Source organism: Somniosus microcephalus, chromosome 5, assembly GCF_052327205.1.
Source record: "Somniosus microcephalus isolate GS21.2 chromosome 5, FLI_Smic_1.0, whole genome shotgun sequence".
Taxonomy (NCBI): domain Eukaryota; kingdom Metazoa; phylum Chordata; class Chondrichthyes; order Squaliformes; family Somniosidae; genus Somniosus; species Somniosus microcephalus.
Genome location: NC_140991.1, coordinates 143,266,415 through 143,410,593, shown reverse-complemented (window position 1 = coordinate 143,410,593; position 144,179 = coordinate 143,266,415). Strand labels below are relative to the sequence as shown.

The 144,179-nt window shown below is 45.5% G+C and overlaps 1 protein-coding gene across 2 annotated transcripts; it reads left to right on the top strand.

Moving 5' to 3' along the window:
* The first annotated feature begins 35,799 nt into the window (after nt 1-35,799).
* Nucleotides 35,800-138,620, top strand: LOC147117365 (serum paraoxonase/arylesterase 2-like). Of its 2 annotated transcripts, XM_085988322.1 has the most exons (8): nt 35,800-35,964; nt 40,240-40,297; nt 41,673-41,838; nt 57,095-57,221; nt 83,615-83,815; nt 96,824-96,905; nt 137,149-137,277; nt 137,988-138,620. In XM_085988322.1, exons 1-8 carry the CDS (start codon nt 35,846-35,848, stop codon nt 138,153-138,155), a joined length of 1,050 nt encoding a protein of 349 aa, XP_085844448.1. In that variant the 5' UTR covers nt 35,800-35,845; the 3' UTR covers nt 138,156-138,620. The 2 variants fall into 2 exon arrangements, with proteins under 2 accessions (XP_085844448.1, XP_085844447.1); XM_085988321.1 differs by lacking the exons at nt 35,800-35,964; nt 137,149-137,277 and having other exon boundaries at nt 38,624-40,297.
* The last annotated feature ends 5,559 nt before the right edge of the window (nt 138,621-144,179 follow it).

Sequence of the window (144,179 nt, the reverse complement as noted above, 5' to 3'; positions counted from 1 at the left end):
CTGTCGTCAAATTACAGTATGCAGACGACGCTTGCGTTTGTGCTCACTCGGAGGTCGAACTCCAAACAATCGTCAACACCTTCAGTGAAGTGTACGAGAGCATGGGCCTTACACTAAACATCCATAAGACAAAGGTCCTCTACCAACCTGCCCCTGCCACACAGTACTGCCCCCCGATTATCAAAATCCACGACAAGGCCTTGGACAACGTGGACCACTTTCCATACCTCAGGAGCCTACTGTCAACAAGGGCAGACGTTGATGACTTAAGTCCAACACCGCCTTCAGTGTGCCAGTGCAGCCTTCGATCGCCTGAAGAAGAGAGTGTTTGAAGACCAGGACCTGAAACCCGGCACTAAGCTCATGGTCTACAGAGCAGCAGTGATACCCGCCCTGCTGTATGCCTCAGAGACATGGACCATGTACAGCAGGCACCTCAAAGCACTGGAGAGGTACCACCAGCGCTGCCTCCGCAAGATCCTGCAAATCCATTGGCAGGACAGGCGCACCAATGTCAGTGTTCTTGCTCAGGCCAACATCCCCAGCATCAAAGCTTTGACCACGCTCAATCAGCTCCGATGGACAGGTCACATTGTCTGCACGCCCGATACGAGACTCCCAAAACAAGCACTCTACTTGGAGCTCCGGCACGGCAAGAGAGCCCCAGGTGGGCAGAGGAAATGCTTCAAGGACACCCTTAAAGCCTCCTTGAAAAAGTGTAACATCCCCACCGACACCTGAGAATCCCTGGCCCAAGACCGCACAAAGTGGAGGAGAAGCATCCGGGAAGGCGCCGAACACCTCGAGTCTCTTCGCCGGGAGCAAGCAGAAGCCAAGCGCAGGCAGCGCAAGGAGCGCACGTCAACCCAAGCACCCCACCTACCCGCCCCTTCAACCACCATCTGCCCCACCTGTGACAGAGACTGTAGGTCCCGCATTGGACTAATCAGTCACCTGCAAACTCATTTTTAATGTGGAAGCAAGTCATCTTCGGTTCCGAGGGATTGCCTAATTAAGAAGAAGTAAGAATGAGGCCTAGAACTTAAAAAATATGTGGTACTGTAAGAATGTTGGTAATGTGGCGAACCGATCACAGAAAGGACACAATCCGCTTTCCGGTCCGTAGACTATAAATCAGGCGTCATGCCTTTAAGAAGGATCACACTTTTAAGAAACTCGATCTGCAACATAGTTAAGCCCAGAGCGGGGGAGGAGCAGTCGAAGCTGTGCACTGATGAAAGGCAGTCGTACTTTGTGTAGTCTCTGACTCCATTTTGTGTTCAGCATGCAGCCTCAACAATGAAACCTTTTCTGTTGAACCTCTCCGAGTTCAGTATTTTTTGCTAGGAGTACGTAAACTCCTACATTGGTGACCCCGATGCTCAGGACGACTCCTAAGCGTAACCATGGCTGACACAAACGCAGTTTCTGTGAAGCTGCCGGAGTTCTGGGAGAACCTGGCCACCGCCTGGTTCCTTCAAGCCGAATCGCAATTCCGACTCCGCGGCATCACCGCCTCCCTGGGCAGCTCCACAATCATGAAAGTCTGGACAACACTACAAAACCCTCCGGAGGAAGGCAAGTACACACATCTCAAGGCCGCGCTCATTAAAAAATTCACAGCCTCCCAATTCTTGCGCAACTGCCACCTCCTCGACCTCCCGGGCCTCGGTGACTCCACGCCGTCAGACTTGCTCTCACACATGCTTGCTCTGACCGACGAGAAACCGCCAGGCTCCCTCATCCGCACGCTCTTTATCCGCCAACTACCTCCCAGCATCTGCCCGGTGATCGTGGCATCCAGCCTCATGGACCTCGAGGCCCTGGCCGACGAAGCCGATAAGCTCCTGTCCGCCAGCTCCAACCACGCCGTCACCCCCGACCTGGCCTCCGCAGCGTCGGCGCGTGCTCCACCCTCTATCGCGCGGCCACACAGCTCGGCCACGAGGCCCCCCAGGCCCCCACGTCCCCCAAGCCCTCCGACCCAGGGCTACTGCTACTTCCATACCCGGTTCGGCACACGGGCACGCCGCTGCAGCCATCCCTGCACGTTTCCAACCGCCCCCACACCGGCCTACACGATGGCTGTGGGGCAAGCAGGCGCGCTGCTGTACGTTACGGACAGCGCCTCCGGACACCGTTTCCTATGTGACACGGGCGCGCAGCGCAGCATCATCCCCGCGTCCGCCCTCGAGATCCAGCGAGGCAGCCGCGGCCCTGCGCTGGCTGCCGCCAACGGCACCGACATCCAGACATACGGCACCCGCACCGTCACCATCGACCTCGCAGGCCGCCGCTACCACTGGGAGTTTATCACCGCCAAGGTGCTCTCCCCGCTCCTCGGTGCGGATTTCCTGTGCACCCACGGCCTGTTGGTCGACATGCCTTGGCGCCGCCTCATGGACATGAACACCATGTCACCTATCCCAGGCGCCATGGCCCCCCCCAACCCGCCAAAATGGCGTGGCAGTGCCGCGCCCGCTCTACGGACGACTACTCAGCACTCCTGGCTGAGTTCCCAGCCCTCACCAACCCAACCTTCTCCGCGAAGGTTGCTAAGCACGGGGTAGAACACTTCATCCCCACCACAGGCCCACCGGTGTATGCCCACGCCCGCAGGCTGGACCCGGCCAAGCTGGAGATCGCGCGGGCCGAGTTCGCCACAATGGAACAGCTCGGCATCATCCGCCGCTCCAACAGCCCCTGGGCCTCCCCACTCCACATCGTCACCAAACCCGACGGGGGATGGCGCCCCTGCGGGGACTACCGGCGCCTAAACGACGCCACCACGCCGGAACGGTACACCATACCGCACATTCAAGACTTCTCGGCTAGACTGGCCGGCCGCTCAGTCTTCTCCAAAGTCGACCTGGTGCGCGGTTACCATCAGGTGCCAGTCCACCCCACGGACGTTCCCAAGACGGCCATAATCACCCCTTTTGGGCTATTCGAGTTCCTCCGAATGCCCTTCGGCCTCAAAAACATGGCCCAGGCCTTCCAGCGGCTCATGGACTCAGTCCTCCGGGACCTGAAGTTCCTCTTTGTCTACCTGGATGACATCCTGGTAGCTAGTTCCTCCAAGCAGGAACACATCAAGCACCTCTGCACCCTGTTCCAGCGGCTCAGTGAGCATGGGCTCATCATCAGCCCAGCCAAGTGCCAATTCGGCCTCAGCAGGATGGAATTCCTCGGCCACCACATCACGCAGGACGGAGCCATTCCCCTGCCCGCCAAGGTGCAAGCCGTCCAACAGTTCGCTCCGGTACCCACCGGTCGGCATGGCAAACCAGCAACCCGCATACCACCTAGCCTGCACATGGCCAAATTTGTTTTCGTGCGCCGTGACGCCCACCGAGGACCTCTATGGCCCCCATACGACGGACCCTACAAGGTACTCCAGACGGGGAACACGTTCTTCCTCCTCGAAGTGGGCGGCAGAATTGACAAGGTGTCGGTCGACCGGCTCAAGCTGGCACACCTAGAGCCCGACAAACCCGTTCAAGTGGGCCAACCCCCACCGCGGGGCAGACCGCCTAAGAACCCGACGCGTCCGACCGCCCCGCTCCCGACACCAACCGCCAAGAGCCGTTCTGGCCGTGCCATCAAGCCGCCACGCCGGTTCGTACACTCCCTACTAGCGGATTCTGGGGGGAGCTGTGTGGCGTACCGATCACAGAAAGGACAAAATCCGCTTTCCGGTCCGTAGACTATAAATCAGGCATCATGCCTTTAAGAAGGATCACACCTTTAAGAAACTCGATCTGCAACATAGTTAAGCCCAGAGCGGGGGAGGAGCAGTCGAAGCTGTGCACTGATGAAAGGCAGTCGTACTTTGTGTAGTCTCTGACTCCATTTTGTGTTCAGCATGCAGCCTCAACAATTAAACGTTTTCTGTTGAACCTCTCCGAGTTCAGTATTTTTTGCTAGGAGTACGTAGACTCCTACAGTAATATTGTTGGCTGTGAATTTTTTTAATTCATTTTGGGGATGTGAACATTGCGTGTAAGACCGGCATTTATTGCCTATGCCCAGTTTCCCTGAGAAGATGCTGATGGTGGACTGGATTCTTGAACTGCTGCAGTCCGTGTGGTGAAGGTGCTCATGGTTTGATACAGCTGAGTGGCTTACTAGGCCACTTCAGTGAGTGGTTCAGAGTCAACCACGTTGGTCTGGCACTGATGTGACATATAGGCCAGACTGGGTAAAGATGGCAGGTTTTCTTCCCTAAAGGACCATTGGGTTTTTACAGCAATCCAACTGGTTCCTGGTCACTTTGACTGATACCAGATTTCATACATTCATACTCGTACTTTGACTGACACCAAATTTCATTTTAATTTCCAGATTTTATGTTAAAACTGATTTCAAATTCTCAAACTGCCATGGTGGGATTCAAACTTGTATTCTCTGGATTATTAGTCCAGGCCTCTGCATTACTACTCCAGTAGGATGGGAACAGGGACTGCGGGTGGCGGCGGGAGGCGCGAGCGGGAAGCTTAAAAAGGCTTCAGAGACCCAGGTAAGGCCTCAGACCGCGGGTGTCGGCGGGAGGTGCGAGCGGGAAGCTTAAAAAGGCTTCAGAGACCCAGGTAAGGCCTCAGACCATGGGTGTCGGTGGGAGGCGCGAGCGGGAAGCTTAAAAAGGCTTCAGAGACCCAGGTAAGGCCTCAGACCGCGGGTGTCGGCGGGAGGCGCGAGCGGGAAGCTTAAAAAGGCTTCAGAGACCCAGGTAAGGCCTCAGACCGCGGGTGTCGGCAGGAGGCAGGGTCAGGATGGTGTGACTAGAAGTGAGGCAGGTACGGGGATCCAGGGGGTAGTGTTGGAGGAGCCGCAGCCCTTGCTCTTGTCCAACAGGTTTGAGGCTCTTACTCCCTGTGAGGATGGGAACAGGGACTGCGGGGAGGATGAGCAACCTGGCCACAGCACCGTGGAGTGGGGGGCCATTCAAGTGGGGGGAGTTAAAAGAACTGTTGTAGTGGTAGGGGATAGTATCATTAGGGGGATAGATAGAGTTCTTTGCAGCCAAGAGCGAGAGTCCCGAAGGCTGTGTTGCCTGCCCGGTGCCAGGGTTAAGGACATCTCCTCTGGGCTGGAGAGAAACTTGGAGTGGGAGGGGGAGGATCCAGTTGTCGTGGTCCATGTTGGTACCAACGACATAGATAGGACAAAGAAGGAGGTTCTGCTGAGGGAGTTTGAGCAGCTAGGGGCCAAGTTAAAAAGCAGAACCACAAGGGTAATAATCTCTGGATTACTACCTGAGCCACGTGCAAATTTGGCTAGGGTAAATAAAATTAGAGAGTTAAATGCGTGGCTCAAAGACTGGTGTGGGAGAAATGGGTTTTGCTTCCTGGGACACTGGCATCAGTACTGGGACAGGCGAGAGCTGTTCCGTTGGGACGGACTTCACTTGGCCAGTGCTGGGACTAGAATCCTGGCGAATCGAATAACTAGGGCTGTAGAGAGGGCTTTAAACTAATTAGTGGCGGGGAGGTTTTAAGAGAGCGAAAAATAAAAATGACAGCGGAGAAGGCAATAGAGCAAGGTAGCAGTGGGGGAATTAAAAACCAGAGCGTGTCAGGAAGGGACAGAATGTATAATGATAAAGGTAAAGTAGTAAAAGGGGTAAAAGCAGGAATAAATTGTCAGAAAACATATTTGAAAGTTCTTTATCTAAATGCACACAGCATTCGTAACAAAATTGACGAGTTGACGGTGCAAATAACTACACATGGGTATGATCTGGTGGCCATTACGGAAACATGGCTGCAAGATAATCATGAATAGGAACTAAACATACAAGGGTATTTGACAGTTAGGAAGGACAGACAGGAAGGAAAGGGAGGTGGGGTTGCTATTTTAATCAAGGATGGAATCACTGCAATAGTCAGAAATGATATTGGGTCAAAGGATCAGGATAGTGAAACAGTTTGGGTGGAGATAAGGAATAATAAGGGGAAAAAGTCACTAGTGGGCGTAGTCTATAGGCCTCCTAACAGTTGCAACTCTGTTGGTCGGAGTATAAATCAGGAAATAGTTGGGGCTTGTAATAAGGGAACAGCTATAATCATGGGGGATTTTAACTTTCATATTGACTGGACTAATCAAATTGGGCTTGACAGCATTGAGGAAGAGTTCATAGAGTGTATTAGGGACGGGTTCCTTGAGCAGTATGTAACTGAACCAACCAGGGGGCAGGCAATCTTAGATCTGGTCCTGTGTAATGAGACAGGAGTAATAAAAAATGTCCTAGTAAAGGATCCCCTTGGAATGAGTGACCATAATATGGTTGAATTCCAAATTCAGTTTGAGGGTGAGAGAGTTGGATCTCAAACCAGTGTACTAAGCTTAAATAAAGGAGACTATGAAGGTATGAGAGTAGAATTGACTAAAGTGGACTGGGAAAACAGATTAAAGTGTAAGACAGTACAAGAGCAGTGGTCTACATTCAAGGAGATATTTCACATCTTTCAAGATAAATATATTCCACTGAGGAAAAAGGGGAGTAAAAGAAAAGACAGCCATCCGTGGCTTAGTAAAGTAATAAAGGATAGTATTCGACTGAAAACAAGGGCATATAAAGTAGCCAAATCTAGTGGGAGGATAGAAGATTGGGAAGCATTTAAAAGCCAGCAAACAATAACTAAAAGATTAATTAAGAAAGGGAAGATAGATTATGAAAGTAAACTAGCAAAAAATATAAAAACAGATAGCAAGAGTTACTACAGCTATATAAAAAGAAAAAGGGTGGCTAAAGTGAACATTGGTCCCTTAGAGGGTGGGACTGGGAAACTAGTGGTGGGGAACATGGAGATGGCAAAGACGCTGAACAAATATTTTGTATCAATCTTTACAGTAGAGGACACTAAAAATATCCCAACACTGGACAAACAGGGGGCAATGGGGGGGGGGAGGAGCTAAACACGATTAAAATCACTAAGGAGATGGTACTCAGTAAAATAATGGGACTTAAGGCCGGATAAATCCCCCGGACCTGATGGCCTACATCCTAGGGTCTTGAGAGAAGTGGCGGTAGGGATTGTGGATGCATTGGTGATCATTTTCCAGAACTCCCTGGACTCAGGAAAGGTCCCGGCAGATTGGAAAACTGCTAATGTAACACCGTTATTTAAGAAGGGAAGTAGACAAAAAGCTGGAAACTATAGACCAGTTAGCCTAACATCTGTGGTTGGCAAAATGTTGGAGTCCATTATTAAGGAAACAGTAACAGAGCATTTGGATAAACAAAATTTAATAGGACAGAGTCAACATGGTTTTATGAAGGGGAAGTCATGTTTGACAAATTTGCTCGAATTCTTTGAGGATGTAACATACAGGGTGGATAAAGGGGAACCAGTGGATGTAGTGTGTTTGGACTTCCAAAAGGCATTTGACAAGGTTCCACACAAAAGATTACCGATCAAGATAAAAAATCACAGGATTGGGGGTAATATACTGGCATGGGTGGAAGATTGGCTATCTAACAGAAAACAAAGAGTTGGGATAAATGGTTCATTCTCGGGCTGGCAATCAGTAACTAGTGGTGTTCCGCAGGGGTCAGTGCTGGGACCCCAACTCTTTACAATCTATATTAACGATTTGGAGGAAGGGACCAAGTGCAACATATCCAAGTTTGCCGACGATACAAAGATGGGAGGGAAAGCAGTGAGTGAGGAGGACATAAAAAACCTGCAAAAGGACATAGACAGGCTAAGTGAGTGGGCAGAAATTTGGCAGATGCAATATAATGTTGGAAAGTGTGAGGTTATGCACTTTGGCAGAAAAAATCAAAGAGCAAGTTATTATCTAAATGGAGAGAAACTGCAAAGTGCTACAGTACAAAGGGATCTGGGGGTCCTGGTGCATGAAACACAAAAAGTTAGTATGCAGGTGCAGCAGGTGATCAGGAAGGCCAATGGAATCTTGGCTTTTATTGCAAGGGGGATGGAGTATAAAAACAGGGAAGTCTTGCTGCAGTTATACAGGGTATTGGTGAGGCCACACCTGGAATACTGCGTACAGTTTTGGTTTCCATATTTAAGAAAAGATATACTTGCTCTCGAGGCGGTTCAGAGAAGGTTCACTCGGTTGATTCCAGAGATGAGGGGGTTGACGTATGAGGAAAGGTTGAGTAGGTTGGGACTCTACTCATTGGAGTTCAGAAGAATGAGAGGCGATCTTATCGAAACATATAAGATTGTGAGGGAGCTTGATCAGGTGGATGCGGTGAGGATGTTTCCACTGATGGGTGAGATTAGAACTAGGGGGCATAATCTTAGAATAAGGGGCTGCCCTTTCAAAACTGAGATGAGGAGAAACTTCTTCACTCAGAGGGTAGTAAATCTATGGAATTTGCTACCCCAGAGAGCTGTGGAAGCTGCAACATTAAATAAATTTAAAACAGAGATAGACATTTTCCTAGCAGATAAGGGAATTAGGGGTTACGGGGAGAGGGCAGGAAAGTGGACGTGAGTCTAGATTCAGATCAGCCATGATCCTATTGAATGGCTGAGCAGGCCCGAGGGGCCGTATGGCCTACTCCTGCTCCTATTTCTTATGTTCTTATAACAAGCGTACATTAATGGACCCCTTGCTCATGTGAACATTTGCATGGAGACTGTAAATTAGTGATTATTATTACAAATTAGTTTAACTACGTAGCTAATTTCTCTTGCATTTTTCTAAAGCCCAAGGATACGAGGAAGGTATTGTTTGGACTGTATGTAGCAGTAGCTGTGGGCTGGGTTTGGAGCTTCTGGAGAATGGGGACATGTGGAGGGGAGGGGGCGGGCGGGCGAGGGTCTGGGAGAACCAGGAGGAGGCATATGGAAGCAATCGGGGGGGGGTGGCTCTGGTGTTTGGGAGCACTGGGAAGGGGACACCAGGGACTGGTAGGAGGGGGAGCGGGATGCCGGGGGTGGGCGGGGGGAGGGAAGAGACCTCCGAGGGATCCCAGAGTGTGGTGCAATGTACGAAAGTATTAGGTATGGTAGTGTTGGGAGGGTTGACTTGGGATGTGAAAACATTAGGATTGTAGTGGCAGAGTGCAGAAGCACTGAGAGGGGCATGGCATTGCTGGTTGCAAGGTGCCACAAATAAAAACACAGTTCTATAGTGCATTCAATATCAGAGCCACAGTATCTTAAGCAATGGAAGAAAGGCGATTGGTGGAAGAAAAGGGCAAAGGATGGCAATGGATGACAAAGGATACAGTTGCAGAGAAGAGCAGCTTGGTAAGGAGCTGCCAGCCCAGGAGCCATCTTGGATTCACAACCTGCACAATAATCAACATCCCTGGCTGTTGCTGGGAACCAGCTTAAAGCTCTTCCTATGCATTTAGTGTTTTAAAATCAATGTGGGTCTTACTGATGCAGTGAGGGGAGCAGACCTAACTCTTGAATCTCCCAAGGTCAGTGGTGCTGTGCAGAACAGTGCTACCTAGCTTGGAGAAAGAGCTCTGTGGCATTGGAGGCAGTAAAGCTGCTACCTCATTTTGAGGACAGTCACTAGTAGATGAAATTAATATGTAAGTTTAATCATGACAGAAATAGATTTGACAACAAAGTGTTACAAAAAGTGTGACACAAGAAGTATATGTATATTCAGGGCTATACAGGTAGACTATCCTTTATCCGAAAACCTCGGGACCAGCTGAGTTTCGGATAAAGGAGAATTTTGGATTTCGGAAGGTGGGTCGGCGGGGGTCCGCGGGGGGGTCGGCGGGGGTCCGCGGGGGGGGTCGGCGGGGGGTCGTGCGCACGACTTACGCTGACGCTCAGCGTAAGTCAGTCGGGGTCGGCGGGGTCCGCGGGGGGGTCGGCGGTTGTCGGGGCTGGCGGGGTCGGCGGTTGTCGGGGCCGGTGGGGTCCGCGGGGGGGTCGGCGGTTGTCGGGGCCGGCGGGGTCCGCGGGGGGGTCAGCGGTTGTCGGGGCCGGTGGGGTCCGCGGTTGTCGGGGCCGGCGGGGTCCGCGGGGGGGTCGGCGGTTGTCGGGGCCGGCGGGGTCCACGGGGGGGTCGGCGGTTGTCAGGGCTGGCGGGGTCGGTGGGGTCCGCGGGGGGTCGTGCGCACGACTTACCCTTTATCCGAACTTCCGAAACCGGAACCCTCTAAAAACCGAAGGTTTTTTCGTTCGTACGCACGACTTACGCTGAACGAAAAAACCTTCGGTTTTTAGAGGGTTTCGGTTTTCGGAAGTCCGGATAAAGAGTAGCCTACCTGTATATAAATTTACAAATGCAAGACATCAGACTCTGGAAATAAGTGCACAACAAATTTGTTGACTGCATTGCTTTTGGAGAATTTAAAATAGCTTGAAAACGGGTTTTACTGAAAGAACTGAAGTTATTGTGTAAGGTTAACAAATGTTGCTATTGGGAGATTTCTCATAGTGGCCCAGAAATTCGGGTCTCCACGGGTGAGTCGCACGGGGTACTCACCCGTAGGCCCAATGGAAGTGCCGGTTTTCTGCATGCACTGCCCATGCGTGGGAAACCGACACTTCCGATCCTCTGAACGAAGAGGTTCAGAGGTCGAACACGCGCGCAGGAGAGGCTGCACGTGCGCTTTGAACTTAGGTTTTTTTTGCAGGTTTTCCCGGGATCGTAAGCCTGCAGGATTTAGAAATGTAAAAAGCAGGCCTAAGTGGTCAATTAATTAAAATTAAAACATTTTTTCCGCAGGTTTATTATTTTTAAATACTTTAAAGCAAAGTAAGTTTATTTTTAGCCCCGTTAGAAAATAAAATTATTTTTTTCAAAAATTTAAATTATTGTTTAAAATAGTTATTTCATGTAATTTATAGCTTATTTATAGTGTGATTTAAAAAAAAAATTATTTGAAGGTTTACTGCTATTTTGGGGCCGTAGTATTCATAAGTTTTGACCGGTCTTCCTGTCAATCTTATGAATGGGCTTTTCCCTCCTCCGATTGGCTGCCCATGGCTCACGTGATCCCAGGGGATGCATCGCACTAACTACGCCCCTGGGACACGCAAGCACAGCGCGCCGGCAGCTGGGCCAGGCTCCAGAGCGGAATTCCACGGGGCTCTACAGCTCAACTGCCGGCGCGCTAGGTAAGTGCAGGTCGGGGGCTTACACCCGCAGGAAGCACCCGACCCGAATTTCTGGGCCAATATATTACTTCGATTTTTTTTGAATGGTGCTAATAATACTACTGTAAAAGTGAAAAGGGATATTAAAGATCAGCTTATTTGTTTTTGTTGGTGCCTTGAGCATTTGGCATAATTAAAGCTTCATCTAGAAAAGAGGCATTCCAGTGTGGTGGATAATTGCTTTGGAGTGCCAGAACCTGAGGTGAATGAACTTTTCTAAATTATGTTTCTCCCTGCCTTAGTGTGTAGGATTCTTCAAAATAACTAATTTGACTAAATGACTTGAGGTATATTAAAAATGTAAAATTTAAATTTCCACTCCGATTAATTTGAAGGCATTAGATATTAGTAAAATTCTGGGAAGAGGAGGAAAACCTTTTGGTGATTCCAAGCAATAGCTTTTTTTTGTTATGGTAAGTGTTTTTAAATAGATGCACAAGTGCTGCACAGCTTCTTTCCCTTTACTTCTCTTCACTACCCCCGCTCCCTAGAAAAAGGTTCGTCAAACCTATTTCGGAGTGATTGGCCCGTATTTTCCAATCGGAGGCTTCCTGCGTGCGGAAGCCTCCGATCTGGAAAAAAATCTATGCCCTTATCTGAGGGCTCCAGAGGTCCGGACATTTCAGCACCTGGGCCTCTGCTCTACGAAATGTGCAGGGCCCAGGTATCCCAGGGACGCAGGAAGTTCGCAAGCGTCCCTGGGATCACGTGGGCCATGGGGAACCAATGGAAGAAGGGAATCCCCCTTCATACTTTTGACAGGTCTCTCAGCTTAGAGCTGTCAAAAGTATGAATGGGGATCACTTAAAAAAACACATCAAAACATTAAATACTTTTTTTTAAATCACGTTTTTAAAATTAGTTAAAATTACATTAAATTAAATATTTGAAACATAATTTTTTGAAAAAAAAATTACAGGTCTAAAAATAAACTTAGCTTTTTTAAAAGTATTTTTAAATTATAAATGAGTGGGGGGAAAAATTATTCTTTTACTTTTTTTAAAACTCCTATGCTGGTAAAAGCAGGCCTTACACCTGCTTTTACCAGGCGTAAGATTTTTAAGGGATTTCAGCGGGCGGAGGTTCTGCAGAAAGCGGAACTGTCTGCCCGCGGAGGCCCTTCTCTTGTGCAGGTGCAGGATCTGTCAAGAGGATTCTTCGCATGCCTGAAACCGGTACTTGCGAGGTCCCTACGGGTGTGTACACAGCTCGTACACACCCGTAGGGATCGGAAAATACGGGCCATTATTTGCACAAACAAGCTTGAGTCGTCTTGCGCATGCACACCGATGTTCCAACCGCGCATGCACCCAGCCATAGCTCTGCGCCCTGCTGCCTGAACCATTTTCCTTCCCTGTTGCCAGACATATTTTGTGTGGAGACTGTCAGGCAATCAGAGGTGGGTGGGTGGGGGAGAAGAGAAGGGTTCGAAGGGGGGAGGGGGAAGAGGAGAGTGGATCAAAAGGGGACAAGAGAATATCAGGAGCTCGTGAGAGGGAGGTGCTGAGGAGCACAGAGAGAAAAGTGAGGATGGGGAATGTTACATCGTTATATTATCACATCGTTAAATGGAACTACTTGTTACGTTGTTATATGGAACTACTTTGGTTAGTGCATTTATACTGCTATGTGGCACACTGTGTCAGGCAGTGCACAGTGCAAGGTCGGACATCTTGTATCACTCCGCACCATGTGGCAGCAACATCATGAAAGCACTGAGTAAAAGCTGTAAACTAAAATGAGTTAAAAGTGTCTGTATTACATAGTAACAAGAACACAAGGGGACACAACATGGTGGCAGTGGTATAAGTGAGTACAACTTGTGCCATACAAACTATGAATAAGACAAAAAGTGAATATATGAGCTGATCGTGAGTGCCGGTGTCTGCGTGATTGAGCGTGAATCATACGGGCAACTAAGATGGCGGCTGCTGCGGCACTGACTGCACAAATGCAACCCCTCATGAACTGGGAAGCCGCGATATAGTAGAGGCATTCCGCAAGTCCAAACAGAAATGTGACCTTACATTCAAAAGCTTCCTGAAGGGTACTGCCGACGAGGAAAAGGTTAGTTACATTCTGTTGTGGGCAGGAGAAAAAGGTCTAGATTTGTATAATAGCTGGAGTTTGACTGAAGAGGAAAAGGAAAACCCTGCAACAATCTTTAAGAAATTCAGCAACCATCTAGAGCCTAAATCCAATCACCGTATACACAGATACAAATTCCAGAGCCTAAGACAGGAACTTGGTGAAACAGTTGACAATTTCTTAACAAGGCTGAGAAATGAAGCCAGCAAGTGTGCATTTAAGGAAATGGAGGAAAGGCTTGTGGACCAGCTGATATGGGGGTCAGCGCATGCAGAGGTACAAAAAGCCCTGATAGGGAAAGAAAAGCTCGAAATAACAGAGGCTATAGATACTGCGAGAGCTCATGAAGCCATGAAGCAGCAAATGAGAACGCTGATTTCTCAAACGGCTGACATGCGGACGGCTTCTGAAACGGACAACAGAGTGGATACAGTGAGAGAAAAGTACAACACACAAAAATATGCACATGACAATGGGAGAAACGTGCAGAAACTGTGGAAGACCGCACGATTATACAGACAGGAGGAAATGTCCAGCATATGGAACAAGCTGCAATACATGTGGCAAACTAAACCACTGGGAAAAGAGGTGTAGAACGAAGAAAGAAGGAACATGCATCAAAAACAAAGGCAGACAGCAGAACCAGAGAAAGAAACACAATATCCATGCCATGGATGAGCAGGATGATGATGATTATGGTCATGACAATACACTAAACATCGAAACCATAAAGGTACAGCTTCACGAGATGTCCAGAGCGGAAAATACTCCGAGGAGAGAATTGCACACCATCATCCAAATCGAAAAGAGGATCAAAGGTCAGCCCACAACCATCCAACTTAAAGTTGAAGCTGGACACAGGGGCTCAGAGCAACATTCTCCCTTTGAGACTGTACCAGCAGATCTTTCCCGAAAACTTGAGAGAAGATGGCTACCCGAAAAACGGTTGTTTAAAGGCGAGTAATGTCACGCTGACAGCATACGGGGGGAGTGAGATTAAACAACTCGGAATAACCTTTGTCAAAGGGACACATAAAAGAAAGAACATCAACTGCATGTTCTATGTCACCGACACTGAGGGGCCAGCAATCCTGGGATTAAACAGTTGTGAGAAGTTGAGATTGATCTCAGTGAATCACGAGCTGATGAAAATGTCACGGACGATAGACAGCAACACCCCGCTGGAGAATCGCCCACAAATCAAGAGTAAAAAAGACTTGATAGACATGTATCCGGAATGTTTCGATGATACAGTGGGATGTTTTGGAGATTTCCAATACCAAATCACCATCGATCCAGAGGTAAAGCCCATTATCCATGCTCCACGAAAAGTACCCATCGAGCTGAAGACAAAGCTTGAAAGAGAGCTAAAGGAGATGGAAGAAAAGGTAGTGATCGTAAAGGTCACTGAACCCACAGACTGGGTAAACTCAATTGTGGTACGAGAAAAGCCAAACGGGCGTCTCAGAATATGTTTGGACCCCAAAGATCTAAACCAGGCGATAAAGAGGGACCACTATTCCACCCCAACGCTAGAGGAGATTATGCCATCACTGGCAGGAGCCAAGGTTTTCTCAAAACTAGATGCCAGAAATGGATATTGGAACGTGAAACTGGATGAGGAATCAACAACACTGACAACATTCAACACACCATTTGGGCGTTACAAATTCCTGCGGCTACCATTCGGGTTAAAGGTCAGTCAAGATATCTTTCAACAGAAAGTAGAGGAGACATATAGAGGCTGTGGAGTAGCTATAGGAATAGCTGATGATATTCAGATCTATGGAACAGATGAAAGAGACCATGATATGCACCTACATGAGGCCATGGAGCGTACCAGGAAGGCTGGCATCAAGTTAAATGCCAATAAGTGCATAGTTAAAGTCAAGGAATGCCAATTCTTCGGTATGATTTACACACCAGAGGGAGTCAAGCCAAATCCTGAGAAGATTGCGGCGATTGCTCAAATGAAACCACCCAAAGATGATAAAGAGCTGAGGAGTTACCTCGGCTTGATCCAATACATGAGTTCTTTCATCCCAAACATGTCGGAACATACAACAAATCTCAGAGAGCTAATGAAAGAAGACGCCGAATACCAGTGGTCTGAATCACACAAAAGGAATTTCAAACAGCTTAAAGAACTGTTGTGCAAAGAAACAAGTCTGTCATATTATGACAGAAGAAAACCAGTCACTCTGCAAGTAGACGCTTCTACCAGAGGACTAGGGGCAGCTCTTGTGCAGGAAGGAAAGCCAATAGCTTTCGCATCAAAGGCCTTAACGTCAGCCGAGATGAGATACGCCAACATAGAAAGAGAACTATTAGCAGTAGTGTATGGATGCGAGAAATTCCATACATACCTGTATGGAAGGCAGTTTACAATAGAGAGTGACCATCGTCCACTAGAACAGATCTATAAGAAGAATCTGTGCAAAGCACCTGCAAGACTGCAAAGACTACTTCTAAGGCTCCAAAGCTATGACTTCACGCTTAAATATAAGCCAGGAAAGGAAATGGTGCTAGCAGATGCGTTGTCTCGATTGTCACCATATGAGAAACACGAGGTGGAGGGTCTAACAGTACAAATCCACCACCTAGTGAGTGTTACCCCTACAAAGCTCAGTCAAATCAGAGATGAGACTAGCAAAGATGAGGAATTGCAACTACTCACACAACAAGTGGGCAGCACGGTGGCATAGTGGTTAGCACTGTTGCCTCACAGCGCCAGGGACCCGGGTTCGAATCCGGCCTCGGGTGACTGTGTGGAGTTTGCACATTCTCCCCGTGTTTGCGTGGGTTTCCTCCGGGTGCTCCGGTTTCCTCCCACAGTCCAAAGATATGCGGGTTAGGTTGATTGGCTCTGATAAATTGACCCTTAGTGTTAGGGGGATTAAATACGTGGGGTTACGGGGATAGGGTGGGATATGTGTTGGTGTAGGGGTTACAGGGATCGGGTGGGATATGTGTCGGTGCAGGCTCAATGGGCCGAAATGGCCTCTATCTGCACTGTGGGGTTTCTGTGATTCTGTGAAGTGATACAGGGGTGGCCGGAGAGAATCCAGCAGGTACAGGTGACAATTCGTCAATACTGGATGATTAGAGACGATATTGCAGTAGAAGATGGTATTCTCCTTGCTGGATTGAGGATCATCATGCCAAAGACGATGCAGACAGAACTTCTCCATCTAATACATGAAGGCCACATGGGAATGGAGAAATGCAAACTGAGAGCCAGATCAGCTGTATACTGGATAGGCATGTACAAAAATATCAAACAGATGGTTTCTGCATGTGGTATATGCCAGAAATACAGAAATGCACAACAGAAAGAGGAGATGATACCTAATGAAATACCATCAAGACCATGGCACACTGTTGGGGCAGATCTCTTCATGTGCAATCAAGAATGGTATCTCATAGTGGCAGATTACTATTCCAAGTTTCCTTTTGTGAGAAGGTTGAAAGATCTGAGAGCCACAACTGCCACCAGAATTGCAAAGAGCTTGTTTGCTGAACAAGGAATCCCGGAAAAGGTAATCTGTGACAATGGAACCCAGTTCACACCGAGTGAATTCAGAGCTCTGGCAGAAAAGTATGGGTTCAAAATAGTAACCTCATCCCCACATTTCCCAAGGGGACACGGGTTCATCGAAAGGCAGATCCGGACTGTCAAGAGAACTCTCATCAAAAGTAGTGAGATTGGGGAAGACCAAGACCTTGCTCCTATCACTCAGATCAACACCACTGAAAGCAGACATGAAATCACCTGCGGAATTGCTGAATGGGAGGAAGTTTAAGACTACACTACCAGCAAAAATACATCCTCCCCAGGACCAGGAGGACTTCAGACAGAAGCTGGCAGAAACACAAGTCGTAGGGAGCAAATATTATGACAAACATGCAAAGATGCTACCAGAATTGCTGAATGGGCAATCAGTGCATGTGCAAGACCCAGTGTTGAAAACCTGGAATCCAGCCAAGGTCATTGGAAAAGCTGATACTCCAAGATCCTACTTCGTAGAGACCGAACCTGGTAACCAATACAGACGGAACAGACTCCACATCAGACCTTCACCTGAACTGGTTAGGCAGCAGACAACATCAGCAACATTGACAACACCAGCTACTACAAGCAGTACAATGCCAGAAACAAGCGCCACAAATCAAACAACCACGAGCATGCACATTCCAACTCTAAGTGCGACAGCAACAACAACAAGAGCGGAACACACCAAAATACCACAGAGAGGAGTGGTCACCACCAAATCCACAAGATGGAGGGACAACATCCAACCACCTGAGCGATATCGCGAATAAGAAAAGAAAACTCACAATTCTTTGTATTTGATAATAATAGTTTAGATATAATATTTTTTTTAATTAAATTAAATTTCATGTTTTAGTGTTTTGAGAAAGAGGGATGTTACATCGTTATATTATCACATCGTTAAATGGAACTACTTGTAACATTGTTATATGGAACTACTTTGGTTAGTGCATTTATACTGCTATGTGGCACACTGTGTCAGGCAGTGCACAGTGCAAGGTCGGACATCTTGTATCACTCCGCACCATGCGGCAGCAACATCATGAAAGCACTGAGTAAAAGCTGTAAACTAAAATGAGTTAAAAGTGTCTGTATTACATAGTAATATAAGAACACAAGGGGACACAACAGGGAAGAACATGATTCAGGTCTAAAGGGGGGTGGGGTGAGAGTGAGAATGTGATCCAGATGGGAAGACAGACCACGTTCTCCCCCCCTCTTAGATGTGGATCACGTTCTTCCAACGCTACCTGCACCATGATCTCCCTCTCCTCCCCCTTAGCTCTTGACCATCAACAGCAGTGAGTTGATTTCTCAAAGCTGGTGTGTGTGTGGCCAGTGAGGTCATTGGACTGGACGAGATCTGGAAGTCATAACACTGTCACTATTCACTTCATACCCAATAAATCTATTAACAATCCGTGACCCACACACAAAACCCCATGAGCCACCACAGCTCTCACCTGGGGTGTTTAGTTTGATGGCATGATTAACAACAGTGTGCGTACTTCTGGTTTTCGGTTGACTAATGATGTCATCTTGCACATGAGCCAGGCCACTCGATGATATCATTCTCAGCAGATGCTAAACATTTACGGTTCTGTTAGTGATGATGCTTACAATGACGTCACCCTCACTTGTTCTCATTGAATGAAATGTGCATTATTAAACCAACCTTGCAGCTCAAATTATGTAAAACAGCCAATGCTGTGGATTTGTCAAATTCAGCCTCTGAGACGGCTACAGCACCCCACATGATCTTGCATCGCTTGTTCATGGGATCATATTTTTGAAGGGGCCCACAAGTCAACTTAAACTTGGCACTGGCGAACAGCTCAGCAGTGTGCAGGTGTTTCCCGATGGTACCATTGCTGAGTCCTACTTTCACTCTGCTGCTTCAAAAACAAAATACTGCAGATGCTGGAAATCTGATATAAATTGCTGGAAACACTCAGCAAATCAGGCGGCATTTATGGAAAGAGAAACAGAGCTGCTGTTTCACGTTCTGATGAAAGGCCATCGACCTGAAACTTTAACTCTCTCTCTCTCCACAAATGCTGCCTGACTTGCTGAGCATTTCCAGCATTTTATGTTATCACTCAACTGATGATTGGGAGGAGGTCTACTGGGCAGGCCGTGTGAGGGTTATCTTGCTTTTCTAGGTGACCTCCACGTTAACGGGTAGATGCCACTGTCATGGCTGCACAGGAGCAGCTTGGAGCCTGCCTGTGACAAAGACTGGATCAAATTATACATTGCAGAGACCTTCAATTACTCTACAGCAGGCAGGATCAAATTGCACATTCCAGACAAACTGTTGGGTGTGTCTTGTCCTCCAAGGAGACCAATCAGAAATCTGGTCCAACCCATTTGTGCTGCAAATAAACGCAGCCAGCATATTTTATGTTCTCATCATTGGTTCATTTGCAGTCTAAAGTCGGGCTCGGGGGTGGGGGGAAAAGTGGGGTGATGATGTTGCTTCTGAGCTGCCTGAAAAATCAGCAAATGTTTTCAGAATTTTTTTTAAAGCTTCTCCTAGGGCCAATTTTCTGAGCGATTGCACAGACTGCTGCTGAGGGGGGAAAAAAAGCTCTTAGACCTCCTGCTGACCTTTTAAAGCCAGGGTCTAGCAGATGTTACTGGCATCTAGTATACAAACTGTGTAAATGTTGGGAAACGCAGTGAAGGACATGCAATCAGATTTGCATGGACCTGCATGCACATGGGAAGGGCAGATTTTGCTCTATGGGGGCCCTGCCTCTGGGGAAAAAGAGGCAAGGATGTGATGGAATAATTACTATTTCAATTACCGTCCCATTGGCCCAAGATATGCCAGAGAATAGGTTTGGAGGGGGGAGAATGGAAAGCCTTGGCAGTGCCTTTTTCCATTTTGATCTGACTATTAACTTTAAGGAGAACAATCTAATGAAATCTGATAGGATTTTGACATCACATATTTCAACATCCTGATTAAGCTGCAGTAAACTGTATGATGTGCCAGCTGGAATATTTTTTCCCAATAATAAAAACAAAAATGCTGGAAATATGGGAGGTCTGTCAATATCTGGGAAGAGAAAAGACAGGTTAACATTTCAAGCTTTTTTAAAAATCAGAACTGAGACTAAAAAAGCCCCTAAATAGTGTTGGGCATAAAAAGTAGGAGAGCAGGAAGAGGGCGATGAGGGAAATAGGTTTTGGAATCACAGGAAGCAAATGGGTTTATAAGCAAACTGCTTATTCAAAAATAGGAAGCGCGGAGGATATGAAACGTCATCTCAAAGAACAATGTCAAAATAGCCAAAGCGATATAAAAATGTTTACACCATTTATCTTTACAAATGCTGGTGAACCTGCTGTTTGTTTCCAGCAGTTTTGTTTCAGATTTCTAGTACTGATTAAAAAATATATATATATACTTTGTTATAACCAATTAATGAACTGTGACCATTATGATCTGATTATTCTCTTGTATGTTGTCGTCTTTAATGATGTGCTTGCTTGATATTTGCACAGTCATCTTGTTTAAACTTTAGTAAACAAATAACTGTTCCATGGCTAGACTCTGAAGCATGACCTGTGTTTGGTAACTATGTTGTGTGCTTATTTGCTCTTGGGTGCAACTTTCCACTGTGGTTCAGCCACTATATTGGAAGTGCAAATATTGGCCCAGAAATTCGGGTCGGGGGCTTCCCGCTGGTGTAAGCCAACAACCTGCACTTACCTTGCGCGCCAGCCGTTGTGCTGTGGGCCCCCGTGGAATTCCGATCCTGGGCCTCCTCCAACTGCTGGCGCGCAGTGCTTGCGTATCCCAGGGGTGCAGTTAGTTCGATGCGTCCCCTGGAATCATGTGGGCCATGGGGAGCCAATCGGAGCAGGGAATGCTCCATTCATAAGATTGACAGGAAGATCTGTCAAAAGTTATAAATACTATGGCCCCAAAACAGCACTAAATCTTCAAAAATTAAAAAACATCACATTTTTAAAATAAACTATAAATTACATGAAATAACATAAGAACATAAGAAGTAGGAGCAGGAGTAGGCCATACGGCCCCTCGGGCCTGCTCCGCCATTCAATAGGATCATGGCTGATCCGAACCTAGACTCACGTCCACTTCCCTGCCCGCTCCCCGTAACCCCTAATTCCCTTATCAGCTAGGAAACTGTCTATCTCCGTTTTAAATTTATTTAGCGTTGCACCTTCCACAGTTCTCTGAGGTAGCAAATTCCATAGATTTACTACCCTCTGAGTGAAGAAGTTTCTCCTTGTCTCAGTTTTGAAAGGGCAGCCCCTTATTCTAAGATTATGCCCCCTAGTTCTAGTCTCACCCATCAGTGGAAACATCCTCACCGCATCCACCCGATCAAGCCCCCTCACAATCTCATATGTTTCGATAAGATCGCCTCTCATTCTTCTGAATTCCAATGAGTAGAGTCCCAACCTACACAACCTTTCCTCATAAGTCAACCCCCTCATCTCCGGAATCAACCGAGTGAACCTTCTCTGAACTGCCTCGAGAGCAAGTATATCTTTTCTTAAATATGGAAACCAAAACTGTACGCAATATTCCAGGTGTGGCCTCACCAGTACCCTGTATAACTGAAGCAAGATGTCCCTGCTTTTATACTCCATCCCCGTTGCAATAAAAGCCAAGATTCCATTGGCCTTCCTGTACCTGCATACTAACCTTCTGTGTTTCATGCACCAGGACCCCCAGATCCCTTTGTACTGTAGCACTTTGCAGTTTCTCTCCATTTAGATAATAACTTGCTCTTTGATTTTTTCTGCCAAAGTGCATAACCTCACACTTTCCAACATTATATTCCATCTGCCAAACTTATGCCCACTCACCTATCCTGACTATGTCCTTTTGCAGGTTTTTTATGTCCTCCTCACTCACTGCTTTTCCCTCCCATCTTTGTATCGTCGGCAAACTTGGATACGTTGCACTTGGTCGCCTCCTCCAAATTATTAATATGGATTGTAAAGAGTTGGGGTCCTAGCACTGACCCCTGCGGAACACCACCAGTCACTGATTGCCAACCCGAGAATGAACCATTTATCCCAACTCTCTGTTTTCTGTTAGATAGCCAATCTTCCACCCATGCCAGTATATTACCCCCAATCCCGTGATTTTTTTTATCTTGTGCAGTAATCTTTTGTGTGGCACCTTGTCAAATGCCTTTTGGAAGTCCAAATACACCACATCCACTGGTTCCCCTTTATCCACCCTGTTTGTTACATCCTCAAAGAATTTGAGCAAATTTGTCAAACATGACTTCCCCTTCATAAAACCATGCTGACTCTGTCCGATTAAATTATGCTGATCCAAATGTCCTGTTACTGCTTCCTTAATAATGGACTCTAACATTTTACCAACCACAGATGTTAGGCTAACTGGTCTATAGTTTCCAGCCTTTTGTCTACCTCCCTTTTTAAATAAGGGTGTTACATTAGCAGTTTTCCAATCTGCTGGGACTTTTCCTGAATCCAGGGAGCTTTGGAAAATTACCAACAATGCACCCGCAATCCCTACCGCTACTTCTCTCAAGACCCTAGGATGTAAGCCATCAGGTCCAGGGGATTTATCCGCCTTAAGTCCCATTATCTTACCGAGTACCATCTCCTTAGTGATTTTAATCGTGTTTAGCTCCTCCCCCCCTATAGCCCCCTGTTTGTCCAGTGTTGGGATATTTTTAATGTCCTCTACTGTAAAGACTGATACAAAATATTTGTTCAGCGTTTCTGCCAACTCCATGTTCCCCAGCACTAACTATTTTGAACAATAATTTAAATTTTTGAAAAAAATAATTTTATTTTCTAACGAGGCTAAAAATAAACTTACCTTGCTTTAAAGTATTTAAAAATAATAAACCTGTGGAAAAAATGTTTTAATTTTAATTAATTCACCACTTACCTTGTAAAAAGCAGGCCTTACGACTGCTTTTTACATGTCTAACTTCTGGAGACTTACCCTCCCGGGAAAACCTGCAAAAAAAAACGAAGTTCGATGCGCACGCGCAGCCTCTCCTGTGCACGCGTTCGACCTCAACCTCTTCGTTCAGGGGAACGGAAGTGCCAGTTTCCCGCGCATGCGCAGTGCATGCAGGAAACTGGCACTTCCATTGGGCCTACGGGTGAGTACCCTGTGCGTACTCACCCGTGGAGACCCGAATTTCTATTAAGAGGGGAAAATCACTAGCATTAAACATCTTAATCCCAGCTGCTTCTATCTGGCCAGTGTCTATTAAATAATATTGTATGGTATTTCTTTCTGTCCATTATTCATGTGTGAGAAATTATGTCACAATTTTTGTGTTTTTGCACTATACTCTCTGATTTAATGCCTCCTGTAAGTGGACCTTTTCCTGTCTGATCTTTCTTTAAACAATAGAATGCCCTAGGAATCATAACTGAGAACTAGTCATAGAGTCATAATCATAGTCATAACGGCACAGAAGGAGGCCATTCGGCCCATCGAGTCCGTGCCGTCTCTCTGTAGAGCAATCCAGTCAATCCCATTCCCCCACTCTATCCCTGTAGCCCTGCAAGTTTATTTCCCACAAATGCCTATCCAGTCTCCCCTTGAAAACATTTGAGTGTCTCTGCTTCCACCACTTCCGTCGGCAGCGAGTTCCAGGTCCTCACCACTCACTGCGTAAAAAAGTTTTTCCTCACATCCCTCCTGTATCTCTTAACCAAAACCTTAAATCCGTGTCACCTAGTCCTTGTACCATCACTAATGGGAACAGCCTTTCCCCGTCTAGCCTATGCAAACCCGTCATAATCTTGTACACCTCTATCAAATCACCTCTCAACCTCCTTTGCTCTAATGAAAACAAATCCAGCTTCTCCAAGCTGTCCTTGTAGCTAAGATCCCCCATCCCCGGAACCATTCTGGTAAATCTCCTCTGCACCCCCTCAAGGGCCTTCACATTCTTCCTAAAGTGGGGTGACCAGAACTGGACGCAATTCTCCAATTGTGGCCGAACCAGCGTTTTATAAAGGTTCAGCATAACTTCTGTACTTTTGTACTCAATACCTCTATTTATGAAGCCCAAGATCCCATATGCTTTGCTAACCACTCTCTCAATATGTCCCGCCACCTTCAGGGACCTATGCACATTAACTCCCAGGTCCCTCTGTCCCTGTACACGCTTTAAAACTGTGCCATTAAGTGTTTATTGCCTCTCCCTGTTCCTTCTGCCAAAATGCATCACCTCACACTTCTCTGTATTAAATTCCATCTACCCATTCTGCTAGCCTTTCTATGTCCTGTTACAGTCGATTGGTATCATCCTCACTGTTTGCCACACCCTCAAGTTTGGTGTCACTGGCAAATTTAGAAATTCTACTCTGTATTCCAATATCCAGGTCAGTGGCCCCAGCACTGACCCTTGGAGAACACCACTGTCTACCATCCTCCAGTCTGAAAAACAGCCATTTACCACAACTCGCTGTTTTCTGTCCTTAAGCCAATTTCTTATCCAAGCTGCCACTGACCCACCTATTCCATGAGCCTCAATTTTGTTAACCAGCCTTCTATGTGGTACTTTGTCAAACGCCTTCCTAAAATCCATGTAGACAACATCCATTGCATTCCCTTCATCAATCCTTTGTTACTTCATCAAAAAATTCAATTAGATTAGTGAAACATGATCTGCCTTTTACAAATCCATGTTGGCTCTCCTTAATTAGCTTAAACCTTTCCAAGTGCCTGTTAATATTTTCCTTGATTATTGTTTCTAAAACTTTACCCACCACTGATGTTAAACTGACCGGCCTGTAGTTACTAGGATTGTCCTTACACCCTTTCTTGAACAATGGTGTCACATTTGCCACTTTCCAAACCTCAGGCACCTCCCCCGCATCTAGGGAAGATTGGAAAATTATGGCAAGCCCTTCCGTTATCTCCTCCCCCAATTCCCTTAGCAACCTGGGATGCAAGACATCTGGACCAGGCGACTTATCCACTCTAAGCATACCCAGCCTTTCTAGTACATCCTGTCTATCAATTTTCACCCCTTCCATTGCTTCTACTTTTTCCACTTCTACCGATATTTTGTCAGCAACCACCTCCTTAGTAAACACTGATACAAAGTACTCCTTGAGTATTCTAGCCTTGTCCTGTGCCTCTAAGCATATATCGCCTTCTTTGTTCCTAATAGGCCCCACCTTACTATCCGCTTACTGAAGATTTTTGGGTTCCCTTTTATGTTAACCGCCATTCTACTCTCATTCTCTCTTTGCCAATCTTATTTTCATCTTCACTTCCCCTCTCAACTTATTTTATTTTGTCTGGTTCTCCCTTGAAGAATTCACCTGACATGTATCATACACTTTTTCTTTGTTTCATCATCTTCTCTATCTCCCTCGTCATCCAAAGAGCCCTTGCTTTGGTTCCCTTACCCTTCCCTCTTGTTGGAATGTACCTAGCCTGTACTTGGAAGATCTCCTCCTTAAAGATCACCCATTGTTCCATTACAGTTCTTCCTGTCAGTCTTTGGTTCCATTTTACCCTGGCTAGATCCTTTTGCATCGCATTGAACTTAGCCCTATTCCAGTTTAGAAGTTCCACTCTAGATTGTTCCTTGCTCCTCTCCATTGCTAATCTAAATCTTATGATACGATGATCACTCGTACCCAAGTGTTCTCCCACAGACAGTTGATCGACCTGGCCCACCTTATTCCCCAGCACCAAATCCAGCAATGCCTCCTTCCTAGTTGGGCCAAGAACATACTGGTCAAGGAAATTCTCCTGAACACATTTCAGAAATTCCTCCCCCTCTTTTCCCTTTACCCTAGCACTATCCCAATTGATATTTGGGTAATTAAAGTCCCCAATATCACCATTCTATAGCTCTTGCATATATCTGCAGATTTGCTCCTCTACCTCCCTCACTATTTGGAGGCCTATAGAATACCCCCAATTGGTGTGATCATACCCTTTTTGGTCCTCAGCTCTAACCAAATGGATTCTGTCCTTGTCCCCTCAAGAACATCCTCCCTTTCCAACACTACAATGTCTTCCTTAATCAGCACTGCCACCCCACCTCCCTTTTTTCCTTCCCTATCTTTTCTGAACACCTTGTACCCTTGAATATTAAGTGCCCAGTCCTCACTGTTTTTAAGCCACATTTCCGTTATTGCCACAACATCATATTGCCACACGGTTAATTGTGCTTGTAGCTCACCAACCTTATTCACCACACTTTGTGCATTTACGTACATGCATTCTAAACCCATTTTTGAATTTTTCGTAGTCTTTCTTAGTCTGCTGCTATCTAATGTGGTACTACTTCCACCTCCAGTACTACTTTCTTCTCTAGTACTATCCAACACTCTCTTTCTTTTATGCACCTTATTCCTCTTTTCTACTCCTGTATGCTGGTGCCCATCCCCCTGCCAAGCTAGTTTAACCCCTCCTCAACAGCACTAGCAAACCTCCCCGCGAGAATATTGGTCCCAGCTCTGTTGAGGTGTAACCCGTCCTGCTTGTACAGGTTCCACCTTCCCCAGAAATGGTCCCAATGCCTCGGGAATCTAAAGCTCTCCCCCCTGCACCATCTCTCCAGCCACGCATTCATCTGTTTTGTCGTCCTATTCCTGTACTCGCTAGCACGTGGCACCGGGAGTAATCCGGAGATTACTACCTTTTGAGGTCCTGCTTTTTAATCTCTCTTCTAGCTTACTAAACTCTGTCTGCAGGACCTCATCCCTCTTTCTGCCTATGTCATTGGTACCGATATGGACAACAACCTCTGGCTGTTCACCCTCCCCCCTCAGTGTCCTGCAGCTGCTCAGTGTTCCATATACCGTACTAAAACTTCATGTGCTGTCACATGCATTCACTTTTTATGGACAGTGGATTGAAATGCACTCTATTGAGAAAAGGCATAGCATCAAACGGAAATTGGTTTATTTGATCTGTACCAATTAGCTGTGATGGCTGGTAATTAAGATGTCCAGCCAGCTGTCAAAGACACAATGACATGGGTACAACATGTATACAATCTTAGCTGAGAATTAAGACAGGGCGAATATTTTGAACATTGTTGGCTAGTTGGGGATTAGTGTTGAGGTGCTCGTAGGATTCAATAAATTTTACAGGGTTCTAGTAAGGTCATAGTTAATAATTGGTGATGGGTACAAACTCAGAGGAACAAATCAATGAGCTCCAAGTACCTGAGAGAATGTAGCAGCAGTTGGAGCTATCGGAAGGCAGGGAGTGGGTTACATTCAGGAACAGCTATAAACAAAAGCTGGAAGAGCACTAGAAATAGCTGTAACAAATAGATTTCAAGCACTAGGTTATGCTGGAAGTGACATTCAGGAAGAACAGTTAATTGAATTAAGGCAGAGGCGATTGGTGGAAAAGGAAATGCTGCAGGAAGAAGATGGTTGTAGTTTGTCATAATAATAGATGATTCCACGGTGGATTTGTGAATAGTTTCTTTTGTGGAAAGGATAATGGGCTGGTTTTGCAGTCAGCGGCGGACGAACGATACTCTGAGCAGAGTTGGAGTGCTATCAAGGGGAATAACAAAATACCATAAAGTACAAAATAAATTCAGGTATAGTAAAGAGGTAGGGTATTTGGATGCTTTTGAAGATGGGGAAAGATAAATAGGAAGGGGAGAAATGTAGAGTTGAAAGAGCAGAGGGTGTGTGCTGGAAAGTGAAGTTAGAAAAGGTTCCAGAGATTGGATAGAGCAAAGCTGTAGCAGGATTTTGAAAATTAAGACAAGCATTTTAAAGTTGATGTGCTGGAGTTTGGCAACAACAGGGGTGATGAGCATGAGGTTCATGCGGAAGGATATGTGCTATAGAACTCTGGAGTGGCTGGTAGCGTGATGAAGTCTTGTCAGTCCACATGAACTAAAGGGAAGGTAGGGCTGGTTGTATTTGGGAACTGGCTGATTGGTGACATTTAAAGTAAAATTACATTACATAGGATATACAGCACAGAAACAGGCCATTCGGCCCAACAAGTCCATGCTGGTGTTTGTGCTCCACTCGAGCTTCCTCCCGTCTTTCCTCATCTAACTCTCAGCATAACCCTCTACTCCCTCCTCGCACATGTTTGTCCAGCCTCCCCTTAAATGCATCTATACTATTCGCTTCAACCAGTCCCTGTGGTAGCGAGTTCCACATTCTCATCACTCTTTGGGTAAAGAAGTTTCTTCTGAATTCCCTATTGGATTTCTTGGTGACTATCTTATATTGATGGCCTCTAGTTATGCTCTTCCCCACAAGTGGAAACATTCTCTCTGTATCCACTCTATCAGAATCTTTCATAATTTTAAAGACCTCTATTAGGTCACCCCTCAGCTTTTTTTTCAAGAGAAAAGAGACCCAGCCTGTTCATCCTTTCCTGATATGTAACCCCTCGCATTTCTAGTATCCCCCTTATAAATCTTCTCTGCTCCCTATCCAGTGCCTCTATATCCTTTTTTATAATATGGCGAGCAGAACTGCATGCAGTACTCCAAATGTGGTCTAACCAAGGTTCAATACAGGTTTAGCATAACTTCCCTACTTTTCAATTTAATTCCTCTAGAAATAAACCCTAGTGCTTGGTTTGCATTTTTAATGGCCTTGCTAACCTGTGGCGAAACTTTTAGAGATTTGTGTATTTGTACTTCGAGATCCCTTTGTTCCTCTACCCCACCTAGACTCGCACCCTCCAAGTGATGTGACCTCCCTATTCTTCCTACCAAAATGTAATACCTCACATTTGCCTGTGTTGAACTTCATTTGCCAAGTATTTGCCCATTCTGCAAGTTCATTAATGTCCTCCTGTAATTTGTTGCAGTCCTCCTCAGTATTGACTATTCCCCCCCTCCCCACAATTTGGTATTAGCCACAAATTTGGAAATTGTGTTTTTGATTCCAAAGTCTAAATCGTTAATGTAAATTGTGAACAGCAGTGGTCCCAGCACTGATCCTTGTGGAACACCACTACCCACCTTCTGGCACTGTGAATAGCTACCCTTTACTCCCACTCTCTGCTTTCTGTCTTGAAGCCAGCTAGCAATCCATTCTGCTACTTGTCCCCTGACTCCGCATTCTCTGACCTTATTCATCAGTCTATTATGGGGTACCTTATCGAAGGTCTTTTGAAAATCTAGATAAATTACATCTACTGCATTACCATTGTCTACTCTTTCTGTTACCTCTTCAAAAAACTCAGAGGTTGGTCAAGCAAGATTATCCCTTTTGAAATCCATGCTGACTATTCATTATTATACATTTCGTTGCTAGATGTTCTTATCTCCTTTAGTACGGATTCCATTTTCTTCCCTACCACTGATGCTAAGCTGACTTGTCTATAATACCCTGGACATGTTCTATCCCTCTTAAATATATGTGTTACGTTAGCTATCCACCAGACCTCTGGCACTACACCTTTTCCAATGAAATATTAATTATGTGTAGTAATACCTCTGCTATCTCTTCCCTAGATTCTTTTAAAATGCGTGGATGCAATCCATCCGGACCAAGAGTTTTATCCTCTTTGAGTTTGATCAGTTTATTTAATATATCCCCTTTTTTATTTTAAATGCACTTATCTCATCTCATTACTAATCTCATCATCCAATGTCATGTCCACCTGTTCTATCTCTGTGGTAAACACCGAAGCGAAATAATAATTTAATATTTCTGCCATCTCCCTATCGTTACCTGTGGTATTGTCCTGTCCATCCCTTAATGGCCTTATTCCCATCCCAATCTTTTTTTATTGATGTTCCTGTAAAATATTTCACTTTTGTTTTATGTTCCTTGATAATTAAATTTCATAGTTCCTCATTGCCTTCCTAATTGTTTTTTTGAGTTCTCTCCTAATCCCTTTGTATTCTCTCTTATCATGCACTCCTCTGCTGTCTAGGTACTTCATGTATGCCTCTTTCCTTACCCTCAATTGTTTCCTTATGTCTTTATTCATCCATGGAGTCTCATTAGTGTTTAGTTTGTTCTTTCCATTTAGCGGAATATATTTTTCCTGCACTCTGTTGAACACCATTTTTAAATGATTCCCATTGTTGTTCTACATTGTTTGCCAATATTGTTGCCCATTTTATCTTCCCAAGTTCTATTCTCAGCCCCTCAAAATCAGCTTTTCTCCAATCTATTAACTTGGTTTTTGTCATTCTTATGTCCTTCTCTATTGTCATCTTAAAGCATATTATATTATGGTCACTATTGCCTATATGTTCCCTACTTTTACTTCTCTTATCTGCTCTGGCTCATTCCCCATAACTAGATCCAATAGCGAATCCTCCCTTGTTGGGCTTTTTACATATTGGGTTAGCAAGGAGTCCTGTAGACATTGTAGAAATTCTATTCCCTTATCCCCTTTACCTACCTCTTCTGTCCAATTAATATCAGGGTAGTTGAAATCCCCCATAATTATTATTCTATGTTTTTTACTCATTTCTCTATTTTTTCTGTATAGTTCTTCCTCCATCTCCCTTCTATTATTAGGTGGTCTGTAGACTATGCCTATTAGTGTGATTGATCCTTTTTTATCTTTTATCTCTCTTCATATGGATTCTATTTTTGTTTTGCTGATGTCTACATCCCTTTTTTTCTACTGCCATTATGTTATCCCTAATAAGTATAGCTACTCCACCTCCCCTTTTTCCCTCTATCTATTCTAAACATATTATACCCTGCAATGTTTAATTCCCAGCCCTGATTTTTCTGTAGCTATGTCTGGTTCCTCCCAATGCACGATTGCCTCCAGCTCCCCTGTTTTATTACAGACACTGTGTGCATTGCTGTTCAGACAGTTTAACTCATTTATAATAGGATTTCCTCTCACTTTATGTTTAACCATCTTTTTAGACTCCTGTTCTGTAACTCTATTTGCTCTCTTGCCATCAATGCCCTCCCTTATTTTATTCTTTCCTATACTCACTTTTCCTGTTTTGTTTATATTTAGGCTGCTTACGTTCTTGTAGATCTCTCCCCCCTTCTTACTAGTTTAAAGCCTTTGCCATCTCCCTATTTACCCTTTCCGCTAGGACACGAGTCCCATCCCGGTTCAGGTGGAGCCCGTCCCATCAGTACAGTTCCTTCCTGTCCCGGAACTGGTGCCAGTGCCCCATGAAAAGGAACCCCTCTTTCCCACACCAGCCCTTTAGCCACATGTTAATTCTCCTGATCTATCTACTTCTATGCCAATTTGCACGTGGCTCAGGCAATAACCCAGAGGTCCTGCTTTTTAATTTAGAGCCCATCTCCTCAAACTGCATCTCTGAAATTTCAAAATCCATAAAAGTCAAGGGGGAGAAATTCAGTATCGCCACATTTGGGGCGTTATACTCGAGCGGGCGCGAAATTTAGCGCCCAGCGCAAATTATCGCCACCTACTGCTAAATTGATCTGCTTCACCCCAGGAGGTGCTTGGAGCGCTAAAACAGGCGCTGCACGACTGTCTTAAGGCGCGTAGCCAGAGAAGCGAGGTGCTACCACCGAGGGCGGGCGCAGCGCAGGTGCGGCCAGTTAGCAATTGCACGCAGACACGCTGGCGCTGGTCAGCTCTTAAAGGGGAGGTTCGATTTTGGCTTGCAGCCACACCCTGCGCATCGGAGCCCTGATTCTCGGCCTGGACAGACCTGCTGCCACATTCTAACACCTACGACCATGGAGAGGGCCAGGGAGTGAGCGCAGCAGTTCAGTGAGGGGGCCTTGCTGGTTCTGGTTGGCGCAGTGGAGCGCAGGCGATCTATCCTGTTTCCGGACAGTGGCAGGAGACCGCTGCCCAATGAATATCGAAAAGCTTGGAGGGAGGTGGCTCACAGAGTGACCTTCAGCAGCATGGTGCCTAGGACCCCTGTGCAATGCAGGAAGAAGTTCAACGACCTCACTCGGGTCGTCAGGGTGAGTACCCTTTTCAGTATCCTCTTCATCCCTGCATGTCCACCTCACTTTATGGCCAAAGGGTCCTGAAAGCCCCAATGCCCAGCCCTCATCCAACACCTATGGGCCTTTCATGAAACTCACACGCACATTCAGCACTTTACACACTGTAAGGGCTAATCGACCATGGGAGGCAGTGCAGCCAAGATCAGGGCTTCACACTGTAAGGGCTATTCCACCATGGGAGGCAGTGCAGCCAAGATCAGGGCTTCACACTGTAATGGCTATTCCACCATGGGAGGCAGTGCAGCCAAGATCAGTGCTTCACACTGTAAGGGCTATTCCACCATGGGAGGCAGTGCAGCCAAGATCAGGGCTTCACACTGTAATGGCTATTCCACCATGGGAGGCAGTGCAGCCAAGATCAGGGTTTCACACTGTAAGGGCTATTCCATCATGGGAGGCAGTGCAGCCAAGATCAGGGTTTCACACTGTAAGGGCTATTCCACCATGGGAGGCAGTGCAGCCAAGATCAGGGCTTCACACTGTAAGGACTATTCCACCATGGGAGGCAGTGCAGCCACAATCAGGGCTTCACACTGTACTCAGAGCCCGTCCTTTCTCTTGCAGAGCAAGCTGGCCCATAACAGGAGGCAGCAGCAATGGACCGGGGGAGGCCGGCCTCACCTTCAAGACCTCAGCGATCTGGAGCAGCGAGTCAAGCGGATTATGGCAGGCCGGATGATTGGCCCCGTCGCCACTGGAGATGCCGACCCCGTTCTGGACAGCAATGGTAAGGTCATCACCTTTTTGACCTCTCTCCTTCCACTTGTGCCTCACACCAGCATCCTTTGCCACTATCGAACCAATACAGTGCATTGCAGCACTCATGCCTCCCTCGCTGCCGCCCTGTCCTCACGCTAAAGCAACTCTTGTACCTTCCTGCTTTCAGATGCTGATTCACCAGTTGAGGAGGCAGGCCCTCAAGCTGCCACTGTGAGTGATTCTGAAGGCGAGGAGGAAGAGGAAGCCGGACCATCAGTGCCACCCTCAGCCGAGGCAGCCCATGGCCATAATGGAGACACGTCTTCCCTGGAGGGGAGCAGGGGGGAAGGGTCTGAGGAGGGTGAAGCTCCGGGGCCCAGCGGGCTGCAGCAACGCGGGGGGGGGGGGTAGGGAAGCTCGGCGGCCTTCTCCCCGGAGGGAGAGTCTGGCCTCCAGTCCTGCTACAGTGAGCACAGAAGAGGTACGGCTCCTCACTGAAATGGGCACCCAGGCTTGAGCAGAGGCACACTGAGCTCATGGCTGCAGTGGCAATGATGCCCGAATCCATTGAGTCACTGGCAAGGAGTCTGCAGGACTTCGGTGCAGCACAGGCGGCTTCCACGCAAGTGCTTAGTGGTGCAATGCAGTCAGTGGCTGGTCTGATGCAGATGCAGATTGAGGCCACACGAGCACTGACTGCTGCCACCTTCGCTGGATCGGGCAGGATTCGCCGGGGCCCTCACCGCGCCGCAGCAGGCCAGCAGTCTGTGCTTCAGCAGATTGCTCCGCATGCTGCAGTGCTGCCCCATGAGAGTGCCAGTGTGTCGTCCGACCAGGGAGTGGCTGTCCTCTGTCAGGATGGCAGCATTCCTGCTGCCAACACTGTCACTTCTCCACTGCAGCTGCCACCACCTGTAGGACAGACTGCTGCTGCCCATGCAGAGTTGGAGCAGTCAGCAGCCGGGCCCTCCAGACCCAAAGCTGGTCCAGGCCGTACCTCAAGGGCATCTGCCGACTCAGTTTCTAACACTCAGCAGCCTTCCCCCAGCCTTGCTGCAGTCCCTGGGGTCCCATTGCGGAGGAGCTGCAGGGTGGGAAGGGGCCAACCTCGCAAGCGAAGCAGATCACCCTTGAAGGGCAAAAAGTAGGAAGTGTGGCAAAATGCTGTTAATTTTTTTACTGAAGGCCGAGGATTGTGGTCATTTTTTGTTTACTCTTTTGTTCATTGTCTCCAGGTTGTGAGAGCCAGTTATGTGTCTGACTGCTTTTTTTGGTGTTTCTCTCTATTACTTTGTCATGCGGGAAGGACACACAGTTTGTTAAATAAAGAAGTGTCTTTATTCAGATTGTGCATGTTTGCTCTTTGAAGTATTTGTTGCCTTGACCGGCTCAGGGGTTGTGGAACGGTTCCATTCATGTTCTTTCAATGGCACAAGCCATTCCCTCAGAGGGGGCCTAGAACCGACTTGCAATAAGCTGCTGACGGACGGCCCTTGCACTTTGTTGCTCCCTGCCGTCTTGGTGCTCCTCCTCCTCCTCCTCCTCCTACTCCTCCTCCTCTGCTGGTGCTCCAATGTCTGGTGGCAGTGGCTGAGTCCTGAGGATTGCCAGGTTATGCAGCATGCAGCACACTACAACGAAATGGGAGACTCGCTCAGGTGAGTACTGAAGGGCTCCCCCGGAATGGTCCAGACAGCGGAACCGTTGCTTTAGCATGCCGATGGTGTGCTCAATGATGTTCCTGGTCACTTGATGTCTCTCATTGTATCATTCTTCAGCAGGGGTGCTGGGCGCACGGAGTGGGGTCATCAGCCAGGTGCACAGAGGATAGCCCTTGTCCCCTAGAAGCCAGCCTCCTGGGTGAACCGGGGCTTCGAAAAGGTCTGGCACAGGATGAAGGCATCATGGCTGCTGCCTGGAAAGCGGACATTGACAGCTAGTATCAGCTGTCTGTGGTCACATACCAACTGGACATTCAACGAATGGCACCCCTTCCGGTTGCGGTAATCCTCTGCATTTTCTTGCGGCCCCTGCAAAGCCACATGCATGCAGTCAATGGCGCCCTGGACCATGGGGAAGCCCGCTATTCTTGCAAATCCTATTGCGCGCTATTGCTGCTTGTCCAGGGTCATGGGGAAGGAGATGTACTGATGTCTCCTTTTAAAGAGGGCATTCGTGACTTGACGGATGCAGCAATGCACCGCGAACTGGGAGACATTGGCAATGTCCCCAGTAGCGGATTGGAAGGAGCCAGTGGCATAGAAGTTGAGAGCCACTGTCACCTTCACTGCCACCGACAGAGATGTCCTGCTCCTCAGTTGAGGCTACAGATCTGGCTGAAGCAGGTGGCAGAGCTCAGTGACCACCTCCCTGCTGAATCGAAGCCTCCGAAAACACTGCTCCTCAGACATGTTGAGGTATGAGAACGTTGGCGGAATACCCTGGGAGGGTAAGGCCTCCTGTGCCGATGCCTGTTGGCCCTCCTCCGTCTGACCATGATTGGCACTCTCTCTCGGCGTCTCTGAGCCCTCTCAATGCAATGGAGAAACCCAACGTTTCCACCCATTGCAGCCCCCATAGTATGTGGCCACTCAAGGTTATGCCAGTGAAAAATCAAATCAACTACAAAGTTCTGGGCCGAAGCCAGAAGTACCTGTGCGAGCGCTGACTCAATGTAGAAAGCTCTCTCCCTTTGTCTCTCTGCAAATCTCTCTCTCTCTCACAGAAGAAGTGGTCCAAAATGGCTACCACTAAGAAGCCAGGAAGAGCCCCCTTTAAATAGCGTCCCCCAGCCCCACAGCGACTGGGCACCATTCCAGTCAACCAGTCGCTGGTAGCGCCAGGCGGAAAGGATGGGGGCGCCACTGAAGTTCCGGTTCAGGGTCCCCCAAGGGCGTTGCACCATGAAATGACGTCAGGATCTGCGCGCGCAGCTGAGCGGGCATTGCAGTTTTGCGCCGTCGCTAAATGTCCACTCAATTTCGCGAGAGGAGCAGGTCTCGTTGCGCCCGGGCGCTAGCCGCATCGCGCCCCACTTATCGCCCTCTTACGGCGCTAACGGATGGCGCTAACAACTGAATTTCTCCCCCAAGGTGTCTGGAGAAAAATACCTTGAGTAAGAAAAGGCATTTTTTATAAACATTAAAGTATGCTGGTAAACGCTGTTTCTGTGTAAAAGTAAATGTGGTCCAACTATTTATTTATGTGTGTGTGAGCAAGATTACTGGTCTGCGTGAGCACAATTCACATGTAATGCTGTAGCAAAGGCAGCTACCTTATTACATTTATCTAATATAGACAAGCATATAAATTGTTTGTTTTTCCATCTAATGGGGTAGAATTTCAACTTCCTGTTTGTGCATAAAACTAACTTCAATCGAAATAAACACCTGGCTGTTTCTATGCTGGGCAGCTGATCCGGACACCAGTTTTATGCCAGTGCAGCAAGTTGAAAATCTATTCCAATATGTTTGAACAGACTGTTAACCTGATCATGTTGTTTCCATTAGTTTGCAGCAATAAGTTGGGTGTATTCAGAGAACTGGATCCAATTGAGCCTGGTAATTGCCATCTGATCAAAGGAATTGGTATGTAGTTCAATTGTTTACTAGAATTCAGCTGTAAAAACGAGAGACTATGAAAATCGAAAGGTAAAATTTCATGCAACAAACATGGATTGTACCAATAGATTTGATGGATTTAATATAGATCTGCAAATGTAGCAGCAGAAGGAATAGCTGAGGTACTAAATGAGTACTTTGGCAGCATTCTCTTCTTTGGTGAATACAGATGCAATGTCACAGTAAGAGGTACTAGAGAAATTGGATCAGATAAAAATAGATAGAGGAAGTACTTAAAAAGTTGGCAGCGCTCAAAGTAGAAAAATCACTTGGTCTGAATGGGATGCATCCTAGGTTGCTGAGGTAAGTAAGGTTGGCAATAGCAAAGGCTCTGGCCACAATCTTCCAATCCTCCTTAGATATGGGAGCAGTGCCAGAGGACTAGAGGATTGTAAATGTTACACCCTTGTTCAAAAAACGGGAGAGGGATAAACCCGCAACTATGGGCCAGTTAGCCTAACATCTGTGGCGGGGAAAAGTTTAGAGACAATAATCAGAGACAGAATTGTCACTTGGAAAAATACGGATTAATAAAGCCAACACGGATTTGTTAAAGACAAATCGTGTTTGACGAACTTGATTGTGTTCTTTGATGAAGTAAAGAGAGGGTTGATGAAGGTTGTGCGATTGATTTGTATATGGACTTTGAAAAGGCATTTGATAAAGTACCACAGATTAGATTTGTTAGCAATATTGAAGCCCATGCGATTAAAGGGGAACTAACAGCATGGATACGAAATTGGCTAAGACAGAAAGCAGAGCGTAGTGGTGAACAGTTGTTTTTCAGACTGGAGGGAAGGATACAGTGGTGTCCTCCAAGGGGTCAGTATTAGGACTACTACTTATGACCTGGACTTTGGTATATAGGGCATAATTTCAAAGTTACAAGATGACACGTAACTTGGAAGTGTAGTAACCAGTGAGGAGGATAGTAACAGACTTCAGGAGGACATAGACAGACTGGTGAAATGGACAGACACATGGCAGATGCAATTTAAAGTAAAGCCGTGTGAAGTGATGCATTTTGGTAGGAAGAATGAGGAGAGGCAATGTAAACTAAATGGTACAATTTTAAAGGGGGTGCAGGAACAGAGACCTGGTTGTGTACATACATAAATCTTTGAAGGTGACAGGACAAGTTGAAAAGTCTGTTTAAAAAAAGCAATCTGGATCCTAGGCTTTATAAACCGAGCCATAGAGTACAAAAGCAAGGAAGTTATGCTAAACTTTTATAAATCACTGGTTACGCCCCAGCTGGAGTATTGTGTCCAATTCTGGGCACCACACTTTAGGAAGGATGTCAAGGCCTTGGAAAGGGTGCAGATAAAATTTACTAGAATGTTACCAGGGATGAGTGACTTAAGTTACGTGGCGAGACTGGAGAAACTGGGATTGTTTTCCTTACAGCAGAGATTGCTAAGGGGCGAGAAAACTGTCTCTCTCCCTACTCTATCAAAGCCCCTCATAATTTTCAACACTTCTATTGGGTCTCCCCTTAACCTTCTCTGCTCTAAGGAAAACAATCCCAGATTCTCCAATTTCTCCACATAACTAAACTTCTCTCATCCCTGGTATCATTCTGGTAAACCACCTCAGTACCCTCTCCCAAGGCCTTGATATCCTTCCTAAAGTGTGGTGCCCAGAATTTTACACCATACTCCAGCTGAGGCCTAACCAGAGATTTGGAAAGGTTTAGCAGACATACTTGTTTTGTATTCAGTGCCCCTATTTACAATGCCAAGTATCCCATACTCTTTAACCACCTTATCAACTTGCCCTGCTGTCTTCAAGGTTTGTGAATATACACTGCAGATCCCTCTGCTCTTGCACCCTCAACCGTACATTTACACTGCCTCTCCATGTTGTTCCTCCCAAAGTGCAGCACTTCACACTCATCTGCATTAAATTGCATTTGCCACGTGCCTGCCCATTTCAGTCTGTCTATGTCCTGAAGTCTGCTACTATCCTTCTCACTGTTTACTACTTTGCAAGTTTTATATCATTCTGTGATTCAGTACTGGCTCCTGCGTACTGTCTGGGATCAATTCCTCTGCCAGATGTTCGTTTCCTTTCTGCTTCAGTTCATCACGCAGCTTGGTTCTATGGAAGAGCCCTTTTGATGATTATAGCTGGTAGGTGACACGTTTTTGAAGTTATGGTTGTGGGACGTGGCTGGGACTACTTTCTGACGGTATTGGTGTGAGGAGTTCACAGCTCAATGAGGATTAGCATATGCTGGGCATATAGTTCCACACTACCTTGTATAGTTTGCCACAAATAACTGACAACAACCTGTATTTATATAGCACCTTTAACTTTGTAAAATGTCCCAAGACGCTTGACAGGAGTATTATAAGACAAAAATTTGTCACCGAGCCACATAAGGAGAAATTTAAGGCAGAAGCTTGGTCAAAGAGATGGGCTTTAAGGAGAGGCTTAAAGGAGGAAAGAGAGGTTTAGGGAGGGAATCCCAGAGCTTCGGGCTTAGGCAACAGAAGGCATGGCCACCAATGGTTGAGCAATTATAATCAGGGATGCTCAAGAGGGCAGAAATAGAGGAGTACAGATATCTCTGTTGAGGGGTGGGAGGGGTTGGGTTGTGGGGCAGGAGCAAGTTAGAGCTGAGGAGGGGCGAGGCCATGGAGGGATTTGAAAACACTACCATACCATATACATACCAGATTAGGGCTCATGGGGTTGGGGGTAATATCGTAGCATGGATAGAGGGTTGGTTAACGGACAGAAAACAGAGAGTAGGGATAAACGGATCTTTTTTAGGTTGACCGGCTGTAACTAGTGGGGTGCCACAAGGATCAGTGTTGGGGCCTCAGATATTTACAATCTATATTAATGACCTAGTTGAGGGGACCGAGTGTAATGTATCCAAGTTTGCTGATGATACAAAGCTAGGTGGGACAGTAAGCTGTGAGGAGAACAGAGTCTGCAAAGGGATATAGATAGACTAAGTGAGTGGGCAGTAAGGTGGCAAATGGAGTATAATGTAGGGAAATGTGAGGTTATTCACTTTGGAAAGAAGAATAGAAAAACAGATTTTTAAATGGTGTGAAACTTTCAAATGTTGGTGTTCAGAGAGATTTAGGTGTCCTCATGCAAGAAACACAGCAAGCAATAAGGAAGGCAAATGGCATGTTGGCCTTTATTGCAAGGGAGTTGGCGTTTAAGAGTAAGGAAGTCTTGCTACAATTGTACAGGGCCTTGGTGAGACCACACCTGGAGAACTGTGCACAGTTTTGGTCTCCTTATCTAAGGAAGGATATACTTGCCTTGGAGGCGGTGCAACGAATGTTCACTAGATTGATTCCTGGCATGAGAGGGCTGTCCTATGATGAGAGATTGTGTAGAATGGGCCTATACTCTCTGGAGTTTAGAAGAATGAGAGGTGAACTCATTGAAACATACAAGATTCTGAAGGGGATTGACAGGGTAGATGCTGAGAGGTTGTTTCCCCTGGCTGGAGTGCCTAGAACTAGGGGGCATAGTCTCCGGATAAGGGGTCGGCCATTTAATTTCTTCACTCAGAGGGTTGTGAATCTTTGGAATTCTCTGCCCCAGAGGGCTTTGGATGCTGAGTCTTTGAGTATATTTAAGGCTGAGAAAGATAGATTTTTGGACTGTAGGGGAATCAAGGGATATGGAGATCGGGTGGGAAAGTCAAGTTGAGGTAGATGATCAGCCATGATCTTATTGAATGGCGGAGCAGGCTCGAGGGGCCATCTGGCCTACTCCTGCTCTTATTTCTTATGTTCTTAGTGAAGCTAGAAGAACTGCTTTACTAAATAGCAAGATTTTCTTCTGTTTATTATTGGGTTTGGTTCCTGCTATGCATTCAGCCTCTATTCCAGTAATATTTTCTCTTAAGCATTTGCCTTTTCCTCTGTCCTCCCTGCTCCTGTGACCATCTTGGTAGCTTCTGCTGGATCTATACTCTGATGGCCACTGGGCATTGTCTGATTGTTCCTCCCATAGATAGAAGGTAATCAAAATCCAGGGGGAAAGTCAATCAAAATCTGAAGGAAAAGATGAAGCTATGGCTTTGATTAAATATTTCACCTTTTAGTTTATTGGATATAAAAAAATATTCTACTTGTTACCTAAATTTAGTAAGTTATTTGTTCCTTTATTACTCTTGTAATGTTTTCTGTATCCTGCAGACTAATGTGCCATTTTTTTTTGTTCTCCTTCATTGACGGAGAAACTGAATGGAATATTTTTCTGTTCCTGGGTATGGTTCCGAAGATATTAACATTCTCCCTGGAGGGTTGGCCCTTATCAGCTCTGTGAGTCTGCATTTGATATTTATCTAATCGACTAGTTTAAAAAACTGTAATTCAAAGGCATTAGAAAGCAAATATTTACATAAACTAAACAATCTATGTTCAGGATTTTTTATTTTAATGGTAGCATGTTTACTTTTCATAGGTCAATACACCGGGGGTTTAGTGCTATAGGAATGAAATGGGTTATCTTTTCCTTACCTAGCCTCGTCATGAGAGAATTGAATTTTGTTTAAGGGAAACGTGAGCAATAAAAGTGCAAATATCCTCCAATGTATGGATTTTAATTTGAATGTCCATACAATGCCATTCATTTACTTTATAAAGTGATGTACCTAAGCCTCTGAAGGGGTACTGTTTCACACTTCAACAACCAGTACAAGTGCACTGTTTAAAAAACTTTACTAATGTAAAAAACCTAATTAGAAATAATATCTGATTTGGTGTTTGTGAGGAGGCTGGAACCATAGAATTTTATAGCACAGGAGGAGGTCATTTAGTCCTGTGCTGGCTCTCTGATAAAGTTATCCATTTAGTCCCATTTGCCTATACCTTTATTTAAAAGAAAATATGCTTCCCTTTGAAAAGCAATTGGCATTGATTCTGCTTCCACTGCTATTTCTGGTAGGGCATTCAATGAGCCACCAATCCTCTATGTAAATAAATAAATACACAAATAAATAAATAAAAATCCCTTAACTGGTCCCTTCATAGTTTTGGTTATGATCATGAATTTGTGCCCTCAAATCATTGGCTCACTGACCAGTGGAAATAGTTTTCCCAGCGTACTTTATTAAAATGCCTTATTTTGAACACACATATCAGATCTCCTTTTACTCTGGAGCAGGATTTCAACATTTCATCTTTCTTCCTCTTAAAATATAGTGGCCGGGAGCTATTTTTCTCATTTTAAAATGTGCCAAACATTTCAAACTAAATTCAAAATGTGTCTGGTTTGCAGCTAAATTGAGGGTTTTATATGATAATTTTTTGTAATTCAATTTAAAGTGGTACACAGATCAGCTAGTAGTATAGTTTGAATCTGTATGTATGCCATATTGTGTTTTAACAAAGCTTTGGCATAAACTTCCATTGGTTGATTAATGGGTGAGCTATGGTGCAGTTATACTGCAGATACTGCTTGATACCAGTACCCAGTTTACAACAACAAGTTATACTGTCTTATTCTCTGCTGTAAACTTCTATAATTCTATAAATATGTGAAGAGTAACTACTTTAAAATTCTGAAAAGTACAGATTATTATACCTAGAGGTTTAAGTTCCAGAGCTTTACATTGAACATGCTTTATTTCTATTACCACAAATCACAACCTGTTGTGTGTTTTCCCTGTTTCTTGTTTTTACACTTGCTTTTAAGGGCCTGAAATATCCATTGCTGTCTAGCTTTGCCCCTGATCAACCAGGGCAGATTCTCCTAGTGGATCTAAATAAACCAGTCCTGACAGCTGTTGAACTGAGAATCAGTCGTGGGTTTGATGTGGAATCCTTTAACCCACATGGGATGAGTACATATATAGATGAAGGTAATAGTCCTGAAAGTTACTGTTTATTTGGGGGAACTCCGGATCAGAAAAGTACTATTAATCAATATGGTGAGAATGGAAAGTCCTTGGATGGCTTCCCAATTAAATGTAGAATTTATTTTGATGTTTTCCTGTTGTTTAGCAGTAGGAACAGAATTACAAATGAAGGCTATTTTAACTCTTCATAAGAACTGGTTAATCAAACTTTGTGGTGGGAAAGAGGGTGAAAAAGGGGCATGACGTTGATCTCAGATGGCTGGGCTCTAGTTTACATGTTTAGCATTAAGTATATTTTCTTTCTAATTGTCTTAGGTTACTGCACATTGTTGGGTTTCGACTGATGAAAGTGAGGCAGAGTAGAGCTTAATGTGGCCAATCCAGAACTGATGATGATTGACTGGGCCAGTTGTGAAGTAGCTTGAGTTTGTGTCCCTTGGACTTAACAACAACAACTTGTATTTATATAGTGCTTTTAAAGGAAATGAAGCTGGGAATTATAGCAATGGTGAGTGACTTGTTGGGAACAAGGGTGTCCAAAGCAGAGACAATGGAGCAGATGAGCAGGTTAATAGCAGCAGTGGTGATGTGATGAGTAGAGGCCAGAGGAGAGGGAGCTGGGAGCTTGTGTGAATTTGTAAAGGAGCTGTGGAAGTTTCTTTTTCTAGGAACAAACGGTGAGGCTGGCTGCAAATTATGTCGATCCACAGAGGCTTCAATTTTCTTTTATTATGGAGCAGATCTTTCCTTTTGTATCAACGAAGTACAGACTGCTTTTCAGACACTAAACCACCAACTGTCCACGCCTACAAAATGGCAAGGTTAAAGGGCTGGCTGTGAGTGTGGGTGGAAGAGTTTGTGTGAAAGTGATATTGAATGAGAATTGGGAGGAGAGATGCTGGAGGAGAGGGAGCTAATGGATTTCAGCCATTGTTGCAATCGCTAAGCATTAGGAGTTTTTGCAAAGGCTAAGAGAAGGGATCTCTGTGATGAAGCAGCTGTGGGGCATGGGAGGGCAGTAGACAACAGTCATTTTAAATGAGATAGAAGGTGAGATGCTGGAGTGAGGAACATGCCAGAGGAGTAGGTACAGAGAAGTATCACCACCTTGGCAGTTTGGCCGAGGCAAGTGATGGAATGTGTAGCCAGCAGGTTTTGCTAATAGGGAGGGTTTACTGGCCATAACTCGTGTTTCTGTCAGGGCCAGAATGACAGTAGATTAATCCATGATGTTATGCACAGTGAGGGCCTTTTTTGTCAATGAGCAAACTTTCTAGAGGGCCATGGGGAGTGGGATAATGATTGACGTCCACTGGCAGGGTCAGGGATAATTTAGAGTCAGTGAAGAAGAAAAGAGGGATGGGGAAGTAACTAGAGAGGTTAATCTCTTGGGAATGAGCTGGGTGGGGTGGTCGCCAGGATAAGATTGTTGGAGTTGTTGCTCTGGGTGAGCCAGAAATGAGAGTCATGATGGGCATGGTAGAGAATACAGAGAGGGGAAGCAGAGGGAGTGGGGTCATTTTCAAGAGGGACCTTAGCATGGGATGGCAACTCTGAGAAGTAGGCTGGGAAATAGTGTTGAGTGGGGATAGGGATCAAAAGGAGTGTAGTTCTGAAAAAGATGGAGTTGGAAAGCTACATAGCTGGGTGAGAGAAGGACAGCAGAGCTGGACCACTTGCGAGTAGATGTAGAGGGAGACCTTCGATTAAATGGACCAGTTGCAGAGAGTTAGCCACTATGAGGGAAATTCTTAAAGGAGAATCTTTGAGCTGGCAACCAGTCTAGTATCCTGAGGGCCTGTCTTAAGAGGGTGGTTGATGCTTTGCCTCAATTTCACCTCCATTTCAGAAGGGCAACTTTTAACTGAATTGCTACAAGTTTTGTTTCCAGATCAGCCATTTTGATCTGAGATGTTGAAACTGGGCGGGAAGAGACTTTCCACCAGTCTGTGCCGGAGCTGAACCTAGGTTACATAGTCAAAAATGGGACTTGTGCTGGCCCATGGTGCAGGCTCACCTGCTCCAGTAGCTTGGAGGCAGATTCAACCGGGGTGGGGGCTGGGGGGCAGGCTATGCTAGGTTTTGCAATAGGAATCCCTCTCCTTAATTGGAATAGGTTACAGGTTTAGGAAAAACCTTCTAGTGTACAGCAAGAGCACTTGGCAGGAAATTATGAACCATCCTGCCTGAAGTTCAATCCAGTAAAAGTAATGAATGGGAAATCGCAAGCTTGGGGTATGCAATTCCCCAATGTATACTCCCAACATGCTTCAGTAGCATAGAGTGGAAAATGTACCTCTTTGTGCATTTCTTAAGTTTCCTTAACCAACAATTACTTCATAAAATGTTCAAAGTTCAACTTTTGCAGTACTTTTGAAGTGTAGTCACTGTAGTAATGTAGGGAAATATGGCAACCTATTTGCACACAGCAAGCTCTCACAAACAGCAATGAGATAATGACCAGATAATCTGTTTCAGTAATGTTGCTTGAAGGATACATATTGGCTAGGACACTGGGGAGAATTTCCCTGCTCTTTGAATAGTGCCATGGGATCTTTTACATCCACCTGAGAGGGTAGACAGGGGCCCCGATTTTCTGCCAGCCGTCGGGCGGGTTTTCATGCGGGCGGGGTCCGAAAATCGCCGAAATAGGGGGTCGCGACACCCACCCCGCCTGATTCCCTGCCCTGTGACTTTCGGACCGCTGTTTCTCCGCGACTCGAATCAGTCCCGCCCGCCGCTGGCGGGACTGGCCGTCGGACCCTGATCACCAATTATTGGTAAGTTTAATGCCATTTTAGGGTGCCCATGCGATTTTCAGGGGTTCCCCACGCTAAACACGCCTGTGGGGAACCCCGCTGATGAAACCTGGCGTGAAGCTTGCCGACTTGCTTGCTCTCGGCTGCAGGTCATTCGGGAAAGCTGCGATTTAAAGGGACAGCATTTGTATGTTGAAGGACCTTGCTGTTGCAGGCTTGGGGCTACTTCTTCAAGGCTTAGGCACAGCTGTGGAAGGTTGGAGCCTCACACACTTCTCCAATGTGATCTCCTGGGAAGCACCGCTCGGCACTATCACTCAGCGCTTCCTCAGCGGAGGCATCTACCAGAAGCATGGGACACCTTTTTTTCCTTCCCTTCTTGCAATTAGAGGATCTCCAGCAGCAGAGGTGGCAGCAGCAGAACCAGGAACAGCAGGATGAGCATCAGGAGCACCAGGCTGCTGCTCACTCACCTGAAGCTGCACAGGCCAGAAGGGGCCAGTGCTTGGAAGTGGCTTGAGAGCACCTTGCTGCGCTTTAGGGGGTCATGGGGACCCGTATCTGCACTGGCAGTCCTACTCAGAAGGACATAAGAACATAAGAAGTAGGAGCAGGAGTAGGCCATACGACCCCTCGGGCCTGCTCCGCCATTCAATAGGATCATGGCTGATCCGAACTTAGACTCACGTCCACTTCCCTGCCCTCTCCCCGTAACCCCTTATTCCCTTATCAGCTCGGAAACTGTCTATCTCAGTTTTAAATTTATTTAATGTCGCAGCTTCCACAGCTCTCTGAGGTAGCAAATTCCATAGATTTACTACCCTCTGAGTGAAGAAGTTTCTCCTTGTCTCAGTTTTGAAAGGGCAGCCCCTTAATTCTAAGATTATGCCCCCTAGTTCTACTCTCACCCATCAGTGGAAACATCCTCACCGCATCCACCCAATCAAGCCCCCTCACAATCTTATATGTTTCGATAAGATCGCCTCTCATTCTTCTGAATTCCAATGAGTAGAGGCCCAACCTACTCAACCTTTCCTCATAAGTCAACCCCCTCATCTCCGGAATCAACCGAGTGAACCTTCTCTGAACTGCCTCGAAAGCAAGTATATCTTTTCTTAAATATGGAAACCAAAACTGTACGCAGTATTCCAGGTGTGGCCTCACCAGTACTCTGTATAACTGCAGCAAGACTTCCCTGCTTTTATACTCCATCCCCCTTGCAATAAAAGCCAAGATTCCATTGGCCTTCCTGATCACCTGCTGTACCTGCATACTAACCTTCTGTGTTTCATGCACCAGGACCCCCAGATCCCTTTGTACTCTAGCACTTTGCAGTTTCTCTCCATTTAGATAACAACTTGCTCTTTGATTTTTTTCTGCCAAAGTGCATAACCTCACACTTTCCAACATTATATTCCATCTGCCAAATTTTTGCCCACTCACTTAGCCTGTCTATGTCCTTTTGCAGGTTTTTTATGTCCTCCTCACTCACTCCTTTCCCTCCCATCTTTGTATCATCGGCAAACTTGGATACGTTGCACTCGGTTCCTTCCTCCAAAACGTTAATATAGATTGTAAAGAGTTGGGGTCCCAGCACTGACCCCTGCGGAACACCACTAGTTACTGATTGCCAACCCGAGAATGAACCATTTATCCCAACTCTCTGTTTTCTGTTAGATAGCCAATCTTCCACCAATGCCAGTATATTTTCAATTTTAATTTTTTTTATTTGTCACATAACCAAATACAATAAGTGAAATCCAGTCAGTGAAATGCTTTTTTCTTAACGAGCCGAGCGCACCAAGCAGCAAAGGACACTTAGCTGCCTGGTACGCACGGAGCCCGCAAGGACGGCAGCCATCTTCATCGGCGCCATCACAATAGGGTCCGCTCTCGCCTCGCTCCGCCTTTCCCACACTCCTGCCCGACAATCTTCAGCCGCCGTGGTACCGACGTCCTGGGGCCTGCTTCTCCCTGGCTCTCCTTCCACCCGGTCTGACCTCCGAGCCTCCCGCAGTGTCCGACATTCCAGGGCCTGCTTTTCCTGCCCTCGGTCCACTGGCCGCCTCCCCTCCTACCGGTTCGACCCCAATCCCGTGATTTTTTATCTTGTGCAGTAATCTTTTGTGTGGCACCTTGTCAAATGCCTTTTGGAAGTCCAAATACACCACATCCACTGGTTCCCCTTTATCCACCCTGTTTGTTACGTCCTCAAAGAATTCAAGCAAATTTGTCAAACGTGACTTCCCCTTCGTAAAACCATGCTGACTCTGTCCGATTAAATTATGCTTATCCAAATGTCCTGTTACTGCTTCCTTAATAATGGACTCCAACATTTTACCAACCACAGATGTTAGGCTAACTGGTCTATAGTTTCCAGCCTTTTGTCTACCTCCCTTTTTAAATAAGGGCGTTACATTAGCAGTTTTCCAATCTGCTGGGACCTTTCCTGAATCCAGGAAGTTTTGGAAAATTACCACCAATGCATCCTATTGCTACTTCTCTCAAGACCCTAGGATGTAAGCCATCAGGTCCAGGGGATTTATCCGCCTTTAGTCCCATTATCTTACCGAGTACCACCTCCTTAGTGATTTTAATCGTGTTTAGCTCCTCCCCCCCCCCCCATAGCCCCCTGTTTGTCTAGTGTTGGGATATTTTTAGTGTCCTCTACTGTAAAGACTGATACAAAATATTTGTTCAGCGTTTTTGCCATCTCCATGTTCCCCACCACTAGTTTCCTGCTCTCGTCCTCTAAAGGACCAACATTCACTTTAGCCACCCTTTTTCTTTTTATATAACTGTAGAAACTCTTGCTATCTGTTTTTATATTTTTTGCGAGCTTACTTTCATAATCTATCTTCCCTTTCTTAATTAATCTTTTAGTTATTCTTTGCTGGCTTTTAAATGCTTCTCAATCTTCTATCCTCCCACTAGATTTGGCTACTTTATATGCCCTTGTTTTCAGTCGGATACTATCCTTTATTACTTTACTTAGCCACGGATGGCTGTCTTTTCTTTTATGCCCCTTTTTCCTCACTGGAATATATTTATCTTGAAAGTTGTGAAATATCTCCTTGAATGTACACCACTGCTCATGTACCGTCTTACACTTTAATCTATTTTCCCAGTCCACTTTAGTCAACTCTGCTCTCATACCTTCATAGTCTCCTTTATTTAAGCTTAGTACGCTGGTTTGAGATCCAACTCTCTCACCCTCCAACTGAATTTGGAATTCAACCATGTTATGGTCACTCATTCCAAGGGGATCCTTTACTAGGACATTTTTTATTAATCCTGTCTCATTACACAGGACCAGATCTAAGATTGCCTGCCCCCTGGTTGGTTCAGTTACATACTGCTCAAGGAACCCGTCCCTAATGCACTCTATGAACTCTTCCTCAAGGCTGCCCTGCCCAATTTGATTTGTCCAGTCAATATGAAAGTTAAAATCCCCCATGATTATAGCTGTTCCCTTATTACAAGCCCCAACTATTTCCTGATTTATACTCCGACCAACAGATTTGCAACTGTTAGGAGGCCTATAGACTACGCCCACCAGTGACTTTTTCCCCTTATTATTCCTTATCTCCACCCAAACTGTTTCACTATCCTGATCCTTTGACCCAATATCATTTCTCACTAGTGCATCCTTTATTAACATAGCCACCCCACCTCCCTTTCCTTCCTGTCTGTCCTTCCTAATTTCCAATACCCCTGGATGTTTAGTTCCCAGTCATGGTCACCTTGCAGCCATGTTTCTGTAATGGCCACCAGATCATACTCATGTGTAGTTATTTGTACCGTCAACTCATCTATTTTGTAACGAATGCTGCGTGCATTCAGATAAAGAACTTTTAAATATGTTTTGTGACAATTTATTCCTGCTTTTACCCCCTTTACTACTCTACCTTTATATTTATACATTCTGTCCCTTCCTGACACGCTCTGGTTTTTAATTCCCCCACTGCTACCTTGCTCTATTGCCTTCTCCGCTGACATTTTTATTTTTCGCTCTCTTGAAACCTCCCCCCCCACTAATTAGTTTAAAGCCCTCACTACAGCCCTAGTTATTCAATTCGCCAGGATTCTAGTCCCAGCACTGGCCAAGTGAAGTCCATCCCAACGGAACAGCTCTCTCCCGTCCCAGTACTGGTGCCATGAAGGTCTGGTTTCTCTGTTCAATAGATGGCCAACGCTCCTCAAGAGATGTCATTCTCTTATGAGCACTCACCATGTTTTCCGTACCCTGGCGAGTTATCTCCTCCATGGAGGTTGCCAACCTTTCCATGGTGATGCGTTCCTGCGCCAATGACTCCACAAATGCTCTGCTCATGGTCGCTATGGACTCCTCCATTCGCTCCACACTCACAGCGACCCTGGAGACAATACCTGCCAGAGACTCCTGCCTCTGTGCATGGAGATCCATCACCTCTTCTCTTGCGGATGGACCCAGAGGCAAAGGGCCGACATGCAGCGCAGCTGAGCTGAGCTGGCAGAGTCCTGCGCCCTCCGACGAGGACTCTCCACTGCTGTCCCTGTCTCCAGAATCTGCTGAGGCTCACTTGTGAGCTGTGAAACACCAGGTGACAACACTACTCTATGTCCCGAAGGTCCCCCTGAAGTGTGAGTGTCTGCGCTGGTGCTGGGTGCGCTTACTTCTGCTGACGCTGTGCCCTCAGAGGTTGGAGCTTCCTCTGAGGAGTCTGGCTGCACAGCCTCTTCCTCCTCCACAGTGGGGACGGGGGCTCTGGATGGTCCTGTGGGGGAGTAGAGGAAGGAGTTAGAAATGTGATGCCAAGGTTACATGCACATTCGAGTTGACATCTGCTGACACCTGCATCCATGCAGCCTTGGTCGCAGTGGGAGGCCTCTTCCTGCCTGACCTAGGGAAGAGGACCTCCCTGTGGGCCCTAACCCCATCCAATAATGCCTGCAGTGAAACTTCGTTGAATTTGGAGGCAGCTCGGGGTCTGGCACTGGCCACAGCTGCTGCAGGCTCCTCTGCCATCCTGTATGGTTCGTTTGGAAGCCAACAGAGGAAGCAATGCTCGCTGTGGACCTTGAAAGCACCACGAATGATGACATCATACTGTGGGGCTTCCTGACTGGAAATGGGCAATTAGCAAGGCTGCCCACACGCTGGAAATTAATTGGCCACTTGAGGGAAAATTGCGTGCAGCTGGCTGACCCATTTTTTTGTGTGTTAGAACCCCACATTCGGGGGAATCTGACCATTTCCCACACAATCCACAAAATCGGGCCTAGGGTCTCTAAAATGATTCGGAACAAATTTTGTAAACTGAATTTGCCATAGAAATATAGTTAATAAAAATAACCATCAACAGTGAAACTACAATCGCAGTTGCTACCAATCTGTGAGCAGTTCATTACAGAAAACACAACTGTTAAGTTTAAATAGATTTGCTTGAAATAAAGCCATACTCGATTTTTGGCTTGTGTGGGAAATGGTCGGGTTTCCCCGAATGTGGGGTTTCTGACACACAAAAAAATGTGTCAGCCAGCTCCACGCAATTTTCCCTCAAGTGGCCAATTAATTCCCAGCATGTGGGCAGCCTTGCTAATTGTCCAATTCGTGTCAGAAAGCCCCACAGTATAATGTCATCATTCGTGGTGCTTTCAAAGTGTCCAGCAAGCTTCTGCACCTCTGCAGGCTTCTCAACCACTCTTGCGCAATGGCAGAGGAGCCTGCACCAGCTGCTGCCAACGGCAGAGGCCGAGCTGCAGCCAAATTCAATGAGACATCATTGCAGACCTTGGTGGATGGGGTAAGGGCCCACAGGGAGGTCCTCTACCCTCGCTCAGGGAGGAAGAGGCCTCTCAAAGAGTCCACGGCTGCCTGGATGGAGGTGGCAGTAGAGGTAAACTCTCTGGGTGTCACCCGTCGCACCTGGCTGCAGTGCAGGAAGTGCTTCCATGACCTTCACTGCACAGGGAAAGCAAGTATGAAGTTTCCATCACCCTCAACCTCATCCTCATTGCCTTTCCCCAACAGCACTCAGCTTCAGCAATCTCTTTTTACACATCCCACTTCACAGTCACATCCATGCACCCTTACCCATTCCATCTCTCTCTATGCTCACATTCACATAACTATTCCACCATCCAGTCTTGTAAATAGTTTTAATGCCATCATTTTCCTGTACATAAAAAATCTGGTGCCAGCTGCTGCAGTTATGGCGTCTGTCATTTGGCGAATGGGGATGTCACATAGAGGCCTTAGGATAACTTGCAGATAACTGCAAGCTGGTCAAAGTTGTTGGAAAGTGCAGGCATGGTCAGTTAAGAAGCAGTGAGGCTGCAGTGTTTGATATACCAGGCTACGCAAATCTGCCCAGGATGAGTGCGTTCCTTGCATTCTGCCCAGCAATGTTCTCATGCACTGGTGCTGCTGGTTGGCGGGCCTTTGCAGGATGCTCGTTTCTGTCCTCCTCCTCCTCCTCCTCCTCCTCAGCATCATCCTCATCTGAGGCGGCTCTGTGAGGAGACTCTTGGTCCTGCGGAATCGGCAAGCCACGATGCTGTGCCATGTTGTGAAGCACACAGCATACCACAACGATTTTGGAGACCCTGGCTGATGAGTACTGAAGCGCAGCAAGCTCCCACAAACAGCAATGTGAAAACGACCAGATAATCTGTTTGTGATGTTAATTGAGGGATAAATATTGGCCAGGACACTGGGGTAACTCCCCTGTTCTTCGACATAATGCCATGGGATCTTTTACATCTACTTGAGAGAGCAAATGGGACCTCTGTTTAACAGCTCATCCGGAAGATGGCACTTCCAACAGTGCAGCACTCCCTCAGCACTGCACTGGAGTGTCAGCCTAGATTTATGTGCTCAAGTCAATGGAGTGGGACTTGAACCCACAACCTTCTGACTCTGAGGCAAGGGTGCTACGCACTGAGCCACAGCTGACACATAGGGCTGGATTTTACCAGCCCTGAGAAGGCGGGTTTGGAGGTGGGACTGCTGGCAAAATCAAAAAGAATGGGAGCGGGTCCCAAACCCGCTCCCAACCCGCCTCCAACCAATCTTCCCGTGAGTCGGGTCCCCGATTTGCGCAGGGACCTGACTCCTAGCACCGGGAAGAGGATTATAGCCACTTAACTGCCTGTTAGCAGGTAGTTAACGGGCAGTTAAGAGGCTTTTTCCCATTTTGAGACTTCTGCTGCGGGCTTCCTGACGTCGGGGAACCCTGCCAGGGTAAGTGAGGCATGCTGTGGGTCTGTTCTAATGTTTGTGTATAGATGACAGCTGCAGAAGTGGTGTGAAGGATCCAATGGGACACTGGTGAGTATCAGAGGTAAGGAGATGTTGGGAAAGTCATTTTTAATGTGTTTAGATTTTTCTGTAAGTGACAAGCTTTGAAGTGTTTGTGTGGCCTCACCTCATTGGGAGAAGTGACAGATCGCTTCTGTAACCTCACCTGCAGCTGTCATCTGTTTTATCCTAAGGAGAGAGTCATTGAAGAGCCTGGGTGCAAGGGCTCACCTTTGTACAATGATTCAGTGTTTGACAGCACCTCAATGTTGTCAAACACTGACAAATCAGCTGTCAAAAATAAATGGTACATGTCCCTTTTTAAGAAACCGGCAGATGAAGTGTCATCAACTGATGTCATCTGACACCAGCTTTCCCTTAACTGGCTGGCAAGCCCATAGGGCGGGCTTAACAAGGCCAATCGGGAAAATAGCACCTGTGCGTCGGACATTGCTGGGGGCGGGACTAGAACCTGGAAGGCAGCAGTCCCGCCCCCAACTCGTCTCGGCAGGTAAAATCCAGCCCAAGGTGAGGGAAATGTGAACTAATGGTAAAATGAAATGTTAATGTGCTTAGCTACGGTTATAAATGATTACGTATAATTTTCAATCCAAGTTATACCTGTTTACTCTTTTTTTTGTCTGTCAACCAATGTTTACCCATACTGCTACATTGTATCTTGTATTCTAAACCTGAACACCTTCTGAAAACCCATGTACACTACATCTGCAGTCCCTCTATCTATTCAGTTGGTCACGTCAAAAAATCCCATTTGTTAACCACGACTTGCCTTTAGCAAATTTGTGCTGGCTGTCCTGGATTAACCTCTATTTCTAAATGCTGGTAATTTATCTCAAATTACACAGATTCTAAAAATTTGCTGATAAGATGTTTGACTAACTGGCCTACAGTTACCTGGATTATCCTTCTCCCATCTTCTTGAGCAAAGATGTTACATAGCTATTCTCCATTCCATGGCAAAATTTTCATAATTAAGGGGGATTGATGAATTGTGGCCAGAGCCTCTGCTATCTCCTCTCTTGACATTTAACAGCCATGGGTACATGCCAACAAGGGCTAGTGACTTGTCTACCTTGGTTTTTTTTTTCGGAACCTATTCTTTTCCTACCGTTATCTCTAACAATTGTTCTATATCCTCCTCTAGAACACTTGGGCCTAGAAATTGGGTTGGTAGCGCCGGCGCTGAGCGCCTAAAGAGACCTAGAATTGGGGCGAAGCCCTATGTTGGGGCGAGCGCTATGAGGATAGCGCCGACTCAGAAATTGACTATACATTTAGCGCCTGCGCTAAGTGTTTGCGCGCGCCCGCGAGCGCAAACGGCTCATGACGTCATTTCAGTGTGCAACGCCTTTTAGGAGCGCCTGAGCACATATTGGGTGGCGCACGGAGCCTTAGCGCCCAGCGCTATTAGTGACAGTTCGAAGGAGGGCTAACAGGCCCTTCTCGGAGTAGGGCGGCGCTATTTAAAGGGGACAGCTCTAGTGCAGAATCTTCTGCCACTTGGCCTGCTCATTGCGATCGCTGCTGGAGAGAGTTGGCGAGCTAATGTGGAGCTAATGTGGAGCGGAGTTGGCGAGCTAATGTGGAGCTAATGTGGAGCGGAGTTCTGGGATTTGAGCTTTACAGTACTTGGGACCTTCAACCCTGTCCGAAGCACTTGCAGCACTACAGAATCTGGAGGGACATTGTTACTGATCTGTGCCACCTGCTTGGTCAGGATCTGCAGCTGCGTGAACGCTGTAGAACCTCTCTGTCCGTGATGGCTACACTGACTGAAGGCCTCCATTTTTATGCCAACGGCTCCTTTCAGTCAGCCATTGGGGACAATGCGACTGTCGCTCAGGCTGCAGTCCGCTGTTGCATCCGGCAAGTGACAGATGCCCTTTATAGGCGAACGCGTCCATTCATAACCTTCCCTCGGACCCTGCACAAGCAGGCGGAGGAGGAGGAGTATGAGGAGGAGGAGGAGGAGTGGGAGGAAGAGCAGGCGGAGGAGGAGGAGGAGGAAGATGGAAGGGCTGCTGAAAGTGGAAGGTCCATTCGTCAGAGGCTCCTCTGGACTCATCTCGACACCCCTGTGGCGGAATGATGAGAGTCTTACCTCATGGGCACTTTGGATGTTTGAGGGCCTCTGCATGCCAGCATCACTGAAAGTAGTCACATGCACCAAGCAACATTTAAACTTCTGTTTATTGACACAAAAGTCTTTCATTACAGCTAAACAACGTAAAGTGAGCAGAAACCATCACTGCCAAAATAAAAGTGACCTGTTCGGCAAAGCAGCAAAACTCAACAAAAATCTGCACCTATAACAGCAGGTGAGGGTGTCCGTGAATTTGGACAAACAAACGTCTCAGCACCTCCCTCTACAACTGGCCCCTTGAGGGAGAATGACTTCTCGTTCGCGCCGGCCACTTCCCTCCCTGCTGCTCCTACGTAATTGCACCCCAGTGGCGGCCTCAAGGCTGGGGGACGCTTGCCGACTGTCTGGATGCGCAGAAGCCCCTGAGGTACGGCCTGGCCGACCTCTGGGCTTGGAGGGTGCGGACGCGGGATGCTTGCTTTGAGCATGGCTGGGAGCAGTGTGGCCTGCAGGTGGTGGCAGCTGCAATGCAGGCGTCCCAGCGCTGGCATGTGCAATGGTCTCCTGCCGAGAGAGGACACCTGCACCATGGTCGGACGACACACTGGCTATCTGAGGGGAGTGGCTCGGCTCATCAGCCACAATCGCAGGCTCCACGGATTCCTGGCCTTGTACGGGAGTGGAAGGGCCCGGGGTGATCCTATCTGATGCAGAGAGGGTGGCTGCAGTGAGACATCGCGTTGCGTCAATCTGGCTGTGGAGGAGCCCAGCAAGTGAATGCGTGGCAACAGTGAGGACCTGTGTGCCAGGTGCCAGTGCTTCGGAGAAGGCCTGGACAGTTCTTCCCATGGCTTCGGACAAGGCAGGAGCCGACCGCTCCACTGCCTCAGACGAGCCCTGCACAGACCTTTCCAGGGATTGTCCGAAGCCCTGAACAGTCCTTTCCATTGCCGACTCAAAGCCGTGGACAGTCCTCTCCATTGTTGGGCCGAAGCCCTGGATAGTCCTGTCCATTGTGGCCCCGAAGCCCTGGATAGACCTGTCCATTGTTTCCCCGAACACCTGGAGAGACCTCTCCATTGTTGCGCCAAAGCCCTGCAGAGTCCTGTCCATTGTTGCCCCGAAGTCCAACATACTCCTAGCCAATGAATCTATTGACTCAGGCATCTTCTCCACTGCAGCCATCAGCTCCGTGTGCCTGATCCGGGCCTGTTTGCTCATCTCTGCCAGGCGCCGGACCTCATCTGCACTCTGTGCAGCAGTCATGACGACCTGCCTTGCCCTGCGGGGAGACGGTGGCCGAACTTGCCTATCCCCCCTGCGTTGCTCCATGCCGCTTGGTCCGGCAACTGGTTCATCCTCAGAGCCACCCCCCCTCCCCTCCAGGGGACTACTATCCCCAGTCTGAAGATGTCTCAGCTCCCCGGATTCTGCAATGGCTGGTCCGGATTCCTCCTGGTCCTCGCCTCCGGTGGCACTGGCACTGGCAGCTTCAGCGTGTTGAGCCCGAGTTGGTGCTGCTTCATCTGAAAGTGGGAGGTGGAAGAGTGGCTTTCGCAAAAGGACAGGTTTGCTGAAAGGCATGCCAGATTGCGGCATGGCTCTGACATGGCTGCACACTGACGATGCATGCTGGCGGGGGGACCAAGTGGAAGGCAACAGATGGAAAAGGTGAGAGTCTTACCCTCGCTGTCGGTAATGGGGTCTGCAGATGCAGTAGTCACTGGACCAGACAGACGTCCTCCAAGTATCTGGTGCACTCTCTCCTCCAGATCCGTGAGAGTGACCACTTGTGCAGGTCCGCCACCGGTTCGACGCTGTTCTTTTCTAATCTGCGCCATCTTCGACTGCAGGGGAAAGAAGGGGAGGTTCTGTTACATGAGGCCTTGAGACATCATCGCATGCCCCCCATTGTGCAAGAGCCCTTACATGAGGCCTTGAGACATCATCGCATGCCCCCCATGGTGCAAGAGCCCTTACATGAGGCCTTGAGGCATCTGTCCATGTGTCTGCCCAGAAAGGGCCATGGATGCATACTGACAGATGGCCAGTGGTGCATCATTGCAGCAGGGTGCCCGAAGTCGGCTGCAGATGGAGGGAAGCACAAGTTTGGTAAACCATCACTCACCCTAACGATCCGTGTCAGGTCGTTGAATTTCTTCCTGCACTGAACAGGGGTCCTGGTCGCCATGCTGCTGGAGTTGACCCTCACAGCAACCTCCCTCCAAGATCGTCGGTAAGCCTTCTGATTTGGCCTCTTGCCATTATCCGGGTACAGCACCTGTCGACGGTGTTCAACTGCAGCCACCAATTGGTCCAGAGCCTCAGTGCTGAAGCGCTTTGCTCTCTGCCTAACCTTCTCCATAATGATGAACTTTGTACCACCAGACAAGGGCGAGCACCGAATCTGAGGCCTACAGGGCGTTGGGTGTTGAGCTCAGTCTGACTGACCCACCCCTTTAAGAGCCGGCCGGCGCCTGCAGGTCTCGTGCTTTGCCGTAATTGAGTTCACCTGCGCTGCGCCCGTCCGCGTCGAAATTGAGTAGCGCCTGACCTTTTGCGCCTTAAGAGCACTGTGCAACGGCTGATTTAGCGCCTGAATCCCCTTTGGGGGCGATGCAACCCAATACCGTCCCAGGCGCGGATAGCTCTCGTCTGGCTATAAACTTAGCGCATCGCCAGTTCTAACGCCTCAAGCGGGGCTATACCCAATTTCTAGGCCACGAATTCTCACTTACACTATCATGTGTAAAAAAAAATGCAAAAATATTTATTTATTTAATATCCTCACCATACCTTTATCCTCCACAATTAGATTCCTCTCATCACCTGAGCTCTGCTCTTGAGAAATGCTTGTTGGTCACCCCTGACTTGGTGTGTTGTATCAAATCAGACAAAGCATCATGCAAAGTCTAGAAATCTGAAACTAAATCACTAATAGGAATTTTAATCATTTTTGTACAACACCCAAATTCTGTCAACAGATTTAACAGCTATAGGAGCATGTATAAGAACATAAGAAATAGCAGAAGTAGGCCATTTGGCCCTTTGAGCTATATGACTGTGTTCATTAGCTTTGCATGGACTTACTAATGTGGTTTGCTTTATTTCTAGATGGTACTGTGTACGTTTTTGTTGTGAATCAGCCACAGCTTACCAGCACAGTGGAGCTTTTTAAGTTTGAAGAGGAACATAATAGTCTGATCCATTTAAAGACCATCCGACACAAACTTTTACACAGGTACATCACGAGAACCTGAAGATGTCTGCTGCTGATTGATGGGCAAATTGATGTGAAGTGAAATTTTATTTTAAAAAGACTTTCTAACACATCCAAACATTTAGGCTAATAATGGCAAAAATGTTGCATGAACCATCTAAATGTTTTGAAGGAGGGTGTACAGCAGATGCAGATTTTTTTACCTTCACGGTAATGGGTACATTGTTCTGCCCACTTGCATATCTTGTGCAACTCATTCTGTAGTTTTTGAGCTGCCTCCTGATTCCACTGCACCTCCTAGTTTTATATCATCTGAAAATTTGGCCATTTTGCATTAATTTCTGAATCCAGGTCATTTTGTATAAATCAGAAACCATAGTGGTCCCAGCACACACCCCACTCAGTAATTCCTGCCCACATTGACATAACTCCTAATGAGTACTTGTTTCCTATCCTTCAGTCAACTTCTTGTCCATTCTCTGGGTTTACCCCAAATTCCCAGCTTTGAGTTTAATTACTAGTAGTTTGCATGGAACTTTATCAAGAGCCTTTTGGAAGTTGAGGTAAACCACACCATAGGGCTTCCCACAAGCCACATGGGTTATCTTCTCGAAGTTGAGGAGGTCAGTCAAACAGCATCTTCCCCTTTCTGAATCCATGCTGACTGTTGTTAACTAGGTTATTATTGTAAGATGATCTAGTCAAGTTTACTCCTGATAATTGTTAAGTCCGTGAATGATTGAGACACGGACTAGCAGGAGTGAAACAAACAGCTCTTTACTGGTGGAAGTCAATAACGAAACTAAACAACAGAGGCTCTCTAGCGCCTTTTATACAGGGGTGGTCACTGCCGGTACTGCAGTCTGAGACCAGTTATTCTCTTAAAGGTACATACACAACAATTCCTCCCCTTTTAGATAAACAGTACATAACATTCATTTAACAACTAAATGATAACGAATTACAATCACAATTACTGTTACTAGATACAGTGGTTAAGTTTAAGCAATTATAAGTTCAGTCTTTGAGGAGGCTTCCTGATTCTGTCTGGATAACGCCTCTTTGGGGTAACAGGTTCTTCTGGCAATGTTGAGTCGGAATCAATGTCGTTGGTTGGTTCATCTGCTTCCAATATTATCGGTTCTGTGGTAGCTGCAATTGGAACATCGATTTCATTACCAGGTGTATCAGATCGTGGTGTGGAGTTGACGTTTTCCAGTGACTCTAGAATCTGGTCAGCATGGCGTCTTACAATGCTCTCCCCAACGTCCACGGTATACATGAGAGGTACTTGTCGTGTACAAATCGTTCCTGGCTGCCATTTCTCAGTGCGGTAGTCCCGGGCCAAAACTGGTTGACCTATTTTAAAACTCCTGGTCGGCCTTTCATTCATATTCTGAAACTGCCTGTTCTCCACATCTCTTCGGACGTTTGGCTTAACCAAATCCAAGCGGCATCGTAGTCTTCGATTGAAGAACATCATGGCTGGAGTTTGGTTGGTAACCGCATGTGTCGCATTCCGGTAGGCAAACAAGAAGTTGTCCACCTTGTGTTGTAGGGGTATATCTTCATTACACATTGCCTTGATAGCCTTCTTGAATGTTTGGACAAACCTCTCGGCCAATCCATTTGTGGCTGGATGATATGGGGCAGATGTGTAATGCTTAACACCATTGTTCTTTAAGAACCTCCGGAACTCTTCAGACACAAACTGTGGTCCATTGTCAGAGCAAATCTGTTCAGGCAGCCCATTCCTGGCGAATATGGTTCGTAAAACTGTGATAGTTTTTTCCGTGGTGGTTGAGGACATTTTTATTACCTCTGGCCACTTTGAATGTGCATCCACCGCAATTAAAAACATCGAGTCCATAAAGGGACCAGCAAAATCAATGTGCACCCTTTGCCATGGAGATGAGGGCCACTCCCATGGATGCAGAGGAGCTTGTGGTGGGGCATTTTGGACCTTCTGGCATCCTGCACAGCTCTTGGTCATCTCTTCGATTTCTCTATCGATTCCCGGCCACCACACAAACGCTCTGGCTAAGCTCTTCATTTTTACCCCACCCAGATGACCCTCATGAAGTTCATTGAGCACTCTATCCGTCAACTTAGGTGGAATTACTACTCTGGATCCACACATCAAGGTTCCTCTGCACACTGACAGCTGTTCTCTTCTCAGCGAGAATGCTGGCAGCAGTGGTTCACCATGTGTTGGCCATCCCTTCACCGTTAAATCATAGACCTGTGATAGTGTCGGGTCATTCCGTGTTTCCTTTTCTATGTTTGCATTCGTCACAGGAAGACATTCGACTATGGTCGAGTGGAATAACTCCATTGGATCCACTGCAAGGTCTTCTTCTTCCACCGTCGGCAACGGTAGACGTGACAATCCATCAGCATTTCCATGCTGTTTAGTTCCTTTGTACTCGATGTCATATTGGTGTGCCCCTAGGAAAAGGGACCATCTCTGCAGCCGTTGTGCTGTCATTATCGGTACGCCCTTCTGAGGGTTGAAAATGGAGACAAGAGGTTGATGATCGGTTAGTAGAGTAAATTTTTGACCGTGCAGATAGTGATTGAACTTCTTCACCCCCCACACTAGGCTGAGGGCCTCTCTGTCAATCTGGGCGTAGTTACGCTCGGCGGAAGTTAACGAGCGTGACGCAAAAGCTATCGGCCTCTCCAAACCATCAAGGAATTTATGTGACAGTACCGCCCCAATGCCGTAGGGAGACGCATCACACGCCAGCCTGATTGGCAGTGCTGGGTTGTAGTGAGCCAATACTTCCTTTGAAGTGATTAAGTCCTTACTCTTCCGAAAAGCACGCTTACAATCATCGCTCCATTTCCATGCTACCCCCGTTCGTAGCAGGGCGTTCAGTGGGTGCAGAATTGTCGACAAATTCGGCAAAAACTTATGATAGTAATTCACCAACCCGAGGAATGACCTCAGTTGCGACACATTTTCAGGCGCTGGGGCCTTAACAACCGCTTCAATTTTGTCAGGGGACTTATGTAACCCCTCTTCATCAATCACGTGGCCACAATACGATATCTGTTTCTTAAAAAATTCGCACTTGGGGCGGTTGGCTCGCAGCCCATGTTCCCGTAGTCTAGTGAGCACCTGTTCTAGATTGTTAAGGTGTTCACTGTCATCTTCACCTGTTACAAGGATGTCGTCCAAGTAACACTGAGTCCCCGGAATCCCTTGCAGGACTTGTTCCATCGCTCTTTGCCATATCGCCGGAGCCGATGCTACTCCGAATACCAATCGATGATACTGGTAAAGACCTTTGTGAGTGTTTATCGTGAGATACTTCCTAGAGGACTCTTCAACCTCCATCTGCAAATATGCTTGTGCTAGGTCAATTTTTGTAAAACGCTTTCCTCCAGACAGCGAGGCGAAGATGTCTTCTAACCTTGGACGAGGATATTGTACTGTGCGAAGGACAGGGTTCACCGTCACCTTGAAATCCCCACAGATGCGAATCTTCCTTGGCTCTCCAGCCTTATTGCTTAACGTTTTCTTCATGACAGGAATGATGGGTGTCGCCCACTCGCTCCAGTCGACCTTAGACAACACGCCCGCCTTCTCCAGATTCTCCAGCTCTGCTTCGACGGCTGGGCGAATTGCATATGGTACCGGTCTCGCTTTGAAAAACTTGGGAACTGCATTCTCTTCTATTTTTAACGAGGCGGTTACGCCTTTAAGCGTGCCCAGTTCTTGTTGAAATACCTCTTTGGCGTTAGCTAAGATTGTTGACAATCGTCCAGGAGTGACGTCTTCATCTTTTTTACCGTCCACCGTCATTGCATGAATGGAATGCCAATCTAAGTTTATCTTCCTGATCCATTCCCATCCCAATAACGGTGGTCCACCATTTGGCAGTATGTAGAGATACAATTTCCGTATTTTCTTGCCATTGTATTCGACAGGCACCCTTATTTTTCCTCTGGGGTATACTTTTTGCCCCGTATACGTCGTCAAGACGATGGATGTCTCTCTCAAGGGTATGTGTGAAAATAGCCGCTCATAGTCTCGTCGATTCATGACGGTTAGCGCTGATCCTGTATCCAATTCCATTTTAACTTGGGACCCTGCTATCGTGAGAGTGACCCAAATGGTTCGGTGATCCTCTTTTCCGATTACATTGTGAAGCTTGAGACAGCTTAGTCTCCTGTTTCCGGATTCACTATCGCTCATCTGGTCTTCGGAACTACTGTCCGTCATCTTTTGTACTTTCTTGTACGGTTCCTTAGTAGCCTTTTTGTTGTCGCTGGTCTTCTTCCCAGACCTACAAACTCGTGCAATGTGTCCAATCTTCCCGCATTGTCTGCATATTTTGTCTTTGGACCAGCAGTCCTTCTGGTCATGGTTAGTTCTGCCACAGCGATAACATTTTGCAAATCCCCGTGTCATTTCGTGGGTGCCGTATTCCTGTGGTTTTTGTTGAATTTCTGCAGCTCCCCGGCTGCTGCTTCATACGATACTGCCATGCTGAAAGCCTTATCTAGCGTCAGCTCTTTTTCTGAGAGTAACTTCTTCTATGTTCCTTCACTCAGGAGTCCACAGACAAATTTGTCCCGTAGGGTATCTGCCAGTCCTGCTCCAAACTGGCAGTGCTTTGATAGCTTGCGTAGTTCCGTAAGATACTCAGCATTGCTCTCATCTTTGTGCTGAGTTCTCCTGTGGAATTTAAATCTTTCTGCTATCAACAGCGGTGCAGGGTTTAAGTGTTCCTGTAGGACAGCAACAATTTCGTTAAAACTCTTAGCCTTCGGTTTGGCTGGAGTAATCAGGTCCCGCAATAGGCCGTACGTTCTAGCGCCCATTAAATTTAGCAATACCGATGCCTTTTTCCCCTCCGCTATATCGTTTGCCTCGAAATATACCTCAACTCTTTCCACATACGTGGTCCAGTCCTCTAATGTATTATCAAAAGCAGTGATACAGCCAGTCTTCGGCATCTTGCAAATCTAAAATGGCGCCTCCCGCGCTTTGCCTTCTTCCCCGATTTAACAAAATGGCGCCTCCCGCACTTTGCCTTCTTCCCCGCTGTTGTTAGCGCTGCTTTCCACGGTTTCTTGCGCGTATTCTTTTTCTTTTATTATTTTCCCGTCGTGGAGCGGACCCTCTGGGACACTTCTCTCCCTCTTCTTAGGTCCGAACGCTGCCCGGCTTCGAAACACCGGCCGCGCCCTGTGTGCTCCACCCTCTCTCTCTCTCTTTGCTTCCCGACTCGCTGCCCGGCCCCGTTGAAAGGCCACCCGATCGAGCTTCAGCCCGCCACAGCCCAGGAAGGATCAGAGCACTACCTGCCACCAGCCCGATTAGCTGGGAAACCACGGACCGAGGAACCCAGCCTGGCTCTGAAAAGTCGCTCCTGCAAGTTTTTAACCCGATGATTGACGGTCGACGCCCATTTCTCGAGTTTCAATGGACTCTTTTTTTTCTTTCTGGCTCTGACCTTCAACAACGTCGTCGGAGCTGCTGCCGAGTTGCAGGTAAGTACGTTTCTTACTCGTTGCCAGTGTTAAGTCCATGAATGATTGAGACACGGACGAGCAGGAGTGAAACAAACAGATCTTTACTGGTGGAAGTCAATAACGAAACTAAACAACAGAGGCTCTCTAGCGCCTTTTATACAGGGGTGGTCACTGCCAGTAGTGCAGTCTGAGACCAGTTATTCTCTTAAAGGTACATACACAACAATAATCATGTAATGGGAGTATGATTAATGGGCCTATAGTTGCCTAGCTGTTTTGTCACACTTTTTCAATATGGACATCACATTAGTCTGTTTCCAATCTTCTGGCACCTCCCCAGTGTCCATTGTCTCCCTCAATGATGGTCAGTGCCTCACATATATCCTTCCTAGTCTCTCTCAGCACTCTAGGAAAAATACCATCTACCAATAAGAATTTTTGTCTTAAGCCTGCCTAGAACTCCATTTCATTTATAATATTCATTGATTTTATTTGAATATTTTTATTTGGATAGTGTATTTTGCTCATGTCTTCCCTTGTGAATACTTGGAGAAAGTAGTCATTCAGAATATTTACTATTTTATGCTCATTTTCTGTTTCAAGCCTGCTTGTGGTTTTTGATATTCACCCTCTTGGTGTTGTGGTATTAAGAATTTCTTTTACTGTAATGCTTAGCTTCAGCTGCTGTGCCTTTTTATTAAGTCTCTCTTTGCCCCTTTGATCACCTGTTAATTTCTAACCAAATCTCTGTGATTAAAGCTGTCTAGTGCACACCTATTCTAGATAGGTTGACAGGCTGGGACTATTTTGATGTTGATTACAAGCACTTCAGAATGGTGAGCTACAAGAGAATGAACTTTCATTTGGCTTCTTTGTGGCACTTTCAGGAAAAGAACACATTACTGGGCAGTGGAAAAATGATTTCTGTATAATTGTGGTAGTAATTGATTATTGGAAAGGCCACTTTAAATTGTTCCACTGTCAGATTGTTGAGATATCAATACACCAATCTAGGCAGTAGGATATGCCTTCCAAGTCTGTGCTTTACTCGCATTGCAAGTTCCCAATGCTCCTGGACTGTTGGAAGACACAGAACAGAGGCTCTCCAGATTAGTTACAGAACAACAGTAGAGGTCTTGGAGCAGTTCACTTGCTTGACCGCTCAGCAGGGGAATTTCATACATTTAATGGTGTTTTTCAATTGTAATGGTGTTAATCTCAAAACAAACACTTTCTGCAGCAACTCCCATTTCATATATGCTGGTGTTCTGGGGGATGCTAACTGAAACTACTGAGGAATGTGTTGGAAAACAAAAACTATACAAATTTGTTCTATCATTATTTAAATACTAGTCCTTCAACATAGATCGCAATTTATTAAGAACAACTAGCATTTATATAGCATAGTTAACATAGAAAAGTGTCCCTACAAGCTTTACATAAGCATAACCAGATACAAATTGACACCAAGCCGAAGGAGATATTGGGAGGCGTGACTAAAAGCTTGGTCACAGGTAGATTTTAAGGAGAAATTCCAGCGTTTAGTGCCTGAAGGTACAGTCGCCAATAGTGGGGCAAAGGAAGAGAGGGATGCACAGGAGGCCCGAGTTGAAGAAATGCAGAGTTCTCCAAGTTGTAGGTGGAGGTTACAGAGATGGGGAGGGGTGAGGCCATGGAGGGATTTGAATACAAGGATGAGAATTTTAAATTGAAGGAGTCAGACCAGGAGCCAATGTGGGTTAGCGCGCACAGTGGGTGAGCGGGACCTGGAGTGGGTTAGGATATGGGCAGCAGAGTTTTGGATGAGCTGATGTTTATGGATGGTGAAGGATGTGAGTAGTCAAATCTGGAGGCGACAAAGGCATGAATGAGGGTTTTAGTACATGAGACTGGAAGGAGTGGACCTGGAGGGAGCACAGCCAAAGAGGAGCAGTTAAAAGGAGCAGTCCCGAGCGGCAGGAGCCTGAGACCGGAAGGAGTGGACCTCGAGGGATCACAGCCAGAGAGGAGCAGTTAAAAGGAGCAGTCCCGAGCGGCAGGAGCCTGAGACCGGAAGGAATGGACCTAGAGGGATCACAGCCAGAGAGGAGCAGTTAAAAGGATCGGCAGCAACTCAGCAGAGGCAGTTTTTGAAAAAGTGACGTCAGAGTAAAAAAAGTGACGTTGGCACAAGGGAAGGAGCTGATTGGTGAATAGCTGGTCAGTGTATTATATTTTAATTTTTAAGTTTATTTCAGCTGGGTTAGTTCTTAGTCTTGGCAGGGCAGCTCAGTCCCATGGAGTGCACATCCTGTGCCATGTGGGAAGTTCTGGACTTCCTGTAGCCTGGATGACCACATGTGCGGGAAGTGTCGCCAGCTACAGCAACTCGAGGTCCGGATTTCGGAGCTTGAGCGGTGGCTGGAGTCGCTGCGGTGCATCCGCGAGGCTGAGTGCAGGGGTCCCCTGTGGCCATCCCCCTCTCAAACAGATATACCACTTTGGATATTGTTGAGGGAGATGGCTTAGCGGGGGAAGGCAGCAGCAGCCAACTTTCTGGCACCATGGGTGGTTCTGCTGCACAGGACGGGAGGAAAAAGAGTGGGAGAGCTATAGTGATGGGGGATTCTATTGTAAGGGGAACAGGTAGGCGTTTCTGCAGCCGCAAACGAGACTCCAGGATGGTATGTTGCCTCCCTGGTGCAAGGGTCAAGGATGTCTCGGGGTGGCTGCAGGGCATTCTGGAGGGGGAGGGTGAACAACCAGTTGTCGTGGTGCATATAGGTACCAACGATATAGGTAAAAAACGGGATGAGGTCCTAAAAGCTGAATATAGGGAGTTAGGAGGTAAATTAAAAAATAGGACCTCAAAGGTAGTAATCTCAGGATTGCTACCAGTGCCACATGCTAGTCAGAGTAGAAATAGAAGGATATTTCAGATGAATACGTGGCTAGAGGAATGGTGCAAGGGGGAGGGATTCAAATTCCTGGGACATTGGAACCGGTTCTGGGGGAGGTGGAACCAGTACAAACTGGATGGTGTGCACCTGGGTAGGACCGGGACCGATGTCCTAGGGGGAGTGTTTGCTAGTGCTGCTGGGGAGGGTTTAAACTAAAATGGCAGGGGGTTGGGAACCTGTGCAGGGAGACAGAGGAAAGGGAAGCAAGGATAGAAACAAAAGACAGGAAGGAGAAAAGCAAAAGTGGAAAGTAGATAAATCAAGGGTGTAAATCAAACAGGGCTACCGTAAATAATAATTTTAAAAGGACTAAGAGTGTTAAAAAAACAAGCCTGAAATCTTTGTGTCTTAATGCGAGGAGCATTCGTAATAAGGTGGATGCATTAGCTGCGCAAATAGATATAAACGGATATGATGTAATTGGGATTACGGAGACATGGCTCCAGGGTGAACAAGGCTGGGAATTCAACATCCAGGGGTATTCAATATTCAGGAAGGACAGGCAAAAAGGAAAAGGAGGTGGGGTAGCATTGCTTGTTAAAGAGGAGATTAACACAATAGTAAGGAAGGAAATTGGCTCTGATGATGTGGAATCTGTATGGGTAGAGCTGAGAAATACCAAGGGGCAGAAAACGTTAGTGGGAGTTGTATACAGACCCCCATACAGTAATGCTGAGGTTGGGGATGGCATTAAACGGGAAATTAGAGACACGTGCAATAAGGGCACAGCAGTTATCATGGGTGACTTTAATCTACATACTTAGCCCAATCTATAACAATACTGTGGAGGAGGAATTCCTAGAGTGTATACGGGATGGTTTCCTGGACCAATATGTCGAGGAACCAACTAGACATCAGGCCATCTTAGACTGGGTATTATGTAATGAGAAAGGATTAATTAGCAATGGTGAAGTTAAGCGTAGGTCCCTTGCAGTCAGAATCAGGGGAATTTATAATGGGGAACAAAGAAATGGCAGACCAATTAAATACATACTTTGGTTCTGTCTTCACAAAGAAGGACACAAATAACCTTCCAGAGATGTCGGGGAACATAGGGTCTAATGAGAGGGAGGAATTTAATGAAATCAGTATTTGTAGGGAAATGGTGTTAGGGAAATTGATGGGATTGAAGGCCGATAAATCCCCAGGGCCTGATAATCTACATCCTAGGGTCCTTAAGGAAGTGCCCTAGAAATAGTAGATGCATTGCTAGTCATCTTCCAAAATTCTATAGACTCTGGAATAGTTCCCATGGATTGGAGGGTAGCTAATGTAACCCCACTATTTAAAAAAGGTGGTAGAGATAAAGCCTGACATCAGTAGTGGGGAAAATGCTAGAGTCCAATATAAAAGATGTAATAGCAGAGCACTTGGAAAACAGTGACAGGATCGGACAAAGTCAACATGGATTTACAAAAGGTAAATCATGCTTGACTAAACTACTGGAATTTTTTGAGGATGTAACTGGTAGAATAGATAAGGGAGAACCAGTGGATGTGGTGTATATGGACTTTCAGAAGGCTTTCGATAAGGTCCCACATAAAAGATTGGTGTGCAAAGTTAAAGCACATGGGATTGGGGGTAAGGTACTGACTTGGATAGAGAACTGGTTGGCAGACAGAAAGCAAAGAGTTGGAATAAACGGGTCTTTTTCCAAGTGGCAGGCAGTGACTAGTGGGGTACCGCAGGGATTGGTGCTAGGACCCCAGCTATTCACAATATATATTAATGATCTAGACGAGGAAACTAGATGTAATATCTCCAAGTTTGCAGGCGACATAAAGCTGGGTGGACGTGTGTGCTGTGAGGAGGATGCAGAGAAACTCCAGTATGATTTGGACAGGTTGGGTGATTGGGCAGATGTATAGCAGATGCAGTATAATGTGAATAAATGCAAGGTTATTCACTTTGGTGGCAAAAACAGGAAGGCAGATTATTATCTGAATGGCAATAGATTGGGAAAAGGGGAAGTGCAACGAGACCTGGGTGTCCTTGTGCACCAGTCACTGTAGGTAAGCATGCAGGTGTAGCAGGTGGTTAAGAAGGCAAATGGTATGTTGGCCGTCATAGCGAGAGGATTCGAGCACAGGAGTAAGGATGTCTTGCTGCAGTTGTACAGGGCCTTGGTGAGACCTCACCTTGAGTATTGTGTGCAGTTTTGGTCGCCTTATCTGAGGAAGGATGTTCTTGCCATGGAGGGAGTGCAGCGAAGATTCACCAGACTGATACCTGGGATGGCAGGAATGACGTATGGAGAGAGATTGGGTCGATTAGGCTTATATTCGCTAGAGTTTAGAAGGAGAGGGATCGCGTTGAAACTTATAAAATTCTAACAGGACTAGACAGACTAGATGCAGGAAGGATGTTCCTGATGGTGGGGGAGTCCAGAACCAGGGGTCACATTCTAAGGATAAGGGGTAAGCCATTTAGGACTGAGATGAGGAGGAATTTCTTCACCCAGAGAGCGGTGAACCTGTGGAATTCTCTACCACAGAAGGCAGTTGAGTCCAACTTATTAAATATATTCAAGAAGGAGTTAGATATATTTCTTAAGGCTAAAGGGATCAAGGGATATGGGGAGAAAGCAGGGACAGGGTACTGAATTTGGATGATCAGCCATGATCTCATTAAATGGCGGAATAGGCTCGAGGGGCCGAATGGCCTACTCCTGCTCCTATCTTCTATGTTTCTATGCCTATGTGGATAGCACGTTTCTAGTGGTGGTCACCCCACAGCTTAAGAGTATTCAGGCAGAGAGAGAATCGGTGACCGCCAGACAGAAGAGGAGGACCAGGCAGGTAGTGCAGGAGTCCCCGGAGTGCATTGCTCTCTCCTACCAGTATTCTGTTCTGAGTACTGGTGAGGGTGATGGTATCTCTGGGGAGTGCAGCCAGAGCCAAGTCCTTGGCACCACGGGTGGCTCAGCTGCACAGGGGGGACGATAAAGAGTGGAGGAGGAAAAAGAGTGGAAGAGCAATAGTGGTAGGGGATTCAATAGTTAGGGGAGAAGACAGACGTTTCTGCGGCTGTTGACATGACTCCAGGCTGGTATGTTGCCTCCCCCTGGTGCCAGGATCAAGGATGTCACTGAACGGCTGCAGGATACTCGGGTGAACAGCCCGAGGTTGTTTTCCATATCGTACCAACGACATAGGCAAAAAGAGGGATGAGGTCCTGCAGGAAGAGTTTAGGGAGCTAGGAGAGAGATTAAAAAGCAGGACCTCAAAGGTACTAATCTCCGGATTACTCTCGGTGCCACATGCTAGTGAGTACAGGAATAGGACAATAGAACAGATGAATGCGTGGCTGGAGAGATGGTACAGGAGGGAGGGCTTTAGATTCCTGAGGCATTGGGACCATTTCTGGGGAAGGTGGGACTTGCACAAGCCGGACGGGTTACGCGTCAACAGAGCCGGGACCAATATTCTCGTGGGGAGGTTTGTTAGTGCTGTCAGGGAGGGTTTAAACTAGCTTGGCAGGGGGATGGGCACCAGCATATAGGAGTAGAAAAGAGGAATAAGGTGCATAAAAGAGTGATTGTGTTGGATAGTACTGGAGAAGATAGTACTAGAGGCGGCAGTAGTACCATATTAGATCGGAGCTTACTAAGAAAGACTACGAAAAATTCAAAAATGGGTTTGGAATGGTTGGTGAGCTACAAGAACAATTAGTCGTGTGGCAATGTGTTGTGGCAACAACAGAAATGTGGCTTAAAAATGGTAAGGACTGGGCACTTAATATTCATGGGTACAAGGTGTTCAGAAAAGGGAAGGAAGGAAAAAAAGGAGATGGGGTGGCAGTGCTGATTAAGGAAGGACATTGTAGTGTGGGAAAGGGAGGATGTTCTTGAGGGGACAAGGACAGAATCTATTTGGTTAGAGTTGAGGAGCAAAAAGGGTATAATCACGCTATTGGGGGTATTCTATAGGCCTCCAAATAGTGAGAGGGAGGTAGAGGAGCAAATCTGCAGGGAAATTGCAGATATGCAAGAGCTATAGAGTGGTGATATTGCAGACTTTAATTACCCAAATATCAATTGGGATAATGCTAGGGTAAAGGGAAAGGAGGGGGGAGGAATTTCTGAAATGTGTTCAGGAGAATTTCCTTGACCAATATGTTCTTGGCCCAACTAGGAAGGAGGCATTGCTGGATCTGGTGCTGGGGAATGAGGTGGGCCAGGTTGACCAAGTGTCTGTGGGAGAACACTTGGGTGCGAGTGATCATCATATCATAAGATTTAGATTAGCAATGGAGAGGAACAAGGAACAATCTAGAGTGGAACTTCTAAACTGGAATAGGGTTAACTTCAATGGGATGCAAAAGGATCTAGCCAGGGTAAAATGGAACCAAAGACTGACAGGAAAAACTATAACGGAACAATGGGTGATCTTTAAGGAGGAGATGTTCCAAGTACAGGCTAGGTACATTCCAACAAGAGAGAAGGGTAAGGGAACCAAAGCAAGGGCTCCATGGATGATGAGGGAGATAGAGAAGATGATGAAACCAAAAAAAAGAGGGTGTATGATGCATGCCAGGTGAATTCTTCAAGGGAAAACCAGACCAAATACAATAAGTTGAGAGGGGATGTGCAGGTGAAAATAAGATTGGCAAAGAGAGAATATGAGAGTAGAATGGCGGTTAGCATAAAAGGGAACCCAAAAATCTTCTACCGGCATGTAAACAGTAAGCGGGTAGTAAGAGGCGGGGTGGGGCCTATTAGAGACAAAGAAGGTGATATATGCTTAGAGGCGCAGGACAAGGCTAGAATACTCAAGGAGTCCTTTGTATCAGTGTTTACTACGGAGGTGGATGCTGACAAAATATCAGTAGAAGTGGAAAAGGTAGAAGCAATGGAAGGGGTGAAAATTGATAGACAAGATATACTGGAAAGACTGGGTATGCTTAGAGTGGACAGGTCGCCTGGTCCAGATGGCTTGCATCCCAGGTTGCTAAGGGAATTGGGGGAGGAGGTAGCGGAAGGGCTTGCCATAATTTTCCAGTCTTCCCTAGATGCGGGGGAGGTACTTGAGGATTGAAAAGTGGCAAATGTGACACCATTGTTCAAGAAAGGGTGTAAGGACAATCCTAGTAATGACAAGCCAGTCAGTTTAACATCAGTGGTGGGTAAAGTTTTAGAAACAATAATCAAAGAAAAAATTAACAAGCACTTGAAGAGGTTTAAGCTAATTAAGGAGAGCCAATATGGATTTGTAAAAGGCAGGTTGTGTTTGACTAATCAAATTGAATTTTTTGATGAAATAACAGAGATGATTGATGAAGGGAATGCAATGGATGTTATCTACATGGATTTTAGGAAGGCGTTTAACAAAGTATCACATAGAAGGCTGGTTAACAAAATTGAGGCTCATGGAATAGGTGTCAGTGGCAGCTTGGATAAGAAATTGGCTTAAGGACAGAAAACAGCGAGTTGTGGTAAATGGCTGTTTTTCAGACTGGAGGATGGTAGACCGTGGTGTTCCCCAAGGGTCAGTGCTGGGGCCACTGCTTTTTTTGATATATATAAATGACCTGGATATTGGAATACGGAGTAGAATCTCTAAATTTGCCGATGACACCAAACTTGGGTGTGTGGCAAACAGTGATGATAATACCAATTGACTGCAACAGGACATAGAAAGGCTAGCAGAATGGGCAGACAAGTGTCAGATGGAATTTAATACAGAGAAGTGTAAGGTGATGCATTTTGGCAGAAGGAACAGGGAGAGGCAATATATACTTAATGGCACAGTTTTAAAGAGTGTGCAGGGACAGAGGGACCTGGGAGTTAATGTGCATAGGTCCCTGAAGGTGGCAGGACATATTGAGAGAGTGGTTAACAAAGCATATGGGATCTTGGGCTTCATAAATAGAGGTATTGAGTACAAAAGTAGAGAAGTTATGCTGAACCTTTATAAAGCGCTGGTTAGGCCACAACTGGAGTATTGCGTCCAGTTCTGGTCACCACACTAGGAAGGATGTGAAGGCCCTTGAGGGGGTGCAGAGGAGATTTACCAGAATGGTTCCGGGGATGGGGGATCTTAGCTACAAGGAATGATTGGGGAAGCTGGATTTGTTTTCATTAGAGCCAAGTAGGTTGAGGGATGATTTGATAAAGGTGTACAAGATTATGACGGATTTGCATAGGCTAGACAGGGAAAGGCTGTTCGTACTAGTTGATGGTACAAGGACTAGGGGACACAGATTTAAGGTTTTGGGTAAGATACAGGGGGGATGTGAGGGAAAACTTTTTTACGCAGCGAGTGGTGATGACCTGGAATTCGCTGCCGATGGAAGTGGTGGAAGCGGAGACACTCAATATTTCAAGAGATGACTGGCTAGGCACTTGAGGGAAGTAAACTTGCAGGGCTACGGGGATAGAGCGGAGGAATGGGACTGACTGGATTGCTCTACAGAGAGCCGGCACGGACTCGATGGGCTGAATGGCCTCCTTCTGTGCCGTTATGACTCTATGGGCTTATATAGGGCAGAGACGGTCGATATTGTGAAGGTAGATGTAGGTGATCTTTCTGATGGATAGGATATTGGGTCAGAAGTTTAGCTCATGGTCAAATAGTACATTGAGGTTGTTCTTTTTCGTCTTGTTACTTTAAACACCATATTACACACACACTCATCTGTAATAATGCAGGTTCAGGACTTTATTGAAACCTCATAGCATCCACACCCAGTACGACTGCACAGGTCTTTTCATACTACACCATTCCAGTATGAGAACGAGCTGCTGAGACACCACAGTTCACGATTCCAGTGTGAGCTGCAAAACAAGTCATTCCCTCACATTCCTTATACCATTATTCAGCTTTGATCACTACATTCCATGCATACTACTAATAAATCATAGTACATCAAAGATGCATACAAATGCCAACAGAATAGCATAAACCCAACAAACTTACTTCCATAAACACAAGCGACCTGATCCCTGACCTGATGGGCACGCGGGTCAGCCTTTAGACCTGTGGAGAAACATTTGCTTTAAAATCCACTTACACAATTTACAACCCATGCTTAGCAGAAAGCTGTTTTAACTTTTAACGGATCGTGTGCTAGTGTCTCGGACTGCGCAGAAAGAACATTTGAGGCACACGGGTAGTGTGAACCCTCATTCCCACAATATGGAGTTTGTGGTGGGAGCTGAAGACAGTGGCTTCAGACTTCCCAATGTTTAACTGGAGGAAATTGAAACTCATCTAGGACTGGATGTCTGACCAGCAGGCTGACCACACGGGTAGTCCATGGGTTGGGAGAGGTGGCGTTGGGTGTCATCAGTGTACATGTGGAACCTGATGCTATGGGCCAGATTTTCATTGGGCTGTGAGGCGGGCTTTCAGGCGTGCGGGGGGGCAAAAATCCCGAATTCAGGGGTCCCGACACCATCCCGCCCAAAACCCGCCTCCAGGTAAGTTTCAAGGGAGGCGGGTACCCGCCCCGCACTGGGACCTGAGGCGGTAAGGGATTAGTGCCAATTAACTGCCTGTTAACAGGTAGTTAACAGGCAGTTTTTAGCCTAGCCAGGTTAGAGCAGGCGGGCCGTCGGGTTGAAGGACTTGGAGGGGTCGCGATGTCGGTGTTCAGGTGAGTGATGGATGCATGAGTGCAAAGGTAAGTGTGTTTGGTGTGTCTAAAGTGTGTAAAGATGTTTTACTTACCTGTACTTACCTTAACAGCCTTTCTTCCTCTAGGCATCGGGAGTCTATCACTCAGCCGGAACTGAAAGCTGAACGGCTGCAATCTGTCAAAAGTGACAGCCTTCAGCTTTCAGTGCCGGTGACAGTTCTAACTGAGTCTGCGTAGAAGGGCTCAGGTTAGAAGTCAGACTGTCAGTGTTTGACAGCTTCAAACAACTGTGAAACACTGATTTCATCTGTCAAAAACTCTTGACAGATGAAATTTCAGTCTGTGATGTCACCTGTTGCCGGGTGGCCCTTAATTGGCCTGCTGAGCTCACTGGGCGGGCTCAACAATGTCAATCAAGGGAAAATCGCGTCGATTGGCCTGGCGTCGATGGAGGCGGGACTAAAACCCGAAAGTTGTAGTCCCGCCTCCTTCCCGACAGCTTAATGAAAATCCAGTCCTATGTCTTCAGATGTCACCGAGAGACAAGATATGAGGAATAGAAGGAGACCACGGATAGACCCTTTGGAGATTCGGTAACGCTGCGGTGTTGAGAAAAGAAGCAATTGTTGTAGATGCTGTGGCTACGATTAGATAGAAAAAGTGGAACCAAGTGAGGGCATTCCTATTTGGACAATGGAGGAGAGGCATTGGAGGTGGATAGTTTACTAATCAGTGACTGCAGAGAGGTTGCAAAGAATGAGGAGGGATAATGTACTACAGTCACCAAGGATGTTGTTTGTGACTTTGATTAGGACAGTTTCAGTGCTGTGGTGGTGCAGAAACCTGATTGGAGAGATTCAAACAAGGCATTGCAGGAAAGCTGACCGTGGTTTTGAGCGGTGAGAATACATTCAAGGACTTTAGGGAGGGAAGGAGTTTGGCAATGGTAATTAGCAAGGACAGGGGTGGAGGGTGTTTTTAGATTACTTGAATGACAGTAGTATTGAAAGATAAGGGGGACAGTAACTGAGTAGAGGAAGAAAGGGGGGCAGTACCTGAGTAGAGGCAGCCATTTATAATGTCAGCTAACATTGGAGTCAGGAAGAGATGCTGGGTGGTCAGCAGTTTAATGCGAATGGGGCCGATCAGGAGCTGGGTCTCATGGACAAGCTGAGCTTAGAGTGCATCGGGGAGATGGGAGAAAAGCTAGAAACTCGAAGTAATTGAAAGAGGCTGAGAGAAAAATATCTTTTTAAAGTTGAAATCTAAATCATACATGTTTCCTGCTTTCATCTTCAATAATGTTTAATTTCCTTGCCTACCTTTGGACTCTGCCAACCACCTCTATCCCTCGCTTCAGAAAACAATGACCTGGATTTTGCAGTTGTAATGAAGGTGAAACTGTCTGCGTTCGCTGTGAAACTGACAGCAACCTCTGGCGTCCGCACATGCACAGTTAAACGCGGAAATCCAGAAGTTATTGTCAGTGATTCCCTGCTGCTCCCTGTTGAAGTCCGCACAGACGGCAATCTTTAGATCCCTGAACTAGCGAGAACTTCCCCTTTATGCTCTAATATCGCTGTTAAAAACCCCTGAAAAAGCTAAGCCATTTGAATGAGGTGTAACTGGTTTTTTAATGCCGCACTAAGTCATAACTACTGCTGAACAACCTCTCTGGCCCTGAAAAACTAATTTTATATTTGTGGATTGTCATTTTTCCATTATGGTAACAATCCACAGGATTTTAATACACATTTTTTTAAAGTTTGTTTGATATTTCAGCTTCTGCCTTAATCCCATGTGTATGTCCCAATCATCGAAACATATAAAATTATGGCAGGCCTGGACAGGCTGAATTCAGAGAGAATGTTTCCAATGGCAGGGGAGCACAGAACCAGGGGCCACAGTCTAAAAATAGCGGGCAAATCATTTAAAACAGAGATGAGGAAGAATTTCTTCACTCAAAGAGTGGTGAGCCTGTGGAATTCCCTGCCACAGAGGGCTGTGAAGGCTAATTCAATAAATATTTTCAAGAGAGAATTGGATATATTTCTGAAGGCTAAGGGGATTAAGGGTTACGGAGAAAAGGCGGGGATGGGGTACTGAACTGGTAAGATCAGCTAAGATCTCAGACGAAGATCAGCCATGATCTCATTGAATGGCGGAGCAGGCTCGAAGGGCCGAATGGCCTACTCCTGTTCCTATCTCTATGTTTCTATGTTTCTATGTTTATTTCGCTCTGTAAAATTTATAAGAAGTGAAGGATAATCAGTGCATTTTACTTTCTGGTTTGCTGTCTGAGAGAATTCTATTTTTGTGATTGGCTACTGAGCCTGACTGATGACATCACTATTGCTGGACACTGGAAATCCCCTAGACTTGGCGCCAGAATCAAACTAACGTCGGGAAAGGTGAAATCCATGCCATAGAGATCTCTAGATCTTTGTGGGCAGCTTTCTTCGAGGTCAGCAGCAATTGCTGTCACTTAGCCCCTGACCGCAAAATTTGGACCATTATTTTCAGTATAGATAAAGTATTCAGAAAAATGAGCTTCAAGCCAGTTCCTTCCAAAAACCATGTACAATGTGTTGTACCCCACCTATACAAACTGAGGATAGATTCAGTACATTAAAATATGTTCTCTTAAATTGAGTATACTATAAGCCACTGTTGCATTTGTTGTGGAAGAAAACCGTCAGTTTCTCTGTATCCTTATATCTGTACTTTTTAAGATATTTTGTTTTTAATTATTTTTGCACTTTTATTTTGACAATTCTTTAATTCAAAGATCAAGTGAAAGTGTAGTTTGGTACTAACTGGGTGTAAAGCAATTGGGCAAAAGCAAAATACTGTGGATGCTGGAAATCTGAAATAAAAACAGCAAATGCTGGAAATACTCAGCAGGTCAGGCAGCATCTGTGGAGTGAGAAACAGATTTAACGTTTCAGATCGATGACCTTTCATCAGAACTGGAAAAAGTTACAGATGTAACAGAAGCAGGAAAATGAGGAGGGGAGGATCCTCAACCGAAAATTTCCCTCCACTGTAGTTGACGGGGCCCTCGACCTGTGTCCGTCCTATTTCCCACACTTCTGCTCTCACCCTTGCCCCTCCCTTACAGAACCACGATCGAGTTCCCCTTGTCCTCCCCCTTCTACTCCACCAGCCTCCACATTCAACGGATCATCCTCCAGTATGATGCCACTACCAAACACATCTTCCCCTCCCCTCCCCTTTCAGCATTCCGAAGGAACCGTTCCCTCTGCAACACCCTGGTTCACTCTTCGATCACCCCCTCCCCTTCCCATGGTACCTTCCGTGCAGCACAGGAGATGCAACACCTGCCCTTTTACCTTCTCCCTTCACATCATCCAGGGCCACAAACATTGCTTCCAGGTGAAACAGCGATTTACCTGAGCATAGGAACAGGAGTAGGCCATTTAGCCACTCGAGCTTCTTCCGCCATTCAATGAGATCATGTCTGATCTGCAACTCTATATACCCGCCTTTGCTCCATATCCCTTAATAACTTTTGGTTAACAAAAATCTATCAATCTCAGATTTAAAATTAACAATTGATTGAGCATCAATTGCCGCTTGCGGAAGAGAGTTCCAAAATTCTACCACCCTTTGTGTGTAGAAGTGTTTCCTAATTTCACTCCTGAAAGGTCTGGCTCTAATTTTTAGACTATGCCCCCTAGTCCTAGACTCCCCAACCAGTGGAAATAGTTTCTCTCTCTGCTTTATCTGTCCCCCTTAATATCGTCAATCAAATCACCCCTTAACCTTCTAAATTCCAGGGAATACAACCCGAGTTTGTGCAATCTCTCCTCGCAATTTAACCCTTGGAGTCCAGGTATCATTCTGGTAAACCTACGCTGCACTCCCTCCATGGCATATATATTCTTTCAAAGGTGTGGTGCGCAGAACTGAACAGAGTACTCCAGGTGTGGTCTAACTAGGTCTTTGTACAGCTGCAGCATAACTTCTACCCCCTGGTATTCTAGTCCTCTAGATATAAAGGCCAGCATTCCATTAGCCTTTTTGATTATTTTCTGTACCTGTTCACGACATTTTAATGATCTATGTACCTGGGCCCCCAAGTTTCTTTGGACATCCACTGTTTCTAGCTTTTCACCCTTTAGAAAGTACCCTGTTTTATCCTTTTTAGGTCCAAAGAGGATGACCTCATTTGCCTGCATTGAAATCCATTTGCCACAAGTTTTCCCATTCACTTAATCTATCAATATCTCTTTGTAATTTTATGCTTTCATCTACAATGCCGTCTATCTTTGTGTCTTTGGCAAATTTGGATATGTGGCTTTCTATTCCATCATCTAAGTCGTTAATAAATACAGTGAATAGTTGCGGCCCAACACAGATCCCTGTGGGACACCACTAGTCACAGCCTGCCAATTAGAATAGCTGCCCATTATCCCTACTCTCTGTCTCCTACTGTTCAGCCAATTTCCTAACCAGGTCAATAATTTGCCTTCAATTCTATGGGCTTCAACCTTAGTTAACAGTCTCTTATGAGGGACTTTATCAAATGCCTTCTGGAAGTCCATATAAATAACATCCATAGACATTCCCTTGTCCACTACTTCAGTCACCTCTTCAAAAAATTCATTCAGGTTCGTCAGGCATGACCTACCCTTTGCAAATCCATGCTGGCTCTCTCTGATCAGCTGACAATTTTCAAGGTGTTAGACTCCAGTAATTTCCCAACAACAGCTGTTGGGCTAACTGGTCAATAATTCCCTGGTTTCCCCCTCTCGCCATTCTTAAAAAGTGGAGTGACATGCACAGTTTTCCAATCTTAAGGAACGGTTCCTGAATCGGGAGAACTTTGAAAGATTATAGTTAAGGCATCTGCAATGTGCTCACCTACTTCCTTTAAAACCCTGGAATGGAAACCATCTTGTCTTGGGGATTTGTCACTCTTTAGTGCCTTTGTTTTCTTCATTACTGTTATTTTGCTTACTTTAATTTTGGTGAGTCCCTGTCCCTGATTCAATATTAGTTTCCTTGAGATTTCCAGCATGCTATCCTCTTCCTCTACTGTAAATACTGACACAAAGTTATTATTCAACATGTCTGCCATTTCCTTATTATTGTTATTATTATTGATGATATCACCGTTGCCAGTTTTCAAGGGGCCAACATTGCTCCTGACCACCCTCTTTTTTCCTAATATAATTATAAAAAATGTTGTGTTGACTTTAATATTCCTTGCACGTTTCTTTTCATATTCCCTTTTTGTAGCTCTTATCTGTTTTGTGAACTTTTCTGTTCTTTGTATCTTTCCCATTCACCAAGATCTGTTTTATTTTTTGCATTTTTGTATGCTTTTTCTTTTAGTTTTATGTTTTCTCTTATCTCTTTAGTCATCCATATTTGTGTTTCTTGGCAAGTAGAGCGTAGGGGTATAAACTGGTTCTGTATCACATTAAATTCTTTTTTGAACACCTCCCACTGATCTTCTAGCGTTTTACCCATTAACAGATTTGCCCAGTTTACTGTCAACAGTCTCTGTCTCATCTCATTGAAGTCAACCTTACTTCAATCTAGAATCTTAGTCGCTGTTTCGCGTTTCTCCCTTTCAAACACTACGTTGAACTCGATCATGTTATGATTGGCATTAGATAAATGTTCATGCACTATTGGGCTGTTAACTAAATTTGGCTCATTACTCATTACTAAATCTAATATGGCTGCCCCCTTCGTTCTAGGACATATTGTTGCAGAAAACTATCCCAGACACACTCGAAATTTACTACCTTTCTGACATGCTAATCTGCTTATTCCAATCTATATGAAAGTTAAAATCCCCCATTAAAACTGCTCTGCATTTGCTCCATGCTTGTCTATTCTATGCACTTATACAATCTAGCAATTCATAGCTGCTACCAGGGGGCCTATATACAACTCCCACTACAGACTTAAATCCTTTCCTATTTCTTAATTCTACCCATAAAGTCTCCACTGCCTGCTTACCTCTCGTTCTATCCTCTCTTATCATTGAAGTGATTTCATCCTTAATCACTAAGGCTACTCTTCCCCTTCTACCATATTCCCAATTTTTCCTGTAGACCTTATAACCTGGTATATTTAGTTCCCAGTCCTGACCGTCTTGCAACTATGTCTCGGTAATGGCTACCATATCATTCCTTCCAAGTTGAATTTGCGCCTACAGTTCATTCAATTTATTCCTTATACTCAGTGTGTTTGTATAAAGAATACTTTATCTGGGCCATCCTAACCTGTCCTTCAGCTCTAATGTTTTATTCACATGTTTCTTATTTCTCTCTCCTGGTTTAATCACTTTACATCTTTTAGTTTTCCCTTTACCTGTAGTGCCTAAAGCAAAATTTCTGACTGTTACTCTACTCTCTTCCCTTTCGTTTGTTTTTGAACTATTATTTATACTACATTTTCCACCTGAGCCCTCCCCACCTCCCCCAATTCACTAGTTTATAGTCCTTGTGACTGCCCTATTTATCCTTTCCGCTAGGACTCTGGTCCCAGCCCAGTTCAGGTGGAGCCTGTCCCAACGGTGCAGCTCCTTCCTGTCCCAATACTGTCGCCAGTGCCCCATGAAAGGAGCCCTTCTTTCCCACACCACTCCTTCAGCCATGTGTTCACCTCCCTAATCAGCTTATCCCTAGGCCAATTTGCACGTTGCTCAGATAATAATCCAGAGATTATAACCCTCGAGGTCCTGTTCTTTAATTTAGCTCCTAATTCCTGGTACTCCACAAACAGGACCTCTTGCTTACTCTTCCCTATGTTGTTGGTCCCAACATAGACCACAACGGCTGGATCCTCCCCCTCCCTCTCCAATACCCTTTCAAGTTGGCTCGAGATGTCCCTCACCCTGGCACCAGGTAGGCAACATACCATGTGGGACTCTCGATTTGCTTACAAAGGATGCCATCTGTTCCCCTATTTATTGAATCCCCTGCAACTACCACATTACGCTTCCCCCTCCTCCTCCTCCTCCCCCCTTTGGACAGCCTCCTGCTACAAGGTGCCATGGTTGCATTCTGGCTGTCCTTCAAACAGTACTTTCAATTTAGTATACGGTATTCGCTGCTCACACTCCTCTACACTGGGGAGACCAAATGCAGATTAGGTGATCCACTTTGCAGAACACCTCCGTTCAGTCTGCAAGTGTGACCTGAGCTTCCGCCGTCACTTGTCATTTTAATTCTCTGCCCCACTCTCACTCTGACTGCTTTTTCCTTGGCCTCCTACACTGTTTAATACAGCTCCATGAGGAACTACACCTCATCTTTCCATCAGGCACTTTATAGCCTCCTGGACTCAACATTGAGTTCAACAATTTCAGATCATAACCACTACTCCCATTTTTTCAGACAGCAGTTAGTGATGATTCTGCTGTGGTCATTTAAGAACATAAACATAAGAAGTAGGAGCAGGAGTAGGCCATTTGGCCTCTCGAACCTGCTCTGCCATTCATTAAGATCATGGCTGATCTTTGATCTCAACTCCACTTTCCTGCACTATCCCCATATCCCTTGACCCCTTAATATTCAAAAATCTATCGATCTCTGTCTTGAATATACTCAACGACTGAGCCTCCACAGCCCTCTGGGGTAGAGAATTCCAAAGATTCATCACCCTCTGAGTGAAGAAATTTCTTCTCATTTCAGTCCTAAATGGCCGACCCCTTACTCTGAGGCGGTGACCCTTGGTTCTAGACTCCCCAGCCGGGGGAAACATCCTCCTTGCATCTGCTCTCTCAAGTCCCGTAAGAATATTGTATGTTTCAATGAGATCACTCTCCTTCTTCTAAACTCAAGAATATAGGCCTAGTCTACTCAATCTCTCCTCATAGGACAATCTCCCCATCCCAGGAATCAGTCTGGTGAACCTTTGTTGCACTCCCTCTATGGCAAGTATATCCTTCCTTAGGTAAGGAGACCAAAACTGTACACAATACTCCAGGTGTGGTCTCACCAGGGCCCTATATAATTGCAGTAAGGCATCTTTACTCTTATACTCAAATCCTCTTGTAATAAAGGCTAACATACTATTTGCTTTCCTAATTGCTTGCTGTACCTGCATGTTAACTTTCAGTGATTCTTGTACAAGGACACCCAGGTCCCTCTGAACACCAACAGTTCCCAATCTTTCTCCTTTTAAAATATAATCTGCTTTTCTATTTTTCCTACCAAAGTGGATAACTTCACATTTCTCCACATTATATTCCATTTGCCATGTTCTTGCCCACTCACTTAGCCTGTCTATATCCCCTTGAAGCCTCCTTGCATCCTCCACACAACTTACATTCCCACCCAGCTTTGTATCATCAGCAAATTTGGATATATTACATTTGGTCCCCTCATCCAAATCATTGATGTAGATTGTGAGTAGCTGAGGCCCAAGCACTGATCCTTGCAGTACCCCACTAGTTACAGCCTGCCAACCCGAAGATGACCCATTTATTCCTACTCTCTGTTTTTTGTCCATTAACCAATCCTCAATCCGTGCTAGTATATTAGCCCCAATCCCATGAGCCCTAATTTTGTTTAATAACCTCTTGTGTGGCACCTTATCGAATGCTTTCTGAAAATCCAAATACATCACATCCACTCGTTCCCCCTTATCTATTCTGCTAGTTACAACCTCAAAAACTCATCAAACACGATTTCCCTTTCATAAATCCATGTTGACTCTGACAAATACTATTATTATTTTCTAATTCCCTGTTACCACGTCCTTAATAATAGACTCTAACATTTTCCCTACTACTGATGTCAAGCTAACTGGTCTGTAGTTCCCCATTTTCTTTCTTCCCTCCTTTTAGTGGGGTTACATTTGCCACCTTCCAATCCACGGGAACCGTTCTACAATCTATGGAATTTTGGAAAATGACAATCCACTATCTCTATAGCCACCTCTTTCAAAACCCTAGGATGCAGGCCATCAGGTCCAGGAGATTTATTGGCTTTCAATACCATTAATTTCTCCAGTACTGTTTTTTTACTCGCTAGAGCCTTAGTTCTCCACTATTTTCGAGAAGTTTTTTGCGTCTTCTTCCATGAAGACAGACACAAAATGCTGGATTTTGCCAGTCCTGGGGAGGTGGGTTTGGAGGCAGGACTGCCGGGAAAATGGCTGAATCTGGGGCGGGTGCCCAACCCGCCTCCATGCCATCTTCCCAGGAGGCGGGTAGCCGACCCGCGCCGGGTCCCGTCTCCTGGAGGCGGGAAGGGGATTACAGCCACTTAACTGCCAGTTAACAGGCAGTTAAGAGGATTATCCCCATTTTCCACCAGAGGCGTGGCTTCCCGACGTCGGGGAAACACTGCCAGGGTCACCGAGGCGAGCAGTGGGTCTGAGGGGGTCGGAGGGGTGCAGAGGTGCGCTGTGGAGGTAAGTGATGGGTGCAAGAGTGGAGAGGTAAGTATGTGAGGTGAGTGGAAAGTGATAAAAAAATGTTTACTTACCTTTTGTTTCTTCCTGCAGACTTCCAGCAGAGATGATGGATGGCTGCTACATTCTCCAATGCAACAGCCATCTAATTTCAGCTCACAAAAGAGGTTTGATGAGTCTTGAATAAAAGGACTCATCAAACAACAGAGAATATCAGTGTTTGACAACTTCACAGAGCTGTCAAACGATGATGATTCATCTGTCAAAAAGCAGTCTGACAAGCAGCAGTCCGGTCTCCAACGTGCCCCAATTGGCAAAATCACCCCCAAAGTATTTGTTTAATTTCTCTGCCATTTCCTTATTCCCCATTATAATTTCTCTTGTCTCGACCTGTAAGGGACCCACATTTACTTTTGCTAATCTTATCCTTTTTACATACCTATAGAAGCTTTTACGGTCAGTTTTTATGTCTCTCGCTAGTTTACACTCATATTCTATTTTCCCTTTTCTTTATCAATTTCTTGGTCCTCTTGGTCATTTACAGCTCCTCTAGACCCATCTTTTGTTTCTTTACTTGTCCCATTTCCATCCCCTTTTGCCTTGCACCAGTTTCTCTCTCCACAGATGCTGCCTGACCTGAGTATTTCTAGCATTTTTCTGTTTTTATTATTAAAGCAATTGGGCATTATTTTAGCACTTTGACCTGAAGAGAAGTAAGGCTATAAATGCTGACCTCTGACAGCACTTAAAAGGTCAGTAGAGCAAAAGGTTCTTTTCTCTGCCCCACTCACATAAATGATAACCCTCCCTGCAGTAAGTCTGCATGCAACGGTACAAACAGCTGCATCCTGTCACTGCAATTTATGCAGTTTTGAGATATTTTGTTCTTTGCAGATTAACATCCAAGAATACTACAAATCCAATTGTGGTACAACTGAGAGTATGATGTAATTTGTTCCCAGTTTTCTAAATGTGTTGTATCCATGGATTTCTTTTTCTCTCTTCTAGTGTGAATGATATTGTAGCAGTGAGCTCCGACCGTTTCTATGCCACCAATGACCATTATTTTTCTCATGAACACCTGAAGACCTTGGAGTTTGTTCTTGGCTTGTCATGGTGCAGTGTTGTTTACTACAGTCCCTCTGAGGTAAAAGAAGTAGCAACAGGATTTAGATTTGCCAATGGGATTAATGTTTCCCCTAATGGAAGGTGAGTATGTTTTGACAGCTGTTTCATTTGTTAATGACTGCTGAAAATTTAACCTTGCTAGTAAATGTGTTTATAAACTGGTGTCTGAATGATGGGATTAACTTTTCAGGTGTGACCCTTAATCAGACAAATGTTTGTTTTATCCCATTTGGTAGAAGCTTTCTCTTGCCTGAAAATGAATTAATAGATTGCAAAATTCAGATTATGTTTATGTAACATTGAAAAGGGAGTTATTCTTGGCAACCAGCTTTAAATTAACTCTAGAATCCTGCAACAGTAATAGACAATGTCTAGTTGATTCAGTCACAAGAAGTTCCCTTGATTGTTCTCTTGTACTCCTACATAAAGCAAGCACAGAACGAGGTCATTCAGCAATATAGTTTGTTTCATTGTGAGTTTACCCAGTCGCTTACTATTCTGAGAAAAACAAACTTTCTCCCTGCCGTTTTTTGTAAAATTGCTAAATACTGAGACCAGAGATTGTTCCAGCATGCAGTTGCAGCAACTATTTCTCTGATCTGTCACATGACCCTGCATTCACTTTTCACTTCCTTGTCTTTTCCACCCCACAACCACTATTGGATGTAGATGGTATTTGCCAGTACAGTTACTGTGAAACTGGTGAGAACTGTGCTCACAGCTTCTTATTTAGGCAAATTGCCCTCAAAGTCTTCTAGTTCCAGTACTCCACTAGATATAGAAACATAGAAACATAAAAGATAGGAGCAGGAGTAGGCCATTCGGCCCCTCGAGCCTGCTCCGCCATTCAATGCAATCATGGCTGATCATCCAAATTCAGTACCCGGTCCCTGCCTTCTCCCCATATCCCTTGATCCCTTTAGCCTTAAGAAATATATCCAACTCCTTCTTGAATATAGTTAATGAATTGGCCACTACTGCCTTCTGTGGTAGGGAATTCCACACGTTCACCACTCTCTGGGTGAAGAAATTCCTCCTCATTTCTGTCCTAAATGGCCGACCCCTTATCCTTAGACTGTGACCCCTGGTTCTGGACTCCCCGACCATCGGGAACATCCTTCCTGCATCTAGTCTGTCCAGTCCTGTCAGAATTTTATAAGTTTCAATGAGATCCCCTCTCATTCTTCTAAACTCCAGCGAGTACAAGCCCAATCGTCCCAATCTCTCCTCATACATCATTCCTGCTATCCCAGGTATCAGCCTGGTGAATCTTCGCTGAACTCCTTCCATGGCAAGAACATCCTTCCTCAGTTAAGGCGACCAAAACTGCACACAATACTCAAGATGTGGTCTCACCAAGGCCCCGTACAACTGCAGCAAGACATCCTTGTTCCTGTACTCAAACCCTCTCGCTACGAAGGCCAACATACCATTTGCCTTCTTAGCCGCCTGCTGCACCTGCATGCTTACCTTCAGCGATTGGTGCACAAGGACACCCAGGTCTCGTTGCACTTCCCCTTCTCCCAATCTATTGCCATTCAGATAATAATCTGCCTTCCTGTTTTTGCCACCAAAGTGGATAACCTCACATTTATCCATGTTATATTGCATCTGCCATGCTTCTGCCCAATCACCCAACCTGTCCAAATCATCCTGTAGTTTCTCGGCATCCTCCTCACAGCACACATGCCCACCCAGCTTTGTGTCGTCTGCAAATTTGGAGATATTACATCTAGTTCTCTTGTCTAGATCATTAATATGTATTGTGAATAGCTGGGGTCCAAGGACCGATCCCTGCGGTACCCCACTAGTCACTGCCTGCCACTCGGAAAATGACCCGTTTATTCCAACTCTTTGCTTTCTATCTGCCAACCAGTTCTCTATCCAAGTCAATACCTTGTCCCCAATCCCATGTGCCTTAACTTTACATGCTAATCTCTTATGCGGGACCTTATCAAAAGCCTTCTGAAAGTCCAAATACTCCACATCCACTGGTTCTCCCTTATCTATTTTACTAGTTGCATCCTCAAAAAATTCCAGTAGATTAGTCAAGCACGATTTACCTTTTGTAAATCCATGTTGACTTTGTCCGATCCGGTCACTGCTTTCCAAGTGCTCTGCTATTACATCTTCTATAATGGACTCTAGCATTTTCCCCACTACCGATGTCAGGCTTACCGGTCTGTAATTCCCTGTTTTCTCTCTACCACCTTTTTTGAATAGTGGGGTAACATTAGCTACCCTCCAATCCATGGGTACTGTTCCAGATTCCATCGAATGTTGGAAGATGATCAGCAATGCATCTACTATTTCTAGGGCCACTTCCTTAAGTACCCTAGGATGTAGATTATCAGGCCCTGGGGATTTATCGGCCTTCAATCCCATCAATTTCGCTAACACCATTTCCCTACAAATACTGATTTCTTTCAGTTCCTCCCTTTCATCAGACCCTATGTTTCGCAACATCTCTGGGAGGTTATTTGTGTCCTCCTTTGTGAAGACAGATTCATAATATGTATTTAATTGGTCAGCCATTTCTTTGCTCCCCATTATAAATTCCCCTGATTCTGACTGCAAGGGACCTACGCTTGACTTCACCAATCTTTTTCTCTTCACATATCTATAAAAGCTTTTACAGTCAGTTTTTATGTTCCCTGCAAGCTTACTCTCATATTCTATTTTCCCTTTTTTAATTAATCCCTTTGTCCTCCTTTGTTGAATCCTAAACTGCTCCCAATCCTCAGGTTTACTGCTTTTTCTGACCAATTTATATGCCCTCTCCTTGGATCTTATGCTATCGCTAATTTCCCTTGTTAGCCACAGTTGAGTCACCTTTTTTGTTTTATTATTATGCCAAACTGGGATGAACAAATTCTGTAGTTCATCCATGCGATCTTTGAATGTTTGCCATTGCCTATCCACCGTCAATTCTTTGAGTGATATTCCCCAATCAATCCTACCCAACTTGCACCTCAGACCATCGTAGTTTCCTTTATTTAAATTCAGGACCCTAGTCTCTGAGTCAACGACTTCATTCTCCATCTTAGTGAAGAATTCGATCATATTATGATCGCTCCGACCTAAGGGGCCTCGTACAACAAGATTGCTAATTAATCCTTTCTCATTACATAATACCCAGTCTAAGATGGCCTGATCTCTGGTTGGTTCCTCGACATATTGGTCCAGGAAACCATCCTGTAAACACTCCAGGAATTCCTCCTCCACAGTACTGTTACTAATTTAGTTAGCCCAATCTATATGTAGATTAAAGTCACCCATGATGCCTGCTATGCCCTTATTGCACGCTTCTCTAATTTTCCTTTTAATGCCATCCCCAACCTCCGAATTACTGTTTGGCGGTCTATATACCACTCCCACTAATGTTTTCTGCCCCTTGGTATTTCTCAGTTCTACCCATGTGGAATTCTGCCTGAAAGAGAGGCCTCCTCTGAACCTAATACTTCCTTTGTCTTGGCTTTGCTGTAGCTGCCTGCACTGTGCAGCAAGGACCACAGTTGTCACCTGGCTGGCATTGCATTGCCTGTGTTTGCCCTTGTGACAAATGGCTCTGTATGGTAATGGTAGCTAAAAGCTCTGCATGAGCTTCACTACTGGCTATCCAGCTGGTTAACTACTGCCTAATTGAAGCAATCATGCCCCACAAGCAGCTCGTCCTTCTCCTAGCTATTGTTAATGTAACGCTGTGTCCTTCCTTGAGCACGGCTCGAGGAAGGATACAGTGTGCATCCTGTATCACGCAAGCCTCTCTTGGCCACTTATTCACTTTGACAGGGTGTAAGACTAGCACCAGATTCCCTACATCTAGGTTCACTAAATACTCAGCAGTTGAACTTGGTTCCCCCAATTGCATCATGTTCCCTCTTTCACCCTGTCAGTCTTGGCTTAGTGGTAGCAATCCTTCTTCTGAGTCAGGAGTTTATGTATTCAAGAGACTTGAGCTATTCAAAGAACAACAGGGCATTCCAGTGGCCAACATTTATCCCTCAACAAATATCACTAATGCAGATTCTGATTATTTATCTCATTTGCTGTTTGGGGGACCTTGCTGTGCACAAATTGGCCGCAGTGTTTGCCTGTGTTAAGAGTGACTACACTTCAAGAGTGCTTGAATTGCTGCGAAGCACTTCGTAACATTCTGAGATTGTGAAAGGCGCTCTACAGATATTCTTGCTTTCTCTCGGAGGGGGGAATGGGGAAATATTGCTTTGTGTCGCACATTATTGCATGTGTAACATTTAATTTCCTTCACATCGCCATTTGGTGTACCAGAGTGCCGGCTGATCATCTGGCTCAGTGAGCTCCAACTGATTGATTGGTGTGGGGCATCTGTAAGGAAGGATGGTTGGTCCACTGGGCCAGGTGGTAAAGGTTCTATACTCCCAGAAAAGGAACCATATCCTTATTTCGAATTGCTTCCAGGAGACCATTCCTTAAACATATTTGACTTCGTTCCTTGTAACCTGCTAGGTTCCTCTCATCCAACCAGGATTCCTAAATATCCTCCTTTGTTTTGGCAGTCCTCTAAGTATTTTTTGGAACTTAAAATATCTCTGAATTTTTACCTGTAAGCTTCAAATGTCAAATAATAACCAGTCAGAATTTAATATCATCTGCACTGTTCACTGAATATACACATTAAATTGTAGTAAGTAGTTTACTGCTAAGTGACGTCACTACCTATTCTGCTTAAATTTCTTCGTCCCATTTATGGTGATTCACTGGTAATTCATGTCTATGAATTTCTCTGTCATAAATAATTGGCATAGATTATTTTTAGTTAAGTTGTTGGGCAAAATTCTGTGTAGGTTCATTGGATCCTCATTTAATAATCTCCTCCGATAAGCCTTTCTCCACAAGTTCTGTCTTGGTATTGCTTCTCCTTTTTGCTCAACTTCTCGGCTGGTGCTGATGCTCCTTTTCCTTCCGTGTCACGTTATTGCTGAGTTTCCCCATGCTTGTGCTGCTCCTTTGCACATCTGATTGGTACACATGAGGAAAGCCCTTCCTTTCTTGCTCCTGGGGAAACATTCTTTCCTTTTTTTGATTAGCGAATTCTAGTTTGAATTCTAGTGGTAATTTACTTGGATCTAATATTTGACTCCGGCTTGCTCCAGTGGCCTTTTTCTTGTGCTCAGTGTACTTCATCAGCAAGTCCAGTAATTTATGAATTGCAATGTGAGGTGTACTGGGCCACAGGGTGAACAATGCGCCCTTTAAAAAAAATAAAAAAAAAATCATTCTTGGGATGCGGCTGTCACTGCCAAGACTGGCATTATTGCCTAGTCCTAGAATTGAGTGGCTTGCTAGGCCATTTCAGTGGGCAGTTGAGTCAACCCTGTTGGTGTGGAACTAGCCACTTATAGGGCAGACCGGGGAAGGATGGCAGGTTTCCTTCCCTAAAGGATATTAGTGAACCAGTTTTAACGACATTCCAACAGTTTCATGGACACTTTTACTGATACCAGTTTTTTATTTCCAGATTTTAAAAAACTTAATTCAAATTCTTAAAACTGTCATTGTGGGATTTGAAATCACATTCTCTGGATTACTACTCCAGTAGAAAAACCACTACATTACTGTGCCCAATTATTGTTGATTGCATTGGAAAGGATATTTGATCGTAGCGTACACTCCTGATCTCTAGCTGATGGGAAATAGCACTGATAAACCATATATTTCAGGCTGAAAACTACAAATCAAATTCGTTAAGAAATAAGATAAATAGAAGCAAGAGAAAAATGTAGTGGATTTCACTAGATTACAATACTTGTGTTTCAAATTAATAAATATTGTCAAGCTCTAGATCTCGAGTAACATTTTGACCATATATCTGTGATTGAGAGCTTTACATAAGACTGAATACTCGCTGAGCGCTATAATAGGTCCAACTTATTAGTTGGCTGGTGAAGTAAAAATACACTAAAGAATCACTCCTACTGACCAGTTATTCCTTGCTGTTCATTTTAAAGTCTGTACTGAGAAAAAAGATTATAAAATGTCCTTCATAATTAACTAACCCTGTTAGTCACAGTGATCCATTCCAATTATTTGTTTCACCCAGACATACCTGGCAATTGTTTACTTCCCAGATATGCATCTAGTTCATCAACGATAGTGCGGTGAGAATCTTTGTTGAGTATTCTCACCTTCCGCATTCCAAGACACGAAACAGGAGAAATTCTCCCAACATGCAGTTGCAGCAGCCATTTTAATGTTGATGAGCTGCAAATTCCCATCAAGAAATATTAAGTCAGCTTATTTTTTATATGAAAAGAAACCCGGGCAGATCTCCTACCTGCAACAAACATACTACATGCTAATCATTCTAGCCAGTTGCCTCCCTTGGCATAACATTTCCGCGGCCCTAATAGATCCGCGTCATTCCATACTGCACCACTTAATTCCTTTTCTACAGCTGCACTTCTCCTTTGTAATACATAATCCTGTTCCATTGGGAGTCAAGTCTACATATCTAGAACCAAGAATCATAGTGATACAGCACAGAATGAGAGTATTTGGCCCATCGTGCCTGTGCCGGCTCTCTGTAGGAGCTGTCTAATTAATCTCACTCCCCCGCTGTTTCCCTGTAGTCTTTTTTTTATTCATTCATGGGATGTGGGTGTCGCTGGCAAGGCCAGCATTTATTGCCCATCCCTAATTGCCCTTGAGAAGGTGGTGGTGAACCGCTGCAGTCCTTGTGGTGAACGTACTCCCACAGTGCTGCTAGGGAGGGAGTTCCAGGATTTTGACCCAGCGCCGATGAAGGATCGGCGATATACTTCCAAGTCAGGATGGTGTGTGACTTGGAGGGGAATTTGGAGGTGGTGGTGTTCCCATGCACCTGCTCCTTTGTCCTTCTAGGTGGAAAAGGTCACGGGTTTGGGAGGTGCTACTGAAGAAATCTTGGTGAGTTGCTGCAGTGCATCTTGTAGATGGTACACACTGCAGCGACAGCACGCCGGTGATGGATGGAGTGAGTGTTTAAGGTGGTGGATGGGGTGCCAATCAAGTGGGCTGCTTTATCCTGGATGGTGTTGAGCTTCTTGAGAGTTGTTAGAGCTACACTCATCCAGGCAAGTGGAGAGTATTCCATCACACTCCTTACTTGTGCCTTGTAGATGGCAGAAAGGCTAGGGGAGTCGGGAGGTGAGACATTCGCCGCAGATTACCTAGCCTCTGACTTGCTCTTGTTGCCACAGTATTTATGTGGCTGGTCCAGTTAAGTTTCTGGTCAATGGGGACTCCCAGGATGTTGATGGTGGGGGATTCTGCGATGGTAATGCCATTGAATGTCAAGGGGCTCTGGTTAGACTCTCACTTGTTGGAGATAGTCATTGCCTGGCACTTGTGTGGCATGAATGTTACCTGCCACTTATCAGTCCAAGCCTGAACGTCGTCCAGGTCTTGTTGCATGCGGGCATAGACTGCTTCATTATCTGAGGAGTTGTGAATGGCACTGAACACTGTGCAGTCATCAGCGAACATTCCCATTTCTGACCTTATGTTGGGGGGAAGGTCATTGATGAAGCAGCTGAAGATGGATGGGCCTAGGACACTGACCTGAGGAACTCCTGCAGCGATGTCCTGGGGCTGAGATGATTGACCTCCAACCACCACAACCATCTTCCTTTGTGCTAGGTATGAGTCCAGCCAGTGGAGAGTTTTCCCCCCCGATTCCAATTGACTTCAGTTTTACTAGGGCTCCTTCATGCCGCACCCTGTCAAATGCTGCCTTGATGTCAAGGGCAGTCACTCTCGCCTCACCTCTGGAATTCAGCTCCTTTGTCCATGTTTGGACCAAGGCTGTAATGAGGTCTGGAGCTGAGTGGTCCTGACAGAACCCAAACTGGGCATCAGTGAGCAGGTTATTGGTGAGTAAGTACTGCTTGATAGCACTGTCGACGACACCTTCCATCACTTTGCTGATGATTGAGAGTAGACTGATGGGGCGGTAATTGACCGGATTGGATTTATCCTGCTTTTTGTGGATGGGACATACCTGGGCAGTTTTCCACATTGTCAGGTAGATGGCGGTGTTGTAGCTGTACTGGAACAGCTTGGCTAGAGGCACAGCCAGTTCTGGAGCACAAGTCTTCAGCATGATAGCCGAGATGTTGTCAGGGCCCATAGCCTTTGCTGTATCCAGTGCGCTCAGCTGTTTCTTGATATCACATGGAGTGAATCGAATTGGCTGAAGACTGGCTTCTGTGATGGCAGGGACCTCAGGAGGAGGCCGATATGGATCATCCACTTGACACTTCTGGCTGAAGATGGTTGCAAACACTTCAGCCTTGTCTTTTGCACTCATGTGCTGGGCTCCACCATCATTGAGGATGGGGATATTCCTGGAGCCTCCTCCTCCCATTAGATGTTTAATGGTCCACCACCATTCATGACTGGATGTGGCAGGACTGCAGGGCTTTGATCTGATCCGTTGATTGTGGGATCGCTTAGCCCTGTCTATAACCTGTTGCTTCTGCTTTTCAGCATGCATGTAGTCCTGTGTTGTAACTTCCCCAGGTTGGCACCTCATTTTTAGGTACACTTGGTGCTGCTCCTGGCATGCTCTCCTACCCTCCTTATTGAAACAGGGTTGGTCCCTGGCTTGATGGTAATGGTAGAGTGAGGGATATGCTGGGCCATGAGGTTACAAATTGTGGTGGAATACAATTCTGCTGTTGCTGATGGCCCACAGCGCCTCATGGATGCCCAGTTTTGAGCTGCTAGATCTGTTCTGAATTTATCCCATTTAGCACGGTGGTAGTGCCACAAAACACGATGGAGGGTGTCCTCAGTGTGAAGACGGGACTTCATCTCCACAAGGACTGTGCAGTGGTCACTGTGATGAAATATGTCATTCATCAGACTCTGTATTTAACTACATATATTGTATTTCCTGCTCCGGTGTTTTACCTTGTATTGTATATAGTGCACCGCCCCCTTTCTCCCCATTGGGTGTGTCGGCTCCGCCCATACCTGGCCCTACTTAAGACAAGCCCAGGCTTGTCTTGCAGCAGAACAGCAGAATGCTAGGCGAAGACACAGGTATCTTTCTTTGCTAATAAAAGCCTTGTTTTATCCAGTTAACTTTGAGCCTTGAAGTTATTGAGGCGCATCAGTCACTGCCAGCAATGCTGTCATGGACAGATGCAAATGCGACAGGTAGATTGGTGAGGACAAGATCAAGTAGGTTTTTCCCTCATGTTGGTTCTCTCACCACCTGTCGCAGGCCCAGACTGGCAGCTATGTCCTTCAGGACTCGGCCAGCTCGGTCAGTAATAGTGCTACCGAGCCGCTCTTGGTGATGGACATTGAAGTACCCCACCCAGAGTACATTCTGTGCCCTTGCTACTCTCAGTGCTTCTTCCAAGTGGTGTTCAACATGGAGGAGTACTGATTCATCAGCCGAGGGAGGGCGGTAGTGGTAATCAGCAGGAGGTTGCCTTGCCCATGCTTAACCTTCATGGGGTCCAGAGTCAATGTTGAGGACCCCCCTTGGCCACTCCCTCCCGACTGTATACCACTGTGTCATCACCCCGGTGGGTCCGTCCTGCTGGTGGGACAGGACATACCCAGGGATGGTGATGGAAGAGTCTGGGACATTGGCTGAAAGGTATGATTCTGTGAGTATGACTATGTCAGGCTGTTGCTTGACTGGAAACATAGAAATATAGAAAAATAGGAGCAGGAGTAGGTCATTTGGCCCTTCGAGCCTGCTCCGCCTTCAATATGATCATGGCTGATCCTCTATCTCTGTGGGACAGCTCTCCCAATTTTGGCACAAGTCCCCACATGTTGGTGAGGAGGACTTTGCAGGGTCGACTGGGCTGGGTGTGCCGTTGTCGTGTCCATAGCCGGTGCCGAGGTTGATGCCGGGTGGTCCCTCCGGTTTTATTCTTGTTATTGGTTCTTGTAGCGGTTTGTTACAACTGAGTGGCTTGCTAGGCCATTTCAGAGGGCAATTAAGAGTCAATCACATTGCTGTGGGTCTAGAGTCATATAGTCCAGACCAGGTAAGGACAGCAGATTTCCTTCCCAAAGGACATTAGTGAACCAGATGAGTCTTTAATGACAATCCGCTAGTTTCATGGTCACCATTACTGATACTAGCTTTTTATTCCAGATTTATTTAATTAACTGAATTTAAATTCCCAGCTGCCGTAGTCTGCAAAGTTTTCCCCATCAAGTCTTCATCCATTTCAATTCTCTTTTGAAGGTTATTAAATCTGATTACACCACTCCTTTTCAGGCAGTGCATTCCAGAACATCATAACTCGGTGTGTATATTCTTTCTTCCTCATGTCGCCTCTGGTTCTTTTACCAATCACCTTAAATCTGTGTCCTCTGGTTACTGACCCTTCTGCCACTGGAAAAAGTTTCTCCTTATTTACTCTATCAAAACCATTCATGATTTTGAACTTCTATTAAATCTCCCCTTAGCCTTCTCTAAGGAGAGCAACCCCAGCTTCTCTAGCCTCTCCACATAACTGAAGTCCCTCATCCCTGGTACCATTCTAGTAAATCTCCTCTGCACCCTCTCTTGGGCCATGACATCCTTCCTAAAGTGAAGTCACCAGAATTGGCCACAGTACTCCAGCTGGGGTCTAATGAGTGTTTTATAACGGTTTAGGATAACTTCCTTGTTTTTGTACTCTGCCTCTATTTATTTATAAAGCCAAAGATCCCATATACCTTTTTAACAGCATTCTCTAATTTTGTACTGCCAACACAAGGTAAATAACTTGCTGATTCTACAGTATCCATTCCTCCAAACCTTTTCCTTTGTGAATTGCTTATTATAACTTGGAGTCCTAATTTCTAAAAATGTTCCAGTCAGTCTCCAAATCATCAATCTCCTTTGAAGATCAGTGCCCAGAATTGCACATGGTATTCCAAATGTGGCCTCAGCAATGATCTATACAAGGTCATAATAATTCAGTTGAACTGTCAAATTCCCCTGTAATGCTTCCCAGTATATGATGAGGCTTGTTAACAATTCACATTGATTGGGTACTTGAATCGAATGTTTAGTAATTACAGCCAGATCATTTCCCATTCATTGGATTCCTTGGGGTAGATTTTCCTGAACCTGTCAGGAAGAAGGCGGGACTTCCCCTTTTGGGTTTTTGACCCGCCTACTTCGACGTCTGGCCAATCCGCGTGATTTTCCCTTGATTGACCTTGTTGAGCCCGCCCAGCGGGCTCAGCAGGCCAATTAAGGGCCACCCGGCAACAGGTGACGTCACAGACTGCAATTTCATCTGTCAAGAGTTCTTGACAGATGAAATATCAGTGTTTCACAGCTGTTTGAAGCTGTGAAACACTGACAGTCTGAGTTCTGACATGAGTCCTTCTGCACAGACTCAGTTAGAACTCTCACCGGCACTCAAAGCTGAAGGCTGTCACTTTTGACAGTTCGCAGCCATTCAGCTTTAAGTTCCGGCTGAGTGATGCGCTCCCGACGGCTACAGGAAGAAAGGCTGTTAAGGTAAGTACAGGTAAGTAAAAGTTCTTTACACACTTTAGACACACCAAACACACTTACCTTTACACTCATGCACCCATCACTCACCTGAGCACCGACATCACGACCCCTCCAACTCCTTCAACCCGACGGCCCGCCTGCTCTAACCTAGCGTGGTTTGGAGCCGTCGGGAAACCCACACGAAACCCCTCAAAATAGGGATTAGGCTAAAAACTGCCTGTTAACTACCTGTTAACAGGCAGTTAATTGGCACTAATCCCTTCCCACCTGGTTTCGGCGGGTCCCAGTGCAGGGCGGGTACCCGCCACCCCTGAAACTTACATGGGGCGGGGTTTTGGGCGGGATGGTGTCGGGACCCCCAAATTCGGGATTTCCCCCCCACACGCCTGAAACCCCGCCTGACGGCTCCACGAAAATCTAGCCCCTTGTCAATCAATTTAGTTACCTCCTAAAAGGACTGCAGTAGGTTAGTGAGATGATCTATTGTATCTAATCCACATGCTTTATAAATAAATATTGATAGTATTCTGTAAATTGCTGTTGAGTATATTGCTCCATTGTGTCTGTACTGGCTCTGCTAGCGCAATCCAAAACTAGTTCCACCGCCTTGATCTCTCCCCATATATTCCTTTTACTTCAAATGCTTATCTACTCTTCCATGCAAATTTGTAGTGGTCTCTGCCTCAGCTACTCCCTGTGCCAAAGCAATCCATGTGGCAGCAATTCCTACATGAAGAAATTCAACTAGCCTCTCTCCTAACTCCCTTTGTGACTACTTTAAATTGATGACTCTTTTCACCCCAACCAGAAGAAATAGTCTATTCCTATTTAACCTATTCAAAACCTTCAGAATTTGAAAAATCTCTTGAATCTCCTCTTTGCTTTCACTGCTCCAGGGGTGAATTCCTCCAGGGGTTCTCCATCTACATTGGTTCTCTGGAGTTTCCGTGACATTTCTGCTGAGGTTACAGCAGGCGCGGAGGAGAATCCCCTCCAAATTCACTCTCCTAGTATCTCAAATCTCTCCTCATAACTATATTATTCGCCACGTGTCTGCCCACTCTCCTAACCTATTTATGTCCACCTGCAGTTAATAATAACACTATTTGTAAACAACCTTTTAAGTAGAAAAATGTCCCATGTTGTTTCAGAGGTGTAAGGAAAGAAATGGTCACTGAGCCAAAGAAGGCAATTAGCTTGGTCAAAACGGTGGGTTTTAAAAGAGGAGAGGGAGGTCTAAACTCCCCTTTTATACTCCTGGTACTAATATTGAGTTTTTGCCCCTTCCCCCCCCCCCCCCTTGTTGCCAGTTCATTGTCCAATGAAAATATTATTTCACAGTTTACCCCTTGTACTTTGGCAACATTTTGGTCTTCCACATCCTAAGATTCTCTACCTCAGTTTCCCCATTACAACAGCACAATTGTTTACTCGTAATTTTTTTAAAAAAAGCAGGGACAGAAAATATCCCCGTTCGGTTCTGTATGTCATTTCAGTGGAGGGTGATTAACTCCACAATTTAAAAGGTTTGTAGAGTAAAATGTTTCTCCAATGTAAATGAAGTTCCTTTTCTTGCATTTCAGATATATCTTTATTGCAGAGAGTTTAACTCATGATATCCATATTATGGAAATAAATTCGAACAATACTCTGACTCCAGTGAAGGTAAGAGTGTGAAACACACCTTGGAATCCAACCACCAACCAAAATCCTTGAACACTGTAACAAGTTTGCCTATAAATTTAGACAATATTTTACTGTCAAAAAATGGAAACTCTAATATGCATGAAATTTCAGTCCTGCTTATATAGTTTGAAGTTATTTTACAAGCAAAGCTGACTTATGATGTTTGAAGTCATGTTAATTATTCTATAACTGCCATTGCCAGTATATCCAGGGGATTGACAGTTTTCTTGGTTTTGTACATTTTCAGCACTCACCCTGGCAATGAAATGAATGCTAACATTGCAGTAATAATACTAATCAAATATCAAAGTTGTGCTTTAACTGTTCATTTCAATTAAAAGTAAGCTAATTCTACCTTCCCATTATTTCCTTCATTCTCCATTATCTAGCTCACTTCTCATGTTTACATTTTTACTTTTTTTCTACCTAATTTATTCTTCCTGTCTGAAAAGCTAACTTGGTAGGGTATAGCTCCATGACTGACAGTCACCCTCCAGTACCTCACCCTTGGGCCATTAAGAACATAAGAACATTAGAATTAGGAGCAGGAGTAGGCCATACGGCCCTCGAGCCTGCTCCGCCATTCAGTAAGAACATGGCTGATCTTTGACCGCAACTCCACTTTCCTGTTCTATCCCCATATCCCTTGATTCCCCATGAGTCCAAAAATCTATCTCAGCCTTGAATATACTCAATGATTCAGCATCCACAGCCCTTTATGGTGGAGAATTCCAAAGATTCACAACCCTCTGAGTGAAAAATTTCCTCCTCAACTCAGTCTTAAATGGCTGACCCCTTATCCTGAGACTATGCCCCCTAGTTCTAGACTCTCCAGCCAGGCGAAACAGCCTCAGATCCAGTGGATTTGTTGGCTTTTAGTCCCATGTCAATCCCCCTCAGAATCTTGTATGTTTCAATGAGATCACCTCTCATTCTTCTAAACTCCAGAGAGTACAGGCCCAATCTACTCAATCTCTCCTTTATAGGCCAACCCCCTCATCCCAGGCATCAATCTAGTGAACCTTTGTTGCACCGCCTCTATGGTAAGTATACCCTTCCTGGGATAAGGAGACCAAAACTGTGCACAGTACTCCAGGTGTGGTCTCACCAAGTCCCTATACAATTATAACAAGACTTCCTTACTCTTGTACTCCAACCCCCTTGCAATAAAGGCCGTACTCTAACCCACTTGCAATAAAGGCCAACATGCCATCTGCCTTCTTAATTGCTTGCTGTACCTGCATGCTAACTTGGTTTCCTGTAGGAGGACACCTAAATCTCTCTGAACGCCAACATTTAATAGTTTCTCATTGTTATGTCCGTGTATCTTAATGTTGTGTCCTTCAATAATCAGACAACAGACTGTAGGGAACGATTCAACGGGTGTTTACTGAATGAGGGTTACTCTAGAACTATCTGTACAGATCACTACTCAGGGTTTATATACATGTGTGGTCACTGCCGGTACTACAGTATACAGAACCTGTAAAAAATAGTTCTCTCCCTTAAGGTTACATTACATATATTACAATTCCTCCCCTTTTAGATTAACAGTACCATAATACTCATTTAACAATTAACATTTTTAATATACAATGTTATATGAAAATAGTCCATTCATATATTCAGTCTCTGGGGAGGCTTCCTGATTCTTTCTGGATAACGCCTTTCCCAAGTGTCTCGCTCTTGGTGCGGAGGCGATTCTAGCACCCTGTCATCAGTTGATTCATCAGCTTCCAATGCTATTGTTTCTGAGGTAGATGCGACCTGTACGTCGGGTTCCTCACCAGGTACGTATGGCCGAGACATGGGGTTGACTCGTTCCTGTGACTCTAGGATCTGGTCAGCATGGCGTCTCACAATGTTCTCCCCAACATCCACTGTGTACATTAGTGGCCCCTGCCGTGTGCATATCGTTCCTGGTTGCCATTTCTCTGTTCGGTAGTCGCGGGCCAAGACTGGTTGCCCTACATTGAAGCTCCTTGTCGGCTTCTCATTGATGTGCTGGAATTGCTTACTCTCAACATCTCTTCGTACATTTGGTCTGAGCAAATCCAGACGAGATCTCAACCTTCGGTTAAAGAACATCATGGCCGGGGCCTGGTTGGTGACTGCATGTATCGCATTTCTGTAGGCTAACAGGAAATTGTCCACCTTATGCTGCAGTGGAATGTCGTCATCGCACATGGCCTTTACTGCTTTTTTAAAGGTTTGTACGAACCTCTCAGCCGATCCATTTGTGGCTGGATGATACGGGGCGGATATGTAAGGCCTCACCCCATTCCTTTTCATAAATCTTCGAAACTCTTCGGACACAAACTGTGGTCCGTTATCAGAGCAAATCTGCTCTGGCAAGCCGTTCCTGGCAAAAATGGTCCGTAGGACTGCATTAGTTTTCTCCGTGGTGGTGGAGGACATTTTGATCACCTCAGGCCATTTCAAGTGCGCATCCACGGCTATTAAAAACATTGAGTCCATGAATGGACCAGCAAAATCAATATGCACCTGTTGCCATGGAGATGAGGGCCACTCCCATGGGTGTAGAGGGGCATGTGGTGGTGCATTTTGGACCTTCTGGCATCCTGAGCAGCTCTTTGTCAGGTCCTCAATTTGCTGATCGATCCCCGGCCACCACACATAAGCTCTAGCAAGGCTTTTCATTTTCACCCCTCCCAGATGACCTTCATGAAGCTCATTGAGCACTCTCTCCCTTAACTTGGGTGGAATTACCACTCGGGATCCACACATCAAGGGCCCCTGGCATACTGACAGCTGTTCTCTTCTGGATGAGAATGCTGGCAACAGTGAGTTGCCATGTGCTGGCCATCCCTTCACCGTCAAATCATATACCCAAGACAGTGTCGGGTCATTTCGGGTCTCCTTCTCTATACCAGCGTTAGTTACTGGCAAGCATTCAATTATAGTCGAATGAAATATTTCGACAGGATCCACTGCTGGTGCTTTCTCCGCAGTAGGCAGTGGCAGGCGTGATAGCCCATCAGCGTTTCCATGCTGTTTCGTGCCATTATACTCGATTTCATATTGGTGCGCCCCTAGAAAAAGGGACCATCTTTGTAGCCGTTGCGCAGTCATCACCGGAACGCCCTTCTTTGGATTAAAGATGGAGACAAGTGGTTGGTGGTCAGTCAGCAAGGTGAACTTCTGCCTGTGCAGATAGTGATTGAACTTTTTCACTCCCCACACTAGGCTGAGGGCCTCCCTGTCAATCTGGGCGTAGTTACGCTCGGCTGAGGTTAGTGATCGTGACGCAAAGGCTATTGGCCTCTCTGAGCCGTCCGAGAATTTGTGCGACAGCACCGCTCCAATGCCGTAGGGTGACGCATCACATGCCAACCGAATTGGTAATGCCGGGTTGTAATGGGCCAATACCTCTTTCGATGTGATTAGTGTTTTGCTCTTCTGGAAAGCTCATCTACATTCGTCATAAGAACATAAGAACATAAGAAATAGGAGCAGGAGTAGGCCAATCGGCCCCTCGAGCCTGCTCCGCCATTCAATAAGATCATGGCTGATCTGATCCTAACCGCCAATCTACTATCACAGAACCATCTCCTGAATCTAACAGAATTAGACACACGAAATAGGAGCAGGATCAGGCTACACGGCCCCTGGGCCCGCTCCGCTACCCACAGGGCCATGTCCGCTCCGAACCTAGACTCATGTCCAAATTCCTGCCCGCTCCCCGTAACCATTAATTCCCTTTACTTCTAGGAAACTGTCTATTTCTGTTTTAAATTTATGTAATGATGTAGCTTCTACAGCTTTTTGGGGCAGCATATTCCATGGACCTACCACCCTCTGAGTGAAGTAGTTCCTCCTCATCTCAGTTTTGAAAGAGCAGCCCCTTATTCTAAGACTATGCCCCCTAGTTCTAGTTTCAACCATCATCGGGAACATCCTCCCCGCATCCACCCGATCCAACCCCTTCACAATCTTATATGTTTCAATAAGATCGCCTCTCATTCTTCTGAACTCCAATGAGTAGAGTCCCAATCTACTCAACCTCTCCTCATATGTCCATCCCCTCATCCCCAGGATTAACCGAGTGAACCTTCTTTGTACTGACTCGAGAGCAAGTATGTCTTTTCTTAAGTATGGACACCAAAACTGTATGCAGTATTCCAGGTGCGGTCTCACCAATACCTTGTACAACTGAAGCAATACCTCCCTATTTTTATATTCTATCCCCCTAGCAATGAAAGCCAACATTCCATTGACCTTCTTAATCACTTGCTGCACCTGCATACTAACCTTTTGAGTTTCGTGCACCAGGACCCCCAGATCCCTTTGTACTTCAGTACTTTCCAGTTTCTTGCTATTAAGATAATAACTTGCTCTATGATTTTTCCTGCCAAACTGCATAACCTCACACTTTCCAGTATTGTATTCCATCTGCCAAATCTCTGCCTACTTACTTAGCCTGTCTATGTCCCCTTGCAGGTTTTTTATGTCCTCCTCACTCACTACTTTCCCTCCCATCTTAGTATCATCTGCAAACTTTGATATGTTACACTCGGTCCCCTCCTCCAAATCGTTAATATAGATTGTAAAGAGTTGGGGACCCAGCACTGACCCCTGCGGAACACCACTAGCTACTGATTGCCAGTCTGAGAATGAACCATTTATCCCAACTCTCTGCCTTCTGTTAGATAGCCATTCCTCTATCCATGCCAGAATATTACCCCCAATCCCGTGATTTTTTATCTTAAGCAATAATCTTTTGTGTGGCACCTTGTCAAATGCCTTTTGGAAGTCTAAATACATTACGTCCACTGGTTCCCCTTTATCCACCCTATATGTTACTTCCTCAAAGAACTCCAGCAAATTTGTCAAACATGACTTCCCCTTCATAAAACCATGCTGACTTTGTCCTATTAAATTATGATTATCCAAATGTCCTGTTACTGTCTCCTTAATAATGGACTCCAAAATTTTACCTACCACAGATGTTAGGCTAACCGGTCTATAGTTTCCAGCCTTCTGTCTAATGCCCTTTTTAAATAAGGGTGTTACATTAGCAGTTTTCCAGTCTGCCGGGACCTTTGCTGAGTCCAGGGAGTTTTGGAAAATTATTACTAATGCATCCACAATCCCTACCGCCACTTCCCTCAAGACCCTAGGATGTAAGCCATCAGGTCCAGGTGATTTATCCGCCTTGAGTCCCATTATTTTACCGAGTACCACTTCCTTAGTGATTTTGATCGTGTTTAGCTCCTCCCCCCCCTATAGCCCCCTGTTTGTCCAGTGTTGGGATATTCTTAGTGTCCTCTACTGTAAAGACTGATACAAAATATTCATTCAGTGTTTTTGCCATCTCCATATTTCCCACCATTAATTTCCCGGTCTCATCCTCTAAGGGACCAACATTTACTTTAGCCACCCTTTTTCTTTTTATATAACTATAAAAACTCTTACTATCTGGTTTTATATTTTTTGCTAATTTACTTTCATAATCTATCTTCCCTTTCTTAATCAATCTTTTTGTTATTTTTTTGCTGTCTTTTAAAGTTTTCCCAATCCTCTATCCTCCCACTAGATTTGGCTACCTTATATGCCCTTGTTTTTAGTCGAATACTATCCTTAATTTCTTTACTTAGCCACGGATGGCTGTCTTTTCTTTTACACCCTTTTCTTCTCAGTGGAATATATTTCCACTTCCATGGCACCCCAGTTTGCAGTAGGGTGTTCAGTGGGTGTAGTATTGTAGACAAATTTGGCAAGAACTTATGGTAGTAGTTTACCAGCCCGAGGAACGACCTCAGTTGTGACACATTTTCCGGTGCTGGAGCCTTGACTACTGCCTCAATCTTCTCTGGGCACTTATGTAACCCCTCTTTATCGATAACGTGGCCACAATACGAGATCTGTTTTCTAAAAAACTCGCATTTGGGGCGGTTAGCTCGGAGCCCATATTCCTGCAATCTAGTGAGCACCTGCTCCAGGTTGGCAAGGTGATCACTGTCATTTTCGCCCGTGACCAGGATGCCGTCCAAATAACACTGGGTCCCTGGGATCCCTTGCAGGACTTGTTCCATTGCCCTCTGCCAAATAGCCGGAGCTGATGCTACCCCGAATACCAGCCGGTTGTATTGGTAGAGACCTTTATGGGTGTTGATTGTGAGGTATTTTTTTGATGCTTCTTCTACCTCCATTTGCAGATACGCCTGGGCCAGATCAATCTTAGTGAAGCATTTCCCTCCAGATAGCGAGGCGAAAATATCTTCAATCCGCGGAAGTGGATATTGTACAGTGTGAAGGACCGGGTTCACTGTTACCTTAAAGTCCCCACAGATGCGAATCTTCCTTGGTTCCCCAGGTGTGCTGCACAACGACTTTTTCATCACAGGGACGATGGGTGTAGCCCACTCACTCCAGTCTACCTTGGACAGTACACCTGAACGTTCCAGACTCTCCAGCTCTGCTTCGACGGCTGGGCGGATCGCATAAGGTACCGGTCTGGCCTTAAAAAATTTTGGGCTTGCGTTTTCTTCAATTTTAATCATCGCTGTCATGCCTTTTAGTGTTCCGAGTCCTTGCTGGAACACTTCTTTCGCGTCAGTTAGGATCTTTGACAGTCGTCCAGGTGTGACGTCGTCATCCTTTTTGTCAGCCACAGTCAGTGCCTGTATGGAATGCCAATCTAGCTGTATCTTCCGGATCCATTCACGTCCTCCATCTGGCAATAGATATAGGTCCATTTTTGGTGTTTCCTTGCCATTAAAAATAACGTTCACCCTTATTTTTCCTTTGGGGTAGACTTTTTGCCCCGTGTACGTCTTCAAGACAATCTTTGTATCTCTCAAGGGTATATGTGAGAATAGCCGCTTGTAGTCCCTTCGGTTTATGACTGTTAGGGCTGATCCTGTGTCCAATTCCATTTTCACTTGGACTCCTGCTATCTTGAGCGTGACCCAGATAGTTTGGTGATCCTCTGTTTTGATCACATTATGTAGTTTCAGACAACCCAGATCCTTGCTTCCGGAGTCTGTATCACTCTTCTGTTCGTCTGAACGACTCTCCGTCACCTTATGTACCTTCTTGTACTTCTCCTATGGAGATTTCTTGCTGCTGGTTTTCTTTCCCGACCTGCAGACTCTTGCTATGTGTCCTACTTTTCCACACTGTCTACACACTTTGTCCTTGAACCAGCAATCATTATGGTCGTGTGTTGTTCTGCCGCAGCGATAGCACTTCACTGTTCCGTATGACATTTCATTTGTGCCATATTCTTGCGGTCTCCGTTGTATCTCTGCAGCGCCCCGTGCTGCTGCTTTGTGTGATACTGCAATGCTGAAAGCCTTGTCCAGCGTAAGATCCTTTTCTGACAGAAGCCCTTTCTGGGTTCCTTCACTTTGAAGCCCACACACAAACTTGTCCCTTAAAGTATCTGCTAGTCCCGTTCCAAACTGGCAGTGTTTCGATAGCTTGCGCAGTTCCGTTAAATACTCAGCATTACTTTCATCTTCATGCTGGTTCCTTTTGTGAAACTTAAATCTTTCTGCTATCAGCAGCGGTGTGGGGTTTAAGTGGTCCTGTAGGATTGACACTATGTTTTCAAAATCCTTTTCTACTGGCTTCTCTGGGGTTACTAGGTTTCGTAGTAAGCCATACATTTTTGCACCCATTGAATTCAACAATACCAGCGCTTTCTTGTCATCTGGCACTTCATTTGCCTTGCAGTATACTTCTATGCGTTCGCCATATGTCGTCCAATCTTCGACTTCATTGTCGAACGCTGTGATACTGCCACTCTTCGGCATTTTGGGGTGTGGTTAGACTGGCTTAAAATGGTGTCTCCCGCGCTTTCCTTTCTTCCCCGCTGCGGCTTAAAATGGCGTCTCCTGCGCTGCTGCCAATGCCGCTCTCGGCGGTCCTTGTGGCAAATGGCGATGCCCTGTGGGTTTCGTGTGCTGCTCCTGCACTGCTGCCAATGCCGCTCTCTGCGATCCTCATGGCAATGGCAGTGCCTCGCGTTTTCCTGCGCGCCTCTCTTCCCCCGTTGACGCTGGTCGGCCCTTGACCACCGGCTGCGCTCTGCTCTCTCTCGTCTCTCTCCCCCGTTGACGCCGCTCGGTCCTGAACACCGGCTGCGCCCTGTGCGCTCTGCCCTCTCTCTCTCCCCCGTCGATGCTGCTCGGCCTTTTTCTGTGCCACTCGGTCGGGCTCTAGCCCGCCGCTGTCCGGGAAGGGTCTGCGCAGTACCTGTTGCCAGCCCGTTTTGCTGGACCACCGTGACTGGAAAGCCAAGCCTGGCTCTCGACAGCCTCCCCTGCGATGCTCAAATCTCCGCTGGATGACTGGGTGGTTGCCCGTGGTCGACGCCCGTGCTTCTGGACTCGACCTCCTTCCACTGTTCTCCAGGAGCAAATCCCTGGGAGGTGATGCAGAGTTGCAGGTAGGTTCGAATCTGCGTCATCGCCAATGTTATGTCCGTGTATCTTAATGTTGTGTCCTTCAATAATCAGACAACAGACTGCAGGGAACGATTCAACAGGTGTTTACTGAATGAGGGTTACTCTAGAACTAACTGTACAGATCACTACTCAGGGTTTATATACAGGTGTGGTCACTGCCGGTACTACAGTATACAGGAGCTGTAAAAAGTAGTTCTCTCCCTTAAGGTATATATACATTACATACATTACACTCATCATTTAAAAATAATCTGTGTTTCTATTCTTCCTACCAAGGTGAATAACTTCACATTTCCCCACATTATACTCCATCGGCCACCTTATTGCCTACTCACTTAACCTGTCTATATCCCTTTGCAGCTCTTTGTGTCCTCCACAGTTTACTTTCCAATCTAGCTTTGTATCATCAACAAACCTTGATGCATCACACTTGGTCCATTTATCTAAGTCATTAATGTAGATTGTAAATATCTGAGGCCCAAGCACTGATCCTTGTGGCACCCCACTAGTTACAGTCTGCCAACCTGAAAATGACCCGTTTATCCCTACTCTGTTTTGTCTATTAACCAATCCTCTATCCATCCTAATATATTACCCCAAACCCATGAGCCCTCACCTTGTGTAACAACCTTTTATGTGGCACCTTATTGAATGCCTTTTGGAAATCCAAATATACTACATCCACTGGTTCCCCTTTATCTACCCTGCTAGTTACATCCTCAAAAAACTCTAATAAATTTCTCAAACATGGTCCCCCTTTCATAAAACCAAAAGTTGACTTTGCCTAATCATATGATTTTCTAAGTTTTTTTTTATTCGTTCACGGGTAGTGGGTGTAATGTCCATGTGTAATTGAGACACTGACTGCAGAAGTTGGTTATAACAGGTGTTTACTGAATGGAGACAAAACTGGAACTACTATACAAAGTTACTACACAGGCTTATATACAGGGGTGGTCACTACTGGTACTGCAGTATACAGGGGCTGCAGAATATAGTTCCTTCTTCAAGGTACATACACTACAATTCCTCCCCTTTTAGCTAAACAGTACATAACATTCGATTAATAATTAAATAACATATTTACAATTACAGTTGCTATATACATTAGCTGAAGTTAATCAATTATAAATTCAGTCTTTGAGGAGGCTTCTTGATTCTGTCCGGATAACGCCTCTTTGGGGTATCAGGTTCTTCTGGCAAAGTTGATTTGGGATCAACGTCGTTGTTTGGTTCGTCTGCTTCCAATAGCACCGATTCTGAGGTAGATGCAATTGGTACTTCGGTTTCATCACCAGGTGTATAGGATCGTGGTGTAGATTTGACGTTTTCCAGTGACTCTAGAATCTGGTCAGCATGGCGTCTTACAATGCTCTCTCCAACGTCCACGGTATACATTAGAGGTCCTTGCCGTGTGCAGATCGTTCCTGGCTGCCATTTCTCTGTGCGGTAGTCCTGGGCCAAAACTGGTTGACCTATCTTGAAACTCCTGGTTGGCCTTTCATTCATATTCTGAAACTGCCTGTTCTCCACATCTCTTCTGATGTTTGGCTTAACCAAATCCAAGCGGCATCTTAGTCTTCGATTGAAGAACATCATGGCTGGAGTTTGGTTGGTAACCGCATGTGTCGCATTCCGGTAGGCACCCCCACCCGGATGGCCTGAGGGCGCTCCGCTTCTTCCTTGAACAGAGGCCCGACCAGTCCCCATCCACCACCACCCTCCTCCGCCTGGCTGAACTTGTTCTCACATTGAACAACTTCTCCTTTAACTCCACTCATTTCCTCCAAGTCAAAGGTGTTGCCATGGGTACCCGCATGGGTCCTAGCTATGCCTGCCTTTTCGTGGGCTATGTGGAACAATCTTTGTTCCAGTCCTACTCGGGTCCCCTCCCTCACCTCTTTTTCCTATACATTGATGACTGTATCGGTGCCGTTTCCTGCTCTCGTCCCGAACTTGACAATTTCATTCACTTTGCCTCCAATTTCCACCCTTCCCTCACCTTCACATGGTCCATCTCTGACTCTTCCCTTCCCTTCCTCGACTTCTCCGTCTCCATCTCTGGGGATAGGTTATCGACCAATATTCACTACAAGCCCACTGACTCCCACAGCTACCTGGACTACACTTCCTCCCACCCCGCTTCCTGTAAGGACGCTATTCCATTCTCCCAGTTTCTCTATCTCCGCCGTATCTGCTCCGACGATGCCACCTTCCACACCAGTGCTTCAGACATGTCTTCCTTTTTCTGTAACCGAGGATTCCCCTCTACCGTGATTGACACTGCCCTCAACCGTGTCAGTTCTATCTCCCGCACCTCTGCCCTCACCCCTGCCCCTCCCTCCCGGAACCACGATAGGGTTCCCCTTGTCCTCACCTTTCACCCCACCAGCCTCCACATTCAACGGATCATCCACCGGCATTTCCGCTACCTCCAAAGTGATCCCACCACCAAATGTATCTTCCCCTCCCCTTTCAGCATTCCGCAGGGACCGCTCCCTCCATGACACCCTAGTCCACTCCTCTATCACCCCCAACAGCCCTTCCCCTTCGCCTGGCACCTTCCCGTGCAAGCGGAGGAGATGTAACACCTGCCCCTATACCTCCCCCCTTCCCACTGTCCAGGGCCCCAAACACCCCTTCCAGGTGAAACAGTGATTTACTTGTACTTCTCACAATCTAGTATACTGTATTCGCTGCTCACGATGCGGTCTCCTCTACATTGATTGAATTTTTCGAGGGGGTGACTAGGTGTGTGGATGAGGGAAATGCTGTGGATGTGGTTTACATGGATTTCAGTAAAGCTTTTGACAAAGTCCCGCATAGGAGACTGGTCAAGAAGGTAAGAGCCCATGGGATCCAGGGTGCCTTGGCGCGTTGGATCCTAAACTGGCTGAGTGGCAGGAGGCAGAGGGTGATGGTCGAAGGTTGCTTTTGTGACTGGAAGCCTGTGTCCAGTGGGATACCTCAGGGATCGGTGCTGGGACCCTTGCTGTTTGTGATCTACATAAATGATTTGGATGAGAATGTAAAAGGTATGATCAGTAAGTTTGCAGATGACACGAAAATTGGTGGGGTGGTAAATTGCGAGGAGGAAAGCCTCAGGCTACAGGACGATATAAACGGGTTGGTCAGATGGGCGGAAAAGTGGCAAATGGAATTTAACCCTGAAAAGTGCGAGGTGATGCATTTTGGATGGACAAATAAGGCAAGGGAATACACAATGAGTGGTAGGACCCTAGGAAGTACAGAGGGTCAGAGGGACCTTGGTGTACATGTACATAGATCCCTGAAGGCAGCGGAACAGGTAGATAAGGTGGTTAAAAAGGCATATGGGATACTTGCCTTCATTAGCCGAGGCATAGAATATAAGAGCAGGGAGGTTATGATGGAGCTGTACAAAACGCTGGTGAGGCCACAGCTGGAGTACTGTGTGCAGTTCTGGTCGCCTCACTATAGGAAGGATGTGATTGCTTTGGAGAGGGTGCAGAGAAGATTCACCAGGATGCTACCTGGGATGGAGCGCCTCAGCTATGAAGAAAGACTAAACAGGCTGGGGTTGTTTTCCTTGGAGCAAAGAAGGCTGAGGGGGGACCTGATTGAGGTGTACAAAATGATGAGGGGCATAGATAGGGTAGATAAAGAGGAACTTTTCCCCTTAGTAGGGGGGTCAATAACAAGGGGGCATAGATTCAAGGTAAGGGGCAGGAGGTTTGGAGGGGATTTGAGGAGGAACTTTTTCACCCAGAGGGTGGTTGGAATCTGGAACTCACTGCCTGAAAGGGTGGTAGAGGCAGGAACCCTCATAACATTCAAGAAGCATTTGGATGAGCACTTGAAATGCCATTGCATACAAGGCTATGGACCAAATGCTGGAAAATGGGATTAGACTGGACAGGGATTGATGGTCGGCGCAGACACGATGGGCCGAAGGGCCTCTTTCTGTGCTGTATAACTCTATGACTCTATGACATTGGGGAGACCAAACGCAGATTGGGTGACCGCTTTGCGGAACACCTCCGTTCAGTCCGTAAGAGTGACCCCGAGCTTCCGGTCGCCTGTCATTTTAATTCAATGCTCCATTCCCACTCGGACCTCACCGTCCTTGGCCTCTTGTATTGTTCCACGGAAGCTCAACGTAAACTCGAGGAACAGCACCTCATCTTCCGATTAGGCACTCTGCAGTCTTCCGGACTCAATATCGAGTTCAACAATTTCAGATCATAACCTCGGCCCCCATTTCATTTTTTCTTGTAATTTTTCCACTCCTTCCCCCCCCCTTTCCTTTTGTTTCGCTCTCACACCTGGCAGCTATCCCTTGTCCTGCCAGTACACTTTACACCCAATCTCAGCCTATTACCATCTCATCTAGCTTCTAACACCTTTTATTGTCTCTTTTTTACTTCTTTTGTTTCTTTTATTCTTTTGTCCGATCGCAGCCCTGCCCCCGATCTATCTTTTCTTTCCAGTTTTGAAGAAGGGGTCGACCCGAAACGTCAACTCAAATTTCTGTCCATGGATGTTGCCTGACCTGCTGAGTTTTTCCAGCATTTTCTGTTGTTATTTAAGAAGTTATCCACCTTGTGTTGTAGGGGTATGTCTTCATTACACATTGCCTTGATAGCCTTCTTGAATGTTTCAACGAACCTCTCAGCCAATCCATTGGTGGCTGGATGATATGGGGCGGATGTGTAATGCTTAACACCATTGTTCTTTAAGAACCTCCGGAACTCTTCAGACACAAACTGTGGTCCATTGTCAGAGCAAATCTGTTCAGGCAGCCCATTTCTGGCGAATATGGTTCGTAAGACTGTGATAGTTTTTCTGTGGTGGTTGAGGACATTTTTATTACCTCTGGCCACTTTGAATGTGCATCCACCGCAATTAAAAACATCGAGTCCATAAATGGACCAGCAAAATCAATGTGTACCCTTTGCCATGGAGATGAGGGCCACTCCCATGGATGTAGAGGGGCTTGTGGTGGGGCGTTTTGGACCTTCTGGCATCCTGTACAGCTCTTGGTCATCTCTTCGATTTCTCTATCGATTCCCGGCCACCACACAAACGCTCTGGCTAAGTTCTTCATTTTTACCCCTCCCAGATGACCCTCATGAAGCTCATTGAGCACTCTATCCTTCAATTTGTGTGGAATTACTACTCTGGATCCACACATCAAGGTTCCTCGGCACACTGACAGCTGTTCTCTTCTCGGCGAGAATGCTGGCAATAGTGGTTCGCCATGTGCTGGCCATCCCTTTACCGTTAAATCATAGACCCTGGAGAGTGTCGAGTCATTTCGTGTTTCCTTTTCTATGTTTGCATTCGTCACAGGTAGACATTCGACTATGGTCGAGTGGAATATCGCCACAGGATCCACTGCAGGTGCTTCTTCCACCGTCGGCAACGGTAGGCGCGACAATCCATCAGCATTCCCATGCTGTTTAGTTCCTTTGTACTCGATGTCATATTGGTGTGCCCCTAGGAAAAGGGACCACCTCTGTAGCCGTTGTGCTGTCATTATCGGGACGCCCTTCTTAGGGTTGAAAATGGAGACAAGAAGTTGATGATCAGTTAGTAGAGTAAATTTCTGACCGTGCAGGTAGTGTTTGAACTTCTTCACCCCCCACACCAGGCTGAGGGCCTCTCTGTCAATCTGGGCGTAGTTACGCTCGGCTGAAGTTAACGAGCGTGATGCAAAAGCTATCGGCCTCTCTGAACCATCAAGGAATTTATGTGACAGTACCGCTCCAACACCATAGGGAGACGCATCACACGCCAGTCTTATCGGTAGTGATGGGTTGTAGTGAGCCAATACTTCTCTTGAAGTGATCAGGCCTTTACACTTCTGAAAGGCCCGCTTACATTCATCGCTCCATTTCCATGCTACTCCAGTTTGTAGCAGGGCGTTCAGTGGGTGCAGAATTGTGGACAAATTCGGCAAAAACTTATGGTAGTAATTCACCAATCCGAGGAATGACCTCAGTTGAGACACATTTTCAGGTGCTGGAGCCTTAACTACCGCTTCAATTTTGTCAGGGGACTTATGTAACCCCTGTTCATCAATCACGTGGCCACAATACGATATTTGTTTCTTAAAAAACTCGCACTTGGGGCGATTGGCTCGTAGCCCATGTTCTCTTAGTCTAGTGAGCACCTGCTCTAGGTTGGCAAGGTGTTCACTGTCATTTTCACCTGTCACTAGGATGTCGTCCAAGTAACACTGAGTCCCCGGAATCCCTTGCAGGACTTGTTCCATCGCTCTTTGCCATATAGCCAGAGCTGATGCTACTCCGAATACCAGTCGATTATACTGGTGAGTGTTTATCGTGAGATATTTCCTAGAGGATTCTTCAACCTCCATCTGCAAATATGCTTGCTCTAGGTCAATTTTTGTAAAACATTTCCCTCCAGATAGTGAGGCGAAAATATCTTCTATCCTCGGAAGAGGATACTGTACTGTGTGAAGGACTGGGTTCACAGTCACCTTGAAGACCCCACAGATGCGAACCTTCCTTGGCTCCTCAGACTTATTGTTTAACGTTTTCTTCATGACAGGAACGATGGGTGTCGCCCACTCGCTCCAGTCTACCTTAGATAACACGCCTGCATTCTCCAGATTCTCCAGCTCTGCCTCGACGGCTGGGCGAATTGCATACGATACCGGTCTTGCTTTGAAAAACTTGGGAATTGCATTCTCTTCTATTTTTATCGTGGCGGTTACGCTTTTAAGAGTTCCCAGTCCTTGTTGAAATACCTCTTTTTAGCGTTAGCTAAGATTTTTGACAATCGTCCAGGTGTGACGTCATCATCCTTTTTACCAGCCACAGTCAGTGCCTGAATGGAGTGCCAATCTAAACTTATCTTTCTGATCCATTCATGTCCCAATAACGGTGGTCCACCATCTTGCAATATGTACAGATACAATTTCTGTATTTCCTTGCCGTTGTATTCGACAGGCACCCTTATTTTCCCTCTGGGGTATATTTTCTGCCCCGTATATGCCTTCAAGACAATGGATGTGTCTTTCAAGGGTATGTGTGAGAATAGCCGCTCATAGTCTCGTCGATTCATGACGGTCAGGGCTGATCCTGTACCCAATTCCATTTTGACTTGGGACCCTGCTATCGTGAGGGTGACCCAAATGGTTCGGTGATCCTCTTTTGCGATTACGTTGTGAAGTTTGAGACAGCTTAGTCTCTTGTTCCCGGATTCACTATCGCTCTTCTGGTCTTCGGAACTACTGTCCGTCATCTTTTTTACTTTCCTGTACTTTTCCTTAGTAGTCTTTTTATTGTCGTTAGTCTTCTTCCCGGACCTGCAAACTCGTGCAATGTGTCCCATCTTTCCACATTGCCTGCATGTTTTGTCCTTGAACCAGCAGTCCTTCTGGTCATGGGTTGTTCTGCCGCAGCGATAACATTTTTCAAATCCCCGTGTCATTTCATGGGTGCCGTATTCCTGTGGCTTTTGCTGTATTTCCACAGCTCCCCTTGCTGCTGCTTCATACGATACTGCCATGCTGAAAGCCTTATCTAGCGTCAGCTCTTTCTCTGAGAGTAACCTCTTCTGGCTTCCTTCACTCAGGAGTCCACAGACAAATTTGTCCCGTAGGGTATCTGCCAGTCCTGCTCCGAACTGGCAGTGCTTTGACAGCTTGCGTAGTTCCGTAAGGTAATCAGCATTGCTCTCATCTTTATGCTGATTTCTCTTGTGGAATTTAAATCTTTCTGCTATCAGCAGCGGTGTAGGATTTAGGTGTTCCTGTAGAATATCAACAATTTTGTTAAAACTCTTCTCCATCGGTTTGACTGGAGTGATCAGGTTCCGCAATAGGCCGTACGTTCTTGCGCCCATTAAGCTTAGTAGTACCGATGCCTTTTTCTCATCGGCTACTTCATTTGCCTTGCAATATACTTCGACTCTTTCCACATACGTGGTCCAGTCTTCTATTTCATTATCGAAGGCAGTGATATTGCCAGTCTTCGGCATCTTGGAGATCTAAGATGGCGCCTCCCGCGCTTTGCCTTCTTCCCCGATTGAACAAAATGGCGCCTCCTGCGCTTTTCCTTCTTTTCCGCTGCTGCCAACGCTGTTGCTGGCGTTTTTATGCATTGATGGCGACGCCCTATGGTCTTCGCGCGCTTCCCCCCGCGCTGCTGCCAATGCCACTCTCCGCAGTCCCCGTGGCAAACTGCAGCTCCTCGCGGCTTTCTGCGCTTCTAATTTCTTTTTCTTTTATTTTAGTTACTGTTCCCGTCGTCAGAGCAGACCCTATGGGACACTTTCCTCCCTCTTCTCGGGTCTGTACGCTGCCCGGCTTCGTAGCACTGGCCGCGCCCTGTGTGCTCCACCCTCTCTCTCTCTCTCTCTCTCCTCTTCCCAACAACGCTGCTCGGCCCCGTTGAAAAGCCACCCGATCGAGCTCTAGCCCGCCGCAGCCCAGGAAGGATCAGTGTACTACCTGCCACCAGCCTGATTAGCTGGAACACCATAGACTGGAGAACCAAGCCCAGCTCTCGACAGCCTCTCCTGCAAATCTTCGAATTCGATGAATCAGAGGGCGGTTGCCCACGGTCGACGCCCGTTTCTTCTGTTTGTTTTTTTTTCTTTTTGGATTTCTTCCTTCTGGCTTCGACCTCTAATAACTTCGCTTCAGGGATGGATCCCCGTGAGGTGGTGCAGAACTGTAGGTAAGTTCGGATCTTTTCGTCGCCAATGTAATGTCCGTGTGTAATTGAGACACGGACTGCAGAAGTTGGTTATAACAGGTGTTTACTGAATGGAGACAAAACTGGAACTACTATACAAAGTTACTACACAGGCTTATATACAGGGGTGGTCACTACTGGTACTGCAGTATACAGGGGCTGCAGAATATAGTTCCTTCTTCAAGGTACATACACTACAGTGGGCGTCGCTGGCAAGGGCAGCATTTATTGCCCATCCCTAATTGCCCTCGAGAAGGTGGTGGTGAGCCGCCTTCTTGAACCGCTGCAGTCTGTGTGGTGAAGGTGCTCCCACAGTGCTGTTAGGGAGGGAGTTCCAGGATTTTGATCCAGCGACGATGAAGGATCGGCGATATATTTCCAAGTCAGGATGGTGTGCGACTTGGAGGGGAACTTGGAGGTGGTGGTGTTGCCATGTGCCTGCTGCCCTTTGTCCTTCTAGGTGGTAGAGGTCGGGGGTTTGGGAGGTGCTGCAACCTACCTGATCACCCCATGCTCAACCACTCCTGTTACCACTTCTTTAATAATGGATTCCAGCATTTTCCGACGACTGATGTCAGGCTAACTGGCCTGTAGTTCCCTGTTTTTCTCTGTTCCTCCTTGAATAGCGTGGTTACAATTGCTACCTTCTAATCCGCTGAGACTGTTTCAGAATCTAGGACCTGTTTTTATATTTCTGGCTAGTTTACTCTCATTCTATTTTCTCCCATTTTTTTCATTTTTTTGGGTCATCCTTTGCTGGTTTCTAAAGCTCTCCCAATCCTCAGGCTTACAACTATTCAATGCAACATTATAAGCCTCTTCTTCTTTTAATCTAATACTATCCTTAACTTCTTTAGTTTGCCACGGATGGATCACTTTTCCCGTGGAGTTTTTATTTTTCAATGGAATGCACAGTGGCTGAGAATTTTGGAATATTTCTTTAAATGTTTGCCACTGCTTATCGACCGTCATACCTTTTAATCTAATTTCTCAATCTACCTTCACCAACTCGCCTCTCATACCTATGTAGTTGGCTTTACGTTTAAGGCCTAGAAATTCGGTGGGCTACGCCACCAGTTAGTGCCTAAAGAGGGCACTCAGTGGCTTTAGCGCCACTGGCCATGCCTCCCGCAATATTTAGCGGGACGCTAATGGCGGTGTTAGCCTGTAGCGCTGCGCCGCCACCGATGATGTCATCGGTGTGCGCAGCGCCCTGCTACCGCCCCGATCGCGATATTTGGTCGCGCCCACCTCTGTAACGCCGGTCGCAAATCGCGCCCGGTTCACGAGGCGTACCTGTGGCGGTAGTGGCGCAAATTGAGGTGGAGGTACCGCAGCGCGCCATGCCGCAGCGTGTGGCGCTGCGGCACGTTGCGCTGCGATATTTAGTTTCAGCGCCCCAAGAGGGACGCGGGGCGCCTCAAGCAGCACCCCGCGTCCCTCTTGGGGCGCTCAAACTGAATTTCTGGCGGACGCAATGGCTCCGATCGTAGCGGTAATTCTGGCGCCCAGGCGAGCTTGGCGCCCTGTTTGGGCTTTTAATGTAGAAAAACATCCAGAGCACTTCAAAGGTGTAATCAGACAAAATAACACCGAGCCACGGAAGAAAATATTGAATGGGTAACAAAATGCTTGGTCAAAGAGGTGGGTTTTAAGGAGAACCTTAAAAGAGAGGGAGATGGAGAGGCAGAGGGCTTTAGGGAGGGAATTTCAGGGCCTGGGGTCTAGACGGCTGAAGGCACTGTAGTGTATGTGCTTTAAGTCAGAACTACTTTTTACAGCTCCTGTATACTGTAGTACCGGCAGTAACCACACCGGTATATAAGCTGTGCGCATGCCTCTGTACCCCAGTCTAGAAATTACCCTCCTCCAGTAAAGACCTGTTATTTGTTTATGTACAGCATCTGTGTAATTATTTATCCACTGAACCACGGATCTAACAGTGGCGACGAGTGTTGATGCGAATCTACCTGCAACATAAAAAAAAATAGTCGAGTCCAGGAACACGGGCGTCGACCGCGAGCAACCGCCCAGCAGTCAGGCAGAGATCCAACTTCGCTGGGGAGGCTGTGGAGAGCCGGGCTTGGTTCCCCAGCCACAACGAACAGTAAGAGACCGACGACAGGTCCAAAGCAGACCCTTCCTGAGCAGCGGCGGCTGAAGCCAACCGACGGCAGAGAGAGAGAGCCGGGCAGCGTTGACGGGGTAAGAAAGAGGGTGAAGAGAGCAGGGCGCAGCCGGGGGTTGATCACCGAGCGGCGTCGAGGAAAAATACTGCAAACCAGAGCGAGAGAGGGTAAGAAACAGCCAGGTTCTAGACTGAGCGGCGTCGACAAATATCAAGAGAAGAACGCGCAGAGCACAGCCAGGGATCACGGGCTGATCAGGGTCCGCGGGGCAAAGCAAGGGGAGATGTCATTGAGCCGCGGAGAAGCAGGGAGAGCGCGGGAGGTGCCATTGAGCCGCAGAGAAGCAGGGAGAGCGCGGGAGGCACCATTGAGCCGTGGAGAAGAACGAAGAGCGCGGGAGACGCCATTTTGCGAAGCCGCAGCGGAGAAGATGGGTGAGCGCGGGAAGGAAGGAAAGCGCGGGAGACGCCATTTTGTGCCAGCGGAGAAGAAGGGGAAGCGCGGGAGGCGCCATTGGGGATAGTTAACGCACAACCAAGGATGCCGAAGAGTGGCAGTATCTCTACGTTTGACAATGAAGTCGAAGATTGGGCGACATATGTGGAACGTATTGAGGTGTACTGCAGGGTGAATGAAGTGCCAGATGCTAATAAAGCACTGGTTCTGTTAAATTCCATGGGTGCAAAAACTTATGGGTTACTGCGAAATCTAATAACCCCAGAGAAGCCGGTAAGCAAGAATTTTGAAAGCATAGTAGAAATCCTGCAGGACCACTTAAACCCCACACCGCTGCTGATAGCAGAACGATTTAAGTTCTATAAAAGGAACCAACACAAAGACGAAAGCAATGCTGAGTACCTAACGGAACTGCGCAAGCTATCGAAATACTGCCAGTTTGGAGCGGGACTAGCAGACACGTTAATGGACAAGTTTGTGTGTGGGCTACAAAGTGAAGGAACCCAGAAACGGCTTCTATCAGAAAAGGACCTTACGCTGGACAAAGCTTTCAATATGGCAGTATCACACGAAGCAGCCGCAAGGGGCGCTGCAGAGATACAATGGAGACCGCAAGAATACGGCACCAATGAAATGACCTATGGAACAGGGAAGTGCTATCGCTGTGGCAGAACAACACATGGCCAGAAAGATTGTTGGTTCAAGGACCAAGTGTGCAGACAGTGTGGGAAAGCAGGACACATAGCAAGAGTCTGCAGGTCTGGGAAGAAAACCAACAGTAAGAAATCTCCACAGGAGAAGTACAAAAAGGTACACCAGGTGATGGACAGTGGTTCAGACGAACAGAAAAGTGACACAGACTCCGGAAGCAAGGAGCTGGGTTGTCTGAAACTACACAATGTAACCGAAATGGAGGATCACCAGACTATCTGGGTTACACTCAAGATAGACGGAGTCCAAGTGGAAATGGAATTGGACACAGGGTCAGCTCTAACAGTCATAAATCAAAGAGACTACAAGCGGCTATTTTCACACATACCCTTGAAAGCTACAGAGATTGTCTTGAAGACGTATACGGGGCAAAAAGTCTACCCCAAAGGAAAAATAAGGGTGAAAGTGACATATAAAGGTCAGGAAATACCTAAAATGGATATATATGTATTGCCAAATGGAGGACCACCACTGCTAGGACGTGAATGGATCTGGAAGATACATTTAGATTGGCATTCCATACAGGCACTGAAGGTGGAGGCCAAAAAGGATGACGACGTCACACCTGGACGACTGTCAAAAATGCTAACTGACGCAAAAGAAGTGTTCCAGGAGGGACTAGGAACACTAAAAGGAATAACAGCAACAATTAAAATAGAGGATAATGCAAGCCCAAAGTTTCTGAAGGCCAGACCAGTGCCTTATGCGATCAGACCAGTGGTTGAAGCAGAGCTGGAAGGGTTGGAACATTCAGGAGTACTGTCCAAAGTGGACTGGAGCGAATGGGCTACACCCATCGTTCCTGTAATGAAGAGGTCGTTGAGTAATACGCCTGGGGAACCAAAGAAGGTCCGCATCTGTGGGGATTTTAAGGTGACAGTGAACCCAGTCCTTCACACGGTGCAATATCCACTTCCACGAATTGAGGATATTTTCGCCTCGCTATCTGGTGGTAAACGCTTCACCAAAATTGATCTAGCCCAGGCGTACTTGCAAATGGAGGTAGAAGAAGCTTCGAAACATTACCTTACGATCAACACCCATAAAGGTCTCTATCAATACAACCGGCTGGTGTTTGGAGTAGCCTCGGCTCCGGCTATCTGGCAAAGGGCGATGGATCAGGTCCTGCAAGGGATTCCAGGGACCCAGTGTTATTTGGACGACATCTTGGTCACGGGCGAAAATGACGGTGATCACCTCGCTAACTTGGAGAAGGTGCTCGCCAGATTAAAGGAATATGGGCTACGAGCTAATCGCCACAAGTGCGAGTTTTTCCAGAAACAGATCTCGTATTGCGGCCACGTTATTGATGAAGAGGGGTTACATAAGTCCCCTGACAAGATTGAGGCAGTAGTCAAGGCTCCAGCACCGGAAAATGTGTCACAACTGAGGTTGTTCCTCGGGCTGGTGAACTACTACCATAAGTTCTTGCCGAATTTGTCTACCGTACTACACCCACTGAACACCCTACTGCAAACGGGGGTACCATGGAAGTGGAGTGACGAATGTAAACGAGCTTTCCAGAAGAGCAAAGCATTGATCACATCAAAAGAGGTGTTGGCTCATTTCAACCCAGCACTACCAATTCGGTTGGCGTGTGATGCATCACCCTACGGCATTGGAGCGGTGCTGTCGCACAAATTCCCAGACGGGTTGGAGAGGCCAGTAGCCTTTGCGTCTCGGTCACTAACCTCAGCCGAGCGCAACTACGCCCAGATTGACAGGGAGGCCCTCAGCCTAGTATGGGGAGTAAAAAAATTCAACCATTATCTGCATGGGCAGAAGTTCACCTTGCTGACTGACCACCAACCACTTGTCTCCATCTTTAATCCTAAGAAGGGCGTGCCAGTAATGACTGCACAGCGGTTACAAAGATGGTCCCTGTTTCTAGGGGCGAATCAGTATGAAATAGAATATAAAGGCACGAAACAGCATGGGAACGCTGATGGGCTGTCGCGCCTGCCACTGCCTACTGTGGAGGAAGCACTAGCAGTGGACCCTATTGAGATATTTTATTCGTCGATAATTGAACGATTGCCAGTAACAAACGCGGATATAGAGAAGGAGACCCGCAATGATCCGACGCTGTCACGGGTATATGAATTGACGGTGAAGGGATGGCCAACACATGGCGACTCACTGTTGCCAGCATTCTCATCCAGAAGAGAACAGCTGTCAGTATGCCAGGGGACAGTGATGTCTGGATCCAGAGTGGTGATTCCACCCAAGTTAAGGGAGAGAGTGCTAAAGGAGCTACATGAAGGTCATCTGAGGGGAGTGAAAATGAAAAGCCTTGCTCGGGCTTATGTGTGGTGGCCGGGAATCGATCAACAAATCGAAGACCTAACTAAGAGCTGCTTAGGATGCCAGAAGGTCCAAAATGCACCACCACATGCCCCTCTACACCCATGGGAGTGGCCCTCCTCTCCATGGCAATGGGTGCACATTGATTTCGCTGGTCCATTCATGGACTCAATGTTCTTAATAGCAGTGGATGCTCATTCAAAGTGGCCTGAGGTGATAAAGGTGCCTTCAACCACTACAGAGAAAACAATTGCAGTCCTACGGACCATATTTGCCAGAAACGATTTGCCAGAGCAGATCTGCTCTGATAATGGACCACAGTTTGTGTCCGACGAGTTCCAAAAATTCATGAAAAGGAATGGGGTAAGGCATTACACATCCGCCCCGTATCATCCAGCCACCAATGGATTGGCTGAGAGGCTCGTACAAACCTTTAAAAAGGCGATAAAGGCCATGTGCGATGAGGAAATTCCACTATAGCATAAGATGGACAATTTCTTATTAGCCTACCGAAACGCAACACATGCAGTTACCAACCAGACCCCGGCCATGATGTTCTTTAACCGAAGGTTGAGATCTCGTCTGGACTTGCTCAGACCAAATGTGCGAAGAAATGTTGAGGACAAACAATTCCAGCACATCAACGAGAAGCTGACAAGGAGCTTCAATGTAGGGCAACCAGTCTTGGCCCGTGACTATCGAACAGAGAAGTGGCAACCCGGAACGATATGTACAAGGCAGGGGCCATTAATGTACACAGTGGATGTAGGGGAGAACATTGTGAGACGCCACGTCGATCAGATCTTAGCGTCACAGGAAGGCGTCAACCCCATGTCTCGAGTACCTGGGGATGAACCCGACATACCGGTAGCATCTACTTCAGACCAAGTAGCAGTGGAACCCGATGAACTACCCGATGAAAAGGGGTCAGAGTCGCCTCTGCACCAAGAACAAGAACCTCCGGAAAGGCGCTATCCCGAAAGGGTCAGGAAGCCGCCCCAAAGACTGAATCTATAAATGGACTTTTGTTATTGAATGTACATGTAAAAATGTAATTGTTATTTGAATATTAAGGGGGTATTATTAATCTAAAAAGGGAGGAATTGTAGTGTATGTGCTTTAAGTCAGAACTACCTTTTACAGCTCCTGTATACTGTAGTACCGGCAGTAACCACACCGGTATATAAGCTGTGTGCATGCCTCTGTACCCCAGTCTAGAAATTACCCTCCTCCAGTAAAGACCTGTTATTTGTTTATGTACAGTATCCGTGTAATTATTTATCCACTGAACCACGGATCTAACAGGCACGGCCGCCAATGGTGGGGTGAAGGGGGTGGGATGGTGAATTTGCAAATGACAAATCAGAGGAGCAGAGTTCAGAGGTGTTGTAGGGCTGGAGGAGAGTAGAGATAGCGAGGGGATGGTCATAAGGGATATAACCGGAGGATGAGAATTTTAAATTGAGGTACTGGGGGGCCAATGTAGATCATCAAGGACAGGGGTAATGTGTGAGTGGGACTTGGTGTGCGATAGGATATGGGCAGCATGGGAGCTGCAACTTAAAAATCATTGCTTATAAGAATCCTACAAGATTATGGCATTGCATTTGACTGACAAAGTTGTTATGCCCCCATAGTAAATCACTGAGCCTAATACATGAGTAATGAGGCAGTTTCCTAGAGCAATATGTTGTGGAACCAACCAGGGAACAGGCTATGGAAGCCAGTCTGGAGGTGACCAAGGCATGGATGAGGGTTTTAGTGATGATGTGTGAGGCAGGGGCAGAGGCATATGCTGTTATCATAAAATCATAGAATGGTTACAGCACAGAAGAAGGCCATTCGGCCCATCAAGCCCATGCCAGCTCTGTGCAAGAGCACTTAAGCTAGTCCCACTTCCCCGCCCTTTCCCCCGTAGCCCTGAATTTTTTTTTCCTTCAGGTACTTATCCAATTCCCTTTTGAAAGCCACGACTGAATCTGCCTTCTTCACCCTTTCAGGCAGTGCATTCCAGATCATAACCACTCGCTGCATAAAAAAGTTTTTCCTTCTGTCGCCTTTGGTTCTTCGGCCAATCACCTTAAATCTGTGTCCTCTTGTTCTCGACCCTTCCGCCAATGGGAACAGTTTCTCTCTATCGACTCTGTCTAGACCCCTCATGGTTTTGAACACCTCTATCAAATCTCCTCTCAACCTTCTCTGCTCTAAGAACAACCCCAGCTTCTCCAGTCTATCCACGTAACTGAAGTCCCTCATCCCTGGAACCATTCTTGTAAATTTTTTCTGCACCCTCTCTAAGGCCTTCACATCCTTCCAAAAGTGCGGTGCCTAGAATTGGACACAATACTCCGGTTGGGGCCGAACCAGTCTTTTATAATGGTTCATCATAACTTCCTTGCTTTTGGACTCTATACCTGTATTTATGAAGCCCAGGATCCCGTATGCTTTTTTTAACCACTTTCTCAACCTGTCCTGCCACCTTCAACGATTTGTGCACTTACACCCCCAAATCTCCCTGTTCATGCACCCCCTTTAGAATTGTATCCTTTAGTTTATATTGCCTCTCCTCATTCTTCCTACCAAAATGTATCACTTCATATTTTTCTGCATTACATTTCATCTGCCACGTGTCCGCTCATTCCACCAGCCTATGTCCTCTTGAAATCTATCACTATCCTCTTCACTGTTCATTCTGCTTCCAAGATTTGTGTCATCTGCAAATGTTGAAATTGTGCCCTGTACACCCAAGTCCAAGTTATTAATATACCTTCCTCCAGTCTGAAAAAACAGCCGTTCACCACTACGCTGTTTCCTGTCACTTAGCCAATTTTGTATCCATGCTGCCATTGTCCCTTTTATTCCATGGGCTTCAACTTTGCTGGGAAGCCTATTATGTGGCACTTTATCAAATGCCTTTTGGAAGTCCATGTATACCACATCAACCACATTGCCCTCATCAACCCTCTCTGTTACCTCTTCAAAAAACAAGTTAGATGGATGGATGGGTGGGTGATAATTGGGTGTGGAATTAGTGAATTATATTAGTGAAGCTTGCTAATCGCACTCAAACATATAGACCTAATGTGTGGAAACAGATATTTATAAAATTGCAGAAAAACTAGATCCTAAAGCTGATCATGCCAGCAAAGTATTTAATGTTAATAAAAGTTTTGGATTCAAATTAATGCATACAGCTGTTTAAAACAATGTGATTCTTCAGAACAAAATAGTGGAATTAAAGAAAATTAGGCACGTTCGATGGGTAGCAACATTCAGAACAAAGTACATACTACATATTGATTGCAGCATAAAACCAGATTTTTTGGGCGGCTTAATGGAGAATGAGCCAGGATGCCAAACTGGAACAGTAGTACACTAGTCTGACAATTCCGAGGATGCATCACACCACAACCATAGCATAGGTGACTCCAGACCCACAGCAACGTGGTTGACTCTTACCTGCCCTCTGAAATGGCCCAGCAAGCCATTCTGTTGTAACAAAATGCTACGGCAAACAATAATAAGAATAAAACAGGATGGACCACCCGGCATTGACCTCGGCACTGGCTTCGGACATGACAAAGGCACACCCAGCCCAGTCGACCCTGCAAAGTCCTCCTCACTAACATCTGGGGACTTGTGCCAAAGTTGGGAGAGCTGTCCCACAGACTAGTCAAGCAACAGCCTGACATAGTCATACTCACAGAATCATATCTTTCAGCCAATTAATGGAAGTGGAAGTAGGCGGTCTTTGTGAAGAGTATGTGGGGTCGGAAGCTCAGCTCAAGGTCGAATAGAAAGCCAGGATTGCGAGGAGTCTGACTCGGCCTCAGACAGTGGCCAGGGAGTGGGGATGCAGTCGGTGGCGAGGGTACGGAGATTGTAGCAGGGGACAAAGTCAACAATTTCAGATCATAACCTTGGCCCCCATTACATTTTTGCTTATATTTTATCCACATCTTTGTTTTGGCCCTTTCCCCCCCCCCTTTTTTTCTCTCTCCCACATGGCAGCTGTCTCTCATTCTGCCAGAACATTTCACACCTAATCTGAGCCGTCTTTTGTCTCCACTAGTCCTATCACCATCTCGTCTCGTTTTGAATACCTCTTAATGTCTCTTCACTTCTTTTGTTCTCTCCCAGCCCTGCCTTTCGATCAATTTCATTTCCTTTCCAGTTTTGAAAAAGGGTCAGACCCGAAACGTCGACTCTATTTTCTCTCCACGGATGTTGCCTGGCCTGCTGAATTTTTCCAGCATTTTTAGTTGTTATTTCGGATTTCCAGCATCTGCAGTATTTTGCTATCGACAAAGATGATGGCTTCATTCTTCCCACTGTTTAACTGGAGGAAATTGCGGCTCATCCAAGACTGAATATTGGATTCGGCAATGGCTGGTTTACATAGGATTACATAGGATATACAGCACTGAAATAGGCCATTCGGCCCAACCTCATCCTGTCTTTCCTCATCTAACTCTATCACCATAACCCTCTATTCCCTTCTCCCTCATATGTTCTCTAACCGCCCCTTAAATGCATCTATACTATTCGCTTCAACCACTCCCTGTGGTAGTGAGTTCCACATTCTCACCACTCTCTGGGTAAAGAAGTTTCTTCTGAATTGCTTATTTGGTTTCTTGGTGACTATCTTATATTGATGGCTTCTAGTTTTGCTCTTCCCCACAAGTGGGAACATTCTCTCTCTATCTACTCTAGCAAAACCTTTCATAATTTTAAAGATCTCTATTAGGTCACCCCTGAGCCTTCCCTATTCAAGAGAAAAGAGACCCAGCCTGTTCATCCTTTCCTGATGCGTATACCCTCGCATTTCTGGTATCATCCTTGTAAATCTCTTTTGCACCATCTCCAGTGCCTCTATATCCTTTTTATAATATGATGACAACCAGAATTGTACGCAGTACTCCAAGTGTGGTCTAACCAAGGTTCGATACAAGTTTAGCATAACTTCTCTACTTTTCTATCCCTCCAGAAATAAACTCTAGTGCTTGGTTTGCTTTTTTTTATGGCCTTGTTAACTTGTGTCGCTACTTTTAGTGATTTGTGTATTTGTACTCCAACATCCCTTTGCTCTTCTACCCCATTTAGATTCTTATTTTCCAAGTAATATGTGACCCCCTCTATTTTTCTTACCAAAATGCAATACCTCACATTTATCTGTGTTGAAATTCATTTGCCAATGATATGCCCATTCTACAAGTTTATTAATGTCTTGTAATTTGTTGCAGTCCTCCTTAGTGTTGACTATCCCCCCACCCCTATTTGGTGTCATCCGCAAATTTAGAAATTGTGTGTTTTTGATTCCAAAGTCTAAATCGTTAATATAAATTGTGAACAACAGTGGTCCCAGCACTGATCCTTCTGGAACACCATTTCCTACCTTCTGCCACTCTGAATAGCTACCCTTCACCCCTACTCCTTGCTTTCTGTCTTGAAGTCAGCTAGTTATCCATTCTGCTACTTGTCCCCCGACTCCGCATTCTCTGACCTTATTCAGTAGTCTATTATGTGGTACCTTATCGAAGGCCTTTTGAAAATCTAGATAAATTACATCTACTGCATTACCCTTGCCTACTCTCTCTGTTACCTCTTCAAAATTCAATGAGGTTGGTCAAGCAAGACTTTCCCTTTTGAAATCCAAGCTGACTATTCAGTATTATATTTTTGGTTTCTAGATGTTCTGTTTTCCCCTTTAGTAGAGTTTCTATTATTTTTCCTACCACCGATGTAAAGCTGACTGGTGTATAGTTCCCTGGACGTGTTCTTACTCCCTTCTTAAATACAATTATTACATTAGCTAACCACCAATCCTCTGGCACTACACCTTGTTCTAACAAATTATTAAATATGTATAGTAATGCCTTTGCTATCTCTTCCCTAGATTCTGATGCGTGAATGTAATCCGTCCGGACCAGGGGTTTTATTGAGTTTGATTAGTTTATTTAATATTTCTCCCCTTTTTATTTTAAATGCAGTTATCTCATTTCTAATCTCATCATCTGATGTCATGTCCACCTGTTCTGTCTCCCTGGTAAATACTGAAACAAAGTAATTATTTAATATTTTTGCCATCTCTCTCTCGCTGCCTATGATATTATCCTGTCTATCTCTTAGTGGTCCTATTTTTTTATGTGCCTGTAAAATATTTTACTATTTTGTTTTATGTTCCTTGATAATTTAATTTCTTAGTTCCTAATTTTTTTTTACTTCTCTCCTAATCTCTTCGTATTCTTCCTTGTCATGCTCTACCCTGCTGTCCATGTGCTTAAGGGAATAATTGAAGAGACATACATTATGTCTTTATTCATCCATGGTGTCTCTTTAGTATTTAGCCTGTTCTTGTTTATTAGCAGAATATATTTTTCATGGATTTTGTTGAACGCCATTTTAAATGTTTCCCACTGCTGTTCTACATCAATGTTTGCCAATATTGTTGTCCATTTGATTTTCCCAAGTTCTATTCTCAGCCCCTCAAAATTGGCTTTTCTCCAATCTATTACCCTAGTCTTCATCATACTTATGTCCTTCTCAATTATTATCTTAAAGTGTATTATATTATGGTCACTATTGCCTAGATGTTCCCCTACTTTTACTACTTTTATCTGCTCTGGTTCATTTCCCATTACTAGATCCAATAGTGAATCCTCCCTTGTTGGGCTTCTTGCATATTGGGTTAGAAAGGAGTCCTTTACACATTGTAGGAACTCCATTACCTTATCCCCTTTACCTACCTCTTCTGTCCAATTAATATCGGAGTAGTTGAAATCCCCCATTATTATTATTCTATGTTTTTTACTCATTTCCCTAACTTGTTTGCATATTTCCTCCTCTACCTCCCTTCCACTGTAGACTACCCCTATTAGTGTGATTGATCCTTTATTATCTTTTATCTCTATCCACATGGATTCTATTTTTGTCTTGTTGATAGCTGTGTCACTTTTTTCTACTGCCATTGTTATAGCTGCTCCTTCCCCCCCTTATCTTTTCTAAATATGTCATACCCTGCAATGTTTAATTCCCAATTTTAATATTTCTGTAGCTGTGTCTCAGTAATCCCTACTATGTCTGTTTCCTCACAGCATATTATTGCCTCCAGTTCCCCTGTTTTATTATGGACACTGTGTGCATTGCTGTACATTCAGTTTAACTCATTTTTAATTGCAGTTCCTCTCTCTTTATTTTTAACCATCTTTTTACACTCCTGTTCTAGAACTCTTTATTCCCTAGCCATCAATGTGCTCCCTTACTTTATTCTTTCATTGCTTTCCCTTCCTGTTTTGTTTATATTTAGGCTGGTTTCATTTCTAGTAGATCCACCCCCCCCCCCCATCTTATTAGTTTAAAGCCTTTGCACTCTCCCTATTTACCCTTTCCGCTAGGACACAGGTCTTATCCCGTGAGGTTTGACTGAGGTCGGGCTGTGTGTCATCAGTGTACATGTGAAAGCTGATCCTATGTCTGCGGATGATACGTAGACAAGTGGACCAAGGATGGCTACTTGGGATCTCTAGAAGCAACAGTATGGGGGTGGGAGGAGAAGCCATTGCTGGAGAAGCTCTGGTTATGGTTGGATGGGTAAGAGTGGAACCAAACGAGTGCAATCCCACTGAACTGGACAATGGAAGAAAGGCATTGGAAGAGGATGGTGTGGTCGACCATGTCAAAGGCTGGCGAGAGTTCAAGGAGGATATTACATTCTAAGTTGATGGGTGTATTGATCCAATACTGTGACTTATTTATATAAAATTTGTTAGCATTGTAACTGACAGTTTTAGCGTTGCTTTTAACGGTCAGTTGGCAGCCTGAGTTTATTACTGTTCTGTGTACATTAACCAACTTTTTAAACACTTATAAATTCAAATACTCCAAACAACAAAAATGGACATGGCCATTTGCCTTCCCATTTCTTGATGGAATAGCCAGCAAATCAAGAATTCTGGAAAATGAAATGGGGAACCTAGGGTCGCAGAGAAAGGAGCAGATACACAAAATCAAATTCAGATGCACAAAAAAAGATAGCACAGTGAAACCTGTAAATTAGGGACACCCAAGAACTTGCATCAGGTGTCCTTATGTTCAAAATGGTCATTGTATGTACAGTAAACAGGATGAGTCAAATATTACATGATTTGCTTCATCTCCTGCAACGTTCTTGTTTTTTGCCCTAGGAACATATGAACAGGAATAGGCTGTTTAGCCCTTCGAGCCTGTTCTGCCATTCAATAAGATCATGGCTAATGGAGCTAACTCCATATACCCGCCTTGCCCCATATATCTTTATACTTTAGGTTAACAAAAAGCTATCAATCTCAGATTTAAAATTAACAATTGATCTAGCATCAGTTACCATTTGCAGATGAGAGTTCCAAACTTCTACCACCCTTTGCGTGTAGAAGTGTTTCCTAATTTCACTCCAAAAAGGCCTGGCTCTAATTTTTAGACTATGCCCCCAAGTCCTAGACTCCCCAACCAGCAGAAATAGTTTCCCTCTATCTACTCTATCTGTCCCCCTTAATATCTTGAAAACTTAGATCAAATCATCCTTTAACCTTCTAAATTTCAGGAAATTCAACCCTAGTTTGGGTAATATCTCCTCATATAACTTAACCCTTGGAGTCCAGGTATCATTCTGATAAATCTATGTTGCACTCCCTCCAAGGCCAATGTATCCTCCTTAAGGTGTGGTGCCCAGAACTGTTCACAGTATGCCAGGTGTGGTCTAACCAGGGCTGTCTTTAGCTGTAGCATAGCTTCTCTGTATTTTAGTCCCCTAGATATAAAGGCCAGCATTCCATTAGCCTTTTTGATTACTTTCTGTACCTGTCCATAGCATTTTAATGATCTTTGTACATGGACCCCAAGTCTCTTTCAACCTCCACTGTGTCTAGCTTTTTACCATTTAGAAAGTACTCTGTTCTATCCTTTTTATGTCCAAAGTGGATGACCTCACATTTGCTTACACCATTCACATAATCTATTATCTTTTTGTAATTTTATGTTTCCATCTACACTGCTAACAATCCCGCCTATCTTTGTGTCATTGGAAAACTTGGATATGTGGCTTTCTATCCCATCATGTAAATCGTTAATAAATACAGTGAATTAGTTGAGGCCCCAACACAGATTCTTTTGAGACACCACTAGTCACATCCTGCCAATGAGACTACCTGCCCATTAACCCTACTCTCTGTCTCCTACCGCTTGGCCAATTTCCTAACCAGGTCAATAATTTGCCTTCAACTCCATGAGCTTCAACCTTAGCTAACAGTCTCTTATGAGGGACTTTATCAAATGCCTTCTGGAAGTCCATATAAATAACATCCATAGACATTCCCCTGTCCACTACTTTAGTCACCTCTACAAAAAATTCAATCAGGTTTGTCAGACATGACCTACCCATTCAAATCCACGCTGGCTTTCTCTCTCTGATCAGGTGAAAATTTTCACGGTGTTCAGTCACTCCATCCTTAATTATAGACTCTAGTAATTTCCCGACAACAGATATTAGGCTAACTAGTCTAAGTCCCTGGTTTCTCTCTCCCGCTTTTCTTAAATAGCAGACTGACGTATGCAATTTTCCAATCTAAAGGAACGGTTCCCGAATTGAGAGAGCTTTGGAAGATTATAGTTAGGGCACCTGCAATGTTCTCACCTACTTTCTTTAAAAACCTTGGAATGGAAATCATCTGGTCTTGGGGATTTGTCACTCGTTAGTGTCATTATTTTCTCTATTACTGTTATTTTGCTTATCATAGAATCATAGAATGGTTACAGCACGGAAGAAGATAATTTGGCCCGTCGAGCCCATGCTGATTCTCGGCTAGACTCACTCCCCTGCCCTTTCCCCATAACCCTGCAATTTTTTTCCTTGAGATACTTATCCAAGTCCCTTTTGAAAGATGAGCTTGAATCTGCCTCCACCACCCTTTCAGGCGGTGCATTCCAGATCTTAACCACTCGCTGCATAAAAAAGTTTTTTCTTATGTTGACTTTGGTTCTTTTGCCAATCACCTTAAATCTGTGTCTTCTGGTTCTCGACCCTTCTGCCAATGGGAACAGTTTCTCTCTAGCTACCCTGTCCAGACCCCTCATGACTTTGAACACCTCTATCAAATCTCCTCTCAATCTTCTCTGCTCCAAGGAGAACAACCCCAGCTTCTCCAGTCTATCAACGTAACTGAAGTCCCTCATTCCTGGAATCATTCTCGTAAATCTTTTCTGCACCTCTCTAAGGCCTTCACATCCTTCCTAAAGTGTGATGCCCAGAATTGGACACAGTACTCCAGTTGGGGCCGAACCAATGTTTTATAAAGGTTCATCATAATTTCCACACTTTTGTACTCTGTTAATTTTGGTGAGTCCCCTTCCCTTACTCAATATTAGTTTCCTTGGGATGTCCGGCATGCTATCCTCTCCCTCTATTGTAAATACTGAAGCAAAGTAATTATTCAACATGTCTGTTAATTCCTTATTTTCATTTATCACGCTTTCAGTTTTTAAGGGGCCAACATTGCTCCTGACCACCCTTTTTCCTGATATAATTGTAAAAAAAACTTGTTGATTTTAATATCCCTTGCAAGTTTCTTTTCATACTCCCTTTTTGTAGCTCTCTGTTTTGTCATCTCTTGTTCTTTGTATCTCTCCCAGTTGCCGGGATTATCTGGTTTTTGCATTTTTGTATGCTTTTTTTCTTTTCGTTTTAAGTTGTCCCTTACCTCTTTAGTCATCCATGTCTGTGTTTTTTGGCAAGTAGAACTCTTGCTCCTTAGGGGTATAAACTGGTTCTGTATCACATTAAATTCTTTTTTAAACACCTCCCACTGATCTTCTGTCATTTTACCCATTAACAGATTTGCCCAATTTACTGTGGACAGTTTTGTCTCATTGCATTGAAGTCAGCCTTACCTAAATCTAGAATCTTAGCAGCTGTTTTGCATTTCTCCATTTGAAACGCTACGTTGAACTCGATCATGTTATGTTTGCTATTGGATAAATGCTCTCGCACCATTAGGCTGTTAACTAAATCTGGCTCATTACTCATTACTAAATCTAATATGGGCTGCCCCCTTGTTGGTTCTCGGACATATTGTTGCAGAAAACTATCCTGGACACCAAGAAATTCACTACATTTTTGATGAGCTAGTCTGCTTATCTCAATCTATATGAAAGTTAAAATGCCCCAATAAAACCACTCTGCCTTTGCTGCACGCTTGTCTAATCTCTGCATTTACACAGTCTAGCACTTCATAGCTGCTACCAGGGGGCCTGTACACAACGCCCACTACAGTCTTAAATCCTTTTCTATTTCTTAATTCTACCCATAAGGTCTCCACTCCCTGCTTCCCTCTTGTGATATCCTCTCATCGTTAAAGTGATTTCATCCTTAATCACTAAGGCTACTCCTCCTCTCTACCCAATCTTTCCTGCAGACCTTATAATCTGGGATCAAGCCTTGCCAGCAGGATGTGATTTCAGTTAATTTTCCATTTGTTGGGTTTCCTAGTTCATTGCTGTCACAGGGTCTTTTCTATTGAGGGAGGGATGTCCTGATCGTGGGATCTGCTACGTTGGCAGCCTATACAGGACAAGGTGCCTGCTTTAGGGCCAGAGAGCCTGGCAGATCCCAGCCAGATTTTAGGGGGGCAGGGGTATTAAGGTCCTGCAGATCCCTGCCCAGGACTCCCTCCCTCCATGTGCTGCAGCTGCTAATGTTTGAGGGGCAGGGCGGGGATGTGGGTAGGGGGCTGTTAGCTTCTCATCAGTACCTGATGTACCAGTGGAGTAGGCAATGGCCGGGTGATGGGCGGTGGCTGGAAAGTGTCATTGGATTTACCTGATAAAAGGTCGAGTCCCCTGTAGTTGGGAATCTTTTGGTAGTTTTGCCACAGCAGCTGTTGTGCGAGAAGTTCCAAGAACCAGGAGGCCACTAGAGAGGAGGCAAAGAGGGAAAACCATTCTGTCCATCTCAGTCTCCCATTCCCCATCTTCCCCCGAGCCTCCATTCCCCAATTTCCCTCTACCCTCAAGCCTCCATTCCACAGTCTCCCTCTCTTCTTCTTAGGCAGTCCCTCGGAACTGAGGATGACTTGCTTCCACATTAAAAATGAGTTCGCAGGTGACTGATGAGTCCAATGCGGGACCTACAGTCTCTGTCACAGGTGGGGCAAACGGTGGTTGAAGGGGCGGGTGGGTGGGGTGCTTGGGTTGATGTATGCTCCTTCCGCTGTTTGTGCTTGGCTTCCGCTTGCTCCCGGTGAAGAGACTCGAGGTGTTCGGTGCCTTCCCAGATGCTTCTCCCCCACTTTGTGCGGTCTTGGGCCAGGGATTCCCAGGTGTCGATGGGGATGTTACACTTTTTCAAGGCGGCTTTGAGGGTGTCCTTGAAGCGTTTCCCCTGCCCACCTGGGGCTTTCTTGCCGTGCCAGAGCTCCGAGTAGAGCGCTTGTTTTGGGAGTCTCGAATCGGGCATGCGGACAATATGACCCGTCCATCGGAACTGATTGAGCGTGGTCAAAGCTTCGATGCTGGGGATGTTGGCCTGAGCAAGAACACTGACATTGGTGCGCCTATCCTGCCAATGGATTTGCAGGATCTTGTGGAGGCAGCGTTGGTGGTACCTCTCCAGTGCTTTGAGGTGCCTGCTGTACATGGTCCATGTCTCTGAGGCATACAGCAGGGCGGGTGTCACTGCTGCTCTGTAGACTATGAGCTTAGTGTCGGGTTTGAGGTCCTGGTCTTCAAACACTCTCTTCCTCAGGCGACCGAATTGCTTTAATACATGTACACGTTGCAGCTGGTACACTGAAGGCGGTGTTGGACTTCGTCGTCGACGTCTGCCCTTGTTGACAGTAAGCTCCCGAGGTACGGAAAGTGGTCCATGTTGTCCAAGGCCTTGTCGTGGATTTTGATAATCGGGGGGCAGTACTGTGTGGTGGGGGCAGGTTGGTAGAGGACCTTTGTCTTACGGATGTTTAGTGTAAGGCCCATACTCTCGTACGTTTCGGTGAAGGTGTTGACGAAGGTTTGGAGTTCGATCTCCGAGTGAGCGCAGACGCAAGCGTCATCTACATACTGTAATGTGCACCACAATGGACATAATCTTCACCGCATGTCAATTACAAGAGAAATGCAGGGAACAGCACCAACCGCTGTACATGACCTCCTTTGATCTCACAAAGGCCTTCGACACTGTCAACCGTGAGGAATTATGGAGTGTCCTCCTCAAATTCGGCTGCCCTCAAAAGTTTGTCACCATCCTCCGCCTGCTTCATGATGACATGCAAGCCGTGATGCTGACCAACGGTTCCACCACAGACCCAATTCACGTATGAACCGGGGTCAAGCAAGGCTGTGTCATCGCACCAACGCTCTTCTCGATCTTCCTTGCTGCAATGCTCCATCTCACCCTCAGTAAGCTCCCCAATGGAGTGGAGCTAATTTACAGAACAAACAGGAAACTGTTCAACCTCCGTCGCCTCCAGTCCAGATCCAAGGTCCTCCCATCCTCTGTCGTCGAATTACAGTCTCCCTCTACCCTCAATTCACACACCCACCTGCGATTTCAGGGACTACAATTCAAACTCCCCCACCCAACTCCGGGCTTTTGTTTATTGGAGATCTCTTTACCTAGTGGCAGAGAAACCCCTCTATCCCTGTAAGAGTCGTGTAGGCACTCAATCTCACAGATAGAGGGATTTCTCTGCCGATATGCATGCTGGGTATAGATTTTCATTACACAAGCTGTTTTTTCACCCGCTGCCATCTCGCATTTACCTGCGAGTCCGGTGTTTTAAGTTGCAAACAGACTTGATTCATTGAAGGTTGTCCGTAGTTAATAACTTGTGAGTGACCGTGGTTTCAAGGCAGTTTGTATCTATTAGAATGTAAGTTACTTGGGACTCTCAGTAATTTGGGAGTGTCTGTTTGTACAGGTCTAAATATTACCATATCCATAAAATGTCATTGTAGAGCTGCAACGTGTACATGTATTGAAGCAAGTGAGACGGCACCAAAATCACCAAACTAATATAATTTTTAGAAATTCCAGAGTTTCCTTTTTGAACAGTTCCTGAATTACCTGACAATTTTTGGATATTTTCAATGCAAGGTTCAAGTCATATTCAGAGATGTTGCTGTCATTCGAAGTTTAGGAGAAAATTATGTTGAGTACAATTGGGTTCCATACATAGTGTTATTATAGTTTAATTCTTGAAAGCTAGTGATGTGTAAACTAATTCATAATGAGAGTGTGAAAAAAGCAAGCCTGAAGGCTTTGTATCTTAATGCTAGAAGCATTAGGAACAAGGTGGATGAATTAGTTGTGGAAATAGAGGTAAACAAGTATGATTTGATTGGGATTACAGAAACGTGGCTGCAGGGTGGGCAAGGCTGGGAACTTAACATCCAGGGATATACAATATTTAGGAAGGATCGGCAAAAAGGTAGGGGAGGTGGGGTAGCATTGCTGGTAAAGGAGGGGATTAATGCAATGGAAAGGAAGGATATTAACTCGGATGAAACGGAATCTGTATGGGTAGAAATGAGAAATAGCAAGGGGAGGAAAACGTTAGTGGGTGTGATATATAGGCCTCCAAATAGTAATATGGAGGTGAGGGAAGGCATAAAAAGGGAAATTAGAGAAGCGTGCGATAAGAGCACAGCTGTCATCATGGGTGACTTTAATTTACATATTGATTGGACTACCCAAATTAGTAAAAATTCTGAGGAGGAGGAATTCCTGGAATGTTTTCGGGACGGTTATCTGGACCAATATGTCGAGGAGCCGACTCGAGATCAGGCCATTTTAGACTGGGTATTGTGCAATGAGAAGGGACTTATCAACAATCTTCTTGTACGAGGCCCCTTGGGTCAGAGCGATCATAATATGATCGAGCTCTCAGTCGAGATGGAGAGTGAGGAAATTGAATCAGAGACTAAGGTCCAGAACTTAAATAAAGGGAATTACGAGGGTATGAGACGGGAATTGGGTAAGATTGATTGGGTGGTGTTTCTGGGGGGATTGACAGTGGATAGACAATGGCAAGCATTCAAAGATAGAATGGAAGAATTCCAGAACATGTTTATACCGGTTTGGCATAAAAATAAACCTAAAAAGGTGGCTCAACCGTGGATAACGAGGGAAATTAGGGACAGCATAAAATCAAAAAAAAGGGCATATCAACTGGCAAAAAAAAGCACCAGACCGGAAGATTGGGGGCAGTACAGGATACAGCAAAAGAGGACAAAGGGATTAATCAGGAAGGGGAAAATAGAATACGAAAGTAAACTTGCAGCAAACATAAAGACAGACTGCAAAAGCTTTTATCGGTATATCAGGAGGAAAAGACTGGTAAAATCCCAAGTCGGTCCCTTGCAGTCCGATTCGGGAGAATATATAATGGAGAATAAGGAAATGGCAGACCAATTAAACTCATACTTTGGTTCTGTATTCACAAAGGAGGACACAAATAACCTCCCAGGAATATCGGCAAACATAGGGACTAATGAGAGGGAGGAGCTGACAGAAATTAGTATCTCTAGGGATATGGTGTTGGGTAAGTTGAGGGGACTGAAGGCCGACAAATCCCCGGGGCCTGATAAACTACATCCTAGGGTACTTAAGGAGGTGGCCCTGGAGATAGCAGATGCTCTAAGGATCATCTTCCGGAACTCCATTGACTCGGGAACAGTACCCGTGGATTGGAGTGTAGCTAATGTTACCCCAATATTTAAAAAGGGGGGTAGAGAGAAAGCAGGGAATTATAGACCAGTAAGCCTTACATCGGTTGTGGGCAAAATGCTAGAGTCCATTATTAAGGATAAAATAGCGGAGCACTTGACAAATGGGGAAAGGATCGGACAGAGTCAACATGGATTTACAAAGGGTAAATCGTGTTTGACTAATCTGCTGGAATTTTTTGAGGAAGTAACTGGTAAAATAGATGGGGGAGAGCCAGTGGATGTGGTGTACCTTGACTTCCAGAAAGCCTTCGATAAGGTTCCACACAAAAGATTATCATGCAAAATTAAGGCTCATGGGATTGGGGGCAAAGTATTAACGTGGATAGAGAACTGGCTGGCGGATAGAAAACAGAGAGTTGGAATAAACGGCTCATTTTCGGAGTGGCAGGCAGTGACCAGCGGGGTGCCGCAAGGATCTGTCCTGGGACCCCAGCTGTTCACAATATATATAAATGATCTGGATCAGGGAATTGGATGCAATATTTCCAAATTCGCTGACGACACTAAACTAGGAGGAGGGGTGGGCTCTGATGAGGATGTCAGGAGGCTACAGTGCGATTTGGACAGGTTGGGGGAATGGGCGGATACGTGGCAGATGCACTATAATGTGGATAAATGCGAGGTTATCCACTTTGGGGGTAAAAACAGGAGGGTAGATTATTATCTAAATGGCAATAGATTGGGAGATGGGGAAGTGCAGAGGGACCTGGGTGTTCTTGTGCACCAGTCACTGAAGGAGAGCATGCAGGTGCAACAGGCGATTAAGAAGGCAAATGGTATGTTGGCCTTCATATCAAGGGGGTTCGAGTATAGGAATAGGGATACCTTACTACAGCTGTACAAGGTGCTGGTGAGACCGCATCTGGAGTATTGTGTACAGTTTTGGTCGCCCCATCTGCGGAAGGATGTTCTTGCCATGGAAAGAGTGCAGCGGCGATTCACCAGGCTGATACCTGGAATGGCGGGAATGACCTACGAGGAGAGATTGAATAGTTTGGGCTTGTACTCACTGGAGTTTAGAAGATTGAGAGGGGATCTCATCGAAACATATAAAATTATGGCAGGCCTGGACAGGCTGAATTCAGAGAGAATGTTTCCAATGGCAGGGGAGCACAGAACCAGGGGCCACAGTCTAAAAATAGCGGGCAAATCATTTAAAACAGATGAGGAAGAATTTCTTCACTCAAAGAGTGGTGAGCCTGTGGAATTCCCTGCCACAGAGGGCTGTGAAGGCTAATTCAATAAATATTTTCAAGAGAGAATTGGATATATTTCTGAAGGCTAAGGGGATTAAGGGTTACGGAGAAAAGGCGGGGACGGGGTACTGAACTGGTAAGATCAGCTAAGATCTCAGATGAAGATCAGCCATGATCTCATTGAATGGCGGAGCAGGCTCGAAGGGCCGAATGGCCTACTCCTGTTCCTATCTCTATGTTTCTATGTTTCTATGTAATATGAGGGTAGAAATTACAATCGGCACTCTTCTGGTATAAATGTTTACCAGTCGCACCAACTTCCTCTCTCTATTTCAGCACATTTAAACCATTTATTTTTAACAGGTTGGTATCTGTTAAAATAGTGTAGAGGAATTTGGTGTGTATTGAGAATTCACGCGAACAGCACAAATCATAATTTTTTACCTTGTAGTGTGCAAGAATACATACTATCAATCCTGAAGATATAATTGAATTGCTTATCTTAATGCTGGTTACTCTCTGTGAAGACTTTGCATATGGGAACTCTGGTAGACAATCTGGAGGTACATCCTAAGACTGGAGATGTGTGGATTGGTAGTTGCCCCGTTGGCTGGAAAGTATTCTCGTACAATCCTGAAAATCCCCCGAAATCTGAGGTTTGTCACTTGAAATATTGAGAAAAAAATGCAATTCGTTTTGAAATTAGTTGAGTTGTTTTAATTTTAAAGTATGTTGTAAATGAATCAGGTGCTGGACTTATTGAAATGTTCAGCATGATGGGCACTATTTGTTTATAATTGAATGGTTGCTAACATAGCCTGTAACTATTAAAGTTAAACTTGTGCCATGCCAAGAGAACACACCTTTTGAAGCCGTAAAATATAGATCTATCCTGATAATTTTGTCTTGGTTTCAAAAAAAATTAGCTTTACTGATTTGTGTTTAAAATAAAAAATCTAGATAGTATTGACACAAACGTGCAATCATTGAAATAGAAGAGGTTGTGTTGTATCGCAAATGTACATCTGCATTTGTTTTAAAACTTTTTCAAATCAGCCTTTTATAGACACAGACTTGCACGTATGACTATGTTCATCTATGGGGGAGGGAGATTAAATATGTGCACAAGGGTTAACAGTTAATCCTGTTTGATTTTAACTCTAGCTTCTGTGTAAACTTCTATGATTTTAAACTGACATTAGACTGAAGCAAATATGAACTTAAATTCAGATTAAAACCAGAAGGGCCATTTACTTAAGATAGGCTCATGTCATCATTGGAAAAATAGGCATTTGTTTCAGTCGGTTAGAATGTTTTATTTTGATAGTTACATTGGATGAGTAACCATGTCTCTCTTTACACACAGGTAATCAGAATTGAAAACATTCTCTCCACGGACCCAAAAGTGACTCAAGTGTATGTGAACGATGGCTCTGTTCTCCAAGGCGCATCAGTTGCCACTGTTTACGAAGAAAAACTGCTTATAGGCACAATCTTCCACAAAGCTCTTTATTGCAAGCTTAGTAGTTTATAACCTTGAATAGATGTATGCATTTCCAGTGATAATGCCCAGTTAACTGCACTTTCACAGCCATTAAAGCAGTGAATAAAAGTTTTTGTAATTCTTCCTAGTTCCTAATACCATTGTTTATGTGCTAATGCAAAGTTTTCAGTAGGTGATAGTTTTATTTTAGGTATATAGTGATGTAAATTTTGTTTTTAGTAAAATTATATCCTATTATAATTGGGGAGAATTCTGAAAGAATGTTTTAATATTAGTTTCAAAATAAGGCTACTTCCAATGTATTCTATTGTAGTGGAAGCAAAATCTTGTCTAGATGTTTGCTGATTGCACGATGTTCAATTCCATTTGCTACATAAAATGTATAACAGGATTTCTTGTCTGGGAGTACATATTTAATATTTCACCACAAACTTGAATATGTTCCAGCTAGCTCATCAATATAGTCATAGTGATGCTTTCCTGTTTTGGTTATAAGGTAGGTTGTGTATTGTTTGTGGATCATGTAATGGCTCCCGCTTGGTCGACATAATTAACTACATCAATCATTAGAATATTCTGATGGAAAATTAAAAATATTTAGGGAGAATGGGAAAGAATTGTATTAATGATAATTGTACCTAATTTCCAGTCCAGCTCTGCATTTAAAGTAAAACCTTTTTCTTTAATTTTTGATCAATGAAAGTAACTTTGCCATAAAAACAGAAAATGCTGGAAATACTTAACAGGTCAGGCAGCATCTGTGGAGAGAAACAGAGTTAATGTTTCAGGTCGATGACCCTTCGTCAGAACTGGGGCAGTAACTTTGCCTATGTGTAAAATTAATTTTCCTGTGTAACATTTAATAAGGTTTTGCTAATTGGAATGGTGTACCATTTCTGTAATAAGCTAAACATTTACAATGATCCATGCACTGTATTGACCACCGTGCTCTTTTGAACGGCCATATTCACTGCTTTGGTACACCTTCTGGCTCTGATCGAAGATATTGGCCTGGATTTTGTGGTCAGCAGTAAAGTGGTGGTGCTCGAAGAAAGCTGCCCCCAAAGATCTAATGATCTCTGTGGCCTCTATTTCACCTTTCCCAATGGAGGCCAAGTCCAGGAGATCTGTGTGTCCGGCAATAGTGATGTCAAGCTGGCTAAGCAGCCAATCACATTGAAGAATTCTCACAGCAAATCAGGAAGTATATTGCACTGATTTTCCTTCACATATTAATCATTTTACAGAGTGAAATAAAGATTGGGATAGAAACATGCGATTAAGGTAGAAGCTGCAAATGTTTCTTTAAAAAAAAATTAAGCATAGACATTCCACAAGTATAAAATTAGTTTTTCAGGGGCCATAACAATTGTTCAGCAGTAATTATGACTGTTATTAAAAACCCAGTTCCATCTCATTCGACAAGGCTTAATTGTTTCAGAGATTTTTAACAGCAATATTTCAGTGAAAAAGGGGAAATTTTTGTCAGTTCAGTGATTTCAATTGATTGCCAAATGCTCAGCTCTCTCTGGCAGTGCCAGGTACTGGTTTTTTTTTTGGGAAGCACCTCTGTAAAGCTGCGAGCTAGAAACCGGAGTAGATGGTCCGTGGTTTGCAAAGCTTTTTTCGTTTCCCGTTTGCCATTCTGACTTCGGGCTCGGAAAGTTCTTTTCCTGAAATTGAAAAAGCCACACTTCAGGTTTCAAAATCCAAATGAAATGCGCTCACCCGTCAGATTCAATAATCAATGTCACAGCTGGGGGGGGAGGGGGCTAAAATGGGGATATTGGCCCGGAATTTGTGGTCAGTAGCAAAGTGACACGTCGAAGAAAGCTGTCCACAATGATCTAACGATCTCTGTGGCGTGAATTTCACCTCTCCAGACCTTAGTTTGAATCTGGCGCCAAATCACGCAAATCTCCAGCGTCCCACAACAGTGATGTCATTAATCACCGCTAAAATCTGGGCCAATACCTCAGAGAAAAAAAGGCAGCGCAATTTGCAATGGGGCTTGGTGTGGGACGGATGAGCGGGATTCTGGTCTCTACCAGTCACTGAGGCTGAAACTACAGCGGGAGATGATTCTCTCATATGCAGGAGTCGCTCACTCCTTCCATTACAGTCACACTTCATTTTATTTTTCATCCATATTTTGTTAAAAAATGTGAGCCGATGCCTCACTACAAGAATTTACTGCCAGCAAAACAAAAAGAAACTCCAATGTTTGATGGAAGAATCGACACTTTCAATGTCCCCGTGCTTTTCAATTTGAGTCATGTGTTGTTTTGTGTTTAAGCACTTTGTTAGGCATCGTGCTTGTTAAGTCTGTGTGTTATATTGCGAATTACTACACAGACCACAAGAGTAAACTTTAACAGGACTTTACTGGTTGAAGGTCAGGGCGGAACTGCCCAATAAATCATTACACAGCACTTATATACCGGTGTGGTCACCGCCGGTATTACAGTATACAGCAGCCAAGATAAAGTAGTGCAACCCCTAAAATAGTTCTCTTAAAGGTGGACGGTTACATACAATAGTTCTCTTAAAGGGAGAACGGTTACATACACTACAATCCTCCCTTTTTAGCTTACAATATACCTATTCCCCATTAAACATAACATCATAACATATATCCAACTTCATGTAAAAACAGTTCACAGATGCAGCCTCTGCGGGAAACAGTTCACAGATTCAGTCTCTGCGGAAAACAGTTCACAGATTCAGTCTCTGCGGAGGCGCCTCCTGCGCTTCCTGACTCGGTCCGGATAACGCCTCGGTGGTGTAGTAGTTCTCGGTGGTGTAGTAGGTTCACGTTGCTGGGGTGACTCATCCAATAGTCCTTCACTGGACTTAACAGCTTGAACTTTCGTAACTTCCGAACCAGCCTTGCTGGCTTCTAAAGGCTCGAGTACCTTGGGAATTTTCCCTACTTCCAGACTGATTTGGCTCAGTTCAGAAGGACCACGTGCGTGACCTGGAAGGGGTGATAATGGTTCAGATGAGTCATCATCTTCATCATCATGGGACAACTCACATGAATATACTAGATTGCTGTCCTCCTCAGAACCTACGTCCTCTAAATGGTTTATTATTTCTATTTTTGGAGCTTCAACTGTGAGTGTGGCTGCGGTCTGTGCATTACTTGATTTGCAGCTATATTCACCAGAGTCTTTGGTTGTGAGATTTGTAATGGTAAGTTCTATCACATTCTTATTTTGTTTAAATTTGTAACGGTCAGAAGCTTCGATTAAGCTCTGGTCTTTGTACCATCTGACCATCTTGGGAGTAAGTGTAAACTCACAGCTCAAAGTAGCAGAATGCTTCTCTTCCACTGTAATGTTCTGTAGTTCTTTGACTACCTTTGACGGAGGCTCTTTAATAGTCAGCCTTGCCTCAGATTTTGATTTCCCTGCAATAAACTGCAGTAAGCCGGTCATCTTACAAGTTGTTTTTTTTTAGAGTGAGACGATGAATAGTGCCACTATGCTCAATGTCCACATCTTCAGAAGCATGAAGAATTTCACCATTTAGTATCCATTTTGGAGACTTCACGTCAGCAACTGAAAGCTCACACTCAAAAATGGCGTCACTTGGCGCTGACACTTCCACATCACATATGGGTTTAATGATAGCAATTGATTGCTCTCCTACATATAACTTTGCTGTGCTTTGGTCATCTATGGCGTCGCACATGTAGTTGCCTTCATCTTCCAAAGCGACATTATTAATAATGAGCTTCCTGTACACCTCTTCACTCACAATCTCATATTTATTACTGGGATGAATCTCTTTGTCTTTGTAATACCACTTGACAGCAGCATTTGACCTGGAAACATTGCATTCGAAAATGACACGATGTTTCTCCATGTTAATCTTCTCTTTCAAGGGTTTCACAATTTTAACTGGCAATTCTTTAATTCGAAGCAAAGCTCTGGAAGTAGCGCTTCCAGCAACAAACTTGATCTCTGCAGTATCTTCAGGTTTTGCCTCTGCACCCAATTCCCTGAGTGGCTTAGTACTGCTGACACTGCTCACCAAGGGGTACTCTTTCTTCTTAGCTTTCAACTGCTCGATGAATTCGACATATTCCCTTTCTTGCTCAGCTTTGATTCGTTTGGCCTCCTCGCGCAGACAGTTTGTGTGTTCCTGCTCCATTTTCTCAATCAGCTGCCTCAGCTGTCCTTCCAGATTCTCCCACTCTGTGTCAAAGAACTTTTTCTTTGCATTCATCTCTTGCTCAAAACGGTGAATCATTTGTTCCAATTGCTGTTGTAGTTTGAAATTGAGTTGAGTTCGAGCCCGGTGTTCCTCAGAAATGTGCATGTCTGTAGACTGGACAGACTCAGAATTCTCTGTCAAACTATGTTGTTGTTGTTTGGTGGAAATCTGTTCTGATACTTTGCTCTCTTCTGAAGCATTTATGTACTCCTTCGTTGTTCCATCATTAATCTGCAAGTCCATTTTAGACTTGTCTTTTGCACATGGGCTGGTCTTACCATCATCAGTTCCAGAGTCTGAGCTGATTGTCTTCACCGAGTTCTCACTCTCTGCTTTGTCCCTGTCACTGTTGCATATGTCCTCATCCAATATTCTGGAGAATCGTGCAGGTTTGACATTTTTCTTTCCGGAATCTACCGTTATTGCTTTTAGGGAGTGCCAGTCCATATTTATTTTCCTGATCCACTCCCGTCCCAGAAGTGGTGGACCTCCCTCAGGTAGTACATATAAGTCCATTCCTTGGTGTTCTTTGTCCGTGTGTCTCACCTTGACTTTTATCTTTCCGATGGGGTATACTCTTTGCCCCGTGTATGTTTGTAATACTATCTTCGTATCCCGTAGGGGAATATGTGTGAATAACTTTTTGTAATCTTGTTTATTCATGACCGTCAACGCCGATCCGGTGTCCAAGTCCATTTTCACGTGGACTCCTGCTATCTGCAGTGTGACCCAGATAGTTTGTCGGTCAGCTTCCTTACTCACATTGTGAATTCTCAGACTACCCAGTTCCTTGCTGTTGGAGTCTGAATCCGAATTCTGTTCATCCGAGCTCTTCTCAGCCACCTTGTGTACCTTGCTGTACTTTTCCGGCGGTGACTTTTTTTTGTTGTTGGTCTTCTTTCCTGACTGGCATACTTTAGCTATGTGACCAAGCATGCCACATTTCCTACATTCCTGGTTTTTAAACCAGCATTGGTTCTGGTCGTGTGTTGTCTTCCCACAACGATAACATTTCGTTGTACCCGAAGCCATTTGATCCACGCTGAGTACCGCTGCCTTCAGCTGCATTTCTGCAGTGCCTCTCGCTGCGGCTTCGTGCGATGCTGCAATAAGGACAGCCTTATCAAGTGTAAGATCGTTCTCTTCGAGCAGTCGCTTTTGGTTCCTTCCTTCGACAACCCGCACACGAACTTGTCTCTCAATGCCTCTGTCAGATTTTCCCCAAACTGACAGTATTTCGCTAGTCTACGTAGTTCAACCAAGTACTCCACGTTGCTTTCCTCTTTCAGTTGCGTTCTCGCATAAAATTTAAATCGTTCCGCTAACATCAGCGGTGTGGGGTTCAAATGATCCTTCAGGACAGCAACAATATTAGCGAAAGTCTGATCCGCCGGTTTAGCTGGTGATAGAAGATGCTTCAATAGCCCGTATGTCTTCGCACCCATTGAATTTAGTAAGGTTAGAGCTTTATCATCATTTGCTATTTTATTTGCCTTACAATATATCTCAATGCGTTCTACATACGTGGTCCAATCTTCCACATTGGGATCGAAATCATTGATGTTACCACGCTTAGGCATCTTCGCAATCTTTCTGAGAAACAACAACGATTTTTTTTTTTTTTTCAAAAATGGCAGTTTCCCGCGCTTGTCTTCTTCCCCGCCTACTTTCAAAATGGCGGTTTCCTGCGCTTGTCTTCTTCCCCGCCTACTTTCAAAATGGCGGTTTCCCGCGCTTGTCTTCTTCCCCGCCTCCGAAAATGGCGGTTTCCCGCGCTCGGTCTCCCTCGCTTGGTCTCGTTCTCCCTTGCTTGAACGGTCTCGTTCTCCCTCG

Bases quoted from the DNA above. Each gene is read 5' to 3' on its own strand.
- LOC147117365 (XM_085988322.1), top strand. From the start codon at position 35,846: ATGTTTGAACAGACTGTTAACCTGATCATGTTGTTTCCATTAGTTTGC. The intron at 35,965-40,239 runs TGGTATGTAGTT...TTTTTCTGTTCC, and splicing joins TGCCATCTGATCAAAGGAAT to TGGGTATGGTTCCGAAGATA. The intron at 83,816-96,823 runs GTGAGTATGTTT...CTTGCATTTCAG, and splicing joins AATGTTTCCCCTAATGGAAG to ATATATCTTTATTGCAGAGA.